The 144,179-nt window shown below is 41.4% G+C and overlaps 1 protein-coding gene across 3 annotated transcripts; it reads left to right on the top strand.

The window, feature by feature from the left end:
- Positions 1 to 41,173: 41,173 nt before the first annotated feature.
- CHST1 (carbohydrate sulfotransferase 1) lies at positions 41,174 to 109,200 on the top strand. Of its 3 annotated transcripts, none has more exons than XM_070734797.1 (3): positions 41,174 to 41,289; positions 102,279 to 102,380; positions 107,683 to 109,200. In XM_070734797.1, the coding sequence occupies exon 3, from the start codon at positions 107,727 to 107,729 to the stop codon at positions 108,984 to 108,986; it is 1,260 nt and encodes a 419-aa protein (XP_070590898.1). In that variant the 5' UTR covers positions 41,174 to 41,289; positions 102,279 to 102,380; positions 107,683 to 107,726; the 3' UTR covers positions 108,987 to 109,200. The 3 variants fall into 3 exon arrangements, with proteins under 3 accessions (XP_070590898.1, XP_070590908.1, XP_070590890.1); XM_070734789.1 differs by lacking the exon at positions 41,174 to 41,289 and adding an exon at positions 51,775 to 52,816; XM_070734807.1 differs by lacking the exons at positions 41,174 to 41,289; positions 102,279 to 102,380 and adding an exon at positions 51,774 to 52,816.
- The last annotated feature ends 34,979 nt before the right edge of the window (positions 109,201 to 144,179 follow it).

The following is a 144,179-nucleotide window of genomic DNA, read 5'->3' on the forward strand; positions in this document are numbered from 1 at the left end:
GGCATTGTTTAGTTGACGGGACCCGGAGAAGGCCCACTCTGTGGGACCTAACTGGTCACTGGGATTCGTGCGGCAGTTTACTTTATACTATATATACTTTATATTATACTATATATACTATAACCCATTTATCACTTTGAATCTGTTCTCTTGGGGAACATCTTCATTTTGAGGTCAATTTAGCACTCATGGCTGGAAGTGGTAGTTAGCCAGCATGGTATAAAGCTCAGTGGAGTTAATGAGGTCAGGCAGTAAGAAAGTGCAAATCTCTATGGGTGGGCCACATTCCTACATTTTGTCCCTAAATGGACTGGAACTGATTGCTACACGTCCGAGTGATTTGCTTTAAATCAATCAGATATCAACTTGCAGCAATGACCAAACAAGTTCTTTCTTTTGAAGAGCCTTCCACCAGTGATTAGAGTGCAGTACTGCAAGTTACTTCTGCTGATCACCGGCTGCCAGCAGTTTGGCAGATCGAATCTCAGTAGACTCAAGGTTGGCTCAGCCTTCCATCCTTTCCAGGTTGGTAAAATAAGGACCCAGATTGTTGGCGGAAATATGCTTACTCTCTTTTACTCTGTGAAAAACAAGAAAGATTGAAGGAAAAAATTAAAATTGATATGGGCATGAAAGGATTGGCCAAAGAACTTCAGTTCTGATAAAGAAAGTGAATTCACTTCACAGTTTTTTAAAATATTTTCCTTCTCAAGCCACTATTCTGTAACAGGTTCCTTTTGATTCCAGAGATAGTAAAGTTGATCGTAGGGATGCATTGTTAAGGTATTTCCATGTCATACATGGGAGTCTTGCAGTCTCCAGACAGAAAGATGATAGTCCTTTTCTATTGTTTTCAAAAAGTATGTGTTTATTTATTTATTTAATTAATTAATTAATTAATTAATTAATTGGATTTGTATGCCTCCCCTCTCCGAAGACTCGGGGCAGCTCACAGCATGTACAAAAACAGAACAATAATATGAATCCAATTAATAATACATTAAATAAACCGTTAAATTCAATTTAAACAAAACCTATCAAACCAATCATTCAACAATCATACTGAAAACACTCATTGGTCAGGGGGAAGATCTAATTGCCCCAGGCTTGGCAACAAAGATGAGTTTTTAAACTCTTTTGGAAGGTGACGAGGGTGGGGGCAATGTGAATCTCCGGGGGGAGGTGATTCCAGAGGGCTGGGCCCCCCACAGAGAAGGCTCTTCCCCTAGGTCCCACCAGCCGACATTGTTTGGTCGACAGGATCCTAAAGAGACCAACTCTGTGGGACCTCACCGGTCGCTGGGATTCGTGCGGCAGAAGGCAGCCTTGGAGATAGTCTGGTCCTATGCCATGTAGGGCTTTATAGGTCATATCCAACACTTTGAATTGTGCCCAGAAACAGATTGGTAGTCAACATTTTAGAGACGCTGTTGTGGTCCGCCAGCAGCCTGTGGAGCTGGTGGCAGAATCAGACAGAGAAGAAGCTGGGGAGGAATATGGAGTCTGGAGAAGGCTCGGTGCCAGAGGCAGAGATCCAGCCCGGGCTATCTGGGAGGTCTGTGCTGACTCCAGAGCCTCCAGGGGCTGACATGAGTGAGGCAGAGGAACAAGTGGAGCCTGTTTCCAATGTGCACATGCACAGAGCTGCCAGAAGGCAAGAAGAGTTACAGAGGAAAAGGATTAGGAGTAAGGCTTAGAGATTATTGACCCCTTTCCTAGGCTATAAAAGTGGAGCAAACAGATGTGCTCAGTGAAGGGCTACCAATGTGGGTGTGGCTTATGCAGGATGCCCTGCATTTTCTTTCAACATCTTACATTGCAAATTAGGTGTTCTGGGTGGAGCTCCATTTTTGCTACCCCACTGCATTCTCTCCCCCCCTGGTCTGGGCAGCCGCACACCCCTGGATGTGCTCCTTGCAGGAAGCAACTAATTCAATTCATGTCTCAACATTTCGGTTCTGACTCTGTTTGGCCTTGCAAAGCTCCTTGCCAATTAGGTCTTTGGCAGCATGTCAAGAGAGATAAAAGTTGGTGACATCAGCCTTCTTCTGAAAGACTTCTGTTGAACTCATTAACATTGTTTGGGACTTATTACAGCTGGAAATGAACATAATATAAAGCTGTTAAAATAAAAAGAGGTTTTGGGGACTCCTTTTGTGCTTTATTATTTATCAGGTCATCTGCCACCAAAAATCTTAAGGTTATAAAGAGATGCCACCAAGAACCTAAAGGTTATAGGTCAGTAGTACTGCCTGGCTTCCTTTCAAAAACCACCTAAATTAGTGATCATCAAAACATCTAAGGACTAAGTACACCAAACCATCAGTAGTAATCCAAGGATGGTCCTGAATTGTTGGATTTTGCCTTCAGCCAGAACCCAGATGAGCATCTCTTCAATATTTTGTTACTGTTCTACTGGATGAATAGATAGTGTTCTCTCTTTCCCCCCCTTCCCCTTAGTCATGGCTAGAAATATGAGTCAAAAAGAGGGGGTGGGATGGCCACTCAGTTATTAGTATTCAGAAATGTTAGACTGGCCTTCTATTTGCAGATTTGTAAAAGAGTACTTTTGCAAATAATGTAAAGAATGCAAACACTGGGTGGGATGTACTCTTAGCAACCATGAATCAATTCAGAATTGTTGTTGTTGTTGTTGCGTATCCAACCCATCATGGCCTCATGGACAACATTCAAGAGATGCCCCATGTCTGTGGAACAGACTTCCCTTAGAGCTTCAGGTAGAGGAGAATTTTCTCCATTTTTGTAAGACATTTAAAACATTCCTTTTTGATTCGCTAGACTGAAACATCTCTGTCTGGGGATCAGTAAGAGGGGAAGACATTGGAGAGGTTGGGAATGTTTTAATAAGTTCATGGTCTTTATTAGCTGTGCTTTTGCTAAGTGTATATATTACTAATAAGTGTTATTGTCTGTCTTTATCAAATTGTATATGGTCTGTTGTTATGCCCTTTTGGTAAAAGGCCATTATAAATAAATGTTTTTATTATTATTATTCTTCCAGGCTTTTCTGCTGTCTACCATCCCCTGGACTGCTTCAGTGACTCCATCCAGTCACCTCATTCTCCGTCGTCCCCTTTTTCTTTGGCCCTCAGTCGTTCCCATCATTAGGCTCTTCTCCAGTGAGTCCTTCCTTCTCATCAGGTGGCCACAGTATTTGGGATTTCATCTTGAGGATCTGGCCTTCTAAAGAGCAGTCAGGGTTGATCTCCTTTAGGACTGACATGTTTATATGCTCAAGAACTTCAAAATGAAGTTTTCCTTTGAACTGTAAACCTTGACTGTGCTGTATCATAAACTGCTTTGAAAATCCCTGCAGTTTCAAAATGAATTTGTCATTTGCCGCAGAAGGTGAGTGTTTGAAGAATACAAGCTGTGGAATTACTTCTGTGCTTTTTTGGATCCCAATGCACAGAAAGTACCTTCAGATTTTTCTCTCTCCAGTATCTTTCATAGGCTCTTAAAATATGACAAAGATGTAGATTTAAAGAAAATGGTATAAAGCTATTTAAGCTTCTACATCAAGGAAGTAATATTCTATAAGATGTTCTTGGCTCAAGTGAGTAAATGCCTTACTGCTTATGATTTTAAGTTGCCAATCATATAAGACCAAATTTTATTTCTGGTCATTTTTAATAATAGAATTGATGTTTTTCCTATCTCATGGCTCCATAGATTGGGAGAGATGTTTCTCATTGAAAAATAGCACACTAAAACCATAATAGACATCCTGTGCTTCAGATGCCGCAATTTAACTCTGAAGTATTTATGCTTGAACTGTCTATTCAATAGATAGTTGGCAGTCCCATTGGCAGAATATCTCATTAAGGAGACTGAGGTTGATGAGTAACAGCCTAAGTAAATGCTACTTAGTTTAAGAAGCAGAATAGACAATTCATTCAAGGCAAAAAATAGCTTTGAAATGATTCTCATAATATATCAGGAAAGGTTAAAGCACTGCATGTAGTCTTGCTGAAGAATAAAGGAAACCAGGGGGGAAATACAGTAAAAATAAAAACAATCAAAAAGATTTCCTCCTCTCCCCCCAGTTGCTAGTCAGCAGGCATATAAAGTTTAATTAGGTATGCCTCCTAGGTGACCATTCATGCTATATATTTAAAATTCTATGGAGAAATTAACCCTTACTTTACTCTTTTGCATGATTTCACCACTATCATTATTGCAAAGGAATTAGTACAGTACATAGGAGTGGGTCTTCTCCGGGTCCCGTCAACCAAACAATGTCGCTTGGTGGGACCCACGGGAAGAGCCTTCTCTGTGGCGGCCCCGGCCCTCTGGAACCAACTCCCCCCAGAGATTAGAATTGCCTCCACCCTCCTTGCCTTTCGTAAACTGCTTAAAACCCACCTCTGCCGCCAGGCATGGGGGAACTGAGATACACTTTCCCCCTAGGCCTTTAAAATTTTATGCATGGTATGTCTGTATGATTGGTTTTTATATAATGGGTTTTTAACTGTTTTTAGTATTGGATTATTGTTATACACTGTTTTATTACTGTTGTTAGCCGCCCCAAGTCTGCGGAGAGGGGCGGCATACAAATCCAATAAATAAATAAATAAATCTTAGCTGCCAACCTTACCCCTTTAAATGTTATTTTATGCTATGTTTAGAGACGGGGTGATGCTTAGTGATAGAACCTGTGGAAAGTCCAGGTTCAGTGCTTGGGTTATTTTGTAGTTATGATAGCTTTGAGATTAATTAACCAATTGGATTTAATATGTCTGTCCACTCCAGAAGACTAGGCAGCTTGCAAAATCTGCAGAAAACGTTAAAACCCACATAAACAGACAGCCCAGATAGAAAAAAAAAGAGGCCCTGCCAGTAAATCACACCACTTTAACCCCAAGGCATGGGAACGAAGCCAGCTCACAACCCCAGAAGAGATGCAGAAAGATCTTATAGGCAATTTCGCATTAAGATGAACTAGTGGGTCTGATGCAGCATAAGACAAGTTTCTATGCTGCCAAGAAATATAGAAACCTGGGGATGAGCATATGATTTCAGGATGCCTCCAGGCTTATATAATATTCAAAATACATATTAAAATGCACTGTCAATGTTTTTTTTTATTGTTAAGGAAAATATATTTCAAGACATTTTTCTGCTACAATGGTACTCAGTACTCATCGTTAATTGGTTCTGGGAGGTGCAATGAGTACCCAAAACGCTGAATGCTAAACAATTTTTTCCTCTAAGGAATAATGTAGTGAGTCACAAGGCAGCCAAGGCCGACAGGTTCTAGCTTGTGGGTTGAGTACCAAACAAACAACGCGTACAAGGACAAAAGTTTCATGTCAAAATGCATTGAGTACCAAATTCAATGAGTTTCAAAGCAACTGAATACCAAGCTACCACTGTACGTGCTTCACTGAGAATTCTAGAAGCATTAACCCCAGTGAGTTAAGAACTGGATCATATACAGGCATGCCAATAAGATTAGATCGCAAGTATGCTTAACCTAACCACCACTACTATTCAATACACTGCAACCAACATTGAATGTTGGATGGGCTCAGTGGTGGCCGCAGTGTAAAAGATGGGGAATGTGGTTCCAGTGGTGGCCATGTAGCATGTAGCCTACCTCCGGTGGCGATGCCAGGTGTGCACACCCCGCTGGCGCTTCCCTGGACCTACGTCTGGTCTGCCCTGCCCTGCCGTGAGTGCTGCCTTTCCCTGCCATTTGCCACTCACTCGCCTCTCATGCTGGCTCCCCCCACTACCCATGCTGCCGCCGTTTGCCCCAAGATCGAGAGGCAAGCGAGGTGAACAGTGGCAAGCGAGCAGTGGAGGGGCAAATGGCGGCAGGCAGTGGCGAGTGGGCACTTACTTGTTTGTCCATTTCTGGTTTTTTTCGCTTCTGCACATGCGCAGAAGCAAAAAAACCTGGAAATTGTGCTCGTGCAGGAGGGAAGCAGGGGTGCATGTGGGGTATGGCAGACCTTCTACCTAAGATTCTGTGCAGTTTGGAGAAGCCCCAAATCCCACTCCTGGCTCACCCTGCCCACCCCACCCAGCCCCTCCAAGGGGTCCCCATACAGCCCATTTTGTATGCAGGTAAGAGTAGGGTGCATGCAGAAGCTCAGGGAGAGTGAAAAAGGAGGTCTACTGGGAGTTCGGGAAAGCCTCCGGAGGCTGGAGAGGGCAATCCCCCCCACAGGGTACAGGAGGCCAAATTGGCCATGCCCACCATGGCCACGCCCACCTAGCAACTGAGCAGAGAACCCCTTGCTAAAAATTTTGAAGCCTACCCCGATAGTTATCCAATAGTGTGGCAACAGTCAAATGGGTTGTGTGCTATATTTGAATCAGGAAAATCTTGGTTTCAGTTTATGACCTTGCTGAATTGTTCATGGTCTTGTACCTCAACTCAGAGTTTTGGTGTAATTGTAGCTTTTTGAAAAGGATGATAGAACACCGCCACTAACTAAAATGTATTTGCAAACAATATTTTATCCTCTCAAATGCACAAAAGCGTAATTGCTCATAACTCCCCAATGGAGTAGATACACCTGGATTAAATAGGCAGGCTTCCTTTTGCATAACATGTGAATTGGCCTGGCATGGCCCTTGAGGAAAGAGAGAGTTTGTCAAAGCAACTCAGATGTCCTGTGAATTTTTGCTATTGGTTCACACACAATGCATTTCCCATTAGAGAGTGTAATCTGTTCAGACTGAAGCGTAGACTCTCTTCCTCAGAGCTTGGATACCTTATTAGCGTGATGGGTATCTTAAAAACAAACCCTGCTAAATGATGGCCGTGCCAATTTTTAGAGGAAGCCTCAGCATTTGTAAAGGTCACATAAGGTAGAAAATCAATAGAGTTCTAAAAAAGTGTAATACATGAGAGAAACCTGATTTTTTTTTTTTTAAAGAAGAAGCTCTAGCTCTTTTCCCCAACGAAAGATAAGGAAGCATACTGCTGACACTACACAGAAGACAAGATGAAAGTTACTACTGGGGGAAAATATATATGCTAAAAAGTTTTATATGAGAAATAATAAAAATCAGCACCCAGTCTGGGAACAGAAACTTATAGCCAGAGTTGACAAGGGTTCTTTATACCAAGAGTTGACAAGGGTTCTTTATACCAAGATGATGAAGGGATTGGAAACCAAGACTTACGAAGAGAGACTGAGGGAACTGGGCATGGATGGCCTAGAGAAAAGGAGGGCGGACATGATAGCAGTCTACAGGTATACGAGGGGATGTCACAGAGAGGAGGGGATCACTTTATTCTTCAGGGCACCAGAGGGCCAGACGAGGAACAATGGCTGGAAGCTGACCAAGGAGAGATTCAACATGGAGATAAGGAGGAACTTCCTGATGGTCAGAGCGATCAACCAATGGAACAACCTACCAGCGGACATTGTGAACTCCAACACTCTGGATATTTTTAAGAGAAGATTGAACTGCCACTTGACTGGTGTACTATAGGGTTCCTGCTTGGGCAGGGGGTTGAACTCGATGGCCTTCGTGGTCCCTTTCAACTCTAACAATAAATAAATAAATAAAGACAATTAATAGGGGTGATTGTTAATTGAATAAGTGTGCAAGTGTTGTAGATTTTCATTAGCAAGCTACACAATTCAAGAAGATAAGACTGAAGACTGTCCCTGCTGAATGAGATCTAAAGCTATGGAGTCTAGCTCTGATGATGCCCTAGTGCAGGGTCCTCAAACTTTTTAAATAGGGGGGAGATTCATTCATTTATTTGTTTGTTTATTTATTTGTTTGTTTGTTTGACTTCTATGCCAGGACTCACGGCGGCTTGCAGCAGTATATAAAATACAAACAATAAGAAAGAAGTCAAATTTAAAACTGAGTTATAAAAGCATTAAATTAAAACCCTGATAACATAAAAACTAACACAACATGCATAGTAAACATTCAGAGAATTTGGCCATTGTTGTTGTTGGTTCATGATCCTTCATTTCTTGGGGAGCTGGACCGGGTGGGCAGATGTGGCTAGGTGGTCATGTGGCTGGGTGGGCGTGGCCAATTTAGCAGTCCATTTTGCTTTGTCCTTCATGAGCTGTATTTGCTCAACCCAAGGAATCTATTTATTTAATAAGAACCCCCCCCCTTACCAAGAAAGTGGTAAACTTTCTTGCCACTTGCCTAACTTCATTACAGTAGCAGCTTTAGGCTCCTTAAAATAGGTCATTAAAAAGAATAAAACAAACAGGATTTCCTTCAAAATAACTCCTGATCATATGCTTCAGATGACCACACAATAAACCAGACTGAGAACTGTACCAATTAAGACTATAACTAAGTGAAGTTCCTTCCTTCCCTTTTCCTCTCTATGGGCCAATGTGGTTCCTATCCCTTTTGTTCCAGGCAAAGGCTTCACAGTGCTGCAAGCAAAGAATTAAAAATTAAAGTTCAGATGTGATGCTTGAATTTAGGCCAGGCAGCTTCTGCAACCACCGCACCCCCAGAGCCCAAACCATGCTCTCACACAGAGTCTCCTCCCTCCCACCCAGGACTGGGGCAGCTTCTCCAAAGCCCAGGAAGAGTTCAAAGCTCTGTCCTCGTGTATCAGTCCACCTTGGCCAGTATAACCGCTCCACCAGCTCATCCCTGCCCAACCAGTTCACGCCCTTCTTACCTTTGGAAGATGTGGCCAGCAGAAGTGTGTGGGCAGCAATGACCTGAAGTTCACAGACGTGCAGCTGCAATCTGCAAGGGGGCAATGAGGGCAGCGGGAAAAGCCAGCCTTGCAAAGAGTGAAAGGTGAGGTTTAATCCTCCCACTGGGTGGGCCAGATAGAATGTGTGGGCGGGCTGGAAGCGTCCCGTGGGCTGTGGTTTGAGACTGTCTGCCATAGTGGATAACAAGTCAGACAAGTGGATAAGTGTTGCTGTCTAACAACTGATATTAATTAATTAATTAAAAATAATCTTTATTGAATTTATATACTTTTAAAAACAATACAAAAAAACACAAATGAAACAACAGTATACAACAAAAAAGAAAAAGGAACAAAACATAGTCAAACAAAACAAAAATATGCTGTCTATACTGACAGCTAAACATACCCTTAACTACATTAATTAACCTCTAGGGTGAGGGGGCGTGGTCAAAAGCTAGCAGGGTTGGGGCCATTCTAATCTCTGAGAGGAGAATATTCCACATAGCAGGGGCTACAGCAGAAAAAGCTCACTCTCTAGTTTCCATCAGTTAACACTCCTTGGCTGTGGCATGCCCAATCAATTGGATTGGATTGGATTGGATTGGATTGGATTGGATTGGGTTGGGTTGGATTAGACAGGTATAAACTCTTGAAAAAGGTTCCTCAGGTTACTGAGTTCCAAGTCATGAAGGGTTTTAAAGGTGGCAACAATTTGTAGGTATGTTACATGTGTTGTGTAGCCAGCACCATTTATAATTCTCTGATGATGATGATGATGATGATGATGATAACAACAACAACAACAACAACAATAATAATAATAATTTATTAGACTTGTATGCCGCCCCACTCCGAAGACTTGGAGCGGCTCACAACAAAATACAAAGCACAAATCTAATATTAAAAACAATTATAAAAAACCATGATAAAACAGTCATATCATCCAATTAAACCACACATAAAAAGAAACAGCTAAGGGTCAGTTATGTCCCCCAAGCCTGGCGGCATAGGTGGGTTTTCAGTAATTTGCAGAAGGCAAGGAGGGTGGGAGCAGTCCTGATCTCAAGGGGGAGTTGATTCCAGAGGGCCGGGGCCATCACAGAGAAAGCTCTTCTCCTGGGGCCCGCCAGACGACATTGTTTTGTCGACGGGACCTGGAGAAGGCCAACCTGTGTGACCTGATCGGTCACTGGGATTCATGCGGCAGAAGGTGGTCCCGAAGGTATTCTGGTCTATTCATGAGAAGAGACTTCTATCTTCCCAGTCAAATTTTTGGAAACTTACAGTGATTGAGCAGCGACAACCCCAGGAGACAAACTATACCATTGATTGATTGCCCTTATTGTCAGAAAGCTTAGATTTTTCTTTAACAAGCTTCTACCCATTACTTCTTGGTGTCTTAGAGAATAAGTCAATCCTCTATTCTTTGTCACAGCTCCTCAAGTACTGGAAGACAGCTATTTTGTTCCCCCTTAACCCTTCTCTTAGGTAAGCTAGACATACTTAGCTGCTTCAACCATTTGTCATATAATTTAGCCTCCAGGTCCTTTATCATCTTATCATTTTATCATCTTTCTTGCTCTTGCACACTTTCCAGGGTCTCAACATCTTTTATGGTGCCAGAACTGAATGCAATATTCCAAGTGTGGTCTTGCCAGCATGGTGTAGAGCAATGCTTCATTTCTTGTGTTGACCTTATCTCTCTGTCAATGCATCCTAAGACTGCATTGGCTTTTTTGGCACCATCATACTTAAATGGTGGTCCATTAGGACACTAGGACATCTAAATCCCTCTCATAGTTATCACTGTAGCTACTTCCTAGAGAGAGCTAGAGAAAAGTTCCCTGAAGCGACTGATTAGGTCCCACAGAGTGGGCCTTCTCCGGGTCCCATCAACTAAACAATGTCAGTTGGCGGGCCCCAGGGGAAGAGCCTTCTCTGTGGCGGACCCAATTCTCTGGAACCAGCTCCCCCCAGAGATTAGAACTGCCCCTACCCTCCTTGCCTTTCGTAAACTCCTTAAAACCCACCTTTGTCGTCAGGCATGGGGGAACTGAGACATCTCCCCCCGGACCTATTCAATTCAATTTATGTATGGTATGCTTGTATGTATGCTTGCTTAAATAATGGTTTTTTTTAATATTTTAAATTGTAAATTATTAGATTTGTCATGAACTGTTTTATTGTGTTGTGAGCCGCCCCGAGTCTACGGAAAGGGGCGGCATACAAATCTAATAAATAATAATAGTAATAATAATAATAATAATAATAATAATAATAATAATAATAATAATGATAGACAAAACCTCCGGTCCTAGTGACCAACCCAGATTGGATCCTACAACATTATCCCAAGACATGTTTGTTAGTCTTCATTCGTTAAGGCATTTCCTGTTCTATACCTTTTGCATTTGCTTTCTCCTGTCTAAATGCAGAACCTTACATTTCTCACCATTGAACTGCATAGTTCTTGACCAATGTCTCTTTTTCTTTCATGGACCCTGAGAGCATCTGCACCGATATGGATATGGCCAATACTCATCTCTGTCAAGACCCCTATCATTTGAAAGAGTGACTCAAACTGGTGCCGGATTTTGTACTTCTAACTTAAAAATTTCCTTCTTTATTATAAATTATAAATTAATTTAATTAGTTTAATTAATTAATTAATTGAAATTATTAAATAACCGATATTTGGAAGCTTTCTGTTACATGCATAATATCTTTGAATTGCACGTTGCAGATACTGTACATACATTATTTAATTCTAGCTTTTCTGGCTCCTTTTTTTCCCACCCAAGATTTTATTGACTTTAGGAATCTCTCTTACTTTCTAGAGTTCCCCAGTGTTTAATTTCTTCTGGAAATTTTTTCCTTCTAGCTGTCATTCCTCTTTTTTAACTCGCTTATACAAAAACTATGACTACCTCCATAGTATTTATTCTATTAATTTCTGTTCTATTACTTCCAGTGGTGTCATCTGTTAAGATGGGGAAGGGGAAGTTCCACCCTAATTTTATGATAGGGGAATAAAAATATATTATTGATAATAATATAGTTGAAAGACTACAATCTTGTCTCTTGTAAAGGTTCCACCTCAGATACAGTGTAATCCCAGTATGAGATTTGCAGAATTAATTTAAACTTCTACTTCTGTCTATGTTTCTGGATTATAAACTTGTACTCTTCCTTACCTGTCCTTGTTCACACTTCAAACTGGTGTCCTCTTCATTTTTTACATCTTCACTTAAAAATACATTTTGATGTAGCTATATTGAATCCTTCTGTTACCCTACTTTCACCCTTCATTTGAAATTCTTTCTGACTGTTCTTTTAATGTTTCCTTACTTCGTAAGAACTCCCATCCAATTTGGCCTCCTTTTTTCAGACCTTAATTAAAATCACTTTAAAAAAATGTTTAAGGTACTTATTTGACTATACTCAAATATCGTTTCTTTTTTTTTTCTTAAAAAAATTAAGGCCTGAATCATTACTTGTTTGGGTTGTGCCTCAATCCAGATTCAAAAGAGAAAAGTTTTGGGCAGTGCCTGGGTAATCAGTAATTTCCAGAACATTCACTTATAATTACCACCTATTCAGAAAATGCTATTTCCACCCTCAGAGATGAGCATGCAGTCCCTTACAACAGATAACTTCTCTAGTTAGCCATTTGCCTTCCTTGTTTCTTTCTCCCACCCTTTATAGCAGTGATGGCGAACCAATGGCATACATGCCACAGGTGGCACATGGAGCCATATCTGAGGACACGCAAGACATTGCTCTATGTCAGCTCCAGCGATCATGCATATGCTGGACAGCTGATTTTTGGCCTTCTTTTCAGCTGTTTTCATTCTCTGTAAGGTTCAGCAAAGCCTCCTGAACCCTGTGGATGGCAAAAAATGGGCCAACGGGCCAACTTGAAGTTCATTTCTGAACTTACATTTGGCCTGTTGGGCCATTTTTCACCATCTCCAGGCTTCAGGAGGCTTTCCTGAACCCTGGGGAGAGCGAAAGACAGCTCAATGGCCTATTTGAAGTCCGGAGACTTCAGTGAGGCCTTTGCACATATGCATGGGGGGCAGCATGGAGGGGGGGGGTTTCTGCATATGCATGGAGGGGCAGCATTGGGGTTGTGCACATGCATGGGGGGGGAGGGTATTGCATTATGGGTGTGGGCATGTGCGCCCTTTTGGAACCCAAGCCAAAAAAGTTTCACCATCATATTCACTACTTTCTATTACTTATTACGTATAAAACCAGTGGTGGGCTCCTACGGGTATGGTCAGGAACGCTGTACTGGAGGTAAAATTTGGAGCTCCACCCCAGAGCACCCAATTTGCACTGAAAGATGTTGAAACAAAATGCATAAGCCATGCCCACAGTGTGGTAGTAAAAATTTTGGTAGCCCATCACTGCATGAAACTGAGATTTAATTCTGGTAAAGACAATAATATTAAAAAAATGTTTGTCCACCTTGACACCCTCAAGATGTGTAGACTTCAACTTCCAGAACTCCCCAGTCAGGCAGTTATTCATTGTGGAATAACTCTTACCATGAGAAAATTATTCCTGCTGTCCAGTCAAGATTTTCCCCTCAGTTTCTTGTTTTGCCTTGTGGAACAATTCTAAACAATACTTTCTCATTTTTTAAAATATGACAACCTTTCAGGTACTTGAAAATTACTATCATTTCTCCTCACAGACTCATCTTCTCCATGCTAAACCTATCTGATGCCTTCAACTGTTTTCTCAATCTCTTGCTCCCCCACTTTCAGGCCCTTTATTATCTTGATTGCTCTCTTCTACAAGGGCACTATTTTGTTAATATCATGCCTAAAATGTAGCGTGTGGTCTAAAACTCTAATCAATGCAGAGTAAAGGAACAAAGACTCCTTTTATCTGGATGACTTCTATGTAGATTTTGTTAATCCATGGGGTCTGTCAGATTTAATTGATAGACCCATATTATCTTTTCCTGAAGTGGAACAGCCTGATCACCCGATATTTAGAATACTGTACTAGTTTCAGTTTGGCCACCTTGGTGGTTATTCTTGAATTAGCTACCAATAAGCTCCTGTTACTTGCTAAGTTCATGCCATCTTAGCAATTCTGAAAGCATGAAAATGCAAGTAGATAAATACCTTGATGGGAAGGTGTTCCATGCACCTTCAGTATACAGTACACAATAATGAAAATCATGAAAGTGTCTTTGGGGAACACATGGCATTGGACCAGAATACCTCTGGAACAGCCTTCTACCGCACGAATCCCAGCGGCCAATAAGGTCCCACAGAGTTGGCCTTCTCCGGGTCCCGTTGACCAAACAATGTCGTTTGGCAGGCCCCAGGGGAAGAACCTTCTCTGTGGCGGCCCTGGCCCTCTGGAATCAACTTCCCCCAGAGATTAGAACGGCCCCCACCCTCCTTGTTTTTCGCAAGTTACTTAAGACCCACCTATATCGCCAGGCATGGGGGAACTAAGACATCTCCCCCAGGCTTTTTATATTTCATGCTTGATGTGTATGTGCTGTATGGTTTTTAATTGTTGAAGTTTTTATATATTTTATTATTAGATTTGTTCCATTGTTATACTGTTTTTATTACTGTTGTGAGCCGCCCCGAGTCTTTGGAGAGGGGCGGCATACAAATCTAATAAATTGAATTGAATTGAATTGAATTGAATTGAACACCAGCTGTTCAACTATAAATTGGAGATGAGCACCAATTTAGAGCCCGACACAACCGGCAGGGAAAACCTTTCCTTTTAAAAAAACACTAGTGCACAAGTGTACACATGCTGAACTTTGGTTAAAGCAGTCAAGGGATTGCCCTTTTGCTACCAAGTCAGCCTCAACTTACGGGACTGGAGGCTAAAACATATGAAGAATAGTTGCAGGAAGTGGGCATGGCTAGTTTAATGAAAAGAAGGACCAGGGGAGACATGTTAGCAGTGTTCCAATATCTCAGGGGTTGCCACAAAGAAGAGGGAGTCAAACTATTATCCAAAGTACCAGAGGTTGGAACAAGGAGTAATGGGTGAAAACTAAACAAGGAGAAAAGTAACTTAGAACTAAGGAGAAATTTCCTGACAGTCAGAACAGTTAATCAGTGGATCAGCTTGCCTCCAGAAGTTGTGAATGTTCCAACACTGGAATTTTTTTAGCAGATGTTGGATAACCATCTTCTGAAGTAGTGTAGGGTTTCCTGCCTAAGCAGGAGTTGGACTAGAAGACCTGCAAGGTCCCTTCCAACTCTGTTGTTGTTGTTGTTGTTGTTATTATTATTATTATTATTATCATCATCATCATCATCATCATCATCATCATTATTATTATTATTAGTAGTAGTAGTAGTAGTAGTAGTAACTTTTTGCTTCTAATAAATCAGGCATTAATCACCTTGGGATCAGACATCTGATGGCCTCAGAGGTTGATTGCTAAGATCATTAGGGAAGTAAATCCTGCATATGCTGAAAGCCACAGAACATTATCTTGTGGTTACTTTCTAGGCTAGATCTTCCTTCTGAAATGCATGAGATACTAACAATTAAGTACTTTATGGCTTTTTGAAAAGTAATCTAGTTTGTTTGTTTGTTTGTTTGTTTATTTATTTATTTATTGTCTCCCCCCCTTCAGGGTGGTGCGCAGAATAAAACAAAGGTACAAAATTTAAAACCCCAGATATTAAAAAAACATTAAAACAGACATTCATTACTTCTAGCACACTACTGGATGGAGCAGAGTGTTATTGCTCAAAGGCCCCAAGCCTATCATCAAAGGTGTGATTTAAAAGCTTTTTGAGCTCAAAATGTGAGAGTTTTTCAGGGGTATCTAGCTGCCCAGTGTGAATTTCTGGGGGGAGTTGATTCCAGAGGACCGCAGCTGCCACAGAGAAGGCCCTTCCCCGTGGCCTCGCTAATCGGCAACTCTGTGGGATTTAATTGGTCCCTGGGACATGTGAGGCAGAAGATGATCCCGTAAATAATCTGGGCCTAAGCCATCTTCTTTTCTTTATAGGTAATAACCAACACTTTAAATTGTGTTCAGAGACCAATTGGAAGCCAATGCAGTTTGTGGAGTGATGGAGATATATGGGTATATCTGGGTAACCCATAACAGCTTGCTCGGCTGCATTCTGGACTAATTGAAGTCTCTGAACATTATTTAAAGGTAGCCCCATGTAGAGTACATTGCAGTAATCGAGCCTCGAGGTGATGAGGGCATTCATTCATGTCTGTGTTTCCTGGATAAAAGGGTTTCATTTTGTTTTCCTTTTCCTGCTTAATTTTTTTTTAACAGGGTATGTCATTTCTCTGTGTTTTGATATACTGTTTGCATTTTGAGCTTCGACAGCTAATTATAAACCATTCGGAGATTGGTAAAACGGAAGCATAATAATTTCAGATATTTGGTGCTCACCAATTAAATTAGCATATAGGTATCTTTGCAGGATTTTTTTATTAAGACTTTTATCTACACATCTATAACTTTCTCCAATATCAGTTTGCCATAATATCTTCTCTGAAAGAAGGAGGCAGGCCAAAAATATTACGTAGATCAGACAATGAAAGAAATTGCAGCTGGGATACATTTTTACAGGATTGCAGAATGTTTGATAAGCCTTCAGATCTCCTAGTCTGATTGTAATGGCATCTGTCCCATCAAACATCCTTTGGATATTCAGTTGCAACTTACCTCCATTAAAATCAGTGCCTTCCTTTGTACTGACACCACAAAGACTTGATTGCAAGGCAGTCTATAAATTCTAAATTGCAGTAAATTCATATCAGTGGAAAATATCTTCAAATACAAGTCAGCCACAAGATTAATCTTTCTGCTGATGACAATAATTCAGTTTACAGTCATATATCCTGCCAACAATTGTGGAAATGGAAGCCAGTTTTGATAGTTTTAAAAAGGGACTGGACAGGTTCATAGAAGATCAGACTATCAGGGAAAACCAATATTGATAGCAGTTTGTTACCTCTTCAAACGGTAGGCAGCATATTTTATAGACTAATTCAGTGTTTCTCAATGTCAGCAACTTGATGTGTGGATTCCCAGAATTCCCCAGACAATATGGCTGGACAACATAGTTGATCAGTGGAAGGGAGCCATCACTCTCCCTCGAAATGTGAGAGTTTTTCAGGTCTATCTAGCTGCTCATTGCACGACATCAATTGCTGAACTAGATGGGATAATGGCCTGATATAGCAAGACTCATCTTCTTTTCTTATAACGATAAGGGGAAAACTGAAAGCTTTACAGGGGGGCAGGAATGCCTGAATGTCATTTCCTTCTTACAATGGTTAAGATGACATTACACAGAGGATCACATTTTCCCTTGGCCCAGTAAGAAAATTGTTCTCATTCCCATAGCAAAATGCAGATTGGATTCAGGTTGCTGACCTGTCTTGTTTTTATCCTTTTAACTTGCAGAGGGGTCCTTCCTGAACACATCAGAATACTAGTCAGATGTTTCAACTTTGACTTGATAATCATCTTCATTGTGCCTGAAGATCACCCATAACAGTTGGCGGTCTTCTGTATATCCCAGGAATTACAAGTCCCAAATTCCAGTACCAAGTCAAGAAGAAGGAGAAGGACCACAGGAGACATGATAGCAATGTTTCAATATTTGAGGGGCTGTCACAGAGATGAGGAAGGGTGTCAACCTATTTTTCAAAGAACCTGAAGTCCAGATAAGGAATAATGGATGGAAACTGACCAAGGAGAGATTCAACCTGGAAATAAGGAGTAACTTTCTGACAGTGAGAACAATCAACCAGTGGAACAGCTTGCCTTCTGAAATTGTGGGAGCTTCATCACTGGAAGCTTTCAAGAAGAAACTGGACTGCCACCTGTCAAAAATGATGTAGGGCAGTGATGGTGGACCTTTTTTTCCCCTTTTACTATCATGCATGCACGAGTGCCCACATTCAGCTTCCTCCACCCCTGGAGGCCCTCTGGAGGTTGGAAATGGCCTGTTTCCCAATTTCTGGTGGGCCCAGTAGACTTGTGTTTTGCTCTCCCCAGGCTCCAAAGGCTTCCCTGGAGCCAGGGGAGGGTAAAACACCCTCCCCCATTTCCCTGGAGGCTCTCTGAAAGCCAAAAACACCCTCCCAGAGCCTCTCTGTAAGCCAAAAATCACCTGGCTGGCATACACATGCATGTTAGAGCTAAGCTAGGGCAACGACTTGTGTGCCAGCAGATACGACTCCACGTGCCACCTCTGGCACCCATGCCATAGGTTCACCATCACTGGTGTAGGTTCTGCTGGGCAGAGGATTAGACTAGATGACCTACAATGTTCCTTCCAATTCTGTTATTCTGTATGTGTATCTCGCGATGGTAGCAATTGTAGTGTCAGCATATTTGAATAGCATCAGATTGAGGATGGCTAGCAGAAAGGGTTGATGGGGATATAGAAATTCATTCCTAATACCTGTAAAACAGCTTGAGAGTGGTAAGCAGAATAGAAAGAGACACAGGCAAAGAAAGCAGACTGATGCCCCTCTACTATAGGAAGGCACAGAATGGAACTTGCCACATGAGGACCTGACATTTTGTCTAATATATAGGCAGATTTGGGTCTACAGAAAGCACATGAGTTGCGTTAATACCACATTTGCTTTTTGGCCCACCTGAATGTTTGGTTGCTGCAACTGAACAGTAATTAGTTTAATTTACTGGACCGCCTACTGCCACATACCTCCCAGTGATTGATTAGGGCCCACAGGGTTGGTCTTCTCTGTGTCCAATCGACTAGACAGTTTCTGTTGGTGGGGGCCACGTGGGAGGGCCTTCTGTGCGGTGGCCCTGGCCCTCTGGAACCAGCTCCCCCCAGAGGTCCGCACTGCCCCCACACTAGTGGCCTTTTGGAAGGCTGTGAAAACCTGACTTTGCAACAGCTTGGGGCTGTTGAGGAAGGAATTATTTATTTCTCTGTTTGATTGTGTTTGATTTCTATGCTGCCCAGTCCCATGAGACTCAGAGCGGAGCCAGGCAAGATATGAATGCTTTTGATTTCTATGGGTTTTAATTGTTTTATATTGTTTTTAATTTCTGAACGCCACCCAGAGTCTGGAAGGAGTTGGGCGGCACATAAATTTAAATAATAAATAAATAAATATAAATAAACTTTTTCTGCTATAATTCTTATGAAGCTGCAGATGCACTTCTGATAAAGCCTGATAGGGTTATGGTTAACCTAGTCATCCCCCCCACCCTTTTTCCCTCAGTGCATTGTTAATGGTAGCATTTCTATTCCTCTTCCTTGAATATTCCTGGTTTTTTGTTTGTTTGTTAATGTTAAGCAAATTAATTTTCTTTTTCTTTTTTCTTTGGTGTAGACAGTTCTGGGCAAACCATTAAGCTCAGCAACATAATGGGGTTTTTGTGCCTGATTTTTGAAATTTCTGCATGGTAACACCATAGATTGTTTAAGCAGTTAAAGTAGGGGTGGGCTACTACCCAGATGGCGGGGTTGGGGCTGGGGAACACAGTGGGGTAGCGAAAATGGAGCTCCGCCCCAGAGCACCCAATTTGCACTGAAAGATGTTGAAATAAAATGCAGGGCGTCCTACATAAGCCACGCCCAGAGTAAAAATTTTGGTAGCCCTTCACTGAGTTAAAGGGTAATAAAAATGTAGGTAGAATGGTCTGTATCCATTTTTATAGAGATTCAGTTTCCAGGACAAATAAATGAATCATGTTTATTTTTTTTGTTTGGTTTCCTCTCCCCACAAACTGTTTACTTTTTGCTGCCTGGCTTGTGTACATAATGATTGGCATGTAAGTCAGTCTAAAATGTGCCATCTAGGGTGACCTGAATGGCCTTATTATTCGTGAACATGATTTTGACAGAGGATGTATTGACACAAGTTTTTACAGTTGCGTTGGTGTGATGCAGCAAAAAGGAAAAGTTTTACTGTCACTTGGCATATTGACAAAAAGAATGAATGACTGGGCCATTTTTTTTCCTGAGCTGAAAGCAGTAATGATGCAAGTTGTGCCCAAGTGTTTATTTATTTATTAATCAAATTTACACTGCAGCCCATCTTTCCCAAGGGGGAAAACTTTGGGGGATGTTAGGAAAGTTAGTAGAAAATGTTTTGAGACAAGAATGATTTTAACTCTTTCTCTCTCTCCCTCTCTCTCAAAAAACAACAACAACAACTTATTGGACCCAAATCAGCATGGCTTTACTGAAGGCAAATCATGTCAGACTAATCTCGTTGATTTCTTTGACTATGTCACAAAGGTGTTGGATGAAGATGGTGCGGTGGATATTGCCTATCTGGACTTCAGTAAAGCCTTTGATATTATTATTATTATTATTATTATTATTATTATTATTAATTCGATTTGTATGCCGCCCCTCTCCGAAGACTATGGTTCCACATAAAGAGCTGATAGATAAATTAGTGAAGATTGGACTTAATCCCTGGATAGTTCAGTGGATTTGCAGCTGGCTGAAGCATAGACATCAGAGAGTTATTGTTAATGGTGAGTATTCTGAGCAGAGACAGGTTACAAGCGGTGTGCCACAAGGGTCTGTTCAGGATCCTATTCTTTTTAATATGTTTGTGAGTGACATAGGGGAAGGTTTGGTAGGAAAGGTTTGCCTATTTGCCAATGACTCTAAAGTGTGCAATAGGGTTGATATTCCTGGAGGCGTCTGTAATATGGTAAATGATTTAGCTTTACTAGATAAATGGTCAAAGCAATGGAAACTGCAGTTTAATGTTTCCAAATGTAAAATAATGCACTTGGGGAAAAGGAATCCTCAATCTGAGTATTGTATTGGCAGTTCTGTGTTAGCAAAAACTTCAGAAGAGAAGGATTTAGGGGTAGTGATTTCTGACAGACTCAAAATGGGTGAGCAGTGTGGTCGGGCAGTAGGAAAAGCAAGTAGGATGCTTGGCTGCATAGCTAGAGGTATAACAAGCAGGAAGAGGGAGATTATGATCCCACTATATAGAGCGCTGGTGAGACCACATTTGGAATACTGTGTTCAGTTCTGGAGACCTCACCTACAAAAAGATATTGACAAAATTGAACGGGTCCAAAGACGGGCTACAAGAATGGTGGAAGGTCTTAAGCATAAAACGTATCAGGAAAGACTTATCTGTATAGTCTGGAGGACAGAAGGGAAAGGGGGGACATGATCGAAACATTTAAATATGTCAAAGGGTTAAATAAGGTTCAGGAGGGAAGTGTTTTTAATAGGAAAGTGAACACAAGAACAAGGGGACACAATCTGAAGTTAGTTGGGAGAAAGATCAAAAGCAACGTGAAAAAACATTATTTTACTGAAAGAGTAGTAGATCCTTGGAACAAACTTCCAGCAGACGTGGTAGATAAATCCACAGTAACTGAATGTAAACATGCCTGGGATAAACATATATCCATCCTAAGATAAAGTACAAAAAATAGTATAAGGGCAGACTAGATGGATCATGAGGTCTTTTTCTGCCATCAGTCTTCTATGTTTCTCTCTCTCTGTTCATTTTCACCACATACGTTTAAAACAAGGGTCTGTTCTGGGTCCTATTCTTTTTAATATGTTTGTGAGTGACATAGGAGAAGGTTTGGTAGGGAAGGTTTGCCTATTTGCCGATTACTCTAAAGTGTGCAATAGGGTTGATATTCCTGGAGGCGTCTGTAATATGGTAAATGATTTAGCTTCACTAGATAAATGGTCAAAGCAATGGAAACTGCAGTTTAAAACAGCACAGGCAGAAAGCAAATATGCCCACTGAATGTTTGCATGCCAGGTTAAAATTTAATCTGGATTTGTTCAGATGAAAGGTAACTAGGGACCAGAGGTGGGTTCCTCCCAGTTTGGACCAATTCACTCAGACTGAAAGCAAACTACTGGTGACATCAAGATGGCATCACAGAACCGGTTTGGTCGGTGTCAGTCTGTGGGCACCGTCATCTCTTTTTTTGAATTTTGTTTTTTTCCAGGATTTTTTCCTCAGTGCATGCGCAGAAGCTGAGTTGGTTTTGGCTTTTTTTGGATTTTTTTGGGGGGATTATTTTGCTACTATGCATGCGTGCGCCCAAGCGGGAGGGCTATGCAGCACGGGAGGAAGCGAATTGGCAGTGAGGTAAGTTAGAACCCACTCTGGCTAGTTGTAGAATCTGCCCAAGGGAAACCAGTAGGCCTGATAACTGTTAACAGGCTTTATTGAAAGGGTAACAGCAACATTCAACAACGAAATGGAACCAACAGCAACAACAACATGGTCTTGCCTGGCAGCTATTTATATCTCCCACTGCCAGGCTGAGTTGGCCAATCCTGGCTCTGTATTTTGGACATGACACTAGTGACCTTTGGAAGGTCTGCTTTCAACATTGACAGGAATACGAACTCAATAATTTTGGAAACAGGATTTGGGCAATTACCTTTAATTTTTATTCTATGGAGGGAAGAACTCAGCCCAATTCTTAAAATGCATAAATCAGCACAGTCAGGAACCATTTCACAATACCTAAGTCAGCTCTCATATTCCTGTCTGCCAGTTCAAAGATTTAATTTAGGACAGCCTGCTATCAGAAAATGTTTGGGTGTGTGTGCAGAAATGACAATAGCAGTGTTGCTCCATTGTGCTGCATGCATTTGTATAAAGAGGGTGGGGCTTAATCACAATGTTATAATGCTGCCTTTGTCATTTGCTTCTCTTCCCCGTCAACACCATTGAGAGTATGCATTCACATTAAAAATTATTGCTACTACCTGCCTATATGTTTGTTATCTCAGCAGAACCATATATGTGACTGCCTCTCGAGACCATTTCTCACTAAGTCTTTTGTACTGTTCTAAACATTCTCTTCCTGTATAATTTAATAATCATACACCTGCAAGATTGCGTTTAAATGAGTTCACCCAAATGATTATCATTTAAACCCCAATTTATTATTTAGATTTGTATGCCGCCCCTCTCCGAAGACTTAGCTTAATTATAATGCTATAATTAATTATAATGTTAATTGTTATAAATTCATAACTATTAATAAATTCAAAACAATTATAACTAACATGTTATAATTCATGGGTTAATTCTAGCTGATGTAATTAATGTAAGAAAATCTGGGAAAGGATTAGGAATTTGATGCCATGCAACTCACTGATCAATAAGATAATTCCAGGCAACCATTTCCCACCAATTATCAGTTGTATTCTGGTTGCAGTCTTATTCCTTGGATTATGCTGTTCCTTGTCTGCTATACTGCTATTTTTCTTGATTGTGTAGTCAAGGATCTCCAGGATTACACTGGCTGTACCTTGGTTTCAGATATGGTATTAGTAGATATTGTTGTAAGAGCTCTACTGGCATCTTTTGACATATCCCACTAAGCTTTGGTAACCAATCTTGATGGTTGACTGTAGCAAATGTATCCATTATCTTATATTGGTGGCTGTGTCCTGTGATGTGGCAGCGATGTTGCAACTTAGATATTGGGTGCACATCCTTTGTTCTTCTCTATCCTATAGAGTCCAAGATGTGTTATATAGTTGGTCTATTTCAAGTTGTAAGAGCAGTTTCCCCTTCACTATGTTGGAATGTTAAGTAAATTGCTGTTTCTCAGTTAATAGTGCATGCAGCCCTTCTACCCATCCATAGTTACCTCATATGTTTCCCATATCCCGTCATCACTTCTGCTGTTGTAGTAACATTCAATTCCAAATTTTCCTCATCTTGTCCATGCATGGTTTGTTCCAGTAGCCCACTTATTATTAGATTGCTCTGGCTCCCCAACATCTAACATGAACCTTATTAGACTGGGTTAAGTCTGAGCTGGCATGATACTCCTAAATATCCATGGAGATTCTCAGTTATCCAGGTCATGGTTGTCCCAAAGGTGCTTTTTCAACTTTTTTAGTTGCTTCTATTTATATTTGACTTTTTGTAATACTGTACTGTATTAATTATTTTTGTAAGCTGCCCTGAGTCCCATGACATTAAATTAAATTAAATTAAATTAATTAATTGGATGCTGCCCTTCTTCGATTTAATTTAAATTAAATTAAACTGGACTTTCTGGGTTTTTGCTTTGAAGACATTTTGATTCTCATTCAAGAAGCTTCTTTAGCTGAAAGATTCAGGTGAAACGTTAAGAGGCCTTTGCCCAAGGAACCTACTGATAAGGTAAATACCAGTTGGGATTTGAACCCTGGTTTCTGCATCAAAGGTAGCACTCTAACCACTATACTACCCTGCCACTTTATTCATATACATGTATGCAGCCATGCATGAATAAATAATACTTTCTAAACCACAGGCTAGACAATATACTAATTGTTAGAACAAAATCAGGGGGCTTACAACTAAAGTCACTGATTCATTTTTAAATCAACCCCAAATTGATGCTTCTCAATTCTAACCAATGCAAACCATTCAGAGTTTCCAAAGGCAGATTTATTAACATTATTCAGTCAAGTTTTTTATGCCCTGAATTATTATTTTTATTTACATTTTGAATATTTTTAACTGCCTTTCAGAAAATGTGTTCGCAGAGAGAACTGTTGCTTAAAATATTAAAAAATCGGATTAATATTTTTCTATTTAATTGCAATGCTGAAATAAATACATTACGTTGAAATTTATTTTAATCAATATAATATGTCAAAATAAGTCATAATGTGACTACTTTGCCACATTTCCCTAGTATTTTCTTCCTTCCAAAATAAATTTAGAAAGTGCAATACAATATTGAAGAAAATTAGTTTCAAGAAAAAAATATTTGATAATACAAGTGAGGATATGTAAGACAAAGTCAAAAGAAGATGGAATTTTTATACTGTCAGTTAAAAGTAGTGTTAAATCCATAATAAATCTCTTTTGGCTTGCATAACAATTTTTCCACAGCATACCATAGTTTTCTGTTTATAAAATGGAAATGTGAGTGAAAGTTGTATATTTTTCCACATGGATGTTCAATCAGTAAAGATTTGGTTATAAATACAAAAACCGGTTTTGTTTAACACTCCATCAGTATATAGAAAATTTTCTAGTATTTCAGATTTATTTATTTGTTTGTTTGGTTATTTATTTTATTTGACTTCTATGCTGCCCAATCCCAAAGGATTATTATAAAGATAATTATGATAAAGATTATTGTAAAGTATACAGTATACTGTAACTAATATTTTCTTTCCCATTTGAAATTCTAGAATATTATACTCAAAGAAAAGATTTTTTAGTGAAGCCAAAGAACCAAGTTTCATATCAGAAAAGACAATAGTATTAATGATTATAACAACTTTCACATATAGAAAATGAAAGTTCAGCTCTAACAGCTTTATTTTTTATCATTGTCTCCATGAATCATATACAATTTTTTCTTCTCTTTTACTCTAATAAAACATGTAATTCTTAAGTTAGGCTGATAGAGAATCACTTCCAGCAATATGAACTAATGTTGCTTCTATGAACATTATAAATAATTCACACAAGATCTCAAATAGTGATTTTCAGTTTATGAAAGAGAAACTTCTTTTTAAAAATACTTTAGTCCCAACAAATGAGATTGTTGCTGATAATAAGGAATCTACCCACCTCATTTTTCAGTGTTTGAACTGATCCTGCAGAATCAGGCATAATTGCTCCCATGAATGTTGCTGGAGAGTAAATTTAATTTGAACACATGTGCTCATAGACCAAAGTTAATGGAACCTTAAAAACAAATCATGATAATTCTCATAGTCCTTTGCCATTATACCACTGTATAATGTAATAGGAAATCCTGGTTATTTGTTTGTTTGTTTGTTTGTTTGTCTGTCTGTTTGTTTGTCATACAAATATATAGTGTTATATTGTAGTATGTTTAACATAATAATAAGTATAAAGTAGAGATAGAAAAGATACAAAGACATTTTTAGTCTATAAGAAATAGTTGTTGTTTAAGAGTTGAAATGAACTAAATTAGTTACTGTGTGACAAAACAAGTTTCTATAATTTCTATAATTTCTTTTTGTGAAGGCCAGTCACTTTGAAGTCAATGGCGGTATATTTCCATTTTTTAATTCATCCCCATTTATTTATTTGTTTTTGCCTAGAGATCAATGAAATTGTCCAATATAGCAAAAACTGCTACAAATAATGGTACGTATCACATTGAAAGAAGTTTATGTTCTCTTGTCATTGTGACTCACCTTATTGATCTTTTGTAACAATGTTCCCAGAAGAAACCTAGATGCAGGTTTGGAAACTATATATTTCTGCAGTTTGATATTAACCAACTAATAACTAGAAACAGCAGGCCCAATAGACAAGGATATTCTGGGCTTTCATGTGAACCATAAAAGCTTCTCTGATAATTTTATCATACTTTGTCATCTTTAATATATAAATACCCATTAATAATAAACAATAATCTGAATGTTATGACTATGCATTCTTGCTCTCAGTGCCCCCCTTCTCCTAAAATCTGCAGTTTCTTCCTAGATCCACATTTTAATAAGATTTGTCACACGCACACACACCCTTTTTTAGTATCTAAGACTCAGCTAAGAACAAGTGAAAAGAAATGGGCTCAAGGGAGCAGGCTAGAAGAAAACAATCCAGAGTGATTTGGGCAGAAAAGGAAATGTTAATGAAATTGTGTTGTGGTTTATTTGTAAAACTATGTTTCTTTCTTGGCATCATGAAAAAGAAAAAGACATAAAATGCTAACTTCGATAGTGAATAGAAGCTGTTGTTTCTAATTTTCTTTAGCCCTCCCATTTGTAGTTGCTTGAGTCAAAACCAAGTCACTTCCTTGGCATTCAATCCAGTTGCCTTCAATGGCATTATCTTGTAACAGTGCCATGCTACCTATTCCCTAATTTTTCCCAATAAGTGCCAGCTGTTCTATTTTGTTGGTTGGCTTTAGGAATCACCAGATTTTTCTTTTTTTGGCAGAATTACCTGGCAATCAGCATAACTCTCTCCTTTCAGTACCATAAACTTGAGCCGTTTTTGTTTAGTGTCTCCTAAGAGGGCTTAGAAAATAAAAGCAACAGGCAGCTCAAGAAAGACTACTTTGGAAGGAGAGATTGATGGTTCGCAGGAAGGCTCAACAAGAGCTGAACTAATATTTGAAAAGAGGCAGATCTACTCTCTATTTTAGCTGGCTTAATAACATGGTTTGTATGGGACCCTCCTACAGAGGACAATGATGAGTGGGGAATGGAGCTATTTAATCTTTCCAGCTGATTTTTTTTCTTCCCCATCTCAACTAGACTTATTTCTAGATCTTCAGAGATGCCTTGGAGAAAATGGGAAAACAATCTTGGAGGAAAGAATGTAATGATAATGTTTGCACAACAAATTTAATTTGGTTATTGGATGGAGCTAATTTTCTCGGTTTGGGGCTCCATGTGAATCCAAATGCACTGGATTCAATGTAAGAGAGGACCCCACCACTATCACACTGGATAAATGTTAGTTTTGTAACTGATCTAATTAAACAAGTTGTGCAAACAGAACCACACTGGAGAATTTGTGTGTAGGGGAATGTACAGCATCTCCTTTCATTGGTTCAGAAGGTTTCTGGTGAGCTCAGCCATGATTCCCCAGCCCCACCCCAGATTCCCACAAAAACTCTATTGGGTTTTTATATTGTTTATAAATCTAAGCAGATGGATGGGAAGCAGCAGCAAGAATGCCAACAATTCTTGTAAAAGAAAACAGAATATCTTGTGCTACTAGTAATCCATGACATTCTAAGAATGGTCAGGCTTAACAGTCTTTTATTGTCAACTTTCTTGATTAGTATTGGTAGGATCTTCTCATCAGTCTGAAATAGCTGCTTACAATCAGATACTTCTTTCATTTACTGACTTTATATACCTCCTTTCCCTCCCAGATCTGCCTGGAGGAGTATTATTTTCTCTCTAGTTTTAAATCCAGCACAAAAGCATGTTTTAAAATTAGTTGATCATGCCCAAGCCAGTGATGGCGAACCTATGGCAAGTGTGCCACAGGTGGCACATGGAGCCATATCTGAGGGCACATGCCTTATGTCAGCTCTATCATTAGCATTTAGACTTATATACCGCTTCACAGTGCTTTACATCCTTCCCTAAGCAGCTTACAGAGAGTAAGCATATTGCCCCTAACAATCTGGGTCCTCATTTTACCGACCTTGGAAGGATAGAAGGCTGAGTTAACCTTGAGCCTCGATCTGCCAAACTGCTGGCAGCCGGTGATCAGAAGAAGTAGCTTGCAGTACAGCACTCTAACCACTGCACCACCGAGGCTCAGCGCACTTACCAGCTGATTTTCCGCTTTCTTTTCAGCCATTTTCACTCTCTCTTCTTTCCTGAAGCCTGGAGATTCCAAAAATGACTCCACGGGCCAATTGGAAGTTCACTTGTATGCATCACTCCCAGTCTCCTTTTCGCTGTCAGAGGTCTTCAGGAACTTCTTTGACTTTGGACAGTGGCAACCAATGGGATTGTAAATTCAGATAGCTGCAATTAGGCCTCTCGCATCTTGGCCCATTTATTTTGTAGCCAGCAAGGGTTTCCTGAAGGCCTCTGCAGCAGATAACACAGCTTCAGATCAAGCCGACTCTCTGTTATGGGCTACAGTGGCTTTCAGAAAACCGTTGCTGGTTGCAGAAGAAATGGGCAGAGTGTGCGAGGCCTAATTGCAGCTATCTGAATGTAAGTAGTAGGGCAGCTGCACTTCCATTTCATTTCCAAACTTCCAGTTGACCTGTTGGGCTTTTTTTTTTGCATCCCCAGGCTTGAGGAGGCTTTCCTGAATCCTAGGGAGAGTGAAAAACAGTCAGGGGGCTTCAGTTCAGGGGTTTGTGTGCATGCACAGGGGTGGCAGGGAGACGGGATGTAGGGCATTTCATTGTGAATGTGGGCACGTTTGCAAATGCTATCGCCCACACGCGCCCTTTTGGCACCCAATCCAAATTTATGTATGTATGTATGTATGTATGTATGTATGTATGTATGTATGTATTTGTGTGTGTGTGTTTGTTTGCTTGCTTGCTTGCTTGCTTGCTTACTTAATCTTCTCCAAAGACTCAGGGTGGATCCAAACATATAAAAGCAATACCAAAAACAATTCTAAAGCCCTGTTATAAAACTTATCTAAAAACCCAAGTCATAAAACCTTCCCTCCATTGATTTCCTTCTTTGCCAGCCAATCAAGTTCTCAACCTTTCCTTTTCTTTACGATCTTCCACCATCCATCTCTTAATCAGCACGACCAAATCAATTTAATAATAATAATAATAATAATAATAATAATAATAATAATAATAATAATAATTTATTGGATTTGTATGCCGCCCCTCTCCACAGACTCGGGGCGGCTAACAACAATAATAAACACAACATGTACAATCCAATAATAAAAAACAACTAAAAACCCCTATTATAAAACCAAACATACACACAAACATACCATGCATAACTTGTAATGGCCTAGGGGGAAGAGCTATCTCAACTCCCCCATGCCTGGCGATATAAATGAGTCTTGAGTAGTTTACGAAAGACAGGGAGGGTGGGGGCAGTTCTAATCTCCAGGGGGAGTTGGTTCCAGAGGGCTGGGGCTGCCACAGAGAAGGCTCTTCCCCTGGGGCCCGCCAAATGACATTGTTTAGTCGACAGGACCCGGAGAAGGCCAACTCTGTGGGACCTTATCGGTTGCTGGGATTCGTGCGGTAGCAGGTGGTTCAGGAGGTAATCTGGTCCATTGCCATGTAGGGCTTTAAAGGTCATGACCAACACAAATCAAGAGGGTGGGAGGACAATATATTCGTCTTTCACCATGCAACCATGCCAGAAACCTGGCTGGGGATATGGCAGACAGACTCTTTCCATCTCAACATGAAGCAGCTGAAATCAGCACTCTTGAGAAAGTAGAGGAATGATGAATAAGAGATCAAGTACAGTGATGTTACATAGTGACTGATGTTACAAGCTCCAAAATTCAGTGAGTGTATTGAAACTCAGAGTTTTCATGGTTACTCTCCAAATGGAGTGGGAGTTGTGATCGGATTGAATGAAATCCATGGAAGGCAGAAATTATATGATGAGGAAAGCTGTGAAAAACACCCTGTAGTCATATGTCATAGAAGTATTTTGTCTGCAAAAGAAAACTTTCAGTGATGGTTCCACAAATGCAAATTTATGCAAATTTGGGATCAGAAAACAGTGTGGAAAAGTCACAAAGATTTTTCCTATTACGCTCATAACTACATATATATTTATAATGTTCAGACTCTGCCTTTTGGATGAATAATTTATCTAATTAATTCTTTAGTTCAGGAGTATGCAGTGAAAGGCTACCAAAAATTTTATTACCACACTGTGGGCGTGGCTTATGCATTTTATTTCAACATCTTTTAGTGCAAATTGGGTGCTGTGGGTGGAGCTCCATTTTCGCTACCCCACTTCCCTGTTCGGGCAGTTGCCCACCTCTGGGAGTATGTAAACATCAGTTATATTTTAATGCAAAATTTAAGTTAATAGCTGAAGAAGTGGAACTTGATAGAAAATGGTGATTTAGAGGCAGAAGCAAGCATGCCCTTCCCCTTTAATAACGTGCATGTGAAACTCTAATTTATAATATTAGAGATATACCTGCGTACTCATCAAGAATATTGCTATCAAAATGGCACTAAATTGTATACATATATGGCCCTATATTGTACACATATATGATCAAAGGCAACAAACTGATACTCATATTTTATGATGAGAATCACTGAAAGAGAATTTAGCAATTCAGTTATGGGAAATATATCTTCTTAAGTGTGTAGGTTTAGCTGCAATGTTTGAACTACTGGGAGCCAAAATCTCTTGAATATTAATTACAAATCAATCATATATAAAGTACCAGTAGATGCTCTATTTTCTGTCCAGCCTTTCCTCAAACTCAAGAAATGGAGCATGCTGTGTTATTGTTAGCCTGGGTTAGCTTAAGCACACCTGTGATTCATGGATGGATTCTAACTTACCTCGCCATCAGTTTGCTTCCTGCCATACTACATGGCTACATGTCTGCTGCACACTGTGTGGCTGTGCCGCACATGTGTGAGTGCGCTTTGCACACACATGCACAGTGCCCAAAACTCAAATTCTGTGCATGTGCAGAAGGAAAAATTACAACCAAAACCAAGATGGTGGTGCCCATGGACCGACACTGACAGGACTGGCTCCATTGGTTTACTAACAGTTCCAAAGAACTGATTAGAACAGAGAAGAGCCCACCTCTGTTATGATCTAATATTATTGTTTGATTACCTTGGGTTAATTATTTATTTTGGAATTCTTGTTGATTCACTGGATTTATGTTTTCTTGAAGTTTCAATAAAGCAAACAGCAGAAAAAAATATTCCTGACACTACTATTGTTGATCAATAGAAAAGGCCAAACAATAACCAAATTAACAACAAGACATGTATATGGGGCACATTGATTGTTGATCAATTCACTTTGGTCAACAATCAAATTAAGACGAATAAGATATGAAAATATCTCACGATAAAACAGAACAGAATCAAAGAGAAGAAAAGCGTTCTGCATTCATGCATTGAGATATATTGGTATTATTTGCTTGGTTGAACACCCCATAAATCTGCACTAAGTCTCACCATAATGAGACAAAGCAGATCCTGAAAAATGGCTGTTGTTGTAGTTGTACAGTAGTTGTTCCTAGTGAAGGTATTATTAAGAAGGCATTTTAGAAAGCACTTAGACATTGCCATCTTAGAAATGAATTTCCGAAACCTAATTCTGGCTTACCCAATTAAATGGCTGCAGCAACTAACCTTTGATCTTGAAAAGAAAATCAGTTTGGGACTGGCTAGTATTTGCGTGGAAGACCATTAGGAAATTCCAGAACTACAAGTTAGACAGAGGTGGGTGCTTCCAGGTTCAGACCGGTTCTATGGAACTGATGGTAAATTGGCAGCCTAGGTCATAAGAACTGGCAGTGACCCAGGCCTGCCACACCCTTGAACCATCTGTCTTGGCTGCTCCGAGTCTTCGGAGAAGGACAGCATAGTATTATTAATTATTAATTATTAATTATTAATTATTAATTATTAATTATTAATTATTAATTATTAATTATTAATTGTTAATTGTTAATTATTAATTGTTAATTATTAATTATTAATTATTAATTATTAATTATTAATTATTAATTGTTAATTGTTAATTGTTAATTGTTAATTGTTAATTATTAATTATTAATTATTAATTATTAATTATTAATTGTTAATTGTTAATTGTTAATTGTTAATTATTAATTATTAATTATTAATTGTTAATTGTTAATTATTAATTGTTAATTGTTAATTATTAATTATTAATTATTAATTGTTAATTGTTAATTATTAATTATTAATTATTAATTATTAATTATTAATTATTAATTATTAATTATTAATTATTAATTATTAATTATTAATTATTAATTATTAATTATTAATTATTAATTATTAATTATTAATTATTAATTATTAATTATTAATTATCAATTATCAATTATCAATTATCAATTATCAATTATCAATTATCAATTATCAATTATCAATGCCATTTTGTTTTTTGCACACATGCAGAAACTGGTTGCGTTTTTTTGCGCATGGACAGAACCTGGTTTTTTTTAGCACTGCACATCAATGTGGCAAGCAATGTGTGCCCACCCTCATGGCATATCAAGGAGCAAAGCAGCAGTGAGGTAAGCCAGAACTCACCCCTGAAGTTAGACCAAGGAAGTTAAAAAACAAAATCTGGAAGAAAGGACTGGCATAGATGTGAAGCCCAACATGAAGCAATATCTGGTGGGCAATAAGATTTCTGGACACTGGGAGGGATCCCATGTAGCCTTCCTGAAGGAACTGTGAGCCTGAGAGCTGGCTACGGAGCTACAAGTCGTTGGATGCTGACGGATGACATCAGACACCATGCAGCCGACTATTGCAGAAGAGACGGAGTAACGACTCGGACACCAGAGCTGGATTTAAACTTGGGTCATTTTTATTATAATAAATTTGCATAATTTATTAATTAAATTAGCATGAATTAGCATAAATTTGCATAAATCAACATATTCAACTATGACCCGGAAACAGTGGACCTGCAGGGTCAAACAAACACTTCCGGGGCGGAAATGACGTAAAAGGTCAACATTCCTGGGCAACTAAGGGCGTAGTCGATGCTGGTCCAGGTGAGGGACCTCTCCCTCACCTGAGACCCTGCCATGCACTCGCATGAGGGGGGTCCCGCCGGCTCACCCCTACCCTGGGACTTCAATAGCGGGACCCAAAGACAGGTTCCCCCCAAGCACGCAGGTAGCACCCACCATGGGCTTGGAGAGAACCTGTCAATCATCCCCAAAGATGCCCAAGGGAGAACGCGCAGTTGCTGAAACCACCCAGATTTCCGCCCCTAACCTGCCTACCCAAATGACCAGAGGTAAGCCAATTAACCTAATTAAATGCAAGCACCCCCTAACCGCACATCCATCTCCCCAGTGTGGAATGGGCGAAAAAACAGCCCGGCCTAATGGGCGAGGCTGCAAAAAATTCCCATTCGGCCCCCGAAGGCGACCCACCAGGCACACTGCAAAATAGGGAAGGGCGGGTGGGTGTCTGCTCTTAGGCTGGGTCCGGGGCGAAAAGGCCTGCTTCCAGGCCTGCTGCCCTTAAATAGGGCCAGCAGGCCCCGCCCGGACCCAACGTCATGCCCAGCCACGTGGGCAAAGCAATCCCGGCCGAAATCTCGCCTCGCGAGATTTCGGCCGAAACCAAGATGGCGGCCGCCATAGGAAGGGTCCGAGTCTGCCCGGCCCTTCCGCAAAAGCGCCGTGGGGCCGGTAAGTCAGCCGGCGATATTGCAGAAGAGACGGAGTAACGACTCGGACACCAGAGCTGGATTTAAACTTGGGTCATTTTTATTATAATAAATTTGCATAATTTATTAATTAAATTAGCATGAATTAGCATAAATTTGCATAAATCAACATATTCAACTATGACCCAGAAACAGTGGACCTGCAGGGTCAAACAAACACTTCCGGGGCGGAAATGACGTAAAAGGTCAACATTCCTGGGCAACTAAGGGCGTAGTCGATGCTGGTCCAGGTGAGGGACCTCTCCCTCACCTGAGACCCTGCCATGCACTCGCATGAGGGGGGTCCCGCCGGCTCACCCCTACCCTGGGACTTCAATAGCGGGACCCAAAGACAGGTTCCCCCCAAGCACGCAGGTAGCACCCACCATGGGCTTGGAGAGAACCTGTCAATCATCCCCAAAGATGCCCAAGGGAGAACGCGCAGTTGCTGAAACCACCCAGATTTCCGCCCCTAACCTGCCACGGAGTGGGGGTCAGATCTCTATCTTGGCCCCCCGACTCCCCCCTCTATCTGCGCCAGCTCACGCAGAGACCGCTGCAGGTCCTGTAAGAAAATGGCGTTCCCCTGTTCTGACAGGTGAACGCCATCGGCCCGGTAAAGCCACGGCCGATCTACGGTGATAAGGGGATGGGCCACTACAACCCCACCCAATTCTTTGACTGTTTTTCCCACGGCCTTATTCACCCTACGCCTGACCCGGTGTATGGCCCTAAGGGAAATGGCGTCCCTCCAAATGATCCTTGGGAGGATCTCTGACCACACCACTTGCGTGGTGGGCCATACCGTGCGAAGCCACCGCAGGTCTTCGCGCGCCTGGATGATCAGTGGTAGACCACCAAGCAGGCACAGGTCATTGCCACCGAGGTGCAAGACCAGCCATCTGGGTGCGGCTATGGGTTGCCGACCACCCAGTCCCATCTGGGCGCGACCCTGGGTAGCCGCCCGCCCAGCAGCGCCGGGTACCGCCCTGAGATGCTGAGTACCCAGCAACGTCGGTAGGAGCCCCTCCCACCGCATACCCCTCCGGCCCATCCAAACAACATTGACCCACCGTCCCAACGACAGCTGGGTCCCAATGGCGCTTCTGGCTGCTGAGCGGCCGGCCCAGAAGACCATGCTGTGGCCACACAGTAGCGCCGTCGGTTTCTGCCTGGACTGGGAACCTGGAAGAGGACACACACAGAGAGGTTACCTAGCCTAAACCCTGCCCAGGATCCTCAGCGGGCCTAACATAACCCAAATATGCCGCTGACCGCCAGCGGCCGATCTCCTGAATCCGTTGGGCCGGGAAACCGGAAAGTGCCGCGCTAGTGGCGGCGCCGATACGGAACGAATGCGTTCCGTAGCCGGCGGGATCCATGCCTACCTGAGACATAGCCTTTGACACTAACGCCCAGAATTGATACCGAGACAGGGGGGTACCATCCAGGTGTCGAAAAAGGTACCCACTCCCTGACCCCCGCAAGACACAAAATTGCTGCAAAGCCGCCACCGGGCACACCGACAGATCGGTGGCAGCGCTAAGCTCAATTCTAACCCCTCTGTGTAACTGATCTGTCTTGGAATGTCTCACCAAAAGGGAGACACCCCCCTGCCTAAAGGTCAGATCAGTAAGCTGGAAAGCACGGAGCGACAAGTCAGACTGCGAGGAGGCCATTGCCTCGCTGACCCTGAGGGCCCCAAAAAACATAACACAAATCGCTGCCCTAAACAGACGGGCCTCGTACAGAGAGGCACACAGACTGTCAAACGTCTGATTAATCAGAGACAGCTGCTGAACCGTCAGGGCCTGACGAGTGTCGGAGGGGAACCCCTGTCGCTCCCTCACCCAGCCTTCCAGCATCCTCCGGATGCGAAAATCACCCAAAAAATCACCAAACCCCCCCGCCTTGGACAGAAAGGCGAGGCCGGCTAACCTAGACCTGATAGTCCTCACTGAAAGGCCACGCCCCTTCAGCAGGACACAAAATTCAGCTAGGTGCTCAACCGGGGCAGGCCAGCAATGGGGGTAACCCTTACCCTGCCTGAAATCCCCAAACTCCTTACCTGCACGCTGGTAAGCTCGCAGGGTGCCAGGAGCTACAGATAAGGCGATCGCCCTGGAGGCCTCGTCTCTCCAGCTCTCGGGAGCCCGCCCAGGCTCCACAGGTGGGCTGGAAACACCTCTGGTGACTCTCGGGCCCACGGGGCCAGGGTCCGAAACCTGGACAACTGACCACGGGACAAGGTGTCAGCCACCCCGTTATCTAAACCAGGGACGTGCCTAGCCAAAAACAAGGCGTTCAAAGACAAGGACCTGTGCACAAAATGGCGGACAAGCCGCATCACCCTGTCACTCTTAGAGGACAGGGCGTTCACAACATGGACAACCGCTAGATTGTCACACCAAAAATGCACAGTCTTGTCCCTGAACTGCTCTCCCCAGAGCTCTAAGGCCACTATTAAGGGGAAAAGCTCCAAAAAGGTCAAGTCCTTAACCAATGAACAGGCACTCCATTCCGGAGGCCATGCCGACCAGCACCACTGGTCACCTAAAACTACCCCAAAACCGCAAGTCCCTGCGGCGTCGGAACACAGCTGCAGCTCCGCTTCCAAAAGAAGCTCCTGCCGCCAGAAAGACAACCCGTTAAATTGTTCCAAAAACTCCCGCCACACGCAGAGGTCAGCCCTGACCCCAGCGCATAAGCGGGTACGATGGTGGGGCAACCGTAGCCCCTTCATCGCATCATACAACCTGCGAGAAAAAGCCCTACCAGGCACCACTACCCGACAGGCGAAATTAAGGATCCCGGCCAACTCCTGGAGCTGCCGAAGCGTAACCTTCCTGCAGCCCAAGACCGCCTCAAGCTTGGCCCTAATTTTAACCAACTTATCCAGGGGCAATCTGGAAGATTGCTCCTCTGAATCCAATTCAATACCGAGGAAGGTAATCCTGGTGGCAGGGCCTTCGGTCTTCTCAGGGGCTAAAGGCACCCCCAATTGAGCACAAAGGGCTTCGAAGTCCCGCATTAAAGCAAAGCATTGCTCCGAGTGCGCCGGCCCGGCCATCAGGAAATCATCAAGGTAATGAACAACCGAACCCAGGCCACTGCGCCTCCTGAGCACCCACTCCAGGAAGGTACTGAAGCTCTGAAAAAGGGAGCAAGAAACAGAGCAGCCCATAGGCAATGCCCTGTCCACATAAAACCCACCTTCAAAATGGAAGCCCAGAAGCTCGAAGTCGCCTGGGTGAATGGGGAGGAGCCGGAATGCCGACTTAATGTCGCATTTACCCATAAGGGCTCCCACCCCACACTCCCTAACCATGGCCACGGCCGCATCAAAGGATGCGTACCGGACTGAACAAAGTTCGTCAGGAATGAAGTCATTCACTGACTCCCCTTTTGGAAAAGACAAATGGTGAATCAACCTAAATTCACCACTCGCCTTTTTGGGGACCACCCCCAGGGGGGACACTCTAAGATTCGAAAAGGGCGGCTCCGGGAAAGGCCCGAGGACCCTGCCCTCAGCAACCTCCTTCCGAATCTTAGCCCGTACAATGTCCTCATGTCCGACAACCGACCTGAGGTTGTCGGACATGAAAGCCTTCCTAACGCCCACATAAGGGATCCTAAACCCCTCGGAGAAGCCCCTCAAGAGCAACTCGGCTCTCGGGCGAGGGTGGTAGTCGATCAACCAACCCTCAAGCACAGAAACCTTAATTGGGCTGGGCCCCTTTTCCCCCAGCTGGTGGGGGAGGTTTTCCTGGACCCCCGCCCTTCTTCTCTGCCCCTTTCTTGGGGCGGGGACAGACTGAAGCCGCATGGGACCCCCCACAATTCCCGCAGGCATGTTTGTACTTACAAAAGGGATGAAAACACGCCCCTTTTGCAGCAAACTCATGACAAGCGGGCGAGGCCCCCTTTCCAGCCACACCAGGAGTCGCCTTGGCCGGCGAAGCCGCGCCAGGCTCCTCCTCCATGAAGTGCCCACTATCCGTACGCTCACACCCTTCCTTCCCTGACATATGCGTGGCCCGAAACCAAAGGTCCGGCACCACCATATCCCAAGGCAAGTTAGGCTCTACCGCCATCCTCATACGAAAGCCTTTATCATAATGGTGCCATATGGTGCCCTTATATTCGAAGTGGGCCCTGGCAATCAAATCTATATATTTAAACATGGCAGAGGCCATAGCCGGCTGCCTCTGAATCACCACAGACCCATAAGTAAGAAAGGCATACAGCCAAGAGCTGAAGCATTTCGTTACTTTGGTTTTCTTCGTTTTCTCCCCCGGGACAATCTCTTTCTCCTGCTTAGGAACCTCTCGGTTCAAAAGCGAAAAAAGATCCACGTATTCTCCCCGCCATATAGCCTCCTTCACCGAAGGGTGAAGGTGGCATCCTAAAGGGGTGGACGGCAACCCGCACGGGATAGCCCCTGCTTTAATGCAAGCGAACGGGTCCCATACAGAGTTGGCCGCCACACCAAAAACTCCCGCACCGTGGGGGTAGGGCAAGACAGGGAGCGGGGGCATAACAGCAGGGGCTGGAGGAACCCACCCCCCTGCCCCGGGCACCGCAGGTATCCCCGTAGGACCTGGCCCGGGCAGCGGGGCAGGGCCGGCCGCCGGCGGCCCCAAAGGAGGAACCGGCTGTGCCCAGACCTGCCCGCAGGTGCCCGTGGAAGACCCTAAAAAACTGGACCCGCTCCCAACCCCCGCCGGGGGAAAACCCGGGGCGGGGGAAGGAAGAAAGGACAGCGGTGTAGTGTGTGGTGCAGCCTCACCTGCCCCGTACGGGGTTGATGCCATCCACGGGGGGCCCATTGTTGCAGGGCCTGGTAAAGCCGCCATCGGCCCTGCCGGAGCCTGTCGTCCAACCGGAGCCATCTGCCCAGCCTGGGCCGCTGCAGGATCTCTCCCCAATGCCGCAGGAACTGGATCAAGGGACCCTCCGGAGCCCGCACCGCTTCTCCACTGCTCGAGCTCGTCGAGCCTCTCCAACACCCTGGCCCAAGACATGGCAGGAGAAAGAACAGGTTGAGGGGCAGGAGGCAACGAAACCACCCCCCCTCGCTCGGGGACCACCCCCGTAGGCCCCTCCCTGCTGGCCCGAGCCCGGGCAGAAGGCCTAAGGGCCCTCCTGGGACGCGCAGCCGGCGGAGCCGTAGGGGCAGTGGCAGGCCTCTTTTTTGGAGCCATCCCAACTTAATTAATTCTAGTATGCAGAGAGCAACCTAAGCTCTACCTAGGATTGAACTCCCCACCGTCTGAGTGGCAAGCAAAGGTCCCCCACCACTGTGCCCACCTAGAGCCAATTACTGGAAGGGGAGAAACCCTTGCCAACCCTTAGGCCCCCTGTCCTTAGGCGCAAAAAGAAAGCCTCCCCTCAAAGGTAGGCCTTAAAGGCCTGAAATCCGGCCTCCAACCAGCCCAAGACCGGGGACCCCAGAAGCCAAACCGCCCCACCGCGCCCTCCTCCCAGCCGGGAGGAGGTTACCAGTCCCCCTCGGGCCCGAGGGGGATCCTCTGGGAGAAAGCTCCACGAGTCCCAAGGATTGGAGCCTCAATCGGAGATCCGGTGAAGAAAACTTTTCGCTCCCTCGATCGGCCACAAAATGGCGGCCGCGACTCGAGGGCAACCCAAAATGGCGTCGGAGCAGCACTCAGCCGAGTGTCTGCTCTTAGGCTGGGTCCGGGGCGAAAAGGCCTGCTTCCAGGCCTGCTGCCCTTAAATAGGGCCAGCAGGCCCCGCCCGGACCCAACGTCATGCCCAGCCACGTGGGCAAAGCAATCCCGGCCGAAATCTCGCCGCGAAACCAAGATGGCGGCCGCCATAGGAAGGGTCCGAGTCTGCCTGGCCCTTCCGCAAAAGCACCGTGGGGCCGGTAAGTCAGCCGGCGATAATAGCTGGGTGTCAGCTGCAGCAGTAATCCAGGAACGGATTGGAGTGCTGAGGATCACATGGGTGTCAAGTAAAAGAGTTAAAGATGGTGGCATGCACACAGTGTGCCTATTTGACAGGTTCACTTTGTCTAACAAGTGTTTGTCACTTCGTGCAGGAGAAGCAAAGTAAAGACGAATACAAGCCAACCTTCGTTTTGTGGTTCTTTATTCCTATGCTTATTCCAGAACGTGATAATTTTAACTAAAAAACCTACTGTCATATCCATGAAGTCATCAGGAATTGTGTTTGACGTAGAGATTAATTTTAGGCCAAAATATTACAGAACAAGAAACATCACCACTGCTGCTGTCAGAATTAATACTTATCTGCTATGTTAACAAGATAGATATATCTACTTGTCTGCTTCCTTAGTCAGAAGTTGTGTCACCAACAGCACAGTTGTTTTGATTTAATATACTACAAGACACAAATAAATTTCAAGGATAGATATTACTTGCTGTGGGATTTTATCATGTATATCTGCTTGGGATGGGATTACAAAAATCAGGATAATCACTCCAAGTGAATCCTTGCCTCTTATAATGTCAATTTTCCACATTGGTACATTCACAGTCCTCTTTTAAAAAAAATCAATTTCTACAAAATTTCAATGAGAAAACAGCTTTGTCTATTTCTTGAGGTAAGGCTTGAAAAATGATTTCTCTATCAGAATAAGATTAATTTATTTAAAAAAGAAACAATTGTTGTGGTTAGCTCTGGCCCAGCTCCTGCCCCAAGGACTGTGGATGTGGGGGAGACATCCACATGCTGCAGGCCTATTTTGCCCCCGGTGGAATCTGCTGATGAAGGCTCCTCTGACCAAGAAGACATGAGTGACAGGGAGGAGGAGAGTGTAGCAGACAGCTCAGAAGGAGATCAATTATCTAGCTCCTCCTTGGATTCAGAACAAGAGTTAATGATACAGCCACGCTTGCGGAGAGCGATGCATAGGCAACAACAACTGAGAGATTATTATCAAAGAAATTGAGGTCACCTGTGGTTGGGTGGGGCTGTGGTAAATTAGTGAGGCTGCTATAAATAGCAGCCTGTGGGTTTGGCCATTGTGGAGGATTATCTGATTGTTGTGTTTCATGACTGCTTTACTGACTTTGACCTTTTGTGTGCTGATTTTTTCCCGCTTTGAAACTAAACCAGAGCAAAGTGTGTTTCACTCTGTGAAAGAAGAAGGACTGTGAATTGCCTCACAGCTGCAAGCTAAGTATCTCAGAACTGCTAAGGGACTTGTACAAATTACCAGTTTGTTTGGAGATGACTGCTCTTTGCTATACCAAAAGAGGGCTTAGTTTAAGTGAATTTTCGTTATAAAGAACATTGTTTTGAATTTTCAAACGTGTGTGTGTCTGAAATTTGTACCTGTGAATTTTTGGGAGGAGTCTACCAGAGAGCCTGACAGAACAAACAATGTACATCAGATTTCTAGTTTAATTTAACTTTTAAGTTTGGAGGAGAAGAGTGTTCCAAGATGAGTTTTCACATAGTTTGTAGTATGTGAATACTTGTACTTGTAGTATGTAATACTTGTTGGAACTATGAGCATATTTTTAATGTTGATTTTTCTTTTGTTTTTGTTTTCAGGTAGTACTTTGTATGTCCTTAAATACCCCAGCTATGTCTGTGTCCTTAAATATCCCAGCCATCTTTATTTGAAAAAAAATATTATGGAATCTTCATGTCCCTCATCACAAATCTGCAAAGTTGAGGGAGGAAAAAGCAGCCTGGAAAGAAAATGAAATCAAGCAGATTTCTTGGATCCTACAGAGATCTCTTAACTTCCTTACTAATTACTAGGTAGGTCCCAGATCTTTAAAGATAAAATTTAAAATTACCTCTTTGGAAGAATCATTGTTTAGCTCTGCTTGATACAGAGCAAGTAGTTAAGCAACATTTCTTCAAAATACCAGAATATGAAGGGCCAGTTGATATATGTTCTGGTTCATCATTATCCATCTTTAAAATATTTGAATTTGTCTTGCCATGATACTGTTTCTGCATCATAGAACCTTGAATGTTTGTTTATGTTATTGGCTTTGAATAATTTAATTCACCTGTAAAATATACTTGATTATGTTTGAAGCAACAAAGCTACCAATTTGGAACCACTTATTTTCAAAATAATAGTGACCTAATCCTTACAAGTTATCAATAGCTTTGTACAACTTCATACACTTTTCCTTTCCCCCCAAATATACATGCAATTATCTCATTGAGATTAAATAGGTTAGAAAATTACAGCATGTTTTTACATACTATGATTGTTTAAAAAAAATAAAATTCAATCTGTTTGAAGCCAAGTTTCAGAATTATCAGTGCCTTGTAATATGGCAATTCTAAAAGTTCAGTTCAGCTGTTCTTGAGAGGATTTTGTTTTACAGGATCAAAAACAGCTTACTAGAGTGAACCTTCATCCTCATCCTGTACCCGAGCTACAGATATTTGCCACTATCGCAAAGAATTTTGCTTTTATGAATTTAAAAAACTGAAGTGAATTGATAGGTAGTCTTCAATTTGTGACACTAGTCTCTTAGAAACTGATCAAAATTCCAACATGCCACAAAGGTTCTTGTTACAGAGTTCCAATGCTGCCTAACATTTGGTCTCTTATCTGCATTTTGGGCACTCAACCACCAGTTTGTATTTATGGGAGTTATTTATTTATTTAAAATCAACATGCTGTCCATCTCACTGGATTGATATTATTTTTGCTGAAAACTGATGTGTTTTGGCAAAAATGCAGAAATGTGCCATAGTCAACAATGGTTCACTTGATCGACCATGGCATTCACTTAATGCCTACAGATTAACTTAATGACAATATTGATTTGCTTAGTGATTGCTGTATAAAAGGTTGTAAAATTGGAGTGGTCACATGATGAACCCCCCCCCCCCATACAACTGTCATGATTTACAACCATAATGGGCAGATTCAATTATATTTGTAAGTCAAGGATTACCTATAGGTACTAGTGATGACCATGTTATTATTAAGATGTATAAACTATTAATGAAAATGAATATGGAAGATGAATATGACAAAGATTAAAAGGTTGATTAAATGGGCAAAACATTCTGAATTTATTTATTAAATTTATATGCTATATATCTTGCAGTCAAAGGAGACTCTGGGAAGTTGACAATGTAGTAATGAATACATTGTAACGCTTGACCAATAGAAGATTATGTGGAATAAAAGAATTGAAGTTTATATTGAATCATAACTTGAAAGAGAACTTTCACAAGATGATGTATCATTCATATTAAATATCTGATAAATTATCTGAAAAAGAGTGATTGTAACAAAAGAAAGCAAGATAAAGCAATAGGCATCACTATAACACCATTGGCATTGACAAACTCACCATCAGCCAATTGCAATTATACTTTTAACACCAACAAACAACAATATACAATATAAAGATATGTCAAACATACATTGGAAATGTGATCAATCCGAGGGAACTTTTTATTATCTTTGGTGGACATATAAGAAAACTAAGAAATTTTGTGATCAAATGTGGATTTTAATTCATAGAATTCTAAAACTAAGCGAATAACTGAAACCAGATATTTTTGTCTGTTTGATGGATAAAAAGATTGAAACCCCCCCCCCAAGAATTTTGTTCTTATACATGATAACATCAAGCATAACTCACAAATTCCTATAATGAAAAAATAGATGGTGAAATCAGTTGAGTTGGCCGAGATGGCGAAAATGAGCTTTTGATGCATAAATAGCATCTGAAAAAACATTTCCATTGGAAAAAATATATATTATTCAAGGCACCTGGCCTTCAAACTTATAGTGAGAAAGTAAACATTTGAAATTATAAAATCCCTAACACATTGAAAATACAATACAATTATAAATATAATTAGGTCATTTGAGATTCACTCCCAAATATATAAGTATATAATTTTTAATTTTAAAAACCAATCACTTATTAAAAGTGTGAAATATAAAAGAAAAGAGTTTACAGTGAGTAGTATTTATACAGTGAGTAAAGAAAAAGGGGAACCTCCCTCCCAAATGTGTCACAGTAAATCAATGAAATGCTCTGGGACTTCAAAATTCAGACAAACACCTACCACATAACTTCCTAAGACTTTTTTTTTTTTAATAAGAAAGACAAAAAAAATCTGGATAGTGGACATTGCCATTTCTGAAGACAGCATTACAGAATAGAAAGAACTGGAGACAATCACAGGAGACCTGCAAATAGAAAAAGAGTGATTGTAACAAAAGAAAGCAAAGATAATACCAATAGCAAAAGCAATCACTAGAACACCATTGGCATCGACAAAGTCACCACCAGCCAATTGCAATTATACTTTTAACACCAACAAACAACAACCTCTGCCCATGCCAGCTCCTTGGGAAGGATACATGGATGAAAATGCCAACCTAACATCTGGCTGACTGCAAGTAATCATAATAATGTCATTTATGTTTTGGATTAAGAATTGAAAGAAAAGTTTATTGCATTTACAGATTACACCAAATTGGTGGGTTAATTAATACACTAAAGGACAAAAATAAAATTAAAAACAACATTGATAAGCAGCAAACTGGTCTCAACAGAATTGAATGAAACTTAATAAAGAGAAAAGGAAAGCTATGCATTTAGACTTACTTGAGTTAAGATGGGCTGTCTATAAATGTTATAAATAAATAAAAATAAATAAATATACTTGGAATAGAGGAAGTAAATGCACAAGAATAGGAAGGCTAGCTAATTTGAAAAAAAGAATAGTATGGACATCTAGCTTGAAAAAAAGCTCTTGGAATAAGAGTTGATTGTTTTCAAATCATAAGAATAATTTCACTTTATTCTGTGTTAGCCATGAAGCAGATCTTACCTCAAGTATTCTGAATTTTATGACAGTATAATTTATACTTATCATTTTGTGAATGGTATGGTATCTGAATATCATACAGTTCAGTTCAATACAAATAAACATATTCATAATTACTACTGCATTTTTTTTATTCCATATTATTTACCCATACTTTTTCTTATTTTGATATTCATGCTTAACACTCATCATGTTCCTTATTATAACGTTTGTTTCCCTGACTTATTTAACTTTGTAATACATTGCTTTACCATTCTTCCATTCTTCAACCCTTTTCTCTCTCCACATTATTATAGTTAAAAACATGATAACAGCAGTAGACTATGAGCCGGAACGCTAAATTGCGCTCGCGGCGGCGGCTCATAAGTGTTTGTGGTGCTAGTGCGATTTTGCTTCTGCACATTTGGAGGTAGCAAAATTGTGCACGGAACGCAGGTGCGCCCGTGTTTCGGCAGAGAAACCTCACTGAAACACAAGGCGCACCTGCAGCTCTGTGCGTGATTTTGCTACCTCCACAGATGCAGGAACAAAATCGTGCTGGCCCTGTAAGCACTTACGAGCCATGGCGGTGAGCACAATTTAGCGTTCCAGCTCATAGCCCACCGCTGCATGATAATTACTCATATTCCCATTATTTAACTCTTCCTTTCTCTATATATTAATGTTCCTTTCTTTCCATCATTTAATATATCAATAGTAATTTCTAGTATCAATCACAATCATTTAAAGCAATCAACATATTGCTATTCTATCTTTTCCCTAGTTTTTTCATTCAAACGGATTTTCTTATCCATATAATTCTATTATTAATACACATACATATATCTAATCACATTACCTACACAATAATCATATTTATACACCTTTGATAACACCATCATTCAACCTCTCATTTCTAATTAATAATAAATTCTCATTCCAAATTTTTCCAGTTTCATATCCATTTATAGTAAAATGTTTGTCCTAATTTTTATTATATTCCATATCAACTAATTTCCCAGCCTATATCATTCTAATATTAATACAATTATTAAAATATGATCATAACATATCTGTAACTCTTTCTCCCTTTAACCATTATCTCTTGTCAACATCCAATCCTTTAAATCCTCTTTTTTTGACTTTTCTCCCATATTTTTTTCTTAGGTCTTTTATTCCATCTACTTCGAAGTTTATATTCTGAAACCATAATTTAATTTTCCCCTTGCCCTGACCTTTCCCACTGTTTAATTTGAAAGCTTTCTGTTCTAAATCCTATCTTCCCCCACAAGCCTCTTCCTGTTCCTCCCATTTCTTATTTTAAATCTTTTGAAGTGTTTCCTCCCCATTTTAATTCCTAAATCCTTATTAATTTTAATAGTGTCTCTTTCTTGTTATCTTTTTTTTTGCTGGCTTCTCAATTCTGTTTCCTTTTCTATTCCAACTGATAATTCCATTCTTTCCTTCTTAACCCAGTCTTTGATCCTTGTCTCCCATCTTCCATCTATTCAGTCAAATATTTCTGTCATGCCCTTGTGTAGTTCCAGTATAAGATCCTTAATGTGTTGCATTATTGATTTCATTCTGTTTAAGTCTCTACAATAATCAGAAACCAAGCATCCAAGTCAAATTTTAATGTTCCATCAATGTTCAATCAAATCAGTCAATTACTTCAGGAATCCTCCATTCCTCAAGTCTTTTTAATATATCCAATGATATTCAGGGGTCTACAAATGCAAAATCTTATTTAATATTCCAGTCTTCAGTGGTTGGAATGTAAATATGCATAGTTCAACATTTATTTTCAGTTATTTTAATGTTTACTCCCAAGTTGCAAAAATTCACTTTTATCAGCAGATGTCGCTCTTTGTTTCATTCTGCTACCTCTCTCTACTTATGGTTTCTGGCTATTCACTGGTTTAATGGCAGCCATTTTGACGGCCACTGCTCCTAGTCTTTAGATCAGGGTTTTTTTCCAAGGTGGGGGAGGGGAGATGTGGCTCCCCTCAACCTGCAAGGCAATCCTCCTTTGCTTCACCACCACTACAGGGTGGCTATGGCTTCAAATGAAGTCCCTGACAGGGAGAGTTTGGAACAGGGCCATGGAGCTCGTGGTCCTCGTTTCTCAGGGTGCTGGAAGTTCAACCGGAAGTCCAGATTTTACCCTTGGACAGACTAGACTTGGTCAGATGATCCAGGTTAGCAACTAAGCCTGGGAGTCGAGGCATTCCAACTAAGGTCACAGTTGTTATGCAGAGAGGTAATATTTGGCTGAGTTCCAGTGCATAATCACATTTGCAAATTACATTTACTTACTTTTAAAGATTAAGAACCTTTAGATTGGCAAGTTTTGTGGTACTTACTGGATGGGTTTCCTTCAATTCTTAGCAAAAGAAATTTTAAGTATAAGTTTAAGAATATAGAAAAATATTTGGGGGGGGGAATATATAGCAAAGGAGTGATTATAGTGTTGATTTTAGAAACTCATAAAAGAATAGGAGTCCATATAGATTTGAAGTAAGACTTTGAAATTAATTACAAGATTTCTTCCTGTGGGAAACAGCTGTTGTTCTAATTTCTAAAAAAAAAAATATGACGGAACTTTGAAGGTTGGATACCATAGGGAACCAGAGGAACTAAAGAATACAATTAAAAGATAAGAACACATAATTAGACTTGCTAACATAGAATGTTGCAAAATACTTTAAAATTGGATGTATTGAAAGATATTTGCGAATAATGGATTTACACATTATTTTAAAGAATATTTTACATTATAGATTGTGTCTAAATGAAGTTCTAACAAAAGGAATAATTTCTATCAGACAAGACTGAAATTGATTTAAATCAGGATATAAAATGACAGGCTATACCACTTATATGGAAGACGATACATACTGGATATACCTATGAAACCAGTTAATATCTTAGTAATTAAAAGGTTTATGAAAGTAATAGATCAGAAGAATTACTTGGATTTGCAATGTACAGACTTGTTAAAGGATTTTGTGAGAAGGAATGATCGGGGAAAAAGATAACTCTTTTTATTATTAAGATTATTAAAATTATTAAGATTATTAAAAGTGAAGCGAAGGAATATAAGGTTTATTTATTTGATCAAAGTTAAATAGATTTGGTTTTATCTCTTGTAACCTTTAATGGACTTTTGCTGATCAGTACTCGGAACAGAATATAATAGAATTCTTTATTAGCCAAGTGTGATTGGACACACAAGGAATTTGTCTTTGGTGTATATGCTCTCAGTGTACCTAAAAGAAAAGATACATTTATCAAGAATCATGAGGTACAACACTTAAAGATTGTTATAGAATTCAAATAAGCAATTGGGAAACAATCAATATTAATATAAATGGTAAGGATACAAGCAACAAGTTACAGTCATAAGTCTGTTTATAGATAAGACATGAGATATGGAAGAAGAGATGATTTATTGTACAGTATTTTTAGAGGTGATATATTACTAAAATTGCTTATGCTTGTGAGGAAGGGAAGAGGCCTAAAATTATCTTTTCTTATCAAATTGCTCTAAATTTTCAGTATAACCCCAATGGGAAATTCTACCTCAAACAAACATAATGCAAATCAGACAGCCAATTTAGTGACCATATGAGTGAAAACCAAAGAAGAATTCCAGTTAGGTCAATTAGAAGGTCACGAATTTAACAAATTGTCAAGTTCTTTGGATCTCTCCACTAAGCATGTTGTTGCAAAAAGCAAATTTGAGGGTAAGGGTACGGTGACAGATATTATACTCATGAAGCAAACATAGTTACAAGTTAGAATTATAAGGTATATAAATTCAATTCAATTCAATTTATTAGATTTGGATGCCGCCCCTCTCCGAAGACTCGGGGCGGCTCACAACAATAATAAAAACAATATTCCAGCGAAAACAAATCTAATATTAAAAAGCACATAAAGCCCTATCATATTTTAAGAAGCAAACAACATATACGTACCCAAACATAAATATAAAAAAGCCTGGGGGAAAGGTGTCTCAACTCCCCCATGCCTGGCGGTATAGATGGGTCTTTACGAAAGACAAGGAGTGTGGGGGCAGTTCTAATCTCCGGGGGGGGGAGTTGATTCCAGAGGGCCGGGGCTGCCACAGAGAAGGCTCTTCCCCTGGGGCCCACCAAACGACATTGTTTGGTCGACGGGACCTGGAGAAGGCCAACTCTGTGGGACCTTATTGGTCGCTGAGATTCGTGCGGTAGCAGGCGGTTCCGGAGGTACTTTGTAAAGATTATAAAACACTCAGTGTCACTTTGGTTACTGAGATGAGTGGCATATAAATTAAATTATGAAATAGAATATCTTTCAAAAATGAGCATGGACATATACATTAGACTATGTCTATTATTGCAGTGATTAAGTTGAATCCAGGTCTGGATAGAAGAAGCATGCAAATAATGATTGTGTGTTTCATGAGAGTAGAGTAAGTGGGGATATACAGGCACTTGAGTAATTCAACAAGTGAACCAGTGATGTGATAGAAAAGAAAACAGGGTAATGAGGATAAAATTTGCATTGCAAGAGGAAACCCACGTATACATAATATATCACTTTTTTTCAGTTGGAATAAATAATGCCTTCTTAGAAAAGCAATTTGCATTCCAGAAACTTGGGAGTAAGAAATTTCCAAATATCTCAGCTAGAAATAGGATGATGAAAAGATGCTGATCTGCAGTTATAACGGAGTTCTCCAAATCTCTTAGGGATACAGTTCACTTGACATGAGGAGTATTATATTCACCATCTTGAGTTACTTATAAAGTAATAAAGACAGTATTTTTTTTTAAAAAAAATAAATATAATAAAAATAAATAGCAAGCTCTTTCCTCTTCTCTTTGTTGCGCACACTCATGCCTGCCTTTTTCTGCTCTTTCAAGTAAGATGTATCAAATATATTTATACTAAGAGGTCTAGACACTTTTTCTGGAACAAGTGCTTTTGACTGTCTGCAAAGAGGTAATTGTGTACACAGAGGTAATTGCAAAGAGGGGAGCACTTATTTGTAAACCATGTAACCTTTATCCTGAAGTCAATTTCAGTCAATATTATAGTCAAGAAAACCTAGATGGTCTAGCATTACAAACTAAGAGGGAATGAAGGAGGGAATATATAAACTTAGAACTTCAGTTGACTGCACAGAAAGACGGCAATGAAAACATTTACACACCCCTCGCATCCTAGACATAAAGTATTTCAACTCCTACCCTCAAAACGTTGCGCACCAAGACAACTAGACACAAGAACATTTTTCCCCGGAACGTCATCACTCTGCTAAACAAATAATTCCCTCACCACTGTCAAACTATTCACTAAGGCTGCATTACTATTAATTTTTCTCATTGTTCCTATCACCCATCTCCTCCCCCTTATGACTGTATGAGTGTAACTTGTTGCTTGTATCATTACAATTAATATTGTTTCCCGATTGCTTATTTGAACTCTATGACAATCATTAAGTGCTGTACCTCATGATTTTGACAAATGTATATTTTCTTTTATGTACACCGAGAGCATATGCACCAAAGAGGAATTCCTTGTGTGTCCAATCATACTTGGCCAATAAAGAATTCTATTCTATTCTAAAGAAGAGGAATGTGATATTGCCAAATTTGAGAGCATCATCGAGTCTTCACAAATAACCTTGTCCTTTTCTATGAATGCAGCTGAGAAACCTATATATACAGCCTTTACCTTCATCGGGCCTATTTTGGGGAATAAATAAATAAATGGTCTGAGATTATGACACTGGATAGGGAGTTGATCTTCAAGGTCCCCACCATTCCATGATTCATTTTTTAAGAGGTAGCTATGAAAATGTTTGAAGAGTTTTGCTTTTCTTTTACGGTGTGGGATACAGAAGAGTGTTTTCATTTCTAGAAACCCTGATTTCTAGAAACCCTGATAATGCAGGGTTTCTTTGCCTGAAATGGAATAAAATGGTGCGTGTTTACTAACAGTAGCAGTACTGCAGGTTTTATGAAGATGTTGGAGGAAAAATAAATCTGTTTCCAACATTGACTGCAGAATACCAAAAGGGTTCAGTTAAGGTCACAGGAAAAGGAATCTTCACATGCTTGTTAAATTGTAGGAAGAAATGGCTTCTCCAATTTCAAACTAAGCAAATTCTAAAGCTACATGGCCCGTGAGATGAGAAACCATCTGAACACTGTTTTAAAGCTTCCCCTCTGGTCATCCAAGGTAGCTAAGCTTACTAGGCAAATGAAAACTGAGACAATCAATTCATGATTTGGGAAAGATGGTTCACCCAAAGGAACTTGGATTTGTACCTCTGGTATCCCATCTTGTAATCTCAGGCCCTCTCATTTTATTTTGTATTAAATTTTATTTTGTGTGTTCCACATACAGTTGCAAATGCAAAATAATAGACTTCCTTCACACACAAAAAGATAAACCGTCTGTTCAACAAGTATCAATTTAAAAAATATGAGGGTCGCCCGGAAAGTATTGCACCACATTTTTTTTCTAGCCTACAATAGTGGTATGAATGCAAAACTTTAGATATACGTTATTTGATTTGTCAGGAGTGTGTGTGTAAATTTTGCATTTTTTCAGACAGAGAGCATAGCTGCAGCAGTGTTTCGAAATGCCGTCTCTGAGTAATGTACGTTACAAGCAGTGTTTCGTCATTGAATTTCTGTTGGGAACATTCATAAATGTTTGTGTAGTTATGGAGAATCTGCAGTCAACAGAAGTAGTATGGTTAGACGCTGGGCACATAGGATGAGGCCTTTACAATGCAAATGGCTTAGTGAACAGAATAAGGAGTGGTACCAACAGGGCATACACACCTTTGTGCCTCGCTGGAGGAAGGCCATAGAACGAGAAGATTACGTGGAAAAATAGGGAGTGTAGAAGAAACATCATTCTTTCTTGTGTATAAGTTTCATTGTGCTCAATAAATAATTATTGAAGAAAAAATGTGGTGCATTACTTTCTGGGCGACCCTAGTAATAATCTCCTACCCTTTTTTTAGATTCACAAAGAAGCATGGCTAATATGTTTAATCCAAGTTTTAGGGGTTGGGGGGGGGAGAGAAGTGTTTTGAGTGCGCCTCAGGACTCTTTCCATAGCTCCTGAAGGCCTGGAGAAGTGCATATGCAAGAATTTCTATCTGGGAGCTGGAAAATTACAGACATTTGAAGCATCCGCGGGAACAGTAGCCGGCACACAAACCGTTCCCCAGTGTCGACTTTTTTTTTTAAAAAAATTAAAAATATGGGAAATTGTTCAACGATTAAGAGAGCGACCTCTGGCGGCCAGTCGCAACTCTTCGCGTACAAGTACAACCGAGCGGGCTTGTGAGAGCGACTAAACCGCAAATCTTCCCAGCGGCATTTAATAAAGCCCGTCGGCGCCTTTAAGTGGGAGAGAATCCCGTCAGGTTTGGCCATCTGGAAATATCAAAGTTTGGTTGGATAAGCGCGCGGCCACCGTGCAGCTTCGCGTCCGAGGAGGACCTTCGCTAACGAACGAACCTGGGGACTCGAAGTGATCCGCTGCGCACCTCCCTCGCGCCAAATTCCTCGCGCCAGAGAAGGGGGAAAAAAGCTGCAGAGGAGAGGCCCAAAGGGAGTCTCCCCCCCTTCATTTCCCATTTTAACCAATTAAAGGCAGAGGAGAAATGGAGAGCTGCGCGCTGACCCTGGAGAAGGAGCGCGGGAGGGGCCGGCAACCGCTCCTGCCGCAGATCTGGCTCCCCTAAAGGAGCTCCCTTCAAGCGCCTCAACGGCTTCTTTGCCGTTTGAGGGGGAGCCCGAGCAGTGAAACAAAAAAACAAAACCCAGACTTATGCTCTGGTCAAAACAAAGCAGAGAGGCCCAAATCCCTCAGACCGCCGGAGGGAGGGAGAGCGTTGAGGGACTTCTCTAGGTAGCCGCTTCTGCAGACGGACTCGGCTCCGCCAAAAGAGGAGAAAAGTGAGGTCTTTCCCCCTCCCTCCCTCTCTCGCTCCTCTCCAGCCTTTCGGGACCGACACGGCGACCGCGAAGCGCGCTTCCTTCTCTCCCGCCCCTCATCTTCCCCCACCCCCCAAGGCACCCCTCCATTCTCCCCGCCGCGCCATCTGAGGGCGGGAAAGAAGCGAGGGCAGCCGGGACCGGCGCTGCAGAGAGAGAGAGAGAGAAGGCGAAAAAAGCGCGCGGCCGGGGCAGGTCGAGCGAGAAGCAATAGCTCTGGCCGCGCGTGCGCGCGCGAAAAAAAAAAAGACGGGGGGGTTGTTGGCGAGAGCGAGAGCTCAGCTCCGCGAGGAGAGAGAGAGAGAGGTTCGCTCGCCACTGCCGCTCGCTGGGACAGAGGGAGCTTGAGGAGCGGACGGAAGAGAGAGGGAGAGAGATGCAAGGCACGGTCTCTGGCTGGGAACCTCTGGAGAGATGAGGCGGGCACCCGCCACCGCCGCCGCTGCGTCTGAGGCAGCCCCGCGTTTTTGAAGGTAGTTATATGTGACTGGGAAAGCAAGGCGTGAAGGGGGCGAAGCTTTAAGTCCCCTTTGCCGGGTGGGTGGGTGGAGGAGGAAAGCACCGGAGCCGCTCTTCTTGGCTTACCTCAAGGTTGACTCAGCCTTCCATCCTTCCGAGGTGGGTAAAAATGAGGAGCCGAATCGTTGGGGGGGGCGATATGCTGACTCTGTGAACCGCTTAAGGAGGGCTGTAAAAGCACTATGAAGCGGTATATAAGTCTAAGTGCCATTGCTATTGCTCTGGGGCGTTTTTTTCCCTCTCCCCCCCAACCCGTTGCCGGCTTTGAAACTGAATCGCTTAGAGAAGCGAGGGGAGGGAAGCGATGCGGTTTCCACACGGGCGATCCCCAACATCTTGGGTCGGTGGCTGGACGCCCCGCGGGAAGGTTCACTTTTCCGCTCTGCAAAACGCTATTTCGGGGTAGCCCAAAACAGCCGCCCGCCCTTAGCCTTAACAGACATTCCTGTGGACTTCAGCTTTGCTGGTTGAGAGTTCCCACCACCACCGCCTCTCTTCGGGCACCCGATTACCCAAGGTGTAAAGTGGGGAGAAACGGTCGTGTGTTAACCTTTAAGGGATCTGTCCATCTAACGGGCTAATAGTGCACAATCTTTCCAACTGAACGCCGGGTGGGTTTATTCGTCCCTGTGGGAAAAAAATAATCTGAAACTGCTGCTTTGCGCAAGCATCATAAGAATAGAAAAGAAGAGAAATCTCTTACCATCCTTTCTTTTTTAGCGTGATGGTAGGGCATGCAGCGAACTATAGGTAACTGTAATGATTGACTGATAAATTTTGATTTGTATGCCACCCAATTCTCAAACTATGGCTCAGGGAAACCTGATGGTCTAATGTGTTGGGCTGGAAGGAATTAACTTACAGGTTTGGGAGTTGTGAGAAGTAGCTATAAGTACATCAATGCACAGGCGGGGAAATCATAAAAAAGGATCGTCAGTCATAGAACTCTGCCTTTGTTCACCCAGGGCTGTGGACTGACTCTAATTCTAAGTAGAAATTTTTTGGTTGGCCTTGTAATGTAGAAGAACAGTGTTGGGGGGGGGGATATTGAAAGATATGGATCTCTTCTCAGGCTTTGACGGGTGATAAAAGTTCTAGTTTTGTTTGGAGCTAGAAATAGGATTGGCTGGAATTCGGGGTCTTGAGGCTGCTGCTTCCCTCCCCCAGGTTCTATAATGCCACTTCTTATTTCTAGAGATGATTACAAGCAAGAAGAGGGAGATTGTGATCCCGCTGTATAGAGTGCTGGTGAGACCACATTTAGAATACTGTGTTCAGTTCTGGAGACCTCACCTACAAAAAGATATTGATAAAATTGAACAGGTCCAAAGACGGGCTACAAGAATGGTGGAAGGTCTTAAGCATAAAACTTATCAGGAAAGACTTAATGAACTCAATCTGTGTAGTCTGGAGGACAGAGTGGAAAGGGGACATGATCGAAACATTTAAATATGTTAAAGGCTTAAATAAGGTTCAGGAGGGAAGTGAACACAAGAACAAGGGGGCCCAATCTGAGGTTAGTTGGGGGAAAGATCAGAAGCCATGTGAGAAAATATTATTTTACTGAAAGATTAGTAGATGCTTGGAACAAACTTCCAGCAGATGTGGTTGGTAAATCCACAGTGACTTGAATTTAAACATGCTTGGGATAAACATATATCCACCCTAAGATAAAATACAGGAAATAGTATAAGGGCAGACTAGATGGACCATGAGGTCTTTTTTTACCGTCAATCTTTTATGTTTCTATGTTTCTATTAGAGTAACAACTGGAACCCAGAATTCCAACCTCTTAATGTCTTATTCTCTATTTAAAGTTCTTTCTCTGCTAATTTAGGATTTTTCCTGTGTTAATTTCCAAATTGTCCTAATAGTTTCCCAGTTTAATTTTGAAAAATCAGAAGGAAAAAATGTATGCCTTTCAACAATCCATTTGTAGAAGCAAGTTTTTGTATGGATGAGATACACCCATATTATTTTTTTTTGGGGGGGGGATCTGTGAAATCATTAAAGATTTCACTGAAAGGACAGCAACTCTGTGCTCTTAAATAATAGCAGGCACCCAAAGAAAAGAGAATGGTATTTAATCCAGGTGATTTAATTTATATGGTGCAACAGGTAAAGCTGTTGTTGCAGATAAGACGGATAATTTTTTTATACAGCATTGGATTAACCTAAACAATATTCTGCTATTTAGAGGAAAGCCTAACCCTTCCCCAGTATTGGGGCAAAAGGGTAGGGGGAATTAAGTATGCCAGCTTCATCCAAAGGAGTTTTTTGTTTGGGGGGGAGGGGGCAGGTAGCCAAGATAATATTAGGTCTCCTGCTGGAACAGGAGGTATGACCTCAGGTTCCTTCCAACCCTGGATTGCTGTGCTGTTGAAGCTGCATCTAGTGCCAGGGTTTGTGGTCCTTCCTCTTCTTTTTCTCTCCCTCCCTAATTCCCTTCCCTTCTTTCTTTCTCTCTCTCTCTCTCTTTCTTCCAACTCTTTCCTCTTTCCTTCCTTCCTTCCTTCTTTCTCTTTTTCTTCCAATTCTTTTTTCTTTCTTTCTTTCTTTCTTTTCCCCCCTTCTCTCTCTCTCTTTTCTCCCTTCAAACCTTTCCTCTTTCCTCCCTCCCCCTCCCCCCTTCTCTCCTCTCCTCTCCTCTCCCTTCTCTCTCTCTTTCCCCCTTCCCTTTTGATGAAGCCGGCATACATACCCCACCCCCACTCTTCCCTTCCCATTCATTATCAGGGAAGTAAGATCAAGTGCAGGGGAGCTTCCTCTCCTTCTTCTAACAAGCATTTGGCTTTCCTAAAGCTATTTGGCTGCACCACCTCTTTCAAACCCCACCATCACTATGATTGATTCTTCTGTGGTTTCTGACTGCCAACATTGGCAGCTCGCCGATTGGTTGGGGGATAACTATCCTGGTCGGGGCAAAGCCCATGATGAAACCTGTTTCGGCAAATGGGCTGTGCCTGTGCTGAGCATATAGTCCAGAGGGGCCATGGCCCATTGGCCAGGGTGAATGGATGGGTGAGGGGTGTCAGGAGAAAAGCTAGAACAGAATCTCCAGAGGAGGAACCATGGCAGAGAAGCAGGTACGCCCCAGGGTAGGAACTGAAATGTCCCATTCCATTTCCTAGAGAGTGAGGCTGTGTCACTGATTAAGATTGTGCCATCTGTAATCTCTACCCATCTAAAAGATGGGTTTCATCTTGCAAAAAGAGGATTTAGAGAAGGCTTGAAACTGAGCAGGCTTCAAGTGAATGAAAATGTTCTTATTCATTCCCTCCCCCTCTAACACAGCAGGTTTTCAGACTTTGCTGGCTAGTTCTAGCTTTCAGAAGGAAAAAAATATTTTGCAGGTAGGGTATTTCCCTGGAAATGTACACTTTCTAATCTATTTCCATTCATGATAGCAGTTCTATTTGTACTAACAAAACTACTTAAATTTGTTATATCAGCTGTTCATGATGGTTTAATGATTTAATAATTTAATGATTGTAAATTAAATCTGTAAAATAAGAACCAAAATGCAAAAAGACATACAATGACTCCTAAAAAGATAGTTAGGGCAAAGAGTGATTTTAAAAACTCTATGGTTTTTAAATGAACTGTTTTTATAAACTTTGGAGTAGTGTAAATATATTTTATTCATAGTTAGAGTAAATCAAATTCCACAGTTCGGTTTATTTTTCAAGATTTTGTTCCATCAACACAAATGCCAAAATGTCCCAAGGAGGAGGTGAAATAAATATGACTTCTTATTGACATTTTATTTTGGATTTTAAAGGTTGATAGATTAACAAAGCTCTTAAACAAGAAATGAAAAGTAAAATCCAGAAGTATTGCTTTAGAAGTAGCAGATAGTAAAATTGCTTTAAAGGTGAAAGAGCAGAAATGTTGGAAAAATACAGATGTTTACTTGAAATCGTACTAACCCAGATAGATGCCAAGTACATATTTCTGGGAAAAACATTCCACAACCTGAAGAGGAGCTTTTCTTCTCAAGAACTGCTCTACCAAGTTCAGTAGGGACATTCAGAAAAAGTCATCTGAAGATCTCAAAATCCAGGGAGGAAGATATGACAAGGCACAGCCTGTTCCTGTTTCCAAACTAGGACCAAATTAAAAGAGCTCCTTGAATTGAGCCCCCAAATATGATGGAGCCAGTGATAAGTACTGATGTGAGAAGTTAGTTTCGACCCATCCAGTTGGAAAACTGCTATAATGTTTTGAAATTTGGTTTTCACCTATATAAAAAAATCCATGTTCAGTGCATTGCTGTAGCTTATGCATCAGTGAAAGCCTATTTGCTACATTGGCCTCGGAGGTGTGGGGGGATGACTAGTGAGGTTGGCTCATGAATTGGATGGCTGCAATTATTTTAAATTAAAATGTTTTCATACTGATTAATGTTCATTTTTGTTGTGAGATGCGCTGAGTCCCTAGGGAGTTGGACGGCATAGAAAAACAAACAAACAACAAATAAATAAATAAATAAATCAATTAATCAATCAATCAATCATTCTGACTGGTAAAAAGCTTAGGAAGTGCATTCATCTTTAATACTCAGGCTGTGAAACACTCTTTTTCTCAATACTGTAGAAAGAAGATTCTTAATTCAAAGCAGTCTGTTGACAACAATTGAAAATAATTGTGGGACCTTTTCAATAAACACTTAACAGAATGCTCTGTTGTGTTGTCAAGGGTAAATTGAGGAAAAATCAGAAGCTGTATATATAAGATAGACTGAGTATGAGAAAGAGACAAGTTGATGGTTAAGTTAATAGATTATTTATATTCTTAAGACCTATAGAACTGTGAGTAAATTCTATCCCATGGAGCAATTGCTAGCTTTTAGTACAGTAGTTATTTCATTACTATAAATCAAAGCCAGTCCCTGTGGCCCTTAGAATGTTGCTGAAATGCAGTTTCAAGCAGCCTAGAATAGCATAGCCAATGCAGAGGGATGCTTGAGGCTATAAATATTTGTTTCAATATTTGTTTCAGTTTGCCTATTACACAAGATTTAGTATTGGATACATCCCAAGTGTTGCACATCTTGAACAAACTTTCCTATGTTAGAGGTCTACTAATCCTACTAACAAAGTAACAGAATAATGGAGTTGAAAGGACCTTAGAGTTCTTTTAGTCCAGCCCTTGCTCAAACAGTCAGCCCTATACCAGTGATGGCGAACCTATGGCACAGGTGCCACAGGTGGCACACAGAGCCATATCTGCTGGCACGCAAGCTGTTGCCCTAGCTCAGCTACAACATGCACGTGTGTGCTGGCCAGCTGATTTTGGGCTTGCACAGAGGCTCTGGGAGGGTGTTATTGGCTTCCAGAGATCCTCTGGGGGGAGGGCATTCTTACCCTCCCCCAGCTCCAGGAAAGCCTTTGGAGCCTTGGAAGGGTGATACGCAAGCCTACTGGACTCACCAGAAGTTGGGAAACAGGCTGTTTCCTGCCTCCAGAGGCCCTCCAGGAGGTGGGGAAAGCTTTTTTCGCCCTCCCCAGGCATTGAATTATGGGTGTGGACACTCTGGCATGCACAATAGCATGCACCTATGCTCTTTTGGCACCCAAGGAAAAAGAGGTTCACCATCACTGCCCTACACCATTTCAGACAAATGGCTGTGCAATCTCTTCTTTAAAACCTGCACTGAGCACCCACAACTTCTGAAGGCAAGTGGTTCCTTTAATTAATTGTTCTAACTGTCAGAAAATTTCTCCTTAATACTAGATTGGCTCTCACCTTGATTAGTTTCTCTCCATTACTTCTTGTCTTGCCTTCAGGTGCTTTGGAGAATAGGTTGACCCTGTGTTTTTTGTGTCAACCTCTGAGATATTGGAACGCTGCTGTGTTTATTTATTATTTTATTTATTTATTAGTTGGACTTGTATGCCGCCCCTCTCCGAAGACTCGGGGCGGCTCACAACAAGTAAAACAGTCACAACAATGCAATTAATTAAAATATTTAACGATTTAAGAAAAACCCCATGTAATAGCAAACACATTCACAAGCATACCATGTATAAATTAACGTGCCCAGGGGAGATGTTTAGTTTCCCCATGCCTGACGGCCAAGGTGGGTCTTAAGGAGTTTTCGGAAGGCAGGAAGAGTAGGGGCAGTTCTAATCTCCGGGGGGAGTTGGTTCCAGAGAGCCGGTGCCGCCACAGAGAAGGCTCTTCCCCTGGGACCCGCCAACCGGCATTGTTTAGTTGACGGGACCTGGAGAAGGCCCACTCTGTGGGACCTAATCGGTCGCTGGGATTCGTGCGGCAGAAGGCGGTCTCGGAGATATTCTGGTCCGATGCCATGAAGGGCTTTAAAGGTCATAACCAACACTTTGAATTGTGACCAGAAATTGATCGGCAGCCAATGCAGACTGCGGAGTGATGGTGAGACATGGGTAAGCCCATGACTGCTCTCGCAGCTGCATTCTGCACGATCTGAAGTTTCCGAACACTTTTCAAAGGTAGCCCCATGTAGAGAGCATTACAGTAGTCGAACCTCGAGGTGATGAGGGCATGAGTGACTGTGAGCAATGAGTCCCGGTCCAGATAGGGCCGCAACTGGTGCACCAGGCAAACCTGGGCAAACGCCCCCCTCACCACAGTTATCATCCGTAAATCCTTTTTTCCATTAAACCACACATACTAGATGTTACAAAGAATGCAAAAGTTCTCTCTCATAATAAAATGGGTTATTCTTGCGGAGGAAGTTGGGGAAGTGAGGGTTAATATGTTCCTCACCTGTACTTTTCTGTTTATAGGTATATGGAAACATTTCCTCACAAGCAATCTGGCTTCTGTCTCTAGAACTCAACTCAGTAAGGGGGGAAAAAAAGCTCCAGGCAAGGAAATATTGGGGTGAATAAAAGAGGAGAAGCTGCTGCCCTTGCAGATTTATCTGTGACTTCTATACTTTTACATATGTGGGATGCACACTCACCAAAAATGATTTTTTTAGAATAGAATAGACTAGGATAGAATTTTTTATTGGCCAAATGTGATTGGACACACAAGGAATTTGTCTGTGGTGCATATGCCCTCAGTGTACATAAAAGAAAAGATACATTTGTCAAGAATCATGAGGTACAACTCTTAATGATTGTCATTTATTTATTAATTTGATTTATATGCTGCCCCTCTCTGAGGACTCGGTCATAGGGTACAAATAAGTAAACAATCAATATTAATAAAAATCATAAGGATACAAGCAACAGTCATACAGTTATAAGTGGGAAGAGATATGTGATAGGAACGATGAGAAGACCAATAGTAATAGCAATGCAGCCTCAGTGAATAGTTTGATAGTGGTGAGGGAATTATTTATTTAGCAGAGTGATGGTATTCAGGAAAAAACTAATTGTGTCTAGTTGTCTTGGTGTGCAGTGCTCTATAGCATTATTTTGAGAGTAGGAGTTGAAACAATTTATGTCAATTTAAGGCAGTCATTGTTTTTTCTGCAGCTAAACCGAGATAAACAAATTATCTTAGTTTGGGACATAATTTTTGAGAAAAACCAGCAAATAAATTAAGAGCATCATCTGTACCAGGTAGTATAATGCAAAACTGAAATCTACTTTGGTAAAACATTGAAGAATATACTTCTTCTGTTCACCAATTGCAAACTTGCATAGGCATCTATCTGATGAACTTTGAAATGGCACTTTTCAATGATGTACTCTTTGGTTATCTTTTCATTTCTATATGTTTGTTTTTAGAAGCTACATTGTAGACAGTGAAGAGGCAAGTTTTAAAATTGAGCTAGCTCATTTTCTTCAGATTTCAAATTATGATAGTTCCTTTCTTTGATTCACCATCCCTAACTCTTTCTTACAACAAAGGAACATAAAATATAATAATCAAATTATTCTGAGCTTGAAGCAATACCAACCATTTAGAATAGAATATAATAACAGAGTTGGAAGGGAGGTCTTAGATGTCTTTTAGTGCAACCCACTGCTTAGGTAGGAAACTCTGCACCACTTCAGACAAATAGTTAGCCCAGTGTTTTTCAACTGGGATTCCGCGGAACCCAAGGGCCAACCAGGGATTCCGCAACTTAATGAACCAGCCCTCCCTGACCAGGACCATATCATGCAGCAGCAGCAACCCTCACCACCCTCTCCACCTCAGGTCTGGGCTTTCATTGCCTTACTCTGCTTTTACCTCCTCTCCCTCCCAGAACACTTATTCGGGCACTGCATCGAAGTCACAGTCCCACTGCGGCCGACCGCCTCCCCTCCCACGCACGGTATCCTGGGAAGTGTAGTTCTAAGGAAGGTTTCAGAAGTGCACCAAGAAGCCCTCAGCTGCCTTTTCGGCATGATTCAGCTTTGACTTTTGGCCGCTGTTTGCTGCGGTGGCAGCAGCTCCACCTTTGACAACCGTCGGCTTAACATTGCTTCTGAAGTTTTCCCCAACTAACCTCAGATTGTGCCCATACTGGTATATCTGCCCATATCCCAGTGACTCTGGGTGGTTTACAACATTAAAAGCTACAACATAAAACTATGCCTCACCGATGCTAGCAACAACACACTCAGGTCAACTACTTCATTGGTTCCATCTCTATTCAAGGTCCCCAGATGACCTGACAAAATCATGTCTTAAGGGCCTTTTGGAAAAGCAACAAGGCGAGGAGGAATTGTATTCCTGGGGCGATGATGTTCCATAAAGAAGGAGCCACCACTGATAAGTCCCTTTTTCAGGGATGCATAGAAACATAGAAGATTGATGGCAGAAAAAAACCTCATGGTCCATCTGGTCTGCCCTTATACTATTTTCTGTGTTTTATCTTAGGATAGATATATGTTTATCCCAGGCATGTTTAAACTCAGCGACTGTGGATTCACCAACCACATCTGCTGGAAGTTTGTTCCAAGCATCTACTACTCTTTCAGTAAAATAATATTTTCTCACGCTGCTTCTGATCCTTCCCTCAACTAACCTCAGATTGTGTCCCCTTGTTCTTGTGTTCACTTTCCTATTAAAACACTTACATCCTGAACCTTATTTAACCCTTTAACATATTTAAATATTTCCATCATGTCCCCCCTTTCCCTTCTGTCCTCCAGACTATACAGATTTACCGCTAACATGGACCGATTTATTAAAAAATGAAAATTAGATGAAGCTGACGTTACTGACCAATCGCCTGATGTTTTTTAGATTGAAAAAAATTGGGGGTTCGCCTTTAAGGGACATAAACAGTACAGGTACAGGTACCGCCAGAAATCTGATGACACCAAATGGTTGAAAAACACAGCCAATATCTTCGCAAAAACTTCCAGTGTTGGAGCATTTGCAACCTCTGGAGGCAAATTGTTCCACTGATTAATTGTTCTAACTATCAGGAAATTTCTACTTAGTACTTAGCATTATTGATTAATTTCCATCAAGAGTTCAACAAACAAAAATGCACAATTGCTTTTAGTTTTCAAACTGTACTCCCATATCCTTCCTATGTATCCTGAACTTAATTAGCTCCATCCAATGCCAGAAGAATTGGAATGCATACATATTGTGACACTAGGTACTGATCACAGACAATTTGAACTCTTAAAATTTTGTCCCTAAGATCAGGAATGAGCATGAATTGTTTGATTTCAAGTTTAAGGAAAAGCTTTGAAATACATGTGAATTGTTCCACGCTGAGAATATCCACAACAATTCCTTGGTCACGAGTACCAAGGGTCAGATTGAAAAAGTGGAATTGTTTATAATTATATGCACATTGATGCAACAGTTAAATTAAATTTTTTTATTTCTATAAACTGATCTATAAACTGATATTGCATACTTCATATTCGTGTACTCAAGATCGCTTATCTCTTTGGATTTGGCTAAAGGTAACATGTTAAGTAGAGGACACGGAAAGGTGAGATTTAATGGAGGGTGTATATATTTGACTACCTTAATATATAACATATCACATGTACTTTGCCTATGTTCTCTTTTGTTGCCACCATGTAAGCGCTTTTTACTGCATCCTGTTAACTTCCTTTATCTTTATATGGTACCGAGATGATATTTGCTGCTAATTGGACAGTTTTACCTTTGTATCTTTTTTATGGAGAGGCAGATTGTTCAGACATTGCTTTTCTATCTTCTGAAACTGATGCGAACCGGAATTATTCAATCTACTTGTGGTCTCCATTCCCTTGACTGGTAACTTGTTTTTGCTGCAACAAAATCATATGTAATAGCTTGATTCATAGGCTGAAATATTTTGAAACAATTCCAATAATAGTAATAATGATACACTAACTGTTGTGGATTGGACAGAATGTTAATGTAAAGGATATTGCCATATTTGCATTACAATTACCCCTTCTCTGATCCTACCAACTTTAAAGTATAAAATATCAAAAGATTCATAATGGATTCTGAGGATACAAGCATATGTGTAATACTTTCCTGTAAGAAAGTATGAAGTATAAATATTCAGCTGTTGGGAATATTCTCAGCATGGAACAATGCACATATATTTCAAAATGTTGTCTTGAACCGAAATCAAACCCATCCTCGAATACAGCTCATCTGTTTGGAACCCATATTGCATCTCAGACATTAACACCCTTGAAAATGTCCAAAGATACTTCACCAGAAGCCCTTCACTCCTCCACTCGAAATAGAATACCCTATGAGACTAGACTTTCAATCCTGGGCCTAGAAAGCTTAGAACTAAGACGCCTTAAACAAGATCTAAGTATTGCCCACAAGATCATATGCTGCAACAACCTGCCTGTCGGCGACTACTTCAGCTTCAACCACAACAACACAAGAGCACACAACAGATTTAAACTTAATATTAACCGCTCCAAACTTGACTGTAAAAAATATGACTTCAGTAACCGAGTTGTCGAAGCGTGGAACTCATTACCGGACTCCATAGTGTCATCCCCAAACCCCCAACACTTTACCCTTAGATTATCTACGGTTGACCTATCCAGATTCCTAAGAGGTCAGTAAGGGGCGACTACAAGTGCACTAGAGTGCCTTCCATCCCCTGTCCTATTGCTCTCCTATATCTCCTATACCTTTCTTCTATTCCTATATCTCTTCTTCTATTCTTTCATTGATATATTCTATTCCTATATCTTCTTTTCTATTATTTCTTAGATATATTTTACTATGAGTATCTCCTCTATAACCTTCATCATGTATTTTACTATGTGTATATTGATATATACCCACTAAAACCCTCATTGTGTATTGGACTAACTAACTAACTAACTAACTAACTAACTAACTAACTAACTAAATAAATAAATAAATAAATAAAATGTTCATATCTGAATCTATGCAGTGTGAATAGCTATAGAAATTTAAATCATCATCTACCAGGCAGATAAAAATGTTGTTGAGAGTAAGAGATTTAATGGAGGGTGTATATATTTGACTACCGCTGCCATATAACATATCACATGTACTTTGCCTATGTTCTCTTTTGTTTCCACCATGTAAGCGCTTTTTACCGCATTCCTTTATCTTTACATGGTACCAACATGATATTTGCTGCTAACTGGATAGTTTCACCTTTGTATCTTTTTATAGCAACGTAAGCAATAAGTACATATTATTGGTCAATACTGTGACACGCCATGCTCATCCCAAAAGTGTACAAGGATATAAAAGATCCTTGCCTAAAGAGGCAGATTGTTCAGACATTGCTTTTCTATCTTTTGAACCTGATGCATACTGGAGTTACTCAATCTCCTTCTGGTCTCCATTCCCTTGACTGGTAACTCATTTTTGCTGCAACAAAATCATATGAAATAGCTTGATTCATAAGCTGAAATATTCATGGTAACGGACGTTGTAAATATTCATGATCCTAGCCAATGGCTAAAAGGACTCTATTACCCCAACCTTCCCCCTTCTTTCCTTCATATTCCTTCCCTCTCCGATATCTTCTTCCCTTCTTCCCTCTTTTTTCCTTCTATCTTTCTTATCGTTCCATTTCCTTCATGCTTTCCCTTTTTCTTCTCTTTCCCTTTCTTCTTTATTATCAATAATATTAATACAACTATATATTTTATATCTATTATATATTATATGCTTTTTAATAATACCAATATGACCATGACCTTACTTGTTATGAATATCAACCCATATACATTATTGACTTCTTTTTACTGTGTTAATAAAATTTAATAAAGATTTTTTAAAAAAAGAAACAGTTCCAATAATAGTAATAATGATACACTAACTGTTGTGGATTGGACAGAATGTTAATGTAAAGGATATTGCAATACAGTATTTCCATTAGAATTACCCTTTCTCTGATCCTACCATCCTTTTTAAAGTACAAAAAATCAAAAGATTCATAACGGATTCTGAGGATACAAGGATACTTATAATACTTTCCTGTAAGAAAGTATGAAGTATAAATATTCAGCTGTTGGGAATATTCTCAGTATGGAACAATGCACATATATTTTAAATTTTTTGTCTTGAACCGAAATCAGACACTCTATGTTCATATCTGAATCTATGTGGTGTGAATAAAAAATGTAATGATAAAAGATGACAATAGGACATGGATGGTAGGCATAGTGTTGCGCTTATGCACACCTCTTACAAACTATAGACAGTCTAGGGTTAATGTTTTTGGAGTCCGGGAAAGAAACCATAGCGTCAGGTAGTGCATTCCAGGCATCGATCACTATTGCTGAAGTCGTATTTTCTGCCGTCGAGTTTGGATCAGTTTACATTTATTTTGAATCTATTATGTACTTGTGTATTGCTGCAGTTGAAGGTGAAGTAATCATTAACAGAAAGCACATTTTTGTATATGATTTTATGAACTACATTTAGATCAGCTTGGAGGTGACATAGTTGTAAATTGTCTAATTCCAGTAATTCAAGTCTGGTAGAATAAAGTATTTTATTGTGAGCGGAGGAGTGAAGGTCTCTTCTTGTGAAATATTTCTGGACTCTTTCGAATGTATTAATGTCTGATATACAGTTCAGGTTTTGTAAGCTCTGGTTAACAGAGTAATATTGCCAGAGAGAAAGCTACATAAGATTAGATTAACAACTCTTGTGCCTTCTTGGCAATGTTGTTACAGTGGGCTCTAGAGTTTAGGTCGTTGAATATGAGAAGTCCAAGGTCTTTGACAAGTTTATTTCCTCCAAGTTTGTATTTTGTATTCTGATTCTGTTTGCCAATGTATAAGACAGAGCATTTGTTGGTTGGGATTTGAATTTGCCAGTTGTTTGACCATTCTGCTACATGATCAAGGTCTTTTTGAAGGGTAGCAACATTGTCAATGGTGTTAAATAGTTTAACATCATCAGCAAAGAGAACACAGTTGCTTATCACAAATATTGTTTATGTATGAAGAGTGTTGGTTCTAGAACACTACAGGATAGTTCAATGGATTTGAGTGTTGGTTCTAGAACACTACAGGATAGTTCAATGGATTTGCAGCTGGTTGAAGCGTAGACATCAGAGAGTTATTGTTAATGGCGAGTATTCTGAGCAAAGTCAGGTTACAAGCGGTGTGCCACAAGGGTCTGTTCTGGGTCCTATTCTTTTTAATATGTTTGTGAGTGACATAGGGGAAGGTTTGGTAGGGAAGGTTTGCCTATTTGCCGATGACTCTAAAGTGTGCAATAGGGTTGATATTCCTGGAGGCGTCTGTAATATGGTAAATGATTTAGCTTTACTAGACAAATGGTCAAACCAATGGAAACTGCAGTTTAATGTTTCCAAATGTAAAATAATGCACTTGGGGAAAAGGAATCCTCAATCTGAGTATTGTATTGGCAGTTCTGTGTTAGCAAATACTTCAGAAGAAAAGGATTTAGGGGTAGTGATTTCTGACAGTCTCAAAATGGGTGAACAGTGCAGTCAGGCGGTAGGGAAAGCAAGTAGGATGCTTGGCTGCATAGCTAGAGGTATAACAAGCAGGAAGAGGGAGATTATGATCCCGCTATATAGAATGCTGGTGAGATCACATTTGGAATACTGTGTTCAGTTCTGGAGACCTCACCTACAAAAAGATATTGACAAAATTGAACGGGTCCAAAGATGGGCTACAAGAATGGTGGAAGGTCTTAAGCATAAAACGTATCAGGAAAGACTTAATGAACTCAATCTGTATAGTCTGGAGGACAGAAGGAAAAGGGGGGACATGATCAAAACATTTAAATATATTAAAGGGTTAAATAAGGTCCAGGAGGGAAGTATTTTTAATAGGAAAGTGAACACAAGAACAAGGGGACACAATCTGAGTTTAGTTGGGGGAAAGATCAAAAGCAACATGAGAAAATATTATTTTACTGAAAGAGTAGTAGATCCTTGGAACAAACTTCCAGCAGACGTGGTAGATAAATCCACAGTAACTGAATTTAAACATGCCTGGGATAAACATATATCCATCCTTAGATAAAATACAGAAATAGTATAAGGGCAGACTAGATGGACCATGAGGTGTTTTTCTGCCGTCAGACTTCTATGTTTCTATGTAACACTGCCTTGAGGGGCACCACTATTGTTTTAATTATTGTATTTGTTTCCTAAATATATTATTCAGCTGCTCAGAAAAATGATTGTAATATCATTGATTTAACAGTACAAATCTTTTAAGTTCTATGCATCTGGTAAACCCAGAGATGTTTGAATTATCTTTAACCAAAGAATTTCTCAATAACCTCTAGTCTTTTTCCTCTTGTATGGCAACCGTGCTTCCAGCCATTCAGTATTATTCTGTCCTCCCGTTCTTATGGATATGAGAAAAATAAAACCGCATCAGAACCTAACTCTTGCCATTTATGGCTCACTGTATTCCATGCCTGCAGGGCAGCAGCATTTCATTTCAAGAAACAAAGTTATTCAGTCTAGTAGTAAAGGCAGCCAGCAAAGCTATAGTTTGTTCACTTCTAGCTGAATTTGTGTTTTACAAACGAACAGCCTCACATCTGTGGCTGTAAAAGAAACACTTATTTATTGTATTATTTATTTCTTCAATTTATATGCTGCCCAGTTCCCTAAGGACTGTAGGCGGCTCACAGCAAAAATATAAAACCTCAATAATAGTACAAAAACATCTAAAAACAGTTTAAAAACAATTTACAATACAAACAGTTAAACCCCTGCGTAACATTCATGGCTGGATTTTGCTGGTTACCACCAAAAGATCAATGGCCCCAGGCCTGTCGGAAAAGCCAGGTCTTAACTGCTTTCCAGAAGGCCAATAGGATGGGAGTGGTCCAGATCTCAGGAGGTAACTGGTTCTAAAGAGCTTGGGGAGCCACAGAAAAGGCCCTCCCCAGTGGACCTGCCAGCTGACACTGTTTAGCTGATGGAACCCGGAGAAGACCAACTCTGTGGGCCCTTACTAGTCACTGGAAACTATATGGTAGAAGGCGTTCTCGAAGAAAGTCTGGCCCTAAGCCATGTAGGGCTTTAAAGATAATGGCCAACACCTTGAATTGCATCTGGAGACCAATTGGGAGCCAGTGCAGTTTGTGGAGGATTGGTGTAATGTGGGTATACCTAGTTGCACCCACAACAACTCACACAACTGCATTCTGGACCAACTGTAGTCTCGGAACACTCTTCAGGGGTAGCCCATGTAGAGTACATTGCAATAATCTATCCGTGAGGTGACAAGGGAATGAGTGACTGTGAGAAGAGCTTCTTGATCCAAGTAGAATTGCAATTGGTGCACTAGGCGAACTTGTGCAAAAGTCCCCCTAGGTACAGCTGTCAAATGTTGGTCTAATCTTAGCTATGAGGTTCCCTCCCCCCAGAACCAAGGATGTACAGTTGGTATAGTTTTTCGGAGGCAATGCCCACAGCACTCAGTCTTGTCAGGGTTAATCCTAAGCCTGTTAACTCCCATCTAGACCCTCACAGCCTCCAGGCACCGGCACATCACATCCTCTACTTCACTGGAGATATATAAATGGGTGTCATCAGCATATTGCTGATACCTCACCTCATGTCATTGGATGATCTCACCCAGTGGTTTTATATAGATGTTAATTAAGAGAAGAGAAAGGACTGAACCCTCAGGCACCCACAAAGGAGGGGTCTTGGAGTCGACTCTGTCCTCCTACCAACACCGACTGTGGCCATCCAGAGAGATAGGAAGAGAACCTCCATAACATGGTGCCTCCCACTCTCAACTCCCTTAGTCATCGCAGAAGGATACCATGATCAATGGTATTGAAAGCAGATGAGAGGTCAAGTAGCACCAAGATAGAGGAATGACCCCATCCCCTGAGATCATCCATCAAAGTGATCAAAGCAGTTTCTTGCTGTAGCCAGGTCTGAAGCCCGTTTCAAAAGGGTCTAGGTAATCCGTTTCATCCAATGACATGAGGCTGGAGTGCTACCACTTTCTCTACAACCTAAGACTGAGTGATGTAGCGGCGAATTATGTTTGCCAATCCCAGTAAAGCAGCCTTTTGCAATTGACAGATGGAGATTTTGTCAATTCCGATGGTTTTCAAATATCCGCTGAGATCCTTTGGCACTGCGCCCAGCGTGCCAAGTACCACTGGGATCACTTTCACTGGCTTATACCAGAGTCGTTGCGGCTCAATTTTTAGATCTTCGTATTTCACTAATTTCTCTAGCTGCTTCTCAATTCTGCTGTTCCCTGGAATTGCGATGTCGATGATCCATACTTTCTTTTTCTCCAAAATCTGGATGTCTGGTGTGTTATGCTTCAGATTTCGGTCAGTCTGAAGTCGGAAGTCCCACAGTAGTTTTACTTGCTCATTTTCAATCACTTTTTCAGGCTTATGATCCCACCAGTTCTTTGCCACTGGTAGTTCCGGCACAAGTTCCAGTGGATCATCTGTGCCACAGCATCATCTCTATGCTTGTAGTCAGTCTGTGCAATCTTTTTGCAGCAGCTGAGTATGTGATCGATTGTTTCATCTGTTTCTTTACAGAGTCTCCACTTTGGATCGTCTGTTGATTTTTCAATTCTGGCTTTGACAGCATTTGTTCTAATGGCCTGTTCTTGTGCCGCCAGTATTAGTCCTTCTGTCTCCTTTTTGAGTGTTCCACTTGTAAGCCATGACCAGGTCTTTTCTTTATCCACTTTGCCTTCAATCTTCTCCAAGAACTGGCCATGCAATGCTTTGTTCCGCCAACTGTCCGTACGACATTGAGTTACAGTTTTTAATTAAATAATAATAATAATAATAATAATAATAATAATAATAATTATTATTATTATTATTACAGCAGAGCAAGAATTATACATTCTAGTTACATATGGTCCAGGAGGTGGGCAACATCAATAAGAAACTATGAGATCTTAGTTCAAATTCTAACATTAGACAACTGTTTATGGAACTGATTCAGAATTATCAAAACAAAGCATCTACTGAAACACTGAAGTTGATTCCTCTGATTTAAACTTGGGCTGAGACCCCCTTGTTTATGCTTAGCAAGGGGGTCTCAAACAATAAAACCATCCCATTTAGATTCATGTATCTTTGCAGAGTAATTCCCATCTTCCCTGCTCCCACATCTACACTGATTTCTTATCATAAGGAAGTTGCTTCTCTCCAGATATTTGAAAAGAGCTGTATTGGTCACCTCAGCTTCATGACTTTGAGATAAATTGAGGCTGGGAATTCTGTCTATTTTATTCATATCCATTTCATGTATTCTTGGGAATGGCTGAAGTTCAGCTCATGTGGTTTTGCTATCAAAATAAATGCCATAGCAAACATAATAATATCTTATATTTTATAGATGTGTACAAATAGGGATTATTTGAAATTTAGGTGTTGCATTATAATATAAATGTTCTGAGACTCATTGTTATTTCATATTAAGACCTGTCAGTCACTCAGTACTGCAGACAGGCAATGTTATAGGAAACAGTAGGGAATAACATTAATAGTAAGGAAAATGCTGGATGTTGATAATTCTGAAAACCAGGGCCTCGTATATGAATATTATTGGAGTCATTTTGGAAATCATTGGCTAAAAGAGTATAGTAATTGACTGGTGTCTCCAATATGTGGCAAAACTGAATTACATTTTTTGAAAAAGACACACTTACTTATCAGGCTTAGACAGCTAGTAATGTTAAAATAATAGAGTATACCCTTGTCAAAGAGTAATGAGTCTTATTGAGGAACTGCTGAGATTTAGTAAATTGTTCTCTGTTGGTGACTTGGTACCGGAATAAGACTGTACAATGTAGAAGTATGCTAAAATCTTTTCCTCCACCACAAATACTCTGATTTAAATTCACAACTAAAAGGATGTGGCATATACTATTTCATAAGTCTGAAAGCATATGCTATACTCCAGCGATCTTGTAACTGAAAATGCAGTATACTGTACAGAGATAATGATATGGCTACATTAGATCCGTGTGAAGTGTGAAGTTAACTTTTAAGTATGCTTTTATTCAGATACGTTGAGTGTATCAAAAAAAAAAAATGACTGGCAGCGTGGCTGAGTGAAGCTCATTTCTCAGCCTGGTAGGGAATTATTTGGCACTCTGCCTTGTAATTCCCAAATGCTGCATTAGCTCCGATGTCATCTGAAGGAATTTGAATTGGGACCGTGGGGAAAAAGTTGAGCCATGTGCCTTTACCTTACTCTCTGCATTACATCATACGGGATATCCATGTCAGCTTTTAGGAGGAAAGCAGAGGGAGAGGGAATGAGGGAGGGAGGGGGAGATAGATAGATAGATAGATAGATAGAGAGAGAGAGAGAGAGAGAGAGAGAGAGAGAGAGAGAGAGAGAGAGAGACTCATTTCTTGAGTATCCTAAATCTCCTAGAGCATTTGCTCTTGATAATCATGTTTAGAGCCGGCCCCCAAATACTGAGTCACAGTATTGTTTCCATGGAAACAGACTTGTTCGTTATAATGCATTTTTAGGGATAGTGAAAATATAGTACAGATGCTGCTAGGGATTGGACCTATGCCAGGATCATATTGACAAGAGGGATGCAAGATTTCATAATGCTGGGCGAGGGGTTCATACTTCAGCCTCTACCACTGTAAAAAGCAGTGTTGTGCAAAAGAATGCCAGTTGGTTTTAAGGGTGATGTACCCATGTTTGCATGACAGCCAAGCCATGAAATTTACAGGCGCATTTCCTAATCATACAACCTGTTCTTACAACATTCTTACTTGTTGCTGCGATGGCTGAACTTTCAGCATTGTTGCCAGAAAACCAGAAACCAAAATAAAATGTTGAGATATACCACTGCATATGCAAGACTGTAATGGACAAGAAGAATAATGAAGTTACTGACCTGGCATTATGAATGTCAGCTTATTAGCTGGGTTATTACTATATTAAGTCCATCAAGCTAATCTCACGGTCATAAATGAAATCTAAACTCTGAATACCAAAACTCAGGTCACTGAGTAACAGTGTTCAAATTAACAAACATTAAGGGAAAATTGAAGAGAAGAGAGAGATTGAGCCAAAATCAAAAGCCAGGAATTTCTTCATGGCTAGTAGCCCAATTTAAAGAGATGAACCTAGAGAGCAATAAGTAGCATCAGAGGCGACATAGGACAGTGATGGCGAACTTTTTTTTCTCAGGGTGAGTGCCCACACCCATAATTCAATGCCTGGGGAGGGCAAAAACAGCTTTCCCCAACTCCAGAAGCCCCCAGGAGACCGGAAATGGCCTATTTTCCAACTTCTGGTGGGCCCAGTAGACTTGTGTTTCACCCTCCCCAGGCGCCAAAGGCTTCCCTGGAGCTGGGGGAGGGTAAAAACACCCTCCCCAATGTGTTGGAGGCTCTCTGGAAGCTAAAAACACCCTCCCAGAGCCTCTATCTGACACAAAAATCATCTGGTCAGCACACACATGCACGTTAGAGCTAAGCTGGGGCAACAGCTTGCATGCCAGCATATATGGCTGTGCATGCCACCTGTGGCACCTGTGCCATAGGTTCTCCATCTGCCATTCTTAGGCTGATTCCAGAGTACTAAATGTCTGAGCAAAATTTACTGTGTTTAGATTTGGTTTACTCCAGAAAGTTAGAAACATAGAAACATAGAAGTCTGATGGCAGAAAAAGACCTCATGGTCCATCTAGTCTGCCCTTATACTATTTTCTGTATTTTATCTTAGGATGGATATATGTTTATCCCAGGCATGTTTAAATTCAGTTACTGTGGATTTATCTACCACGTCTGCTGGAAGTTTGTTCCAAGGATCTACTACTCTTTCAGTAAAATAATATTTTCTCATGTTGCTTTTGATCTTTCCCCCAACTAACTTCAGATTGTGTCCCCTTGTTCTTGTGTTCACTTTCCTATTAAAAACACTTCCCTCCTGAACCTTATTTAACCCTTTAATATATTTAAATGTTTCGATCATGTCCCCCCTTTTCCTTCTGTCCTCCAGACTATACAGATTGAGTTCATTAAGTCTTTCCTGATACGTTTTATGCTTAAGACCTTCCACCATTCTTGTAGCCCGTCTTTGGACCCGTTCAATTTTGTCAATATCTTTTTGTAGGTGAGGTCTCCAGAACTGAACACAGTATTCCAAATGTGGTCTCACCAGCATTCTATATAGCGGGATCATAATCTCCCTCTTCCTGCTTGTTATACCTCTAGCTATGCAGCCAAGCATCCTACTTTCTTTCCCTACCGCCTGACTGCACTGTTCACCCATTTTGAGACTGTCAGAAATCATTACCCCTAAATCCTTCTCTTCTGAAGTATTTGCTAACACAGAACTGCCAATACAATACTCAGATTGAGGATTCCTTTTCCCCAAGTGCATTATTTTACATTTGGAAACATTAAACTGCAGTTTCCATTGCTTTGACCATTTATCTAGTAAAGCTAAATCATTTACCATATTACAGACCCCTCCAGGAATATCAACCCTATTGCACACTTTAGAGTCATCGGCAAATAGGCAAACTTTCCCTACCAAACCTTCCCCTATGTCACTCACAAACATATTAAAAAGAATAGGACCCAGAACAGACCCTTGTGGCACACCGCTTGTAACCTGACTCTGCTCAGAATACTCGCCATTAACAATAACTCTTTGATGTCTATGCTTCAGCCAGATGCAAAAGTTCTTCTTCAATAGCCCTGCTTGGTGTAACAATCTATTTACACAGCTAAGCAATCTTTCCATTCTCCATCTCTGATCTAGAACTTTAGGAAACAATATTCCTAGGATTGTGTGGTGGTGGGGAGGGAGTATTCTGCTGGTGGAGATATTATTGCTGACTCAGCATAACTGCTCAGTTCTTGGGCCTCCCATTTTCTCTTCTCCTCTGAGACAAGAGTGTGATTGCAAGTCAGCAGATGTCAAATCTTTGCTGACGCCATCCCAAAGGAGGGATCCTCTGCGGGCATCGAGAAATAAAATTGGAAGTCAATACTAAACTTCAAGTGAAAAGCCATGTGTTAATAATTATGCCCACTTCTATTTTCTGACTCTTTCCCACTGTGTTCCATACATAGAAACTTGAAATATCTTTCCCAGTAGGGATGAAGCCTGCGTGGGCAGGAAAAAAAGAAATCAATTCAGATCTATCCAGAAAGCAAGGTTAAGTCAGAAAATATAGGTGGAAAATGATGAAGTTAACCTAAAATAGGGGTTGGGTGGAGTAAACCTGCAGATTAAAATAAATAGGTAAAACTGCCAGAAGCATGTTGCTTTCATGTGGGTTGAAACTCAGCCTTTGTGTGAAAAAGCTTGTGTTCTTTCCCTTATGTTAAGTGAATAGTTATGAAGGTTTGAGGGCAGAACATTTCATGGCCAATCTCTCAGGAAGCTTGCTGGGATATATTCCTCCCCTTTTCCATTCTGTTAGAGTGGACAGAGTCCAGCTTTCAAGGTGGCAGAGAATATTATAGCAGTCTCACTTCGTCTTTACCAAATGGGAAGCCCTGCTGGTGTTCCCCATGTTTTTCTCTTTTGCTGCTTTTCCACACCTTGAAAAGGTCTCTGTGGCACACAAAAAGTGCACAACGGAAGCAATGGAGACATGAGTATTGCTTTTAACTGTTTGCTTACATTTTACTGCTTACTTTCCCCCCCTCCAAGGTAGCAAAAGATTCCAGAAGTGTATTTAATGCATTTATTAAATTTATATTTCCCATCTCACTGCCAAGTGACTGGGGGGCTTATGTAAAATTCTGGGAGTAACTTCACATAAGTTTATGAGACTGTCTCCTGCTGCATACCTACCAGTGATCAATTAGAGCCACAGAGTTGGTCTTTTCCGGGTCCTGTTGACTAAGCAGTGTCAGTTGGCGGGCCCGTGGGGGAGGGCCTTCTCTGTGGTGGCCCCGGCTCTTTGGAATCAACAACCCCCTGAGGTCTGTACTGGCCCCACCCTACTAGCTTTCTGAAAGGCCTTGAAGACTGGGCTTTGCCAGCAGGCTTGCGGATCCTGAGTTTTGACATCTTACTCTGGCCTAGATATGATTCAATTAGGATATTTGATTGCATGATTGTTGTGGTATATTTAAGGTTTTTTTAATAGCATTTTTAATTGTTGTGTTTCAATTATTTATATTGTTTTTACTTTTGCTATAAGCCGCCCTGAGTTCTATGGGATTGGGCGGCATATAAATTTAAATAATAAATAAATAAATAAACCTCCCCTAGTTTTGGTAATTTTCCTTCTATTAACCCTGAATAGAGATTTTTTAAAATAATAATAGCATTGTATTATAGGTCCCAGGAACAGTTTTATTTTCCTCTGTTTTTTTGTGAGCCATTATTGACTACTGGTGACTGCCTAGACAAGTCCCTGCAGGGTTTTTTTGGCAGAGTTTTCCAGAGGCGAAGAGATTGAGTGGCACAAAATCACCCAGTTGTCTTTGTGCCTAAGGCAGCACTAGAATTCACAATGTCCCAGTTTCTAGCTCAAATATTACATCAGCCCTTTCAGTTTGGCACACATGATTATTTACAAAATGAAATTTTATTTTCATGGACCAACTTTGAAACATGAGGTATATTGTGGTTTACAGATAATTTGGGAAGTCTGTGGTGATTATTTACACCAGGGTTACCCAACATAGCTCCCTTGGGTAAGTGCAGACAAAATCCAGGGGAGATATGAAGAATATTTTACTTCAACATTTTATGCTTTTATTAAAATATAGGTTTTATTGTATTGTTTTTACAGTTCATTGGTGCTCATTTTGGGGTTTGGATATTTAGGGGAGATGTATTTACACTGAAAGGAGGTGTGATAGCAAAAATGATTAATTTAGGCTAAATGCCAGGTAAATTAGGTTCAACCTGATATCCTTTGTATGAAATGGAATTGCAATTTTCAGAGGATATTATTTGTTTGTTTGTTTGTTTGTTTGTTTACTTAATCAGGCAAGTATTAGATAATAGCTATAAAAACATAATTATGAATACATGAAATGGATATGAATAAAATAGAACATAAGGACAGGGATGGCAGGCACAATGGTGCACTTATGCATGCCCCGTAAAGACCTCTTAGGAATGGGTGAGGTCAACAGTAGACAGTCTAAAATTAAAATTTTGGGGGTTTGGGGAAGAAACCACAGTCATGTAGTGCATTCCTGGCATTGTCAACTCTTTTACTGAAGTTGTATTTTCTGCAATCGAGTTTGGAGCGGCTTACCATAAGTTTGTATCTACTGTGTTCTCGTGTATTGTTGTGGTTGAAGATGAAGTATTCATTGACAGTAGGACATTGTAGCGGATAATTTTATGTACTATGCATAGGTCAGATAAAAAATGGCAAACTTCTAAGTTGTCTAGGCCCAAATTTTCAGGTCAGGGGACCTAAGGTATTAAGAGTGGAGGACTCATGTCATCAAATATCTCTGGACTCATTCAATTGTATTAATGTCCGATATGCAGTGTGGGTTCCAGACAGATGAGCTGTACTCAAGAAAAGGAATCCTCAATCTGAGTATTGTATTGGCAGTTCTGTGTTGGCAAATACTGTACTTCAAAAGAAAAGGATTTAGGGGTAGTGATTTCTGACAGTCTCAAAATGGGTGAACAGTGCAGTCAGGCGGTAGGGAAAGCAAGTAGGATGCTTGGCTGCATAGCTAGAGGTATAACAAGCAGGAAGAGGGAGATTATGATCCCACTATATAGAATGCTGGTGAGACCACATTTGGAATACTGTGTTCAGTTCTGGAGACCTCACCTACAAAAAGATATTGACAAAATTGAACGGGTCCAAAGACGGGCTACAAGAATGGTGGAAGGTCTTAAGCATAAAACGTATCAGGAAAGACTTCATGAACTTAATCTGTATAGTCTGGAGGACAGAAGGAAAAGGGGGGACATGATCGAAACATTTAAATATATTAAAGGGTTAAATAAGGTTCAGGAGGGAAGTGTTTTTAATAGGAAAGTGAACACAAGAACAAGGGGACACAATCTGAAGTTAGTTGGGGGAAAGATCAAAAGCAGCATGAGAAAATATTATTTTACTGAAAGAGTAGTAGATCCTTGGAACAAACTTCCAGCAGACGTGGTAGATAAATCCACAGTAACTGAATTTAAACATGCCTGGGATAAACATATATCCATCCTAAGATAAAATACAGAAAATAGTATAAGGGCAGACTAGATGGACCATGAGGTCTTTTTCTGCCGTCAGACTTCTATGTTTCTATGTTTCTAATTGGTCTAGCAAAAGTTTTGTATGCCCTATTTTGTAGTTCAATATTACCTGGAGAAGAAGCTACTCAAGATTAGAATTTTTTGATCTGAACTCAAAACACTTTGGGATGGTGCTAGATAGGGAGAGCTGATATAGATATATGAAGATGAAGAATATGTTTGGTTAGGCCAGTGTTTTTCAACCTTTTTTCTTCAGGGGAACCCTTTGGTTTCATCAGATTTTTGGCGGAACCCTGGTTGAAAAACACTGCATTAAGCTGTACATTCTGAAGCTGAAACATAATTCTTTTATTGGCCAAATGTGATTGGACACACAAGGAATTTGTCTTTGGTGCATATGCTCTCAATGTACATAAAAGAAGATACATTTGTCAAGAATCATGAGGTACAACACCTAATGATTGTCATAGGGGTCAAATAAGCAATCAGGAAACAATCAATATAAATCATAAGGATACAAGCAACAAGTTAACAGTCATAGTCATAAGTGGGAGATTGGTGTTAGCAATGATGAGAAGACTAATAGTAATAGTAATGCAGCCTTAGGGGATGGAGGCAGAACCAGAAAGTGCTGCTACCATGTGGGGGTCCGTGGCTGTGGAGTAGCAGAGAGGGAGAGAGAGAGAGAGAGAGAGAGAGAGAGAGAGAGAGAGAGAGAGAGAGAGACTGCACCGCGTACCCTCACTGGAAGTGCTGGGCCTGAGCAGGGCAATAAGCGGAGGCCATTCGCTCCATTCCACCCACTTTCCCTCTCCATTTCTTGGCGGCTGCAGGGGCCAGTGGGAGGGTCAGAGGAAGGCAAAACCAGAGCAATTGCCTTCTGCTCTGCCTCCTGCCTTCTCAGGCCCCGAGCATGAGGGGAGTGGTAGGGTGCACTCTCTTACAGTGCCCTGTACAGGGAAAATGGAGAGAATGAGTTGGCCACTTGGCCAAGCATGGCAGCGTGTACGCAGGCATGGGAAGGGGGCGTGAGGAGGAGCGGGAGAGAACCTTGAACTGCCTGGTGCGCCTCGGCCCTGGACTGGGAAGCTCCGCGTCGGAGGTGCTGGAGAGGCAACTGCTTCTACCTCCTCCTCTTCCTCTTCTTCCTCCTGCCACTGCAGCCCATGCTTTGGCCCCGCTGCTGCAGCGAGGGGCTAGAGGGTTGTTGTTGCTGCTGCTGTCGGCACCAAAGCCTCTGCCGCTGCCACTCCTCTTCCTGTTTGGCAGCTGCTGCTACTGAACATGATTGATCTGCCGGACACGAGACGAAGGAAGAGGCTGCCTCGCTGCAGAAGCAGGCGGGATTGAAGGGGGGGACCAGCCTTGACTTGCCTTGCCTTCTTACTAAGTCGTGGAACCTCTAGCTTGCCCTTGTGGAACCCTGGGGTTCCACGGAACCCTGGTTGAAAAACACTGGGTTAGGTTATCCTAGCAATCTTCTCTTGCTCTTCATATATAAGTTTAGTTTTGGGCTCTGGTTGCTAATGGCAGGGATATTGTTAGTTCAGCTGCCTGGCATGGAAAGACAGGAGGGCTTGCCACAGAGAATAAGGGCAAAGGAATTCACTGCCATGCTCTGGAATGTGGTAATTTTCTTTGCTGTGTTGTCTGGAAGAATATATTATTAGGAGTTCATGACCCATAAATGCTGAGTGCCATAATTGTGTGAAGAAAGGGCAAAACATTTGGCTACACCTGATTTTTTAAAAAAAATTACATTGGTTCCTAAGACTATCACTTACTTTGTAGAGCCATTGTATGATACCAAGTTTGCCAAGACTAATTTGAATTTCCTTGGCATTTCCAAGCAGTCTTCAAAAGCATGGGTATCCTTGGGCTAGCATGGGTGAAAGGTAAGCCGAGTGTTTTTGCTGTTCATCTGAACAATTTCAGAAGCAAAAGAGCTTGCATTTCCCTCTGAGAAGCACAGTAGGTGAAGCAAACAAAAGTGATACTGAAGTGAATATATGAATAAATGGGTAGGAAGAAGGGATGTGTAAGTCTTCTTTGTTTTTATGCTGTTAAAGTGTGGGGCAGTGTACAGTAAAGCCCATCTTGGTATGAAAAAAAAATAGAAGTGATGGAAGTTGTAGTCTAGCAGCTTCACAAATCACCAAGTGAAAGAAGGCTGTGATAGAAAAAAAAAACCCTGATGTGTTAAAATATTTTATTATAGAATTTTTTTTAAATATCACCCTTCCCCCAGAAAATAGGAACAAAACAACCAAATTAGCCATATCCTTTTCTCTCTTTCTCTTGTGTTTTGCTGTGACTGAAATGTTGCAAACGTTTTCTATTTCAGTAATTAGTATGAGTCTTGATCACTAAACTGTTAAGAGACACAAAATTACTTTGTAGAAAATTGCTTACTTTTTTCCTTATTTTCTGTTGAATTCGGGTCATCCAAGCTAGTGAGCCAAAAAGAAAAGAAAGGAATAGAACAGTAGTTTTATAAAATTGAAATTTGAAACATGCGAATGCCCTAATACCCAATGGGGATACACCACTATTTTCATTGATAGTGGAGGGGAATTTTCTGTAGATATTAGATTTGCTGTTATATTTTCATGGGAATCCTTTGGACAAGGCAAATAATAAGCATTAGACAGACGAGCCTTCCACTATTTTCCTTAAAAAATAAAATCAGGTTTTGCCGTAGGTTTCTGACTTTGTTCAAATGAAAAGTGGGTTCCTTAATCATTTTGTACAAATATGGGTCATACTCTATGTATTTCAAGAATTATAGACATTACAGACATTAGAAAATGCAGGTTGGAGAAGTGGAAATAAGAAGTATGAAATAAAACTGGGTTGTAAACTGACAGTGAAGCTTGTTGGTAAAAAAAAGGATTTAGAAAACATATTTGACACCTGTCTCGACTTCTAGAGGACAAGGATTCATTTTACATTGCCATTACATTCTTGCTACTATCAATCCTAAGGAAAATTCCACATATATTAGAAGACGGGAAATAAGTACCACAAGAGGGCAAACGAGAGTGCTCTGTTGAAAAGCTAGAATGCACATGAAAAACTAGATCGTCCCCAAATAATTCATTTTGGCGATCCTTTATTCTTCTCACTTCAGTTTCCACATGGCCAAGAGTAAGGCTATTATATCTAGAATTTCCCAGCTCTTCTTTTGTTTAGCATCTGTATATTAGCATGGTAAAACTGAAAAGAGATTTTAGCTAGTTAATGAGAGATTATGGTGAACACAGCAGATGGCTTCTACCTCTTATTCAGTGGCTGCCTGTTGTAAATGAACTTTGCTTGATCATTCTCCAAAATAGGATGGCATATTTACCAATTAAAAACTAGCTGATTGTGTGTGTGTGTGTGTGTTTGTAATATGGCTACCTGCTGCTGAGAGCATCAAGGTGCTCCATCTTATCAAAAACTAAGAGTGCTTCAATTTCAAAAAAAAATTGGCACCCCCATGCTTCTGTGATATAGAGAGATTTTTAAAGGTGTTGTTGTGATCCTTCTTTAGAAGGGGACCCTTGTTGCCTTGATTTGCAGGTTCTTTGCAATAATGCAGAATGATCTTTAAATCTCCAAAGTGTGAAAATCTTATTTATCTCCTTGTCTCTCTTACTGATATGAACTGTAGAGACCTTCAGATCTGTTCCAAGACAATGCTAGTTGACAGAAGAGGACAGCTGTCTCAGCTGCTGCAGTTAAATTTGGTACTTTCCCCCCAAACAGATTCACTTTGACGTTCTGTTGCAACATTAAGGCTTTCCTACTTCGGAAGACATTTGGGTTTTATAGGCTGGATTTTTCTGTTGCTTGAAGTATGTCAGATCTTTTTACATTTTAAACTTCTGGGTTTTGGTATTGTGTTCCTGCTGTTCAAGTTGTTTATTGTTGTGGGATTGCTGAATTTAAATATGTTGCAGTAGACCACAATGAACCAAATAGCAAAGGCTAAGTATAAATTTAAATAGTTATGAATGCCAGAAGCAGGGAAGACTTGTGGTTCATTGACAGACCATGGTTTATAAGACCAGTCCTTGGCATCTCTTAAACAATAAAGATGAAAAAGACATTTTTGCATATGATTCTGGAAATACACTACTTGTTTGGTGCTTTTCAGATGCTTTAGAGTAAATAGGGATTATTAGAATTGATATCTGATGCATCTTAAGCATGTGCGTCAAACTTTATTGTGTCATGGACCAGATTGTGATACATCAAGATGTTTGTTGCCTTTGTGGAGCTGGGTTGGCCATGGCCTGCTCATGACATATCTGGCTCATGGGTTGCCAGTTTGAGAGGCTTGATCTAATGGATATCTAAGTGCAGAAGACTAGGTGATAATGTATTTGGCAGCTTCCCAGATTGATACAGGGACTCTTTCAGGGTTTTCAATTTTGTGAAGGAAGAACTGGTGGAATTTGGCTACTGGTTTGATGAAGACTGCTCAAAAACTGATGAAGTGACAGAAGTGTTCTTAGTGAGGGTGTTTCTAATTCTTTTTTTTTTTTGCCTTCTGAGATATACTTGTATTCAGTTATGGTTCAAGCTTTCCAATGAATATGGTGATTGTCGCAACAACCAAATCAATAAAGTTGTAGCCCAATTGAACTTATGTATACATATACATATACAAAACACATCCACCCACACACACTTTTATATATTTTCTACCACTGATTATTTGAGCTATATACCTGTGTACATGGCTCAAATATGTGCGGGAGGTTGGACTAGAAGACCTCCAAGGTCTCTTCCAACTCTCTTATTCTGATATATATATATATATATATATATATATATATATATATATATATATATATATATATATATATATATATATATATATATTACAGACCACCCTAATATATTACATATTGCATTGCAGACTATAATATATTACAGATTACAGTACACCTGTTATGGGTACGTCTCTTAGGGAAGCAATTATGAAATTTCTCCCTTCTTGCAAGAATGCTAAGTAACAATATTTGCTTGCTTACAAGTGCTCAAAACAGTTTAGAACTGTATGGCTTATAATTGCTGCACAGAATGAGGTTTACAGTTTGAAGATCAAACTACCAAGTGAAGAATAACAGATTCATTTTGCCTTGCATTTGGTTTCATTCTCTCCCCCCCCCCCACTCCATTTTCACATTTCACAGTCTTGGATTTTTTGTGGACAGTTATAAGGTTGGTTTTAAAATATTAGTACCATATTTTTCGGTGTATAAGACGCACCGGTGTATAAGACCCACCTAGATTTTAGAGGAGGAAAACAAAGAAAAAAAGAATTCTGAACCAAATGGTGTAGTATTAAATAGTAATAGTAACCTCTCCATCCACAAGGGGGTGGGTTTGTCTGTGGGAAATGTCTCCCTCCCTCCCTCCTTCTTTCCTCTCCACTTCTCTCTTTCCCTCCCTATCTCTTTCCTTTTTCTTTCTTTCTCTCCCTCTCTCTCCCCCTTTTCTCTCTCATTTGTTTCTAATTTCTCTCTCTTTCTCTCTTTTTCTCTCTCATTCCTTCCCCCTCTCACTTCCACTCTCTTTTTCCATCCCCGTCTTCCCCCCTTGTGTGTGTGTGTGTGTGTGTGTGTGCGTATGCATACACTCTTGAACCATTTCCAAAAGCAGGTGAGAGCTGGGGGTTTTCTCTCTCTCATTCTTTGGGTGCTTTTTACCATATGTTTTAAATCAAGAGTCACTTCTCTCTTTCTTTTGTTTCTCTGTCTTTCCTCTCATTCTCTGCCTCCATCATTTTCTCATTTCTTTCTTTTTCTCCCTTGTTTGCTCTCATTTCTCTCTCACACTCTCCCTTTCATTTCTGTTTTTCTTTTCCCTCTCCCTCTCTTTTTCCTTCTCTCCCCTTCTCTCGCATTTGTTTATTCTTCCCCTCCCTCATTCTTTCCATTATTTTCTCACTCCCCCCTCTCTTTTCCCCTCTTGTCTCTCTGTTTCTATCTCTGTCTCTCTGGGGACCAGCCAGCAGCCTACCCCACTTCTTCTGAGCTTATCCTCCAATTTCATGCAGAACTTCCTGGTTTTACAGCCAGCTGAGCCAGCCAAGCAGGCTTGATTCCTCTCCTGTGCTCGGGGTTTCGCCTTCATATTTTGGGGATGGGGAAGAAGCTGCTGAACCCCACAGCCTGGGCTTTGCTGGGGGCTGGCTTGGAAAGGGAGTCCAAGACATAGGACCAACACTTGGAGTTGGGGCCAGGGATCCTAGGGGCCGGGTTAAGTAACTCACCCAAGGATGGATGTCTTTTGCTTCTGTGAAATCTCTCTGGATGGGCTCCGCCCCGCAGGACTCCCAAGATGCATCGAGGGGACGCCCTGCCTGGTTCTTCACAGCAGCAAAGTGTTGCATTTCAGGCACCTGCATGGAACTTCCGTGTGGCAGGAACAAGGGGGGCATGCCACCTAAGTTAGCTGTTACTGGCTAAGATGGTGGCAGTGGCAGCGACGGTGGGGATGGGTCCTGGGGCGTGGACATGACATTCCCGGCACTGATGCTCTTCGAAGAGAAGTCGCTGGAGCAGCCTCAGCAGTTGCCTCTGCTGCTGTCTCTGCCAGGACTGGCTAACTCAGCGATGCACCCGCCTTGTCCCTGCCACCCGGAGGCCCTGTGCAGCTGCTTGGAATGCAATGCTTTGTTGCTGGGTCCGGAGCAGAGCTTCTGGGAGCCCCTGGCAAGGATTACCCACATGCAGCTGCAGAGAACCGGGCAGGGCATCCCCTCGGCGCATCCAGCCCTGATTGTCCCACGGGAGGCGGCTTGACTCATCAGCCCCCACTCCAATCTCCCACCTTCTGGGGCATCCCCAGGGCTGAATTGCCAACCTCCCGCCGAGGGCTGCCAGGCGGCCTCAACAACATTCAGTGTATAAGATGCACCCACTTTTTGACACACTTTTTTGAAGTAAAAAGTGTGTCTTATACAATGAAAAATACAGTACAGTGATACCTCGTCTTACAAACACCTCATCATACAAACTTTTTGAGATACAAACCCGGGGTTTAAGATTTTTTTGCCTCATCTTACAAACTATTTTCACCTTACAAACCCACCACCGCCGCTGGGATGCCCCACCTCCAGACTTCTGTTGCCAGAGAAGCACCCGTTTTTGCGCTGCTGGGATTCCTCTGAGGTTCCCCTCCATGGGAAAGCCCACCTCCAGACCTCTGTGTTTTTGCGATGCTGTGATTTCACTGAGGCTCCCCTCGCTGGGAAACCCCACCTCCGGACTTCCGTTGACAGCGAAGCCCCCGTTTTTGCACTGCTGGGATTCCCCTGCAGCATCGCAAAAACACAGAAGTCCGGAGGTGGGCTTTCCCATGGAGGGGAGCCTCAGGGGAATCCCAGCAGCACAAAAGCAGGCGCTTCAGCTGGCAAAAGGGGTGAATTTTGGTATTGCATGCATTAATCGCTTTTCCATTGATTCCTATGGGAAACATTGTTTCGTCTTACAAACTTTTCACCTTAAGAACCTCGTCCTGGAACCAATTAAGTTTGTAAGACAAGGTATCACTGTATATGTCTCCATGGGACATTCATTTAATGGGAGAAAATGAGAAAATAAATCTCTTTTTTTCATATCTCCCATATCATCTCTAAAGAGATTTAGAATGGAAGTACAGTGTTCCCTCGATTTTCGCGGGTTCGAACTTCGCGAAAAGTCTATAACACAGTTTTTCAAAAATATTAATTAAAAAATATTTTGCGGGTTTTTCCCCTATACCACGGTTTTTCCCACCCGATGACATCATATGTCATCGCCAAACTTTTGTCTGCTTTTAATAAATATTTTTTTTAATAAACTTTAATAAATAAACATGGTTAGTAATAATCTAAATGGTTGCTAAGGGAATAGAAAATTGCAATTTAGGGGTTTAAAGTGTTATGGGAAAGTTTGTGATACTGTTCATAGCCAAAAATAGTGTATTTACTTCCGCATCTCTACTTTGCGGAAATTTGACTTTCACGGGTGGTCTCAGAACGCATCCCCCGCGGAAAGCGAGGGAACACCGTAGTCAGCAAAGCATTCTTGGTTATTTCTTTTTGCAGAAGTGACCCATGAACATTGATTACACCATATAAACGATTTTGTTCTTAATCATGGGATTACAGATTGAATTTGTGGATATACAATAGTTCCATTATAGGGCTTATTATAATTAGACAGGTTTGCAAAATATTGGCCAACCTGATATGGATAGGGTGGGTTAAATCTGCAATGTTAGGTAGTCCTTGACTTGCAGCCATAATTCAACCCAGAATTACTGTTGTAAGTTGCATTACTTGTTAAGTGGGTCACCATATGATCACTCTCAATTTTACAGTCTTTTTTTTTCAGTGCTTGTTAAGAAAATCCATTGTCTACAATGGGCATATAGAATAGAATAGAATTTTTATTGGCCAAGTGTGATTGGACACACAAGGAATTTGTCTTGGTGCATATGCTCTCAGTGTACATAAAATAAAATATACATTTGTCAAGAATCATGTGGTACAACACTTAATGATTGTTATAGGGGTCAAATAAGCAATGAAGAAGCAATATTTATAAAAATCTTAGGATATAAGCAACAAGTTACAGTCATACAGTCAACATGGGAGGAAATGGGTGAAAGGAATGATGAGAAAAACTAGTAGAATAGAAGTGCAGATTTAGTAGAAAGTCTGACAGTGTTGAGGGAATTATTTGTTTAGTAGAGTGATGGCGTTCGGAAAAAAACTGTTCTTGTGTCTAGTTGTCTTGGTGTGCAGTGCTCTGTAGCGACGTTTTGAGGGTAGGAGTTGAAACAATATTTGATTGGAAACTGGAAGCATATGCAGGTTTCTGGCAAAACCCCCACAAATATTGTGAAAAATGATCACATGACTGTTGAATGTTGCAAATGACTATAAATGCAGTCTGGTTGCCAAATGTCCAAAATGTCATCGCGTGACTGGGAATGTGCATGTGTAGCCTGGATGATGGAATTTCAAATCCAGGTTTGAAATTCAGTTTCCTGGGAAGGAAATTTATAATTTTGTACAGTCCCTAAGTGATCAACACTGAAAGTTTTTATGAAGCTGTTGGATAACCATCTGTCTGAAGTAGTGTAGGGTTTCCTGCCTCACCAGGGGGTTGGACTAGAAGACCTCCAACAACCCTGTCCTCCTCCTCTTCCTCCTCTTCCTCCTTCTCTTCCTCCTCCTTCTTCAAATTAGTATTATTAGTTGTTGTAAGTTAAAAACAATTTGTACTTTGTGGCAATATCTTATGCACAGATTCCACGAGGGGGGAAAAGTTTATTCTTTAATGCATTTTTGGAGTTAAAACATTTATGTTCTCCACTTGCACTGCTTCGGAGAGTCCAATCATGGGTTATACTTCAGCCTTGCTGGAAGGGACTGAGTTAAAAATTAGCATAAATAATGGTCCAACCCCCTTGCTGCCCACTCCGGGTCAGTCTAAAAAACTCAGTCATAGTGAAGGGACACATGAGTTTTTTCTCTTATGTTTTATTGTGCTATTCTAATTAAAATGGTTTGTTTTATTTCATCATTAATGCTGTCTTTTTCTCTCTTTTCTCCTATCCTTTCAGGTGCAGCGAATTTACAGTCACTTCGAGGATCGGGCACCCTACTCTGTGGAGTATTGCCTGCACCCTATTTCCCAGGTCGGAGCCTCTTCCCTGCGTGGGTACTGCTCCTAGGACCGGGAGTCGTTGAAGGAGGGGGTCCCCGGCCTGCGTGGCCATACCCCATAAAGGCGACCATCGAGGCTTACCGGAGCGATCAGGAGATTGCAGGAGAGCAGAAAAGCCGCGGTCCCTTTTAAAACTCCCGCCAAGACCCGAGCTCACGGAGCCGGGGAGCGGACGCATTCCCTCGCTTACCTAGCGGCTCAGGAGGAAAGCGGCGATCGCCAGAGAGAGAAGAAAAAGTCGCGTTTATAGTTCCCGCCCAGATCCGAGCTCACAGAGCAGGAGAGCGGAGATTGTGGACCAGCCGGTCATCAGACGGCCCACGGGGTCGCGGATCACGCTGGGAAACAGGAGAGGCTAAGATCAGTTAGGGGAGCCTCAAACTGAGCTGCGCAAGAGGGCTTCTTAAAGGGGGCCGCCATTTTGGGTGTCTTCATGGCCGATCGGACTGCCGGCCGCCATCTTGGATGGGTGATTGACAGCCCCAGACACCAATGAATGCCAGTGTTACCCCAGAATATCCTGTTCAACTCAGGAAGGGGCGGTATTCAAGCTGCGGTAGCCATTTTGGGTGAGTCAGCTTCTCGGAGTTTCATACAGTTGCTACTGTTTTTCCCGGGCGCAATTATTTCTCATTAACAATGGCTGACGTACCTCAACAGGGGCCTACAGAACCCCCCGTTAAAGCTAAAGAGAAGTCTCACACTTCTAAAAGCAAATCTAAGAGTACACAATCTTCCTCTGCCTTAAAGGAAGCGGAGAGACGTATTAAAGCTCTAGAGGATCAGCTTGAAGCTCAGAAACAAGTCCCAGGGCCACATGCGCCTGCAACCCCAGGTCAGTTGGCAGGTACTAGTGGGGTCGCCTCTCCAAGACTTCCAGAAGGGAGGGGGACAGCCACCGACAATGACTGGTCACCAGATAGATTCGGTGGCTCCACACAGGTGGCAGAAGTACCAAGGCCTGAATTTGCCATGCCTTCAACCTCATGGCACATGGCACCGCCACTGCCACCCACAGCCACATTCACTCCGACGGCAGCTGGGCTCCGCTCCTCCCCGGATACTTGGCAACGCATGCCCCCAGCATTGCAAGACATGATTGCCTCCGCGTACTCACATGGCATAGTGGCCGGAGTTCAGCAATCATCTACAACTGTTGGCCCCCCGCCATCTCCTCAACCTACGCCTACAAGGCATAGAGACATTTGGGCAGCGCCTGCTCCTGCCTCCCCAGCTCATGATTCATTCCAAGAGGAGGCGGCCTTCAGAGGGGGTTCAGACCCAGAGGATGGTCTATCGGAGGACGAATATGCACCTCCAGAACCACCAGCTTATGCGGGTCTTTTCAGGCCATCCATCTTCCGAGTACTGCTCAATAAAGCAAGGATGGCAGTAGCTCCAGGCGCAGCAGACAAAACCACAGACCCAGCAGTTGCCCCACAACCTGCCAGCAGGGTACTGTCCGAACCACAGAAGGAGGCAGATCTCATTCCTGCTCCTAAGATATTTCTGGACAATATCAAAAGGCCGTGGCAACACCCGGCTGGAGCCCTGGGCCCAACAGCATCTGAGCGAAAATTTTACTCATTTGACCCAGAACTTGAGAATTTACTGGACTTTCCATCCATTGATGCTCCAGTAGCAGCCCTGGTGTCTAATGCCCTAGTTCCTTCAGACATGTCAGAAGGCCTGAAGCCGGAGGACCGAAGAGCGGAGGGGCTTATTAAAAAATCACACCAGATGTCTGCATGGGCACTCAAAGCGGCCTCAGCGGCTTCGTTTTTTAATAGAGCTTCAGTCATATGGCTCCAGGAGATGCTCGCGAAGCTAGGCCCTGAGGAGGGGCGCCTGAGGCAAGATCTCAACAAATTGCTGGCGGCAGCGGAATTCTCTGCGGACGCCACCCTCTCTGCATCACGGTTTGCCTCCCGAGCTCTGGCAACAAACCAGTCGTCTCGCCGTCTACTCTGGCTCCGCACGTGGCAAGCAGACGCCAAGTCCAAGTGGCGCCTTGCCTCTGCTCCGTTCGATGGGAGCAAGCTGTTTGGAGAGGCCCTCGATAAGGTACTCATCGAGGATAAGGATAAGAAGAAGGTCCTGCCCAGAACCTATCGGCGGCAGGACAGACGTACGACTCCCTATTTCAGACGTCAACCCTTTCGAGCGGAGACTTCCGCGATTACACCCCAAGCCGGAAGGTCGTATAACCAGGGGTCCTTCTCCCAATCCTCTTACAGAACAGACAGGAATACCTTCGGAGATAGAAACAGACAGTTTCAACAATCTAGGAGACCTTTCAGAGGCTCCAGCAGGGGAGGATATCGCAAGAACAAATGACTCCATAGCCATAGGAGGACGGCTGCAGCATTTCGCCGCCTCCTGGGAGTCTATATCTGCAGACACTTGGGCTATAAACACAATAGCCCAGGGACTCACCATAGAATTTCTGCAGACACCGCCAAACCGATTCTTGCAGTGCCCGACTATTTTCAACTCCCTCAAGCGAACCCTCCTTCACCAAGAGGTCTACCACCTAATGGACATAGGGGCCATAGAAGGAGTCCCCCTCCATCAGGAGGGACAAGGGTACTATTCCATCGTATTCATCGTGCCCAAGGCCTCGGGAGGCTGTCGCCTCATTCTAAATCTAAAACAGTTGAACCTGTACATCAGATACCGCAGGTTCAAAATGCATTCATTAAGGACAATTCTAGCAGCAATCCGTCGGCGGGACTGGCTGACGTCCATAGACCTCAAAGAGGCATACCTACATGTCCCGGTTCATCCGGCATACAGGAAATACCTTCGCTTTTGCATCGAGGGCCAACACTTCCAGTACAAGGCCATGCCCTTTGGCCTTTCATCGGCCCCCAGAACGTTTACGAAACTACTGGACATTCTCACTGCACATCTCAGGACTCGTCCTCTGCGCCTCATGGCGTATTTGGACGATATCATTATACTATCCAGCAGCCCCAACAAGGCACGGCACGACCTGACGGAAACCATAAGGACCTTAGAGACCCTAGGTTTCTCTGTCAATTATCAGAAAAGTCATCTTACTCCAACCAGGTGTTTACCACACTTGGGCACCTATATAGACACCGTGCAGGGCAAAGTCTTCCTGTCAACCGACCGTCAGACCAAAGTACGATCTTTAGTTACGGAACTACAGCAGAACAGAGCAGCACCACTCTCTTTTCTGTCCCAGCTGCTGGGAGTATTCATTTCTTGCATAGACATTGTACCGTGGGCCAGGCTCCATGCCAGGCCCTTGCAGTGGTTCCTCATACCATTCCAAAGGAACCGAACCAGCCATTCCGCGAGACTGGTGACAATCTCCTCAGAGGTGCGCCGCTCGCTCCCATGGTGGAAGTCAACAGCTCTTCAGCAGGGGTCTCCTTTCCTGTCCAATCAGGAAATCACCATTACAACAGACGCAAGCCTCCTGGGCTGGGGCGCCCACTCCAGTGCGGGAGTAGCCCAGGGACTGTGGAGTCCAGCGGAGCTCGCGACCCCAAACATCAATTTCCTGGAGCTCAGAGCGGTCCACTTGGCACTACACCACTTCCAGACACAAGTGAGAGGACAGCACGTATTGATCCTTACGGACAATGTGGCAACCAGAGCGCACATCAACCACCAAGGGGGCACGAGGTCGGGTTGCCTCATGCGAGAGTCACAGGCTCTGTTTCGGTGGGCAGAAGTTCATCTGGTATCCCTCAGGGCAGAACACATTTCGGGCGTCTCGAATACCCAGGCGGATTGGCTCAGCAGGACAACTATAGATCCAGCGGAGTGGAGCCTGGATATAGGTCTGTTCCAGGAGATTTCTCTCAGATACGGGACCCCAGAGGTGGATTTATTTGCCACCCATCTGAACAATCAATTACCAAGGTTTTTCTCCCGGTTTCCTACACCGGGGGCAGAACAAATAAACGCGCTGAGCTGCCCGTGGCCGGAGGGACTGTTATACGCCTTCCCCCCGATATGCCTACTCCCGAGGGTGATAAACAAGCTGCTCCTAGAACAAGCGGAGATAATATTAGTGGCTCCATACTGGCCCAGACGTCCATGGTTTGCAGACCTGATGGACCTGTCCATCTCCCCCCCTTGGAGAATTCCACATCACAAAGTAGCCCTGACGCAAGGATCTGTGTTCCACCCGGAGCCCCAATGGTGGAAACTTGCCGTGTGGCACTTGAGGGGGAGAGACTGAGGAGAGGACTAGTGCCAGACAGGGTAATAAACACCATTCAGGCATCACGTCGTCCATCTACGACTCGAATTTACCAAGCGACCTGGAAGGCCTACTGCACCTTCTGCAGAGCCCAGAACCGAGATCCTCAATCCCCCTCGGTAATCCAGATCCTTGAGTTTCTGCAAAGCGGGCTCGATAAGGGTTTGGCACCCAATACCCTACGAAGGCAGGTGGCCGCCATAGCCACTATTCTCAAAATGGACTTCTCCCGGCCTATTTCACAACATCCTTGGATTCGGGACTTCATTAGAGGGGCAGCGAATATCCGACCTCCACCAGTACATCGCTTCCCTACATGGGACCTACCACTGGTGTTGCAGGCCCTCACGGAGCCACCCTTCGAACCACTGCGTGACATACCACTAAGACTCCTATCTCTTAAAACAGCATTCCTTACGGCTATTACGTCAGCAAGAAGGGTCTCTGAGCTGACAGCCTTATCGGTCAGACCGGACTTATGTATCTTCCATACGGACAGGGTGGTCTTACGACTCGACCCTTCATTCTTACCAAAGATAAACACGGTTTTTCACAGATCACAGGACATTATCCTGCCAGACTTTTGCACTCATGGTTCACATCCATTGGAACTACGGTGGCACAAGTTGGATGTCAGGCGTGCCATCAAGATTTACATCCGACGAACTAGTACCTTTCGAAAGACAGAATCATTATTTGTATCCTATTTCCCGGCTTCCATGGGAAACAAGATATCACCAAAGACTATTAGTTGTTGGATCCGTTCATGCATTATCATTGCATACAAATCAAGGCACACACCTATACCAGGGGGCATCACGGCTCACTCCACGAGAAGTGCTGCCACTTCAGCAGCCTGGGCGACCCAGGCGCCGATCGAGGACATTTGTCGGGCAGCAACATGGGCAGCCCCCAACACCTTCATCAAACACTACCGGTTAGATAGATTTGCTTCCACGGAAGCAGCCTTTGGGCGCAGAGTTTTGCAGAGAGTATGCAAGGAAACTGCGTCCCTGGTCCAGCCATAGTTTTTCCCCCCCTAATTGGTCGAGCTTGGGTATATCCCATGATTGGACTCTCCGAAGCAGTGCAAGTGGAGAAGAACCGTTGCACTTACCTGAACGGTCTTCTCGCTGCACTGCAAGGAGAGTCCAAACCCACCCAGTATTTAAGCCCAGGGACACAGGGTTTATTGATAGTTTGCTTTAACGTTCAGTTGATCTGGTTAATAAATGTTATTGGTTTACTATCACTATGACTTCGTTTTATTATAAGACTGACCCGGAGTGGGCAGCAAGGGGGTTGGACCATTATTTATGCTAATTTTTAACTCAGTCCCTTCCAGCAAGGCTGAAGTATAACCCATGATTGGACTCTCCTTGCAGTGCAGCGAGAAGACCGTTCAGGTAAGTGCAACGGTTCATCATTCCTGATAAATGAAAACATTGCTGTTTTGAATCAGACTCTGGGCCCATTCAAAGCAGCCCTGCTTTGCCTTCTATAAATGACATGGATATGACCTAACGCACACACACCTGCCCTACTTCTTCAGTCTTTTCTAGGCAAGTAATCAGTCTACAACACAGTCTCCACTTGGGAGAAATCACCAAGAACTTTGGCCTTTCCTCAGTTAGGTATTTTAATATGCTAAAGCCATAAGAGGTTTTGAGTTGGAATAGTTGGAGCCCTGACATATGTGTAGCTACCATATTACTGAAATTGCATTGTACTGTATGTGTAGTTATGTTGTTGGCTGCAGAAATCTCTTCATTTTGTTGCCTGCCAGCTGCTGCTCTTGTTCTCCCATTGAGCTTTAATGGGCAATAAGGAGACATGAGATTTGTGTGTGCGTCAATACACCAATGAAGCAAACTGTTTTGGGTGTTTAAGCAATGCTCAGAGCAACTGTTAAAGATGAAAGGTTGCACATGTGCCTTTTAAGGGTGGATGGAGGAAAACTTCTTCATAATAAATGAGAGAGAAAATAGCAAACTACTGGTCAAGCAGAATAACCTCAGATTCTTGTTTGCAACAGGGTCAGATTAAATAAATATTTGGGTAAATTAATTAGGGATTTACACAGCGTTTGTTGTCAACATTTTATGCTCAGTCTCTAAAACTGAAGATCCCTAAGCTTTACCTGTTTCTACGTAAACAGCCTTTTCTCATTGTAACTGCAAAAACTGGATATCCCGTTTTAAAAGTAATGTGTCTCATTCCATACCACATCTTAAAAGTGGTCTATTAAGATCATTTCATATGTTTATGTGATAATCTGTGACCATCAGTCATTAAGTGAGTGGGAATACTCCATTTAATACCAAATACCAGGCCTTGGATATGTGTACAATATCTGAGTTTGCAAAGATGTATTTTATTGTGTCCATTTGTTTTTAGAAGTTTTTAAAATATATATATTGCGGTTCCAGTGCTAAGGAAGAGAGTTGCTAGATCAATGCATGAAAATATAGTTCCATATTGTGGGCTGCTGCTGGAATTTCTCATTTTGTTTATAGTGTGAGAAAAAAAAATTGTCAGGAGAAAGGAGGAAGTTTAATTTCCTTGTGATGCAAAGAAATCTTATGATTGTGTTTATGTGTAAAGTGGGAAATATGGAAGCTTTCTTACTTGTCTAAAGAGCAAAGTGAATCCAGATTCATTATATGCAAGGAAAAAAAAGTAAACAAATTGTAAATAAATGGCAATTTTGCATTTGTTTTCACTCATGTATATTTTGGTCCTGAGGGAATACATGTCATGATAAAATCTCTGATACTGTTTCATATTATGGCCAGATTTCATTTAAGATGGAAAGATTCATCAGTATGATGTCATGAACTGTATAGAAGATTGAACTGCCACTTGGCTGGTGTACTATAGGGTTCCTGCTTGGGCAGGGGGTTGAACTCGATGGCCTTCATGGTCCCTTTCAACTCTAACAATCAATCAATCAATCAATCAATCAATCAATCAATCAATCAATATAGGATTTGATCAGATTGCTTGTGAAGTCAGTCATTTCACTGTTAGCTTTATCTGTCTTGTATATATTGCTAAATAGTGAGTATATTTATTTATTTTATTTGTCAGTATGGGATAGTAGTATATATAAACAGAAACATAGAAGACTGACGGCAGAAAAAGACCTCATGGTCCATCTAGTCTGCCCTTATACTATTTCCTGTATTTTATCTTAGGATGGATATATGTTTATCCCAGGCATGTTTAAATTCAGTTACTGTGGATTTACCAACCACGTCTGCTGGAAGTTTGTTCCAAGGATCTTTGTTCCAAGGATTTTATTCTTTCAGTAAAATAATATTTTCACATGTTGCTTTTGATCTTTCCCCCAACTAACTTCAGATTGTGTCCCCTTGTTCTTGTGTTCACTTTCCTATTAAAAACACTTCCCTCCTGAACCTTATTTAACCCTTTAACATATTTAAATGTTTTGATCATGTCCCCCCAACATAACAAAGGAAGTAATGATAAAAGAAGACAATAGGACAGTAGGACAAGGATGGTAGGCAAAATGGTGTGCTTATGCACACCATAAGCGTTCCATAATGGTTACACCAATATTTTTGGAAAATTTATTTATTTTATTGGATTTGTATGCCGCCCCTCTCCGAGGACTCGAGGCGTCTCACAGCATATACAAGAAACAAAACAATAATATGAAAAAATAATAGGATAAAATTATGATGATGAAGAATGTCAGGTTGCCTCATATATGTTGCAAGAGTATGTCCAGTTATGTACTTCAAGATAGTCTACCCTGGTACTTTACAGGACATGCCTAAAATATTATAAGTGTTTATATCATCTGCAAGAGATTTTGAGCTTATATAGTATTTTCCTTGTGCCAAGAAGATACTACTTCTCCCTGAGTGCCACTTATATGGCTCATTCTGGGACAGGGTAAAAGTGCCAGCTTAGTCTGTTCAGCCAAATCCCATAACCAGAATGCAGCAACATCTGTTTTTGGCTTCTGTCTTTCATTTGCATGTGCAGTTCAAAGGCACTGAATGAGACTATTATCGAAATTCTCTGTACTCCTGTTGATATCACCAGGTTCCAGTTGAATTTTGCTACCGGTGCATATGCGCACACGTGCACGCATCCCACCTTGTGGCGGGAGGGTTTTTTCTGATATGGAGACGACGGGGAAAAAAATCACCGAAAATTGCATCATCAGTGATTTCATACCAGTGCAGTGCTCTGGACCACATCAGTAGGAACCCACCACTGCCTTGGACTGAGGTAGAAAGAACTTGTAGGAATTAAATTAAACAGATTTACTCACATACAAATATATTTTTGGCCACAACCTCCAGTGTAGGAAATATTTACGAGTGCTGTGTTGATTTATAGAATCAAAAATACCTTGGAGATTATCTAGGCCCTGGAGATTATCTAGGCCCTGGAGATTATCTATGCCCTGGAGATTATCTAGGCCCTGGAGATTATCTAGGCCCTGGAGATTATCTAGGACTTGGAGATTATCTAGGCCTTGGAGATTATCTAGGCTTTGGAGGTTATCTAGGTTTTGGAGATTATCTAGGGTGCCACATGAGGGCAACATGTCAGCTCCAGCACATATGTTCGCGCTGGCCAGCTGATTTTCGGCCTTCCGGAGGATGGGGGAAAAGTCATTTTCAAATTCTCAAGGCTTCACGAAAGCCTCCTGAAACCTGGGGAAGGCAATAACCAGCACAATGGGCCTATCAAAAATTCATAAATAAACTTCTAGTAGGACCATTGGGCCCATTTTTCGCCATGCATAGGCTCTGGAGACTTCAGTGAGATCTGCATGCATGTGTGTGTGTGTGTGGGGGGAGAGCACGGGGGAGGTTGTGGATGCATACATGGGGGGAGGGTATTGCATTATGGGTGTGGGCACATGCATGCATGCTATTGTGGACCCTTTTGGCACCCGAGCAAAAAAAGGTTCGCCATCACTGACCTAGGCTAATCCCCTGCCAGGTTCAAGAATCCTCATGCCATTTCCAATAAATAGTGATCCAATCTTTGCTTGAAAATCTCCAGTGATCCATAACACCAGGAGACAGGCTGTTCCACTGCTTCATAGTGTTAGGGTTCCAAGTAATGCATCTGCCAAAAGCAGAACTCTGAGGCAGGTAGATTCCTCAAAGAACATGTTTATTGGATACATCACTTTGGCACATTTAGTGAAAACCAACTCTAAAAGCCCCAGTGATTTCTCCCCTAATGAAAAGAGCAGATATTTCCCTCCCCAAATGTCACTGGTCACATTGTCCAATCAAAATAGCTGGGAGACTGCTTGATCACTACTCTTCTCCTTCACTTGCTATCTTTGGGGATGACCTTGGTTCCCACAAGAAAACTTTTTGTTTTGACTGATAGCCAGTCTATATTCCTCCCTGTCCCTTCCCCCTTCCCCATGGCAATTATGAAGCAGGGAAAAATTGCTTCAGCCAGGTTCACTTCAGAGTTGACACATAGCTAGTCACAGGAATTACTCCTCATTCAAATACTAGTACTGTACTTAACTTAAAAAGACTTACACCAACACAAATAAACACTTCACTAAACAAATGCTGACTAGCAACCTAGCAAAATATATGAAAAGATCTTACACTGCATGCAGAATGATCTTTTCACTCCCTCATTTCCAGCAGTTAAAAATAAAAAGATATAGCAATAAGGCACAATGGGAAGACAACCACGACCATCAGATTAAAACAGACAAACCTGACTGTGTTTATACACCCAATGATAGTCTATTCCAACTGTCTTTGTTCTAAGAACATAAACTGTGAGAATAGTTGTGTTTCAGCCCTTCCTTTCTATTGCAGATGATCAGGGCTGTTCGGCATAAATGTAAGCATAATAATAGAGATGATTAGGCTTAAAAACATGGGAAAAGTGATTCATCTTTCTGATTAATAGAACGGTTGACCAAAGAGGATACTTGAAAATTCTGTTTTCCATTAAGGGAATTGGTAATATTGTACAATAAAGAAGAAATGCTGAAGCACAAGTATATAATAAAGGTAAATGTGGATATAAAGAGTTTCATAATAAATCAAGATATATTAAAGTATTATTTTTGGCTGGACAGAATATAGCCCAAGATTTACATTTGATAAGATCCATGTAGGATTAAAAAACTGAAATTTAACAGTATTTATTTATTTTATTCAATGTGGGTGCCACCCACCTCCAACCAACTGAAAGAAGATCAGAAGGAATGCTACATCAAAGTTGGTTCCCAGACACAATCAAGATATACTCTGGATATTAATTTTCACTGCAAGATCATATGATCATTGAACATGAAGCCTCTCATACAGAACTTTACCTGTCAGCAATGTTCCCTCTAATTTTTTTCCGGTGTGGGCGGAAAAGTATAATGTCTAAGCAGCACATTTTCATGCCTGGGCGTGGATCGGTTAGAAACAAAAGGGAGTCACGTGACCTCAGGACACACAGCAATGGTCATAAATATGAAACGGCAGCAAAGTTTTGATCACACGATCATCGGGCTGCTGCAAAGGTCCTAAGTGTGAAAAGGGTGCACAAGTCACCTTTTTCAGGGCTGTTGCGACTTTGAACGGTCAGTACACTGATTCTTCCTTGGGAAGCAGAGAGGCAACTGCTCTTTATTTAAGCAGAACATTTTCAAAAAAGGAAATAAAACAGAAAATAAAAAGGGAGAAAGGAACTTGGCAGGAACCTTGGGAAGAATACCTGCTGAGCCCTGGTAAGTTTGTGGGGTGAGTTTCTTGTTTAATTACTAATTCAGCCTTTTTTTTTTGTGGCTGCTATTCCTAAAACAAGTAGAAAGAAAGAAAATACAAAAAGTAAACTAAGACGAAAACAAAAATTTGAACAACCTAAAAAGCTGTGGTTTATTTATTTTTTTAAAAAATCAATAGAAGTGAGTAAGGGAATAAAATGATTAACCTTATCAAAACCATCAAAAAATCATCGATATCTAGAACAGGAAGTTAAATATCTTTTTTTTAAAGTAATTTGTATACTAATAACAGTAAACACATACTAATAAGAAATGGAGGTAGATAGTCGGCAGATGGAGGGGAGCTTCCCAGTGTTTTGCATTGAATGTCACATGTATGACTATCTGCCTGCTGGACAGAAGTTTTGGTTGTGTGATCAGTGCAATGAGCTCCTGGCTCTCAGGGAACAGGTTCTTTCCCTTGAAGCCAAGGTAGCAGACCTGGAGAAGCAGAGAGAGATAGTGAGGCAGGGGAAGATCTTCAGGAACACAGTAGGAGCATCCCACTGCATGCTGAGCAACTTTCCAGCTGCTTTGGAGAATGGGGATCTTGGACAGGGAGGTTGCATTATCAGAAATGCTACCTGTTCCACACACAGGGCCAGCTAGACAGGCAGAGCTCAGGAGCTTCAATGCGTGGATGAAGCAGTGGTGTCAAGAGGAAGGTTTTAGATTCATTAGGAACTGGGAAACATTTTTTCCCGTCCTATGGCATCCCTGGACCTCTGCATGATTGGATTTCAGCGTTCCTCTCCAACAGACAACAAGTGGTCAAAATAAGTAATGCCATATCTAATCCTGCTCCAGTTAACAGTGGTATCCCACAAGGCAGTGTTTTAGGACCTACTCTCTTTATACTCTACATAAACGATCTCTGTGACAATATCACAAGCAATTGTTTTCTCTTTGCTGATGATTTTAAACTATACCACTGATAATACTTCTGCCCTTCAAAAGGACCTTGACCATGTAGCTGAATGGTCTAACAACTGGCAACTTTAAATCTCTACCAACAAATGCTCCGTCCTACACATTGGTAAAAAGAATCCGAATACAAAATACCTACTTGGTAAAAATGAACTAACAGAGGACCCTCACTCAGTCAAAGACCTTGGAGTACTCCTTTCCAATGACCTAAGTGCTAGAGCCCACTGTAACAGCATTGCCAAAAAAAGCATTAAGAATTGTAAACCTAATCTTACGTAGCTTCTTCTGTAGAAACACTGATTTATTAACCAGAGCGTACAAAACATTTGTAAGACCTATTCTAGAATATAGCTCACCTGTGTAGAATCCACACTGCATATCAGATATTAATACAACCGAAGGAGTCCAGAAATACTTCACAAGAAGAGTCCTTCACTCCTCCTCACGTAACAAATTCCCCTACTCCTCCAGAGTTCATATACTAAATCTAGAAAATTTACAACTGTCGTCTCTGAACTGATTTAACTATTGTTCATAAAATCATACATCATAATGTACTCCCTGTCAGTGACTACTTCGCCTTTAACAACAACAACACAAGGGCATGTGAATGTAAATCACTCCAAACTTGACAGCAGAAAATACGATTTCAGCATTAGAGTGGTCATCACCTGGAACTCATTACCTGACTCTGTTGTTGCTTCCCCCAACCCCAAAATCTTCAACCTTACATTATCTACAATTGACATCTCCCCTTTTCTAAGAGGTCTGTAAGGGGCATGCATGTGCACTTTTGTGCCTAATGTCCCTGTCCTACTGTCTTATTATCCTTTCTATTACTACGTTCTACTTATGTTATGTTATGTTAATATGTACTATAATACTATACTTGTTTGACAAATAAATAAATAAAATTTTGGGACAAGCCAAACCTGTACAAAAGGGACAGGTTACACTTGAACCATAATGGAACCAGACTGCTGGCAATTAATATTAAAAAGGTTTCAGAGCAGCTTTTAAACTGATCCGTAGGGGCAAGTCGACAGGAGCTGGGCAGCTTCCGGTTCGAGAAGGCGCACTGCCAAATACGGAGGATGGAAGTTATGCACACATTGGTGAGTCAACAGGTAAACTAAATTTTAATAGTCAAGCAGAAAGACATGGTAGATGATCTACAAATTCTACAGTCAAATTCTACAGTCAAAATCTACAGTCAAAGTTGAAAGTGCACCAGAAAATTACATATAAATGTCTGTACATGAATGCTAGAAGGCTTCGAGCAAAAATAGGATAATTGGAATGCTTGGTGAAAGAAAATAATATTGATATTATTGGCATAACAGAAACCTGGTGGACAGATGAAAACCAATGGGACACAATGATTCCAGGTTACAAACTGTATAGGATGGACAGGAGAGGGATAAATGGTGGTGGTGTGGCCTTGTACATAAATGAGGAGCTGGAATCTCATGAACTCGAAATTCAAGAAAATTCAAACTCACCCACAGAAACATTGTGGATAAAAATCCTAGGACAGGAAAGTAATCTGACATTAGGGATCTGCTATCGCCCTCCCAACCAAACTCCAGAGGCAGATTGCTATTTGGAAAATTAATTTAAGGTGGCCTCAAAAATAGGGTAGTCATAATAGGGGACTCTTGTTCTACAAATGAAAGAGAGATAAGGTTCCTCGACATGTTAGCTGATTATTCCCTTGAACAGATGTTCATGAAACCAACCAGGGGAAAAGTGATCCTGGACTTGGTTCTAACTAATGCACAGGATTTGGTTCATGATGTCTTTGTAACCGAGCCCATAGGAATCAGCGATCACAACACAATAACCTTCAACTTAACCATGGATAGCAAATTGGCAGTGAAAACTAACACAGAGACTTTAAACTTTCACAGAGGGAATTTTGCCAAAATGAGGAAAATAGTAAAGAAACTAAAAGGGGACAGTAAAAAAAGTCAAACCCCTCCAAAATGCTTGGAAACTGCGGGAGGAGCTGCACCCCAAGGCAGGAGGCGGAGGAGGAGAAAGCCGGAGAGAGGGGTGGATTGGGTGGGTAGGAGGCAGCGGCGGGAGGCCAGGGAGGCGAGGGGGGCGGAGGCACATTGGGGGGGCAGGGGGTGCCACAGCTCCCTTTTCTTCTCCCACCGCCTATGTCTACTGCTGGTGGAAGAAGGAAAGGGAGTCACAGCCACGGCCGCCCCCGCCTGCTGCGGATGGGCTGGTGCCGAGCCTCTTGGTTGTGGCCTCCCCCCCCGGTGGGCTGGCAGGGGGATGGGGAGCGTGTGCATACGCGCGCCCGACATTCAAAATACGAAAAACCTTCGCTGGGGTCTGCACTTTCATCTCTCCCCGCCCCCAGCTCCAACGCCCAGCTCCGTTGTGCGGCCTTAGAAAAGACTGTACGGGGGGTTGTTTTTGGGTGCGCGGCGACACACCTTAGAGGGAACATTGCCTGTCAGCCTTGTGATACATAGCATCCAACTCACAGAGATATGTTAATATAAATGTTTGCAGAGGAAGCTGCGTTAATTTGACTTGCAATAGGTTCACCTGGAAATTAGGCCAATATACTTTCATAAAGAGATCAAAACCAAGGTGATCAGATGTAGTTATGCTCATCAGGGAGTAATAATAAATTGAGCTCCTAAAGCCATGGAATGCTGTGGTTATCTAAATGTTGCTGTATTACAAATCCCAGCATCTTTAGTCATTAACTGTGCCATCTAAATTGCAACTGAATACCAACAACATTAGTTAAGTATAAGTTCTTCTCCCTGTGGATAAGTGATCAGTTAGTTAAATATAGTTGACATGATCTTAAGTATGCAAAAGGGGATAAAGATCAGAATATACTGACTGCAAGCAGTGACCTCAGGGAGGCTTGGTACATAGCTTCAAACACTGAGCACCACATATATCTGCTGGCAGGATTTTGCTATTCAAGAATCCTTAGGGAACTCTTGGATGCAGAGTTCCGCTACAGGTAGCTATTCAAAGAAACACTGATATTATTCATTTGTGCTGTGAGACAAAATCTGTGGAAATATCCACTGTACATTTATGAGGGCAGGAAATCTTGACCACTCAATTTTTTTTATATATTCTGTGCTGTTTAAAGAACATGTATTTGCTGCAAAGAACATTAATATAATATTTCTGTTTCCCGTAGAAAACTTTCTCTGTAGCCAGGAAGTTCATAATAGTGATGCAGAGGACAACGGGTCATGCTATTATCCTGCAACAGCTACACAACATGTTACCCATTGAAACAGTTAAGTATTGCATGATTAACTCCTTGTTCTTAAATGCCCAGGCAGCACATTCTGAATGGTCTTGTACTGCTTGAATTGTTGATTTATCCTACAAGTTAGATGTGAAGGTGATTGTAATTTTCTTTGGTTAGGACAGCAATGGCGAACCTATGGCACGTATGCCATAGGTGGCACATGTAGCCATATCTGAGGGCATGTGAGTTGTTGCCTATGTTAACTCCAGCGTGCATGCATGCATTGGCCAGCTGATTTTCGGCCTTCTTTTCAGCTGTTTTTGTTCTCCCCAAGCTTCAGGAAAGCCTCCTAAACCCTGGGGATGGCAAAAAATGGCCCAACATGCCAACCAGAAGTTTGGAAATAAATGCCCGGTTGGCTCGTTTTTTGCCAGGGTTTAGGAAAGCCTCCTGAAGCCTGTTGATGGTGAAAAATGGCCCAACAGCCCAATGGCTTCAGGTGGCTTTCCTGAAAAACAACCCAATGGCCCTTGTGGAAGTCCAGAGACTTTAGTTGAGGCTATGCACATGCACCAGGTGGCGGGAGGGTGGCATGGGGATTGTGTGCATGCAGGGGGAGGTCTTTGCATTATGGATGTGGCCATACATGCACATGCTATCGCGTGCGCTCACACTTTTGGAACCCAAGCCGAAAAAGGTTCGCCATCCCTGGGTTAAGATGACAAAAAACTAAGTACCAAAATCTGGAAAAATGTTGCACTGGGCTTCTGGAAACCAGGATTTCTAGCTTGATTGGTAAGCTACAATTTTTAAGCAGGTAAATGAACAGTTGGAGGGCAATTTTCAAATATAGTGCACATAATAACTCTCTCCCATTTATTAGAATTCAAGGACTGTGCTTGCATGAATCAAATAACGTGTTTCTCCTTTCTCTGAGACATTTTACAAGCCCCTCTCCTTTTTTTTTTACATTTTCAAATCATGCATTTCAATGATTAATTTTTTTTTGGTATAATACTTGAAGGTTAGTTCAATAGACAGAGAGCTTATCTGTATTACTTATTTGACTCATCATTAGAATGGCACAGCGACTATTTTTTTTGGACAATAGAAATAGATAATTTCACCCTCTAATCATCTCCTTCCCATTGTTAATTGAACCCCCAGTGTATTTTCCAGCTGGAGCTTCAAAGCACAGGTAGTCCTTAGCTTATGACTCATTTTTTAATAACCTTTTGAAATAATAAGGACCAAAATGAGTGCTTTATGGAATGTACAGTACTTTTGGCTGTTGTAAAATGTTGTACCATTCCTTCTCATTTCACTTGCCAATTACTCACAGCAGCAGCATTACATGGTCACCTGAGTGGGATTTGCCAGGTATCTTTCTAGTTTCCAGGGATAAAAAGCCCATCTCTACACCCCCAAAATGGGTTCAGTTAACAACTGTTGATTTACTTAATGACCACCACAAAAATTTAGTAAAATCAGATCCGGTCATGTGGGTGCCTTGACTTTGAATCGTAATGATTCACAACTTGAAATCCTGTCCCAATTCCAGTCATAGGTTGAGAACTATCTATACTCTTTTTGCATTGCCTACATGCTCTTGTGCATTTTGATTGGGGCACTTTCCTTTTTTCAAAGCTAAGTCTAGCACTTCCTTCCTGATTTCATATAGGAAGGAATCATACTTCAAGGGAGATTATAGTTGCCACAATCTTTAGGAATTTCTAAGACCCCCTTCAGTTTTGATATTTAAACAATGCAATGGCTGACAGCCTTTCTGGTATGTGAGATATTTGTGATTCATCAGTTGTTTTGACAACAATTTATTTATTTATTGTATTTCTATGCACGCAACTCCTGAAAGACTGCAACCAAGTTACTATTTTCTTTAGCTAGCTATTAAATTACAGAAAACTAGCTACCTTAAGAAAAGTATTTAAAATAATTATTTTAGTTTTTGAACCACTACAAAGTGCTTAGTTATATGGGCAGTGATAAGAAAGGGAAGATCTTGCAGTAACTATGGTGAAAAACAATTCAGAAGATTTTTTTTGTAAAATTTAAAAAAATGTTGCTATCCAAACATACATTTGACATCTTTACTTTGAGTATACAGTACATGTTTAATTTTAGCCTATATAGATACATTTACAACACACACGCACACACACACAATATGTATCTGTATCTATATCTATCTATCTATCTATCTATCTATCTACCTACCTACCTACCTACCTACCTACCTACCTACCTACCTACCTACCTACGTACCTACCTACCATATTTTTCAGAATATAAGACACATTTTTCCGCCCTAAAAGAGGGGACAAATGCCAGTGCATCTTATACACTGAATACAGCCGTTTTTTGCCTCCCAAAGCCTGCCACTGCATCCCATTTTTGCGAAAAATGGGCCCATTTTTTGCAAAAATGGACTGGACAGACGGTCTGGGAAGCCTGCAAAGAACTCCTGGGGACTGGGGAAGGCAAAAATTCCCCCATTTTGGGAAGGAACAGGTTAAAAATGGCCCATTTTTGCAAAAACGGGCATTCTTGCCATCCCCCTGCAACCAGGAGCTCTCTGCAGGCTTCCCTGACCTTTTGCCCACCACATTTTTGAAAAAAATGGAGTGAAAAACCACCCATTTTTTGCAAAAGCAGAGGTGTTTTTGCCTTCTAATTACCCCATCTAGCATGACTGGAGGAGGAATTCTGGGAGTTGAAGTCCACTAGTCTTAAAGCTGTCAAGTTTAAAGTTTGTAAAAAGTGTACGTGGTTGTAGAAAGTATTCTGCTACACTGGTGTTTTATTACATAATATACACCATTTGGTTCAGAATACTTTTTTTCTTTGCTTTCCTCCTCTAAAATCTAGGTGCATCTTATATTTCAGTGTGTGTTATACTCTGAAAAATATGGTGTTTATCTATCTTTGCATTAAGCTTTTTCAACAGAAAGGAAAGCAATTGGAAGCTTTTTCTTCCCCTGTAAAACAAACACCACCACCCCACACACTAAGCCGTCTCTGTGGTCATGTGGCTAGCATGACTAAATGCCAAAGGCACACAGAATGCTGTTATCTTCCCACCAAAGGTGGTCCCTATTTTTCTACTTGCATTTTTACTTGCTTTCGAACTGCTAGTTTGGCAAAAGCTGGAACAAGAAACAGAAGCTCATCCATTACATGGCACTAGGGATTCGAACCATTAATCTCCCGATCTTTCAATCAACAAGCTCAGGATCTTAGCCATTGATCTATATGCAGTATATATTGGGTTAGGGTTATGATATATTAATATACATCAGTTATGTATTTGCATTAAACCTTTTTAACAGGAAGGAAAGCAACTGGAAGCTGGAACAGATTTTGTAGCCTTCAGGCTGGTTAAATATTTTTCAGACTATTGACAAATGTCTCAGCCTGGTCATATTTGTCATAAACTGGATTATATGTAAATTGCCAGAAGTGCAGGGACAAAAGCATCTTAAACAATAATTGTGTCCAGAGATAGCAGTTACATTATTCAAAATGGTTTTTATTGCAATATTTCAAGAAATCTGTTAGGCATATTTCCAGTGGCTGTCAGCCTTCCATTAGTGGAACCTCAAAAAAAGAATTTTGATCTATTTATCTTTGTTTCAAATCTTGAACTACAAACAACAGTTTCAAGTTCTTTCCTGTGAAATGGAAATAGATCCACCTACAGATCTATTCCATCTGGAAATGTTAGATCACAGCAAGGGTTCATTCTGTGAATTAAACTTTCAATATTGAGAATAAAGGAGTGGTACAGCAGTGGATAAGATAACACTTAGAGTCAGGTAATGCCTCTAAGAAGGAAGAAAACAGGTGTTACTTTAATTCCTTCTATATATATCCTTACAAATTGTTCTGAATGGTCAACTAATCTTCTAAAAAAAAATTTTAGGAATATTTTTGAGGGGGAAAGGGAAACTGAGGAAAAAATATACAATTTTGTCCTCCATCAATGAAAGTATCCATAGACCTAAATCTTCCGAAAAGCACTTTTCCCAGTAGCATCTTAATTTTACAGATTGTTGCTGTAAAGATCAGCATTTGACTCACAAAAGGTTTGTCCACCCATTCTCATTGCACAAGAAGAAGAATTTTTTTTCAATACTTTGCAAGAGATGTCTTCATAATCAGGGACCACAAGGCTGACATTTTGTCTTTTGGTATTTTTTATGTTGATAATTTAGGGAAAAAAATAGACTATTGGATTGATTTTACTCAATTGCTTTTTCCTCTTCAATAATTTTCTGAATCATATGTAGAAAACAGTTGCCTCTGGCAATATGTTAATCAATAAGTGTGCAGAAGAGTCTCTGTCCCCCGTCCCTCTCCCGTTTGATTGGCTATAGCTTTATGTAATCAGTTTGTTTAATAAGAAATGGGTATACTGTGCAGGTAAATAAACAGAAGACCAGTGAGAACATAACCCAAGTGAAATGAAGAACTAGGTGAAACAGAACCTGTAAAAGGTCAGGAAGCAAATGAGATGACAAAGTTAATTTTTCAGTAAATCACAATTTGCATACCCATGGCTGTGTCCCCCCCCCCTTTGTGTGGGTGTGGGCTTGATCCATGAAACAGAGGAAATCAGGATTGTGTATAAGGGAAAGGAAAGGCTAATTTTCTGTCATTCTTCTGCAGGCAATCAGGTTGTGGGATGGTAAATTACACTTCTCAGTATGCTGCGTAGGTAAAGATTTGAATATGGCATTCCAACCTCTTCATCCTCTGACAAGGCCGGCTGTACATTGCTTGTGAAAGCCATTTCCCCCTTCCATTAACCATCCCGCAATTGCTTTTTCTTTGTTTTTTTAAGGGAGGGAGAAAATGTGATTCTTTTGAATTTTACCTTTTGTAATTGAAGTTCATATTTTCAATTTGTGCCTGAACTATATACATTATTTCCAGCATTAACAAACCTGCGGTTAACATTTCCTACACTCGTCAACTATTAATAGAGGCTGCCACAGCTGATCAGACTGCAGGGGACTGCCTTTCATTGGCAATGAAAATGTACAATTTTCACCTTTTTTTTTTACTTGGAGAGAAAGGGAAGCCTTCAGGCGTCTTTTTTTCTTCTCAGCGGGGGGGGGGAGTTGAAAATGTAGATGTGTACATAAACCCATTGTACTTACAATGTCTTGAGGTTACGGAACATGATGTTTTCACATACACAGACACACATACCTTTTGTAATGACTTCTCCATTTTCCTGAAAGAAGGCTATTGTGCAGAGTGTGTGGGATTTCTGGGGGAGTATTAATATTCACATTCAAATCAGACTGACTCTATTGTGTTGCAGATACTAAAGTGAACTGTGACGAATCTCCATGAAGGTGACCAGCCATGCAATGTTCTTGGAAGGCTGTCCTCTTACTTGCTTTGGCCTCCATTGCTATCCAGTACACAGCCATCCGCACTTTTACAACCAAGTCCTTCCAAAGTTGCCCTATACCCAATCCCATGAATTGTAGCCTGAATCAGGAGGCTGACTCTGCAGACAGACTGTGCGATGAAAGCCCAACCTTTTCTTACAACCTTTCTAAGAAGACTCATGTCCTGATCTTGGCCACTACCAGAAGTGGTTCTTCTTTTGTTGGCCAGCTCTTTAATCAGCACTTTGATGTTTTCTATTTATTTGAGCCCCTTTATCATGTCCAGTACACCTTGATTCCAAAGTTAACACAGATGAAGGGCTCCATGGACCGGCGGATCATGTTGGGAGCTGGCAGAGATTTGCTGAGGAGTCTTTACGACTGCGATCTTTACTTCTTGGAAAATTACATCAAACCCCAGCCAGTGAACCACACCACAGACAGACTCTTCAGGCGAGGGGCCAGCAAAGCTCTGTGCTCTGCACCAGTTTGTGAGACCCTGGCACCGATTGATACCCTTCTGGAAGAAGGTGACTGCGTGAGAAAATGTGGCACTTTGAACTTGACTCTAGCTACCGAGTCATGCAAAGATCATGGGCATGTTGCTATCAAAACAGTGCGAGTGCCAGAGGTCAATGACCTTCGGGCTTTGGTGGATGATCCAAGACTCAACCTGAAGATTATACAATTAGTGAGAGACCCCAGAGGCATCCTTGCTTCCAGGAGCGAAACGTTTAGAGACACTTACAGACTTTGGCGAATCTGGGACGGCACAGGTAGGAAACCCTACAACTTGGACGTGACGCAACTCACCACTGTTTGCGAGGACTTTTTGAACTCCGTGTCCACTGGCTTAAATAGACCCTCATGGCTGAAAGGCAAATACATGCTGGTGCGATACGAAGACCTAGCTAGGAATCCTCTAAAAAAGACCGAGGAAATATATGAATTCCTCGGTATTCCAATGGATAGCAATGTGGAACGATGGATACAGAATAACACAAGGGGAGACAGGTCTGCAGCCAAGCACAAATACGGGACTGTCCGAAATTCAGCAGCAACAGCAGAGAAGTGGCGGTTCCGTCTCTCCTATGACATTGTAGCATTCACACAGAATGCGTGCCAGCAGGTATTAATACAACTGGGTTACAAACTGGTATCCTCTGAGAAGGAACTAAAGAACCTCTCCATAAGTCTGGTGGAAGAAAGGGATTTCTTGCCCTTTTGGTAATGCAGATGTTAGGGGCTCCTATTGTAAGTTTGAGATGAGCCATTTGTAACTGTTGCCTTACTTTCCCACTTCCCGCCTACTCTCTAAAAATTTTGCACTAATTGTTGAATGGGATTCTTAAAAGGAAAGTTCCCCTTCTCAAACCATTGTATAGATGGATGACTATTGGGTCTCTTAAGAGGAAAAACTAAAATAAACAAACTGTGGACAGGTAGCAATGTTTACAAATCATACACACTTAACAATATATAAAAGGGAAAAAAAGTAACCCTCGGGTCTCCACATTGATGGGAATCTGAAGGCTTATACTTTTGCACTTTTTACTTTTACAATGTAAGAGGTAATTATAAATATATATATATATATATATATATATATAATTATAAATATAAATATATATATGTCTAATTTATGAATAGTGTCGTTACCTCCCTCCCAACTCTTATGAGCAGGTTTTACTGTTAGCTGATGGTGGAATAGTCTCCTTGTTTTTAATCTTGTTTTAATATATCTGAGTCATGTTATCAGGCTGGTTGCGGATCCACAGTTTGTTTAGTAACACTTATGACATTTCTTTGTGCCAAAAAAGAAAAAGAACAAAAAGAAAAGAACAAAAAAGAAAGAAAGAAATTGAAATTTGCTAAAGGGGAACAACAATGCTTTATCTCTGTGTTTGTTTTTTTTCCTTCAAATAAAGAATTCAATAAAATCAATTGTTCCTGGAGGGTAAAAGTCACCAAGCCAGGCTCAATGTATCTTGAGACTGTTGAACTCTGTTCGGGACAGCTGTGGATGCTATTTGATGTTATGGTGAGGGAGAAAGAGAAGGAGGTAGCAACTGCATTTTTAGCATCAAGGATGGGCAGTGGGAAGAATGATAATAAAACAAGTTGACAATCTGATTTACCGTAAGTGACAGAGTGCAGAAGTGATGGCAATCCTATGATCTGTACAGCTTTTAAACGCTTGCCCTTTTCATTTGTAGTCAATTGTAGCAGGTTGTCTGAGAATCCACAGATAGGAGGAACAGGGCACCTGTTTGATGCCCGTTACATAAATTGTATGTACATGATACCATCTTACCTTGTACTAGACACCCATGACTGATAAACTCAGTGTAACAAACTCAGGAGTTTCAACCTAAAACAATCTTGCTGTCTGTCTGCTAGAGTCACCATATATTTAGGGAAGGTAGCTTAATGGGACAGCAGGAACTCCTGATTCAAATGGCAAAGTTAGAGGAGTTGGAAATGGCCAATATTGCCACCCCAAATAAAAAGGAACTATTGGTGTTAGCAGGAGGCCTCTTCTCCAGCACCTTGTTGTTTAATCCATTTTCGCTACCTGTTTTCCTGAAAATGAGACCTAGCCCCAAAATAAGCCCTACTTAAGAGCCTGCCCATTCTACACAGCTGTTTGCAGTGCCACAGTTACCAGGGGAGGTGGGGTGGCACCGTATGCCGGCTTCCTTCAGAGCCCCTGCAGCCACACACCGACAGCTGCCTCATGACAGCAGCACCAGCAACCATGTGCAGCAGGAGGTCACATGGACACCACATGCTTGCTCACTGCTGCAACAAAACAAGAGGCCAAGCAGTATGATGATATGGCCATGAGCACTAGTTGGTTGCACTCAGTATGGGCCACACTATAGTGTGGTAGTGTAAATGGAGATGCACATGAGGTTTGGCTTCTGCGCATGTACTGGAAGTGAAATCTCATGCTCAGATGCTCACACGCAAGAGATTTTGCTGATTTTCGGCCTTTTTTTGCTTTCGCACATGCGCAGAAGCAAAGAAATCACTGAAAATTGGCAAAATTTCACGTGCATGAGCATCCTCATGCAAGATTCTGCTTTCAGCATATGCACAGAAGCCAAATTTCACACCAATGCATGCACACCCACCTGCCAGACATGCCCACACCAGTCTCTGAGAGGGTACTGGTAGCGCTGGAGATGAGGAATCCGTGAGGTGAGGCAGGTGGCACTTGGGTGGCCTGGCTGCAGAGCTCTGAAGTAAGCCAGTCTGGGCTACATGGGGTTTTTTTGGAGGGAGGTCATGGTTTTTTGGCAGGGTTTAAAAGATTTTTAATTAGTTAATTGGATTAAGATACAGTGATACCTTGTCTTACAAACCCCTCGCCATACAAACTTTTCGAGATACAAACCCGGGGTTTAAGATTTTTTTGCCTTTTCTTCCAAACTATTTTCACCTTACAAACCCAAGCCACAGCCACTGGGATGCCCCACCTCCAGACTTCTGTTGCCAGCAAAGCGCCCATTTTTGCGCTGCTGGAATTCCCCTGAGGCTCCCCTCCATGGGAAACACCACCTCCGGACTTCTGTGGTTTTGCGATGCTGCATGGGAATCCCAGCAGTGCAAAAACAGATGCTTCTCTGGCAACGGAAGTCTGGAGGTGGGGTTTCGAGGACTTCCGTGTTTTTGCGATACTGCAATTTCACTGAGGCTCCCCTCGCTGGGAAACCCCACCTCCGGACTTCTGTTGCCAGTGAAGCACCCATTTTTGCACTGCTGGGATTCCCATGTTGGGATTCCCCTGCAGCATCACAAAAACACAGAAGTCCGGAGGTGGGGTTTGCCATAGAGGGGAGCCTCAGGGGAATCCCAGCAGCGCAAAAACGGGTGCTTTGGCTGGCAAAAGAGGTGAGTTTTGGGGTTGCACGCATTAATCGCTTTTCCATTGATTCCGAAGGGAAACATTGTTTCGTCTTACAAACTTTTCACCTTACAAACCTCATCCCAGAACCAATTAAGTTTGTAAGACGAGGTATCACTGTATTTTGTATTGTATATTTTATATGTTGTGAGCCGCCCCGAGTCTTCGGAGAGGGGCGGCATAGCAATCCAATTAATAAATAAATAAACACCACCCCACATGCCTTGTGGTGGTAGTGGCATGCCACGCTGCCCCCTGCCCTGCTGTGAGGAAGCAGAAGAAATGGGCCTCCTACATGTGGAAAAAAATAAGACACACCCCAAAAATAACAGTGCTTATTTTGGGGCCCAAAAGAAAATAAGACCGGCTCTTATTTTCAGGGAAACACGGGCAGTCTTTACTATTCAGCTTCTTTTCCCTAATCTAAACATGCTTAGCTTTCAAGTGAAGTGATTAGTTTAAGTGTTACCAGAATTAATACTGGAAATGTAAAACAGATCCTTATGCCCTTACCTGTCTTACGAATGGCTAGAGCTGGACTTGGCTGGATCATTGTTAGAGGATTATATTCAGGTGGTTGTGTCATTAACATCTTGAATTTTATATTTTTTTTAAAAGAATCCTCCTGGACAGGCTCTTTTTCTCCATGCAACCCTCATTTGAAAAACATGCAGAAGGCATCAAAGGAAAGCAGGAATCTGTTCCACAGATGGATGGTTAGCATTGAACAAATCCTAAGGATTGTGTGTTAGTGATCCAAACGCAGTCAGCACTCCCTATGGAAAAGGAACAGCTGCTAAACCAACTAAAATATTTAGTGCATTCCTAATTGCAGCAGGATTGAAGTGTGGGAATTAACTAGGAAGGGTAAAGTCTGCCTTTCCTGCCTTCTATGACCTGCCTGAATCTTGTCAAGGAGCCTACACAAAGCTTTCGGTTTCCTCTAATTGCTACTCAAGGAGAGAGTTTCTATATGAGTAAGAGAGCATGTGTGAATGAGTGAGATATGTGTATGTGCCTTTCCCCACCTGGCAATTACCTGCTCATTTTGGTGTTTGGTCCTTGCGAAAAGTATAACAAAAGAAATTCACACATAAAATTAGCAAGAACTACCGTATAATTTTTTTAAAAAAATATATATATATACAGTGAGGAACAAGTTCATTCTTTCGTTAATGATCTTCATGCTGAAGAGTTCTAGCTTGAGCCTCTTTGTCACTGATAATGATAGTGTATCAAAACCTGCATGTTTACGTCTCAGTGTCTCCAATATTGTGACCATATTTTTGGTATGGGAAAAATTATACAAGATCGCTGCTTCCTGATCTGCATTTCAGAAATAATCACGACAGTGTTGATCAGCTTAGCACCTTAGAAATTTATCTGGCTACAACATCTGTCATACCAGAAAAACAAGCCATGATGCTAGTTGTGGTCCAATATATCTTGAGGAAAGATACTCATCAAAGCGTTGGATAATTTTTGATCTATTAAAAACTGAATATTTTATTGGGATGCATCTTTTAAAAATATTTGGATTTTTATATAAGCAACCCATGGGAGATAGATACCTCCTTAGATAAGACATATAACTTTTATCACACAGGAAATGCAACTTCTGAGATAATTCTGTGAAATATGCTTGCATTATCTAATATTTGTGCAGTCCTATAGTTGCCTACTCAGAAGTACTCTCCCGTCGAATTCAGTGAAATTTGCTTCAAGGTATAGGACTACCGCCTAAAATGCCTTTTCTTCTGAATGTTTATTCAAATACAATTTGTTCATACAAATTTGATTCAATTAAAATTCATATAAATAATTAACTATGATTTCTTTGTTCAAATGACAGAACTAATTTTATTGTTAAAAAGGCTTTGGCATATAAAAATGCCAATTGTTACTACTGCCTTTGTAGTAATGGAACCCTGCCTGAAGCCATTTTCTGTTCCAGTAGAGGAAAAAGAGACAAAGAAAGTGAGAAGCAGATATAAAACTTTGGCTCATATAAGCCTCTCTTCTAAATGTTCAGTTGTTGTCTCATTCAACTGAGCCCAGGTTTAAATGTCTGACCTGGAATTTTCACAGGAGATTATTATTATTATTATTATTATTATTATTATTATTATTATTATTATTATTATTATTTAAGTAATTACCCAACTGATGCGATTTCTTTCACAAATATACTGGTGGGTATTTGCTCATCTGCCAGTCTTGAAAACGATCACATTTTAAATTTTTAAAAAAAGAAGAACTGATATCGCCTTACTCATGCATAATTCATGTAGAAATTGTTTCTGAAGATAATTGGGATGGAAGTGATTTTTTTTTTTGCCAATTTAAAAGGAAATAACATTAAAAATGTTAATGGCACATCAAATCAACTTCAGTTTCTGGTGATTTCATGGACTCAAGCATGCAGTTTTCTTGGCAACAATTTAGAAGTACTACTGCTGCTAGCTTTTTCCAGCATATTTAACAGTTTATCCATGCTAGTCTCCCTAGACATAAAATAATAAGAATTGGAAGGGTCCTTGGAGGTCTTCTAGTCCAACCCCGTGCTTAGACAGGAAACTGTACATCACTTTAGACAAATGGTTAGCCAACATCTTCTTTAAAACTTCCAGTGTTGGAACATTCACAACTTCTGGAGGCAAGTTCTTCCACTTATTAATTGTTCTAATTGTCAGAAATTTTCTCCTTAGTTCTAAGTTTACAGCCCTGAAATTTTCCATCCAAAAAGGAGACAGCTTAAAATTGCAACCCAGATAAGACTGGACACGTCCTGTGCTTTTGCGAAAAATGACAGATTTTCTACCACTAAAACCAAACATTACCAAATGGAAAGAACAGAACTCTCCACCTCTGGGTTTATTTTCTTCATTTTGGACAGCAGCCACCTGGGGAGGAGATACAAGTAGTCCTCAACCTACGACCACAATTGAGCCCAAATTTTCTGTTGGTAAGTGAGATGGTTGTTAAGTGAGTTTTGCACCATTTTATGACCTTTCTTGCCACAGCTGTTGAATGAATCACTGCAGTTATGACCTTCTGACTTTGCTTATCAGAAAGTGGCAAAAGGTGATAATTTCACTCTGGCACACTGCAATTATCATAAACACGAGTCGGTCTGAATGACTCGGGCAATCTGCAATGGTCGTAAGTGTGAAAAGCAGTCATAGTCACTTTATTCAGCACCGTTGTAAGTTTGGATGGTTACTAAAATAAGTGTTGTAAGTCGGGGACCACCTCTTAATGAGGAAGAGGAGATGAGTTGAACAATTCCTTCTGCGCTACCTATGAGGGCACTGAACCCAGTCAGGCGTTGTGGATTTTTCAACAGTTTCCTTGTTCTAGAAGTGGAGTGGGATGGTGGGAAAAGGCAGTCACAGCCTGCCACTCCTTTGTGGGCTGGGGAACTTTGACAATCACCTTGGGCTGTGAGATGGGCGGCAAATAAATGTGATGAATCAATCAATAAAATAAATAATAAATAAATAAATAAAATGGCCCCTTTGCCATTTCACCGAGGACAGATTATCATGGGATTCCTTTCCGCAAAGGTAAGTTGACTTCCCAGTCTTCACAATTGGTAGTCAAATTCTCAATGGTTCAGTCATGCAAAAATGAGAAAGGAAGAGATTCTTACTGAATAGAGTAAGGAGGATTATTCACAGACTGAATGAACTTCAAATGAAAGTTGGAAAAGAAAAAAAAATATTGCTTTGTGCTAGCGTTGACTTTTCCCCATTTGCACCTAAATGCCAGGTAAACATATACCCCCTCCCCTTTTTTTTGCCTTATCCCTTGACATTGCTTCCATCTCTTCTATTTGAGATGACCTTCAATTGTCCAGGTTTTTCCATGGGGGAGCTGTGCTCAAACTTTAGCTTTCTTTGCTTTTGGTGGTAAGTCATGTGAAGTGGTGAAATCAGCACAGCACCTCCTCATCGCTTCAGGTTTGCAGTGGACACGGAGTAAGCACACCTACACACAACTGGGATTTATGGTCACATTTATTAATTTAACTTAGGACCTGCAGAGGTAAATGAAAGAGGGTGGAATTACCATTCCAAAACATTCCTGAGCAACTATAGGGTGAAAGCCCCCTGCTGAGCAAGAATTTGAACTTGACCCTTGCCACGCCCATACATGTGGGGAGGCTCACCCACCCAGGATGCCCCAAGGGCATCTCGCCTCCATATCCGGGCCGGCCTAGCCTTGTAATCCTGGCGGGGAGCGGCCCATCACCTTCCAAAAGGTGCCCAAAGGAGATCACACAGTTGCTGTTTTTTCCAATTATTCCACCCCTTACCGCCACAGCAGGGGAGGGTAACTGACAAGTGAGCATCCCTTGCCCCCCACCCCTCACGCCACTGTGCAGGTACCTCTGCAGGTCCGACAGACTGGGTGCCAGACTCCTCCCAGGCCACCTAAAGCCCAAGCTTGGAAGTGCCAATGCCCAACCACATACCACAAAGTGCACCCACCTTGTACTGGAGACCTCACCTACAAAAAGATATTGACAAAATTGAACGGGTCCAAAGACGGGCTACAAGAATGGTGGAAGGTCTGAAGTGTAAAACGTATCAGGAAAGACTTAATGAACTCAATCTGTATAGTCTGGAAGACAGAAGGAAAAGGGGGGACATGATCGAAACATTTAAATATGTTAAAGGGTTAAATAGGGTTCAGGAGGGAAGTGTTTTTAACAGGAAAGTGAACACAAGAACAAGGGGACACAATCTGAAGTTAGTTGGGGGAAAGATCAAAGGCAACATGAGAAAGTATTATTTTACTGAAAGAGTAGTAGATCCTTGGAACAAACTTTCAGCAGACGTGGTTGGTAAATCCACAGTAACCGAATTTAAACATGCCTGGGATAAACATATATCCATTGTAAGATAAAATACAGGAAATAGTAAAAGGGCAGACTAGATGGACCATGGGGTCTTTTTCTACTGTCAGTCTTCTATGTTTCTATGTTTCTATGTACTGCCCACATTGGGCCCACGCTATTCCCAACCAGGGCCCTCCCTACGTCGCCAATATAGCTCCATTTGTCCCTCTTGTGCTGCCCACCTTGGGCCACATGGCGTCCTCCACTGAAGGATGCTGACTTAAGCCCCTGCAACTCGGGACATCATACTCCCACAATTCCAGCCCCCCCATCAGCCAGGTTCCTGAATTATGCCAAAAGGCATCCTCCTGCAAGGACCACCCATGCACATCCCAAACTTCGTGGGTGTTATTCAAAAATGGGGTCCCCCCCACTTCACCTCACTGGCTCCCTATGTCCTCTACCTTCCATCCTTTAACATCCTCCTTGAGGTATGCCGACTTAAGCCCCACACACCTCAGGGCAACCTTCTAGGACCAGGGAGCACTCACTTAACATCCAGGTTCCCGCATTCTGCCAAAAGGTGTCCTCCCGCGAAGGCCGCCCATGCATGCCCCAAACTTTGGATGTGCTATTCAAAACTGGAGTCCCCCTCCTACTTCATGTCACCATCCTTGAACATTTGCTCTTGGGCAACCCAGCATACCCCCTTGAGGTATGCCAACTTAATCCCCATGTATCTAGAGGCTTCATTCTAGGACCAGGGGTGGCTCAACTTCACAGCCAGGTTTCCTTGGCCACCTTGGACCACAGGATGCCCCCACTGGGGATGTCAACTTTGCACATCCCATTGCAATGGGAAACCAATCTTGTGCCACGGGGTGGGGCATCCCCGTGCTTTACTGTCGGGCTCCACAGGTCCCCATCCCTGCTACTCTGCCTGATGAGCCAACTTTGCACTCTTAGACCCAACGGGCTGTGCAGTACCCCATGTTGTGCCTCCTCTGGCCACTGAATTGGCCGCCTATATCTCCTGGGCGAACAGTTAATTCCAGCCAGTTCGGCACACCATTCAACCTTCCGGCTGGACGCTCCGGCCCATCACTATCGGCTCAAATGCCTCCACACCATTGATCCGCCCAGGAGACCTGCAAAGAAACAAATCAAGCCATTAACACTTATAGGCATCACAAAATCTGCTCCAGGTGGCTTACCCTACTTGTGGGGTGTAGATAGCTCCACCCCCCCAGGCAGGCCCTGGCAACCTCACCAATCGATGAGCTCCCTGCCCTTTTCCTAACATGAATTGAGAATGTACTAATTAAGATGTTACTCCTTTTATCAGATTCTTGTCTGGGTAGAAGCTCTATCTCCTCGTCTCTATGGTCCTACCTGCTGCCATTTACCTAAGAAAAGGTCCAAACTTAAAACACGTCTGACATTAAGTCCATGAAGATTCTCAGCCATCCAGGTTGAGTTGTCTGGACGCTGGGCTTCTTTTCTTTTGGGTTTGAAATGTTTCACTGCTTATTTCATCGCTCAGACTGGAGAAGCTACTTGGATAAGCAGCAAAACATTTCAAATAAAAAAATGACATTTATGATGCTTTGTTTCTTTTTTCTTTGATTCTCACAAACATTTTGGAAGATAGTCAGAAGCTAATGCTTGAGTGTATTGGTGTGGACTAAACAATCTTCTAGTTTCTGATGAATGTCAAGGAGAAATCCAATACTGTACTTCCCAGGTTTGTGAGCAATGCACATTCAGGCTGAAAAATGTATACAATGCTCTTAACAGGAAAAAAAATGTGGAAAAGACAGACTATGTTAAATTAACCGTTCTGTTAATGTTTCCTCTTTGAAACAGCAAAAGCAGGAACTGCTCCCCCGTACGTGTATTCTTTCTGGAGAGGCTTCACAAGGTATCCCTTCAGCTTGGAAGATGGAAACCCATTTTAAGTGGGAATGGCTGTAAAAGGTCAGCAGAAATATGAGCTGGGTGGCCTATCCTCCAGGCTTGTAAGAAAAACCCCCCCTGCACAAGTGGAGTCTTATAAATCATGTCCACTGTCAAGAGAGAGATGAAGTTGGATATGCGGTAGCCACACAGGACTAGATGAAGAGAAATAACATTTCCTGCCAACATGTTCCATAGAGCACATTTGAATTCATTCTGTACTGTCCCGGCACTGCCTGCTTTACACTTTTTGTACTATTTTCCATCAGACCATGAAGCAGACACAGAGAACCTTTCATGACACATGACCTTTATAAACTACTGTGCAAATATCCATCGGCGTAGCATGGAATACTTGGTTTTGTGCTAAATATGTTGTAATTGGACTTAAGCAAACATAGAAATCCATGAGGTAGCCATAAAGTAAACATAAGGGGGGAGGGGGGAGACACTAGTGGGAATTGAAATAAAATATAACATTGACTCAATCTTTTTTATTAAAATTATAGATTATATAGAAGCACACAATCCCATCTCTCCATTCTTAGAATGTAAAACCTTTTCCAAAATTAAGAAGGAATCCACTCTTTTAAACCCAGGAGTGTAGATTTATTCTTATCAAAGTAAAAGGAAGGAAGAGCTGTGGTGACGCAATGGTTAGAATGAAGTAGTACTGCAGGCTACTTCTGCTGATTGCTGACTGACAGCAAGTTGATTCTGATTGGCTCAAGGTTGACATTATTATTATTATTACTATTACTATTATTATTATTATTATTATTATTATTATTATTATTATTATTATTATTATTAGCTAAATACAAAGATCAGAAAATAGAGCTTGAACGACTCTGGCATATGCCGGTGAAAGTGGTCCCAGTGATCCTTGGCAAAGGATCTCCGCAGACATTTGAAAACCATCGGGATTGACAAAATCTCCATCTGTCAATTTCAAAAGACCGCTTTACTGGGACTGGCATACATAATTCGCCGTTACATCACGCAGTCCTAGATGCTTCGGAAGCACCCGACTGGTGATGAAATACGAAATCCAGCATAGTGATCTCGTTTGCTGTGTTGTATTGATGATGATGATGATGATGATAATGATAATAATAATAATAATAATAATAATAATAATAATAATAATAGCAAAACTACTGTGGGACTTCAGACTTCAGACTGACAGAATTCTGAAGCATAACACACTAGACATTGTGATTGTGGAGAAAAAGAAAGTATGGATCATCGACATCGGAATCCCAGGGGACAGCAGAATTGAGGAGAAGCATCTAGAGAAATTAGTGAAATACGAAGATCTAAAAATCGAGCTGCAACGATTCTGGCATAAGCCAGTGAAAGTGGTCCCAGTGGTACTTGGCATGCTGGGTGCAGTACCAAAGGATCTCAGTGGACATTGGAAAACCATTGGAATTGACAAAATCTCCATCTGTCAATTGCAAAAGGCCGCTTTACTGGGATCGGCAAAAATAATTCGCCACTACATCACGCAGTCCCAGGTGCTTGGGAAGCGCCTGACTGGTGATGAAATACGAAATGATCTCATTTGCTGTGTTCTACTAATGATCTCGTTTGCTGTGTTGTACTGACATAATAATAATAATAATAATAATAATAATAATAATAATAATAATAATAATTATTATTATTATTCAGAGTTCGGAGAGGGGCAGCATACAAATCTAATAAATAAATAAATAAATAATAACAACAACAATTTATTGATATTGCTGTACCAGGAGATGCAAGAGTCAAAGAAAAAGTCCTTGAAAAAGTTACTAAATATTGTGACCTGGCCATTGAAACTACACAGCTATGGATGAAACATGTAACAGTGATACCCATTGTCATTGGGGCACTTGGTACCATGTCCAAGAATTTCACAAAACACATCAAGAAATTGCAGCTTCCTGCAATAACACCAGCAGAATTGCAAAAACCTGTGCTATTTGGAACATCCCATATTTAAAAACGGTACTTGATTGATATTTAGGACACTGATAGCAACCCATATCAACCATTGGCACCAGTCAGTGATATTTGTGACACTTTTTAAAATGTTCAGTTGACTGAGTTTCATTTTTAATGAATAAAATAGATGATGATGATGATGATGATGATGACAATAATAATAATAATAATAATAATAATAATAATAATAATAATAATAATAATACTCAACAACAAACTGGAGGAAAGGAAAAACAATTATAAGACTAAGACAAAGATTCATTGTAGGGGATCAGCCCATATTCAACCTGAATTCAGGGTCTGTGGAAAAGAGTCAGACTTTTAACCCTCATGAAAACATATGGGATTAGGACCACACAGGATTCAGGACGGATGCTATTCACATAGGGCAGATTACCCACAGGGAAGACCTGTCTCCAAGATTCCCTGCCCCATGACATTTACTACATGGAACATAGCAATGTGGGATAGGTTTTCCAATAGCTCAATCTTATGTGTGTCAAGTCATGTAGATTACACGAGATTTGCCCATAGGAGATCACTCAAGAGAAAGTGATAAATATAAGATCACCTTAACAAAAACAGCAGGTATCGTCTGCAGAAAGGATCTTGCAAGAATACAGTTGAAGTGTGGAGGGATACCCATTCCTTTTGATCACAAGAACTGTTTTACCCTGAAGATGGAAGCTGAAGAATAGCAGAAATGAGTGGTCTCCTTCTATATTCCTTGGTAAATCAGGTTGGCATCACATGCTTTTTTTAAAAAAAATAGCCCAAACTTTGTTTACAGTTACATATGCATAAACATTATGGAACTAGATTAGCTGGTTTACCTGCGTTATGGTAACTGGATATACATTCCTCTTCCTTGTAATTTTTTGAAAAGAACTGAAGTAAAAGAATACTTTTAGAGAGCTCCTTCACTGCAGCTCATAAAGGTCCTTTCTATGTATATAATGTTCAAATGAACGTTATCAAATAAGTGGTTGAAAGTCAAGGGGCCTCTTCTTCTGTAGCAGTGCAGTGTAACTATTCCTCCTTTATTTAATCCTCGCTACCGTGCTGATGGTGAACTGTGCACTCTCTGTGTTTAATCATTTAAAAATGGCCATGGGCTACCCCGCCGGATGAGGATGGAATGAAAAGTAATACCGCCGTCTCTATAGCATTAATTTGAATAGGGATATTTTAATAAATGAAACAGGACAATGATCCTTGAAATGAGCTTGTTTATTAGTGTTTACTTCTCCACATAATTAAACACCATAAAGGAGTTACTTCTTAAGAGTGCATTGGTTTTAAAATATAAATATTAATACACCCAATATACACTGTAAAACACATCCGTGCCCCAAGCGCAAGGAGAGAAGGGGAAGAAGCCCAAATCTAGAAATGAACTTCTCACATTTTAATAGTAAAGGATTGCCACACCATTCTTAACTCTAACAGAGCAATTTATTTATTTGATTTGATTTGATTTCTATGCTGCCCAATCCCTTGGGGCAAAATGTATAAAGATATGAAAAGTGAATGTTCGTCAACCATTTAATTTTATTAAGGACTTTTTTTTCTGATTTAACAAGAAACATACTAGAGCCTCATTTTTGAAAGCCCTTTCACTGAGCCGTCTAAAAGATACATAGAAACATAGAAGACTGACGGCAAAAAAAGACCTCATGGTCCATCTAGTGTGCCCTTATACTATTTCCTGTATTTTATCTTAGGATGGATATATGTTTATCCCAGGCATGTTTAAATTCAGTTACTGTGGATTTACCAACCACGTCTGCTGGAAGTTTGTTCCAAGGATCTACTACTCTTTCAGTGAAATAATATTTTCTCACGTTGCTTTTGATCTTTCCCCCAACTAACTTCAGATTGTGTCCCCTTGTTCTTGTGTTCACTTTCCTATTAAAAACACTTCCCTCCTGAACCTTATTTAACTCTTTAACATATTTAAATGTTTCGAAATGATTCCTTTGCAAGGGAAAGTCAAACTGCATCCTTCTTCCCTAGTCCACCCTGAAGGACAATGCCAGAGAAAATGGAGAAGTCCCTGTTACATAATATGAAGCTTTGGTTTAAATTTAATGATTTAGGAACCCCTGGAATGAAGACAGAGCTGGGGGAAAAAATGAACAAGAAAAGATGGCAGTTACCTTTGTCTATTTTTGCCAGGCACAAAGTCACATCTTGTTTATTGTTACTGTGACAGAAACAAATACGAAGAAGAGATCATTGAATAGTGTTCCAGCTAACTGTAGAACATTGTTAGTATGAGACTAGAGGGAATTACACTATAAGCATTCTGTCCCTTCTTAGGGAAATGTATGCATATGTAAAAATGCTCATTGTATGTAGTGTCAAAGGCAGAAAGGAAGGTACTGAACTAAACCCAGATCTTACTGAAACTAATGCGCAGATAATAGTGTGGTCCTACGAGCACAAGAGAATGTAAATTTAGTAAACAAAACTAGAATGCTAGAAATGGAGCAGAAAATGAAGGGATTTCCCCAACATTTTGCCCCCAACAATCTGGGTCTTCATTTTACCAACCTTGGAAGAATGGAAGGCTGAGTCAACCTTGAGCCTACTGAGATTTGATCTGCCAAACTGCTGCCATACAAATTTAATTAATAATAATAATAATAATAATAATAATAATAATAATAATAATAATCAGAAGTAGCTTGCAGTACTGGACTTTAACCACTATGCCGCTGAGGCTCTTGTAGAAAGTTGACCATATCACGGGTTTAAATAAAAGGCACTGTTATGTTTTTATAGGATCTGTGTGTGCATGTGACAGAATGAAAAACAATGAGAAAAAAAAATTCAGCTAGCACATGAAGCATATAACTTTTATTTATTTCCCTTTTAATTAACAACAAAATGAAAGCAAGAGCAACACAAAAATAACAATGATGGTGATATATATATACACTGTCAGAGATAACAACCAAAAAACCCTATTAAAAAGTGCTTTAACTAAAAATTGAAAGAAACGTGACAGCTGTATAGACTTTATTTATTTATTAGATTTGTATGCCGCCCCTCTCCAAGGACTATTCATTTAGTGACCCTTCAAAGTTACTAGGAGGAGGTAGGAGAATTAATTAGGTTTGCCACCTTGAGTTGCACAAGTAGTCAACAGTTACAACAGTTAATTTGGTGACTATTCAAAGTTACAACGCCATTAAAATAATAACAGTTATTTCAACGCCATTGAAATAACTGTTTTTCATACTTACAACCATTGCAAGCATCCCTGTGGTCACAAGATCAAAATTCAGATGCTGGGAACTGGCATGTACAGTTGCAATGTCCTGGGGGCCACATGATTCCCTTTTGCAACTTTCTGATAAGCAAGGTCAATAGGGAAGCTAGAGTATACCAACTTAACAACTGCAATGATTCATTTACCCACTGTGGGATAAAAAAATCATAAAATGTGACAAAACTCACTTAAAGACTATCTTGCTAAGATGTTTTCAGCTCAGCTGTGGTTGTAAGTTGAGGACTACCTTAGCCTAACATATTTTCCTTTTACTTTGTCTTATTTCTTTCATTTTCTGGTTGAAGCACTTTTTATCTGTTCTGTTCTCTCCCCCCCCCCCCCTATTTGTTTCTGACAATGTATACAGCACCTGAAGCAGATGTTGAACTTCTCAAGTCCGTTTCAGGAGTTTGGCAAACATACCTATCGCATGCGTTGTAATCTAAACATGCTGAGTAGAAGAAAGAAGGGACCAGTTTAAACGAGCTTGAACTTCAGTTTTCAAAGATTCTATAACTCAAGCATATGTTACTTGAAACATTTATTTCACATTGCTTGCTTCTTGGGGTGATCAGTGAACCCAAATAAAATCTGCTGGATCTGTAAAGCATAATATGAACTCTTGACATGTTGAGATCTACACTGTCATGGTTCCAACCTAGTTGCCTATTAGCAACCTAATTGATATTCACCATGCTTGTTCATCAAATACATGACTATTGCAATTTCAGTCTGTATTTAAAAATCTCACAATAACTCTAAAAGGAAAACAACAAACAACAAACATGTAGATGCTGCTGCCATGTTCTGCTAGATGTCCACTGAGAAGTCTATTGGTGTGAGATTAAAAAAACCCCACAATCTGTATGTGGCAGCACCAAGTTCAGAGATGGGCTGTAAAAATTTTTACTGCAACACTGTGGGCATAGCTTATTGTGTGGGTGTGGCTTGATGGTCATGTGACTGGGTAGGAGTGGCTTGCTGGCCATGTGACTGGGTGGCAGTAGCTTGCCGGCCATGTGACCAGGTGGGAGTGGCTTGCAGGCCATGTGACCAGGTGTGGCTTACAGGTCATGTGACTGGGTGGGAGTGGCTTATCAACCAAGATAAGTTTTCAAATAGGTTCTTGGACCCTTTTTCAGTTGATTAAGTCACATTATTTGAATAGCCACAAAAAGGACAAATGATAGACAGCATTATTTGTTGAGAAGCACAGTAACATTTTAAGGTTTTGTACTGAACTCACAAGGTTCAGTATTGATAACAGATTAGGCAAGTAGCTCAATTTTCTTTAATTGTTATAAAAGTTCAGTTCTAGATAATGATTAAAATTATTAAAGCGTTTATGGGTAAAAACATACTATTTAATTATTTCCTATTTTAAAAGTAATTAAGGAACATACTAAGGTACTAGAGAAGGAAGGACAATTAAAAAAAAACAATTAAGTATTTAATAAATAGCGCATAAACTTACTAGCCCTACTGCATCCCCCCCATGGGGCAGCAGCCCATTACTGTCTATGGGATGGGCCGATTTCCTTTCGATTGAGAAGCTAAAGCAAACGCAAAAAAAAAAAAGCCAGAAAATTCATGAGCGAGAGTCTTTTGTATTAACCTAGATTGCCTAGGTTTTATGCGTAGGTGTGTGTGCCTTAGGGCATCAGCAAATAGGGACCACTTTCATGGCACAACCAGGCACCCCATGTTGCATCAGTGATAAAGAGTAGATTTTAAATTGTTAGGTCAATTGACAATGCTGTATGCCCTGCAGATATTAGCTGAATCACTAGCAGCACTCACACATATACACATGCATATACTCTTTTCCAAAACTAATTAAAGTTATATCACAACTTTATGAAATGAAAGCACACTAAATTAGAATGAAAGGAATAAAGGAATGGAGCAAAAATCTCCCAAATAACACCTATAGAATGACACTCTTTACAATACTGCTGTTTCATAATATTTCCTCTGCAGATTCTGTACAAATTCCATGTATTAAAAAGCAAAACAGAGCAATTCTCTGTTATGTCTCTGCCCAGTGACTAGTGGAGGAATAGCATTGGGTGTTCCTGTCACTGGGTAGAGACAAATCTTGGCAGGAACAATGTTACCTAGCCGTGCCTCCAACTTAATATTCTCTTCCACCCATTATTGGTCAAATTGCTGGGAATGATGGTTCAAAGCAAGTACAATACAAGCACTAAGTCGGGAAATATTATTTTGCAATCAGCATTGTACATAACACCTCTTATTACTGCTTACATTACCTGATCTGAATTTTTCCCCCAATACCTTTCGAACAGGAGTAAGTAAGCCTTTCGTCACTTTAGACATCAACTTTCATAATAGCTCATGGCAAGGGGTTGTAGCCCAAACCAATGGTATGGTCATAGATTGCGAACCAGGAACATCTGCAGAAAGGTCAAAAAGTCAAGATGGCAGCTACAACTACATACACACACACCACACACACACACACACACACACATATTTACCCATATATATTCAGGGAAAGCGTCATATATATTCAGGGAAAGCTCCATCCATATATTCAGGCAAAGCTCCATCTACCCACCCTGATGACACTGTTTGGGTTCTTTTACCCTCTGCTCATGTGCAAAGTGTTCTGTGCATGCGCAGAGAGTAAAAAAATGAAATGGCAGTGTCCGGGTGGGTAGGCGAAGCCTTGTACTGCCTTTGTGACTGGCTCTCTGATAACCGACAATCACGAGCGAACTGGAAGCATTTCACCTCTATATATATTACATTTGTGATAGATGCAAATATAAAAAAGGGATAGGCTTGAATCCTGCACACGTGGTTTGCACATCTTGACTTTTTAATATCCACACACAACTAGCACAAGTACACAATCCCTCACTAGATCATGCCTGACTATTGCTGTTGTGGCCTTCTTGAAGTCTACTGAAATGAAAATGAAACAATCAACGTTTAGTAATTAGTATTTTACCAACTTAAACAACTGTAACACTGCCAGAACCTGGGTACCCCAGTTTCTTATAAGATAGCAACAATCCCCAAATGCTCACAGTTCCTTTACAATGTGTCAGAATATAAATGGAATAAAGGCATCTTCTTTCACCAAATTTTTCCACTGTAGGCTTTCTAGTGTATTAATCGGCATTCGGACCCTTGTTCAGAAAAAAGAAAGAAAGAAAAAGGGTCCATTCTTCCTTCCATGCAGATCAAACAATCTGCCCCTTGATTAGATATTTGTAGTTTATATACACTACAAACGGAATATGAGACTCCTGTAAGAAACTATTTTGTAGTTTGTCATAATAGAAAACATGTAAGGAAATGTCTATGATTCTCAGTCATCCAGGCCACGGCTGTCCCCAAAGGTGGTCCTTCAAGAGGCAACTGGACCCTACGGTTCCTCTCCAAAAATGTTTTGCCTCTCATCCAGAGCTGAAGAAGCTTTTTGGATGAGAGGCAAAATGTCTTCAGGGAGGAATTGGAGGGTTTTTTGCCTTCTGAAAGAGCATATTTGGAACATGTAAAGAAATGCATTTTAATGATATACCTGGATCTTCTATTATGCTCCCTTTGCATCATGTTTAGTTAATCCAAGGCTTTTACAAGGCTGAGAAAACACCTGCTGTTTTGTGTTTTGTGTTTTTGTGTGTGTGTGTGTGTGTGTGTGTGTGTTTGTTTTAGAATGACCTAATCATTCCATGTGAAATGTAATCAATTTCCCTCTGAACAATTCCACGTTATTTTACTCTTAAGGTCACTAGTTATCTTCCACCGCTCAAAAGATTGGGGATTTTCCTTTGTCAAGAAAATATAATTTTCACTTGTAAAACAAGGTATGGAAAATTTGCCAACCAGCTCACCTGACAGTGTGTGCAAGATTCTTGCTTCGCTCCCTGGGAATCCAAAGATGTCTCCTGAAATAGATTGGTACCTTTTTTGATCTATTGTTATGCTAAGTATTTTGCCCTGACAAAGCATTTTCCATTTCAGATAAATCAGTGTTTTATTCTTTTAGTATGCATATTTATTTTCTTTTATGCCTGATTTCTTATTCTGTCCCCGGTGTCTTTGAATAAACGGTTTTAATGTGTATGTATTTAAGACTTCTTTTTTTCTTCTGTCCTGAGAGTATTTAAAGATTTTCTAATCTTTTGCATTCATTGCCCCTGGGAATGGTGGTGTCCCTCATGTGAACAAAAAAGAAATTTTGAAATTTTGAAAATAAAATGTCAAAGTTGCTTCCAGATAATCCAGTAAATATTAGCTAATATTAATAAGTCTGGGAAATCAACCCACAAAATGTTCTAAATAAAACACTCCAAGGGCAACTAGCACAAGTACTCATAAGATGTTGCTTGAGACTGATTTTTATATTCTGCCACAATCCCCCCCCCCCCGAAATATTAAGGTATGCTTTTTTTTAAAAAAAAAAGGACAAAGATCAGAGTTCTGCAAGTGGCAGGCCATGACAGTTTGGCTGCAATAAAAGTTATGAATTCTGTTATGCAAAAGAAGAGTTATGCAAATAAAAAGTTATGAATTAACTAAGGGATGGAGTTGAACTTCAGGTTTCCCCCAGAACTAAAGCTCTGCATTGATCAGGTTTTGGTAATCACAATAATAGAGTCTTCTAAGCAGCTTTTGGGGATTGCAGAATGTTTGCACATTTTTCTTTTCTTGTGCTGAATTGTGCATTGGTGTGTCCACCCAGCTATCAGGAGTGGTAGCAGGCTCTGCAACAAGGTACAACAGAAGCTAGTAGTATTTTTGGAACCAGGTGGCATTTCAGACTAGGTGGAGGCAGCTGCTGTGTCATTCTTATGTTTGAGGGCATGGTTTAAAGTCACATCTTGGATATTTTCTGGGTGGACTACTCCAGCATGCTCTACAGGGGATTGTTTTTGTAAACTGCAATTGGTTCAGAATGCAATGGTGTAATGGGAGGACCTTTCTACACCATCAATTAATCCATGAACTCTATTGCTCTCAATAACCTTTTGGGAGCAATTCAACCTTTACAAAGCCTCATTCATGACATAGGTAGATCTTCAGTCCCACTAGACTAGGAAATCAATACCACAGGAACACTAGAACTACTATTGCTGAGATTGGCTGCAACATAATCCTGCAAGGCTAGGTTGATAATCCTAACCTTTCACCCTTGAATTAGGAAGTTATCTGCCTTGGAATGCTTTTTGGGACTCTTGTTGGAGCAAGCATCCCGAGGTTATCTATAGCAAGCCATGTTAGGGATTAATGAAGGGCAATCAAGTTAGTCCTGGTCACTACTTTAGGCAGAGAAAAGACTCAGGCAAAACTGACAGAGTATGGGCAAACTGCTGAATAAAATGGTCACATCCATCAGGCAGGAGATCTTCCTGACTATCTCTTCTCAAGAGGGAATTTACTATCCTCAACGAAGCACCTGTTGCAGTAAGGGAGGAAAAGTAATGATGTTTCACCTCCCTGACTTCATGATGTATGCTTACACTTGAATTCACATCCAAGCTTGACCAGATTCATTTCTGGGATTTCTCTATCGGTGCACCAATTCTTCAACTCTTTGGAAAGACATCTGCAGGGCAAGGGGAGATGGATAATACAAGCAGTGCCTTTTATGTGCACATTGCATACATGCATACATGCATACATGCATACATGCAAAGATACATACTGTACATGCATACGTACATTTGCCGCACGAATCTCAGCGACCGGTTAGGTCCCACAGAGTGGGCCTTCTCTGGGTCCCATCGACTAAACAATGTAGTCTGGCGGGACCCAGGGGAAGAGCCTTCTCTGTGGTGGCTCCGACCCTCTGGAACCAGCTCCTTAAACTCCTTAAACTCCTTGAACCCACCTCTGCCGTCAGGCATGGGGGAATTGAAACATCTCCCCCTTGCCCATGTAGTTTCTGTGTATGATTCGACTGTGTGCTTGTTTTTTATATATTGGGGTTCTTTTGGGTTTTTTTTAAACTTAAAACTGTAATTTAGATTGCTAAATATTAGATTTTTTACTATGTATTGTTTACCATTGTTGTGAGCCGCCCTGAGTCTACAGAGAGGGGCGGCATATAAATCCAATAAATCTAATCTAATCTAATCTAATCTAATCTAATCTAATCTAATCTAATCTAATCTAATCTAATCTAATCTAATCTAATCTAATCTAATCTAATCTAATCTAATCTAATCTAATCTAATCTAATCTAATCTAATCTATACATGCATGCATGCATGCATACATACATGAATACATACAGGGGTGGGTTATGGGTTATTTCCTGTACCGGGGGGGGGGGACATACACAGTGGGGTAGCAAAAATGGAGCTCCACTCCAGAGCACCCAATTTGCACTGTAAGATGTTGAAAGAAAATGCAGGGTGTCCTGCATAAACCACGCCCACAGTGTGGTAGTAAAATTTTTGGTAGCCCTTCACTGCATGCATACATACATACATACGAACAGAGTACATATTGCTGCTTTCATCATTTCAATCAATGTAATTTTTTTTTAAACTGTAGATGTCTTAGTTAGCCAAACTGTGCCCCCCCCCCCATCATCACACCGAAAGTGGCCACTTGGGAGCAATTTCAATGATTGCTCAGGTTGCCACCTGTTGTTAGAAGCTAACTAGGCAATCAACAGAACCACCTGTTGGATGGTTGGGAAATTCCCCACGCATCCTCTGGAAATCCTGCTGTTCCATCCAGCTTAAAACAATTAACTTTAGCTGGACCAGAAAGCAATCTGACCATGGCAACAAACTAAATGCGATGCACTCTTCATTCAGATCACCACCACCCACTCACTGCACTTATAAGAAGCTTTCTGAACAACAATAACCTGTGTCGCCAGAGCTGTGATTGCTTAGGACATGCCTGCAGTTACCATGGTCTTCAAACTTTCCTTAACTCAGCTCCAGATTGTAACAAACACAATTGCAACAAGACCATTTACCTAATTCCAATATATGGAGAGTTTGTTTTCCTGGTGCCTGGGAGAATAGACGTAGACAGCAAAAGCAGAAAACAAAACACTGGCATAGAATCAAATTCACAATTTTATTAGAGCTTCACATGTGGGTTCTTAATAAACAAGGGGAGTCAGGAAATTCTCTCATTGTCCCCAGGGCTTAATCTGAGCCATGGATTTATGATGTTTTGGCCTTGCTAGTTGAAGTCATAGTCCCAGCACATCTGGAGTGGAAGGGGGATGGTAAAATGTCTTTATTCATTTTCACAATTAGGAGTTATTTTAGTAGAGCTAAAGCAGGAAGAGAATGGTTGATCCCTCTGTGCTGAACGGTTACAATAAGTGGGATTCAGTGAAATGCTCCCATACAGGTTGGAGTCCTGGTGCTTTTCTTCTTAAATGGAAGCAATCAAGCTCTGATCTCCTGGAAAATCAGAAAGGTCCTTCTTATCTCTCCTTGGCCTGAGAGAGATGCAATTACTCTGACCTGGCAAATGCCAGATAGTTGGGGTCTTTTGTGTGTGTGTGTGTGTAGGATTTTAGTACAAGTTTCCTCTACTTTGGCAACAAGGAAGCTGCAGAGATCAGCTTCCTATATGAAATCCATAGCATAATATTTTATTTTATTTTCATTTCTATATTTATCAATCAAGTATAGGATAGTAGTTTATATAAACATAACATAGAAAGTAATGATAAAAGAAGACAATAGGACAGTAGGACAGGGATGGTAGGCACAATGGTGCACTTATGAATGCTCCTTACAGATAACTTAGAAAAGGGGAGACAACTGTAGACAATCTAAGGTTTGAAAGATTTGGGGATTGGGGGAAGAAACCACAAAGATAGGTAGTGCATTCCAGGCATTAATCACTCTATTGCTGAAGTTATATTTTCTGCAGTCTAGTTTGGAGCAGTTTAAATTTAGTTTGAATCTATTACGTACTTGTGTGTTGTTGCGGTTGAAGGTGAAGTAGTCATTAACAGGAAGGACATTTTGGTATATGATTTTGTGAACTATGGTTAGATCAGTTTGGAGGTGATTTAGCCGTAAATTGTCTAATTTCAGAATTTCAAGTCTGGTGGAGTAAGGTATTTTGTAGCGGGAGGAGGAGTGAAGGACTCTTCTTGTAAAATATTTCTGGACACTCTCAATTGTATTAAAGTCTGATATGCAATGGGGGTTCCCTACAGGTGAACTATATTCTAGAATTGGTCTGACAAATGTTTTGTAAGCTCTGGTTAGCAGTTCAAGAAGAAGCTACATAAGATTAGATCAACAACTCCTAATGCTTTTTTGGCAATGTTGTTACAGTGGGCTCTAGGACTTAGGTCATTGGATATGAGTACTCCAGTACTCTTTGACAGAGTGTGGGCCATCTACAAGTTCATTTCCTCCAAGTATATATTTAGTATTCTGATTCCTTTTACCAGTGTGTAAGACAGAGCATTTACTGGTTGAGATTTGAAGTAATGCCCAATGCCTGAGACTCTTATAGACCTGCCATAGTCAAGGACCGTCGGCCTACGATGGCATGAGTTGCTCCTGCTGTTATTCAGAAGTGGGAGAGTACATGGAGTGCCGGGATGGTTGGTTTTGCATGTGGGAGGGAATGATCTGGGATCAATGACAAGCGTTGAAATGCTGTGGCAAATTTGGGATGGCTTACAGGTGATTTGGGAGAGGTGGCCGGCCATGTGTATGTTGTGGTCCAATATCATACTGCGGCGGGGCTGGAGGCAGGCCAAAGACCTGAAGGCGGTGGATACAGCCAGGAAGAGAGTCAACAGAGCAGTAAAGAAGTGGGTGCTACAGGCAGGGGGTGGAGTGGTAGATCATCCTGATATCAGAGCATCCCAGTTACAATTATATAGAGGGGACGGGGTACACTTGACAGATGAGAGGAATGACAAATTTATAGCGGACCTGCAGAGGTCCCTGCACACATGTGTGCAGGGGGGGGGGGAGCAGGGGGAATAAATTTATAATTTCACCCCTTGCTGTGGCCGAAAGGGGGCGGAAATGGGCATAAGCAGCAACTGTGTGATCTCCTTTAGGGGAACCTCTAGTGAGGTGAGGGACGACCTCCTTCTCGTATTACAGGGCTCGACCGGCTTGGGTATGGGAAGGGGCCGCCCAGAGTCCAGGGGCAAGCCATCCCACATGCCATGGGGGCGTGACATGGTGTAGGGGGCAGGTGTAAGGATACCACTCCCCTACGCCCAGGCAAGGAGCTTTCGCTGAGAGTTGCTCAGAAAAGGTTTGTGACAGATGACTCTGCCCCCATTTTGATTTATGCACCCCTGCAGGTCACGTGACTTAATTGGTTAATTAATTAATTAATAATGAATTAATAAAGTGACCCCATTATACCCAAACTTTCTGTGTCCGAGTGTTACTCCACCTTCGCCACAACCCCCTGACAAGGAGAACTGCTGCTATTCTTTGAAGAGAAGCTCTCATTGTCGATCCCCCAAATACTGAGATTTTAAAAACATTTAATGCAACCTCCCACCTCCCCGTGGATGTACTTCAACTGCCAAGATTTCAGCCATTAGCCAGAAGGCACAAAGTCTAGTTTATACATCACTAGAAAATGGAAACTCTTGTCACAAACAAAGGCCAGCTTGAGAAAAGCTGCTCATGATGAAGGTTGTGAGAGGGAAACATTTTATTGCTAGACATATCTGGAGAGATGGAAATGAATAACCCTTGACTGTCAGATGAGAAGCTATCGGCGCCTGATCTACCACGTGACTTGTTAAGGTACACCTCTAATTATCACTTTTTTAAAAATAAGAAAAGAGGCAGTTTCAGAACTGCTGCCTGAGCTGAGTCCTGTCCAAACATTTGTTGTTTAGAAACCTAATTAACATGCCAGAAAACTAATGGTTCATCTCAGAAAAACAACTTTCGACATTTCTCCATCCCTATTACTTTCAGTGTAGACTGATCTGAATTCAGTATTGATCCAGTCGATGGATTTCATGAACTATTTGACTGAAAGACTCAAGGCTGGGTGCTGCGGCTGAATAAATAACAGGGCTTCAGAACTTTGGAGTGTGTCGCCCAGTGTCTGAAGCAATATATTTTTGCTACTTGGAGTGGCCCAAGACTGAACACACGGAGGATCCTTGCTAGGATTTCAAATTCAGGTACAGTTCTCACCATTGAGCAATTAATTATGTGTAGCCACAACAGTCATGTTCTAAGGATCTAAAATTGCTTTGTATTATCAGTAGTTTTGTCTGCAATCACATTCTTTGGGCTTTAACCAGTTAGCAAGTTCTAAGACTGAAATGGCAGAGCAACCAAAATGGCAGTGGATTGTTAAGGAAAACTTATGAATCATTATTAATAATATTCTGAAAAGCATGTCTGCCTGTTTATTTGTTTATTTGTTTGTTTATTTGTTTGTCTGTCTGTCTATCTATCTATCTATCTATCTATCTATCTATCTATCTATCTATCTATCTATCTATCTATCTATCTATCTATCTATCTATCTATCTATCTATTAGATTTGTATGCCGCCCCTCTCCGTAGACTCGGGGCAGTTAACAACAATAATAAAAACAGCATGTAAATCCAATACTACAACAACTAAAAAACCCTTATTTTAAAACCAATCATATCTACAAACAAACATACCATGCATAAATTGTAAAGGCCTAGGGGGAAAGAGTATCTCAGTTCCCCCATGCCTGACGGCAGAGGTGGGTTTTAAGGAGCTTACAAAAGGTGAGGAGGGTGGGGGCAATTCTAATCTCCGGGGGGAGTTGGTTCCAGAGGGCCGGGGCCACCACAGAGAAGGCTCTTCCCCTGGGCCCGGCCAAACGACATTGTTTAGTTGACAGGACCCGGAGAAGGCCCACTATGTGGGACCTAACTGGTCGCTGGGATTCGTGCAGCAGAATTGTTATCAATCACAGCAAGTCATTCCCAACCTTGTTATATGGAAGGATTGCTTTCTTATGTAACGATAACTGAATGTATTATTTGTGAATCAGCAGTGGGTTGCTCCCAATTCAGTTCTCCACCCACCCACATAGTATACTTCTGAGTGAGCACACATACAAATCGGTGGCAAAATATTTTGCAACCCACCACTGCTGTGAACTACAGCTTAGTGGTGATTGTGACCCTCACACTACATCTGGCTGTAGCAACACTGACTGTGAATGTGGATATATACAGTAGAAGAGTCTTCACCCCAAGGGAAACATTTTTTTTTTGTAATTACTTTATGGATCCATAAATCACTTTTATTATGTTACAAAATTTGGGAATGGAACTAATTTCATTAGATTCTGGTTCAGGACAGCAATATATTTTCGGTCTTTAAGTCAAGATGCTATCAGGCTTTTGCTATTGTTCTTACTACAATGAACTAACACTGATTCTTCTCCAGCAATGTGTGTGAAATGTGAACATCCACATACACAGAGAGAGGCACAAATACTCATGATCATCCTCCCAAATGAAGGTGTTCTCACTGAAACTGATGGATCATAATTTACCATGCTATTTCAAATAGGTATTTTAATAATGTTTCCAGGCTAAACCCCATATAAAATGACTGACCCAGAGTTATCCAGCCAGTTTCCATGCATAAAGGAGGATTAGAACTCAGGTCTTCTTGTTCCTGATCTGGCAGCTTAATCATTATTCAACACTAACTCTTATGTTTCTCTCTCTCGTTCAGAAAACTAGCACAATAGGGCAACAACATGCAAAATCATTATATTCTACTCTGACCTATCTATGTGTAGAAGAATTATTTTATTTTGATACAAAGGATTAACCATATAAGTCCCTGTATTTGGATCACTCCGCAGTCTGCATTGGTTGCCAATCAATTTCCGGTCACAATTCAAAGTGTTGGTTATGACCTTTAAAGCCCTTCATGGCATTGGACCAGAATACCTCTGAGACCGCCTCCTGCCGCACGAATCCCAGCGACCGATTAGGTCCCACAGAGTGGGCCTTCTCCGGGTCCCGTCAACTAAACAATGTGGGTTGGCGGGCCCCAGGGGAAGAGCCTTCTCTGTGGTGGCCCCAACTCTCTGGAATCAACTCCCCCCGGAGATTAGAACTGCCCCTACTCTCCCTGCCTTCCGTAAAGTTCTTAAAACCCACCTCTGTCGTCAGGCATGGGGGAACTGAAACATCTCCCCCGGGCATGTACAATTTATGTATGGTATGTTTGTGTGTGTGCTTGTTAGTATATTGAGGTTCTTTTTAAACTTTTTTAAATATTTAAATTTATTTGGATTTGTTACGATTTGTTTATGCCTTGTTGTGAGCCGCCCCGAGTCCGTGGAGAGGGGCGGCATACAAATATAAATAAATAAATAAATAAATAAATAAATAAATAAATAAATAAATAAATAAATAAGAAGTGACGTTGTCCATTCATAGTTGCATTATATTAGTGAAGCAAATCCTTCAAAATACTTTGATTGACATCTATGTGAAAATGCTTCACAATTCATCCTGACCTGCTCAACTATTGCCGGAGGTGATACATTTATCACTCTAGAAATAGTGTTAGCCATGGTTAAAAAGGTTAGGACTCTCTTAAGCTTTAGTTATTTGTTAGAAGTTATATTTGCCCTTTCCTCCAAGAGCTCAAGGTAGCTTTACATGGGTTCACCTTTCATGTTACCTTCCCAACAGGAAGATTAGACTGAAAGACAGTATCTGTCTCAGTTGTTTTAAAACATTTTAAGTGTTCTGTCGAGGTCTCTGGTAGAATCCTCCCGAAAATTCACAGATACAAATTTCAGACACACACACATTTGAAAATTCAAAACAATGTTCTTTATACTGAAAATCCAAATAAACTAAGCTCTCTTTTTGTATAGCAAAGAGCACTCGTCTCCAAACAAACTGGTAATTTGTACAAGTCCCTTATCAATTCTGAGATACTTAGCTTGCAGCTGTGAGGCAATTCACAGTCCTTCTTCTTTCACAAAGTGAAACACACTTTGCTCTGGTTTAGTTTCAAAGTGGGGAAAAATCAGTACACAAAGTCGAAGTCAGCAAGGCAGGCACGAAACACAACGATCAGATAATCCTCCACAATGGCCAAACCCACAGGCTGCTCTTTATAGCAGCCTCACTAATTACCACAGCCCCACCCAACCACAGGAGGCCTCATTTTCTTTGATAATCTCTCAGTTGTTGCTGCCTATGCATTGCTCTTCCCATGCATGGCTCTATCATTAACTCTTGTTCTGAATCCAAGGAGGAGCTAGATAATTGATCTCCTTCTGAGCTGTCTGCCACACTCTCCTCCTCCCTGTCACTCATGTCCTCTTGGTCAGAGGAGCCTTCATCAGCAGATACCACTGGGAGCAAAACAGGCCTGCGGCATGTGGATGTCTCCCCCACATCCACAGTGCTTGGGGCAGGAGCTGTGCCAGAGCTAACCACAAGAAGCAAGTATAACAACCGAACCTTTCATGGTTTCAGTAGCCCAAAGAAGCTATAAGCTCTGCCATGCAGGGCCACCCAAGATGGACAGGTGATAGCAGAGAATTCTGATAAAACGTGATCCACGAGAGAAGGAAATGATGCAACCCACTCCAGTATCTTTGCCATGAAAACCTCATGGACAGCGCCAAAAGGCAAACAGATATGATGCTGGAAGATGAGCCCTTCAGGTCAGAAGGTGTGATCCATCCAACATGCTACTGGGGAAGAGCAGACGTCTAGTACTAGTAGGTACTAGTAGTGCCAGAACGAGTGAGGCTACTGGGCCAAAGCCCAAAGGACAATCAGATCTGGAGGTATCTGGTGGTAAAAAAGAAAGTCTAATGCTGTAAAGATCTATTCTCCATAGGAATCTGGAATGTAAGATCCATTACATACGCCCCGAGTTTTCGGAGAGGGGCGGCATATAAATCCAATAAATCTAATCTAAATCTAATCAAGGCAAGGCAATCAAGGCAAACTGGACATGGTCAACCCAGATGACAAGACTGAACATTGACATCTTAGGAATCAGTGAACTAAAATGGACAGGAATAGGTAAATTTAATTCAGACAACCATCAGGGATGCAAGATTCTTGCATCTTGTAAGCAAGAATCCCTCAAAAGAAATGGAGTAGCCTTCATAGTCAATAAAACAGCAGGAAAAACAATACTGGGAAACAATCCCCAAAATGACAGAATGATCTCAGTTTGAATCCAAGGGAAACCATTCAACATCACAGTAGTCTAAGACTATGCCCCAACTGCAAAAGGCAAGGGAAAAAGAAAGATAATCCAATTGAATTCAAAATTCCAGAAAATAGCTGGAAGAGATAAGAATGTCTTCTTATACAAACAGTGCAAAGAATAGAAGAAAACAATAAAATAGGGAGGACCAGAGACCTCTTCAAGAAAATTGGAGATTTGATGGGAAAATTTCATTAAAAGATAATAAAGGACCAAAAAGACAGGGAGGTAACAGAGGCAGAAGAGATTAAGAAGAGGTAGCAAAATTATACAGAAGAACTATACAAGAATGAGCTTTATGTCCCTGATAACCACAGTGGAGTGGCCACTGACCTTGAGCCAGACCTCTTGGAAGGAGAAATCAAATGGGTCTTAAGAAGTCTAAGCAACAACAAAAGTAGTGGACAGTATTCCAGTTGAACTATTCGAAATTTTAAAAGACGATGCAGTAAGAGTACTACACTCAATATGCCAACAAATTGGGAAAACTCAATAGTGGCCACAGGATTAGAAAAGGGCAGTTTACATTCCAATTCCAAAGAAAAGCAATGCCAAAGAATGTTCAAACCACTGCCCCATTGAACTCATTTCACAATGTATTTCTGGATTGTAATTCAACATCAGGCACACATATTTAACTGCTATTGTTTTCCCCCAGTAAAAGTAAGCTATGCAATGGTGCAAAAGCACCCAATGATTCTCCATGCTAGGGATGGTGTTGATTCTGGATAGTCTGTTCCTAGTCATTTCACGTGTAAACTTAATCTGAGCTTTTTCACAAGACTCTGCTGCCCTCACCTATTTTCTTCTGCATAGGTTCTATAAATGTCAAAATGAAATTTAATGTGGGGGAAAACCAGAGGTGGTATTTAGCTGGTTCAGACGGGTTTGGATGAACTGGTAATGAAAAATTTTGAGTAGTTCAGAGAACCGGCTAGTACCACTTCTGACTGGTCCCACCCTACCTGCCTGCTCACTGGCTTACCACTTGCCCTGCCTGCCCGCTCGACACTCACCCCTTCTGAGGCCCAGCTGGCTTGCCTGCCTTTTCCGTGGTCTTCTTCATGGTCAGTCCTGCTTGCCTGCCTTCTCTGCTCCCTTCCACATGGACTGCAACCCCCCACCATGCTTGCTTGCCTTCCCTTTTGCGTTCCCTGAAGTCCTCAAAGCCCAGCCAGTTTGCCTGCCTTCTCTGATGCCTTCATCAAAACCCAGTCAGCTTACCTGCTTTCCCCAATGTCCCTAAGGCCCAGCTGGCTTGCCTGTCTTCCCTGCTCCTTTCCCCGCTCTCCTGGAGGCTGAGCAGGCTTCCTGTCTTCCCTGCTGCCTTGCCTGCAGTCTCATGATCCCCCCACTCTCCCCCACCCCGGGACCAGGAGAGTCAAGCCCTTTTCCTTTGACAGCTTGGCTCCCTTTGCACAGGGATGCACATCAGGCAGCATCGAAGTACCTTAAAGGGACAGGCAGCAGTGGCTGAATTCTAAGCAGCGTTGCTACCAAGGAAGGCAAGAAAAGTTTGGACAAGTTGTCTCCTCCTTCTTGGCCTCAAACATGCACACAGAGCAAATACGCACACGTCTCACAGTGTTGGTATCTTCTACGAGGAGACGGCACATGGGCGAATTACCTTCACCAACTGTCCCTTTAAGGTCCCTCCTCTGCCATCCGGCTTCAGCTTTTGGATTGACCAGGTCTGGGACCAGGACTGGGAGAGTTGAGCCCTTTTCCTTTGCTGGCAGTGGCTCCACTTGGCTACCTTTGCACAAGGCTGGATGGTAGGCAGCATCAAAGTAACTGAAAGGGTCAGGCTGAGGCAGCTGCCTTCCAAGCACCTTTGGAAATACCTTAAAGGGACAGACTGCAGTGACTGCTTTCCATCATACCCTCATTCAGGATTCCATTCCCACCCCGTCAGCACTTGTGGTTGACCACAGCTGGATTGGGCTAATGTCTCGGGGCACAGCGATGCATGCCCACAGAGAAGGCTCTGCATGCCACCTCTGGTTTGCATAGGTTTGCCATCACGGGCCTAGGGGGTGACCTGATAGCAGTATTCCAATATTTGAGGGATTGCCACAAAGAAAAAGGATTACATTCCAAAGCACCAAGAGACACAATAAGAAACAATGAATGGAAACAAATCAAGGAGAGAAGCAACCTGAATTAAGGAGAAACTTCCTAGCAAAACAATCAGTGGAACAGCTTGCCTTCACAAGTTTTGGGTGCTTCATCACTGGAGGTTTTAAAGAAAAGACTGGACAACCACTTGTCTGAAATGGAATAGGACAGTGATGGTGAACATTTTTTTCCTGGGGTGTTGAAAGAGTATGGGCATGTGCTATCGTTTATGCACAAATGCCCATACCCATAATCCAATGCCTGGGGAGGGTGAAAACAGCTTCCCCCACACCCCAGAGGCCCTCTGGAGGCCAGAAACAGCCTGTTTCCCAACTTCTAATGGGCCCAGTAGGCTCATGTTTTGCTCTCTCCAGGCTACAAAGGCTTCCCTGGAGTCTGGGAAGGGTAAAAATGCCTTCACTATCCCCCCAGATTCCCTGGAAGCCAAAAACACCCTCCCAGAGCCTCTATGTGAGCCAAAAATCAGTGGCCGGCACACACATACACATTGGAGCTGAGCTAGGACAATAGCTCGCGTACCAGCAGATATGGCTCTGTGTTCCACCTGTGGCACCTGTGCAATAGGTTCACCATCACAGGTATAGGATCACCTGCTTGAGCAAAGGGTTGGATTAGAAGACCTCCATGGCCCCTCCCCTCTCTATCCTGATTCTGATTCTATAGGTTCTATAAGGAATAAAGGCTCTACCTTTTCACCCGGAAGTCAAAAAGAAAGAAACTGCAAATTCTGACTGGAGATGTGAGCTTCCTTCTCCACCAAAGCAAGTTCTCTCATTGGTGAACTTGTCCTAAAACATGGCAGGAAACCTGATAGGGGATTGTTATGTTAAATTAGCCTCAGATTTGTCAGTGCTCAAGTATTTTGATGACATTGGAGTACTCAGACTAAGAAAGATATAACCAATAGGGAAACAACACAAAAATGATCAGAATACAGTTAGCCCAGGAAGTCAGTTTCTTCTCTCTGAATCTCAGAGCTTTTGCTGCTGCAAACTCCTTATCATCAGTCTGGTCTTATCCTCGTTCACCCTCCTTCCACCCACCATGTTCTGGCTTTTCCAAAGGTCTTTTCAGCTTCACCTCATTCAAAATTGATTTATAGAGCAAAGAATGGATGGAGTGTATGTGCCACTTCTCGCCTTTGGGCTCAATACTCTCCTCCTCAGCATGAGCCTTGCCTGTTCCTGATTTAATTCTTTGCTCCACATTGGACAATGCAGATAAATCTGCTCTGCTTGGCATATTTTGGGATGCATGGGTTATAAAGAGCATGTGGTGAGTGACTGGGTATCAGTGGGATTAAAATGTGTGTGAGTTAGCACTTTCTATTACATACCGTGTCAGACGAAATCATCATTTTCAGCTCCTTCCTACAACTTACTTACCCAATAGGTCAAAAACAAGAGATTGTGCTTGGCACTCTTTTTATTTTGCAGTTAATCTAGAACAGGAGTCTCCAATTTTGGCAATTTTAAACCTGGGGAGACTTCAACTCCTAGAATTCCCCAGCCAGCTTTGCTAGACTCCTGATCTAGAATATCAGAGAAGCTTTCCACCCTGGGATATTTTTCAATGTATGGATAGTAATTACAAAGGAGAAGGGAAGGCTCCCTATCACAGAGGGCTTTAATTATTCTAATCTAGCCAATGATGTAACCCCATCAAAAGGCTTTCATTCAGTTTACCGATTTGACCCCAGATAATATATAGGCAGGAAGGATATTTGATTGTTTTTCAGATATCCAGTTTGAAAATAAATAGTGCCTCTATTGTTACCAATTTTAATCCAAGTTTAACTCGGAGGAAGGCATTTCAAGGTCCCTTCCAACTCTGTTATTCTGTTAATCCCATTTGGTGTTCTGTCGGGCTCTCTGGTACACTCCTCCCAAAAATTCACAGGTACAAATTTCAGACACACACACGTTTGAAAATTCAAAACAATGTTCTTTATAATGAAAATTCACTTAACCTAAGCCCTCTTTTGGTATAGCAAAGAGCACTAGTCTCCAAACAAACTGGTAATTTGTACAAGTCCCTTATCAGTCCTTTGATACTTAGCTTGCAGCTGTGAGGCAATTCACAGTCCTTCTTCTTTCACAAACTGAAACACACTTTGCTCTGGTTTAGTTTCAAAGCGGGGAAAAGTCAGCACACAAAAGATCAAAGTCAGTAAAGCAGTCATGAAACACAACGATCAGATAATCCTCCACAATGGCCAAACCCACAGGCTGCTATTTATAGCAGCCTCAATAATTACCACAGCCCCACCCAACCACAGGTGGCCTCATTTTCTTTGATAATAATCTCTCAGTTGTTGTTGCCTATGCATCGTTCTCCACATGCGTGGCTGTATCATTAACTCTTGTTCTGAATCCAAGGAGAAGCTAGATAATTGATCTCCTTCTGAGCTGTCTGCCACACTCTCCTCCTCCCTGTCACTCATGTCTTCTTGGTCAGAGGAGGCTTCATCAGCAGATTCCACCGGGGGCAAAACAGGCCTGCAGCATGTGAATGTCTCCCCCACATCCACAGTCCTTGGGCAGGAGCTGGGCCAGAGCTAACCACAACATTTGGTCTCTTGTGTTTCCATGATTCCCTCCCCACACTTGCCTATCATGTCAGTCATTTGACTGATAATGATGCATATACCTTTTAGAGTAACTGAAGGGTTTGAGCAGAGATATAGAGGGTCAGAGGAAATTAATGATGTCCATTGGATCAAATGAAGCATGATATCTATGAGAAATCTAGACAGCATACTAAAAAGCAGAGACATCACCCTGCCAACAAAAGTGTGTATAGTCAAGCCAATGGTTTTCGCAGTTGCAATGTATGGCTGTGAAAGTTGGACCATAAGAAAGTCCGAGCACCAAAGAATTGAAGCCTTTGAACGATGGTGCTGGAGTTTTCGGAGAGGGGCGGCATACAAATCCAAATAATAAATAAATAAAAGACTCCTGCGAATCCCTTGGACTGCAAGGTAATCAAACTGGTCAGTCCTAGAGAAGATGGACCCTGAATGCTCTTTAGAAGGCCAGATCCTGAAGACTGCAATGCTCTCTACATGGGGCTACCTCTGAAAAGTGTTCGGAAACTTCAGATCGTGCAGAACACAGCCGCGACAGCCATCGTGGGGCTTCCAAGATTCGCCCAGGTTTCTTTAATACTCCGTGGCTTGCATTGGCTGCCGATCCATTTCCAGTCACAATTCAAAGTGTTGGTCATGACCTTTAAAGCCCTACATGGCATTGGACCAGATTACCTCCGGAACCGCCTGCTACCGCACGAATCCCAGCGACTGATAAGGTCCCACAGAGTTGGCCTTCTCTGGGTCCCATCGACTAAACAATGTCGTTTGGTGGGCCCCAGGGGAAGAGCCTTCTCTGTGGTAGCCCCGGCCCTCTGGAACCAACTCCCCCCAGAGATTAGAACTGCCCCCACCCTCCCTGTCTTTCATAAACTACTCAAGACTCATTTATACCACCAGGCATGGGGGAGTTGAGATAGCTCTCCCCCCTAGGCCATTACAAGTTATGCATGGTATGTTTGTGTGTATGTTTGGTTTTATAATAGGGGTTTTTAGTTGGTTTTTATTATTGGATTGTACATGTTGTGTTTATTATTGTTGTTAGCCGCCCCGAGTCTGCGGAGAGGAGCGGCATACAAATCCAATAAATAATAATAACAATAATAATAATAATAATAATAATAATAATAATAATAATTATTATTATTATTATTATGAAACTCAAATACTTTGGCCACCTAATGAGAAGGAAGAACTCACCGGAGACATGCCTAATGAAGGGAAAGATTGAGGACAAAAGAAGGAGGGGACGACGGAGAATGAGATGGCTGGATGGAGTCCCTGAAGCATTCAGAAGAGCTTAAATGGACTGCAGAGGATGGTAGAGAAGAAGAAGGCCTGGAGGAACATTGTCCATAGGGTCACGATGGGTTGGACACAACTTTGCAACTAACAACATCAAATCTATCAGAAAAGGACCCTGTTTGGTCATAACATTATATTTTGCAAAATATATTTGCAGTTTCATGCTGCAAATCCTTGTCACGCTGTACACAGCCATTCTTTGCT

Source organism: Erythrolamprus reginae, chromosome 1 (assembly GCF_031021105.1).
Source record: "Erythrolamprus reginae isolate rEryReg1 chromosome 1, rEryReg1.hap1, whole genome shotgun sequence".
Lineage (NCBI taxonomy): Eukaryota > Metazoa > Chordata > Lepidosauria > Squamata > Dipsadidae > Erythrolamprus > Erythrolamprus reginae.

Coding starts and splice junctions, on each gene's coding strand:
- CHST1 (XM_070734797.1), top strand. CDS start 107,727: ATGCAATGTTCTTGGAAGGCTGTCCTCTTACTTGCTTTGGCCTCCATT.